At 48.8% G+C, this 141,286-nt stretch overlaps 4 protein-coding genes across 8 annotated transcripts in view; all 4 read right to left on the bottom strand.

The window, feature by feature from the left end:
• The window catches only part of LOC134502938 (cytosolic purine 5'-nucleotidase-like), a 47,964-nt gene extending 3,377 nt beyond the window's left edge, over positions 1 to 44,587 (bottom strand). The window contains exons 1-16 of one of the 4 annotated variants that reach the window (XR_010068486.1): positions 44,372 to 44,587; positions 36,388 to 36,461; positions 35,006 to 35,123; positions 34,782 to 34,877; positions 31,994 to 32,085; positions 28,447 to 28,504; positions 28,125 to 28,218; positions 22,157 to 22,210; positions 21,878 to 21,961; positions 21,474 to 21,515; positions 20,936 to 21,046; positions 7,554 to 7,620; positions 4,577 to 4,747; positions 4,227 to 4,278; positions 3,210 to 3,431; positions 66 to 242 (exon numbers count right to left, since the gene is read on the bottom strand). Coding sequence is in view for 2 of the 4 variants with exons in the window: in XM_063311471.1 (XP_063167541.1) it covers positions 66 to 242; positions 3,371 to 3,431; positions 4,227 to 4,278; positions 4,577 to 4,747; positions 7,554 to 7,620; positions 20,936 to 21,046; positions 21,474 to 21,515; positions 21,878 to 21,961; positions 22,157 to 22,210; positions 28,125 to 28,218; positions 28,447 to 28,504; positions 31,994 to 32,085; positions 34,782 to 34,877; positions 35,006 to 35,123; positions 36,388 to 36,461; positions 44,372 to 44,487 (1,467 nt within the window). In the remaining 2 variants the exon portion in view is untranslated. Of the gene's footprint in view, positions 1 to 65; positions 243 to 3,209; positions 3,432 to 4,226; positions 4,279 to 4,576; positions 4,748 to 7,553; positions 7,621 to 20,935; positions 21,047 to 21,473; positions 21,516 to 21,877; positions 21,962 to 22,156; positions 22,211 to 28,124; positions 28,219 to 28,446; positions 28,505 to 31,993; positions 32,086 to 34,781; positions 34,878 to 35,005; positions 35,355 to 35,402; positions 36,462 to 44,371 lie in introns of those variants that run through there. The other 3 variants (XM_063311471.1, XR_010068487.1, XM_063311472.1) reach the window with 3 other exon arrangements.
• Positions 44,588 to 64,831: 20,244 nt separating this feature from the next.
• On the bottom strand, positions 64,832 to 77,405 carry SLC20A1 (solute carrier family 20 member 1). Its single transcript, XM_063311318.1, has 10 exons — positions 76,890 to 77,405; positions 76,678 to 76,818; positions 76,475 to 76,560; positions 70,909 to 71,005; positions 69,023 to 69,142; positions 67,876 to 68,127; positions 67,168 to 67,717; positions 66,762 to 66,947; positions 66,311 to 66,395; positions 64,832 to 65,812 (listed from the first exon to the last, which is right to left on the bottom strand). Exons 1-10 carry the CDS (start codon positions 77,239 to 77,241, stop codon positions 65,651 to 65,653), a joined length of 2,031 nt encoding a protein of 676 aa, XP_063167388.1. The 5' UTR covers positions 77,242 to 77,405; the 3' UTR covers positions 64,832 to 65,650.
• A 20,678-nt stretch (positions 77,406 to 98,083) lies between these two features.
• MRPS24 (mitochondrial ribosomal protein S24) lies at positions 98,084 to 99,944 on the bottom strand. The gene is made up of 4 exons (XM_063311337.1): positions 99,877 to 99,944; positions 99,679 to 99,759; positions 99,450 to 99,561; positions 98,084 to 98,606 (listed from the first exon to the last, which is right to left on the bottom strand). Exons 1-4 carry the CDS (start codon positions 99,913 to 99,915, stop codon positions 98,323 to 98,325), a joined length of 516 nt encoding a protein of 171 aa, XP_063167407.1. The 5' UTR covers positions 99,916 to 99,944; the 3' UTR covers positions 98,084 to 98,322.
• Positions 99,945 to 103,408: 3,464 nt separating this feature from the next.
• On the bottom strand, positions 103,409 to 139,208 carry NPC1L1 (NPC1 like intracellular cholesterol transporter 1). 2 transcript variants are annotated; one of them, XM_063311316.1, is made up of 19 exons: positions 139,092 to 139,204; positions 136,245 to 137,779; positions 135,257 to 135,357; positions 132,427 to 132,599; positions 129,443 to 129,571; positions 127,630 to 127,812; positions 127,278 to 127,392; positions 126,657 to 126,784; positions 126,412 to 126,552; positions 126,221 to 126,310; positions 114,590 to 114,780; positions 114,035 to 114,162; positions 113,760 to 113,889; positions 113,561 to 113,616; positions 113,195 to 113,345; positions 111,496 to 111,727; positions 107,247 to 107,360; positions 106,637 to 106,799; positions 103,409 to 103,935 (listed from the first exon to the last, which is right to left on the bottom strand). In XM_063311316.1, exons 1-19 carry the CDS (start codon positions 139,152 to 139,154, stop codon positions 103,778 to 103,780), a joined length of 3,981 nt encoding a protein of 1,326 aa, XP_063167386.1. In that variant the 5' UTR covers positions 139,155 to 139,204; the 3' UTR covers positions 103,409 to 103,777. The 2 variants fall into 2 exon arrangements, with proteins under 2 accessions (XP_063167386.1, XP_063167385.1); XM_063311315.1 differs by lacking the exons at positions 103,409 to 103,935; positions 106,637 to 106,799; positions 107,247 to 107,360; ... (7 more) ...; positions 126,412 to 126,552; positions 127,278 to 127,392 and having other exon boundaries at positions 126,666 to 126,784; positions 139,092 to 139,208.
• Positions 139,209 to 141,286: the final 2,078 nt, after the last annotated feature.

The raw sequence follows: 141,286 nt of genomic DNA, 5'->3' as shown, positions 1-141,286 counted from the left end.
CCAGCTTGGAAGCACCCAGAGAAGCCCACCCAGACAGCGCCCACCTCTTGGTTCCATCCACGTACCAGGGCTGCAGGTGCCCGGAAGAGGTAGCTGAAGGGGTAATAGAGGAAGTTCACAAAGGAAGCAGCGTAGAGGTCGGCGTAGTGCATCAGCTGGCTGGCAAAGAGGGTCCGGCCGAAGCCACAGCAGAAGAGGCTGCCCATCTTCCCGTAACACCGGTCGATTTCACGGGTGACCAACTGCAAGGGGACAGTCGCTGCTTAGCCAGCCCAAGAGGAGGTCAGGGGTAGGGCAAGAGCAACACCCATTTCCTGCTGCCAGCTGCTGACTGCAGACCGCAGACCTGTGGCTCTCCTCAAGGAGGGCTGGAAATTGCTTGCGTCTCATACAGCCCAAGCAGAACAGGAAATCACAGGCATAAATAAATGATAAATAAATAAATATAGTACAGGTGAGCCCAGGCCATCGCTAGTTTGAGCAACTGGGCATTTTCAGCTGCTATCTTTATGTTATTTTTGTTGTTTTTAACTTTCATTGTTTTTTACTTCTTTTATTCTGTTTTAATTGTGAGCCGCCCAGAGTCATGCATATGCGATGGGCAGCCTACTGTATTAAATAAATAAATATCTGTATACTTATGAATATTGTGGGTCCATCCCACAACTTCCCACATTATGCTGCCTTCTACAAATTCTATGCGTACTTGGGATGGAGCAGGGGAGCGTAGTCACATTGGCCAATGTTACTTGTAAGGTTTTTCTTGATTATAAATACACTCTCATATCATCAAAAGGTCTGCATGGAAGGTCACTTCTTAATGCATGCCTCAAATGCTTGGGCTGCACTTCCATGTACTCTGGACTGGTGCCTAGAGGCCACAAGATTTTAAAAACTTCTTTTCTTCCAAGGGAAAGGGAAAAGATTTGTCCTCAGAGGGAAAAACACAACCTCAGGCCATACGTTCCTCCTTTTCTGATTTTGGAAAGGACATGTTCTCCGCCTATTGATTCAAAGGGCTGGAAATGGTGTTCCTCTCCTGTTGGTTTCCATAGGAGCAGGGAGTACTTGTTGGGGAGGGGGCTCAACAAATATAAATCTTTCTTCCCCTCCTCTTGTCTGCCAGGTCTGTGCTGGTGGTGATACCATTTTCATAGCCACTCCAAACAAGGCTTTTGAAGTTCCTCACAAATGCAAGCGCAGCCTTTTGGCAAACTCCTCCTTGGCACAATCACGAGTAGTTGATTTCTCCAGAGTCAGGTTTTTGGAGACAATCATAACTAGAATTATTGCTTTTTCTCTCACTGCCTAGCTACAGAGAGAAGCACAAAAAGTTCACAGCCACTCAGTTTGGGTCTGTGAGGTGTGAGAGCCCCCAGTGGCTGGTTGTCTGCAGGCCACTGTGGCTCCAGCCACTGCCAGGCCTTGCCACACTTTGGCTGATGGATCACATAATAAGAACAACTTTGAGCATTCTTGCTAACTATAGGTCCAGAAAGGTCTGCAAAAAGAATGTCCTGATGATGGCTTGCTAACCTCAGGGTCAGGGTTAGTGTTAAGGTTAAGGCTGATCCATGGAGAAGGGCAGGGAGCCGGTAGCAGGGGCAGGAGAGGCCTGACCGCCAAGTAACATGTGCAGGTTGGCTCCTCTGCTGCCTCATGGGCTGAGATTTCTTTGGCCTAAAATTCTCTTTCCTAAACAGCTGTTACTTTGTTCAGTATTGTGTATGTAGTTTTACATATTTATCTACTGGAATCATGGTTATTTGTAATTTTGGGGTTCAGTTGGAAAAATATGAATACAAACTAACAGCAGGAATTGATTTGGTAGACAGAAGAACATGGATCCTTATTGGTAATGTAGGATTCTAGAGTCTCTATACAAACAAATGGAATATGGGAACAAACAAGAAGAAATAGAAGTTTGATGGAAGAAAACACATGCAATTTTGTAGGCATTGCTGTCGCCTCAAATACTGTTATGGTGCCTCATTGTGGTGGAGGGAGGACGGGTGGAGGGATAAGCAAAGAACACACTGGGAGGGTTCACCAAGAGGACATCTTCTCAGCAGGGTCACCCAAGGCATGAAGGTTATCTCAGCTGCCCAGCTAAAGCCAGCAGGCACCTCTATTGGGCAGCAATAACAGAGGAATATCACTTTAGTGACAAAGCAAAGGCATCCATTCACACTGCATGGGAGAAGGCAATGGCAGACCAAGAATAACTCATGGATAGATGAGATGAAGTGGTGGGCCCCTCAAGTTGAACAATACTCAACATGCTATTGAGGAAGAGCTGAGGATCTTTCAGAGTACTAATAGTTCTTATAACATGGCTGGAAAAAAGCTTTTGGGATGTCTAGCTCCTGAAGCTGCATCCAAAGCTGCACAGACAAAATTACAGTGGGAACATGGAACATAAGAAGCATGAACATGAGAAAGCTCAACACTGTGAAAGATGAAATGAATTGACTATACAAGGTCAAGTTCAATTGGAATTTGACAGAACATGCACACAAGATCTGCTTGTGATTGAAGACTGTAATGCCAAAGCTGGAAATGGTAAAGAAGATAACAGAATTGGAGCGTATGGCCTCAGAAACAGAAATGAAACAGAAGAATGACATTCATTTCTCCAATACAATGATTTTGTCATTGCTAAGACAGCCATCAAGCAAAATGATGCCTATATTTCAGGTTGCAAAGACTGGAGGATAGCAAACACTTTATAGACAGTACAAATATTCAGGAAGATTTTGACAAGTTGGACAAAATCCAGCAAAATCCAACTTCACCAGAGACAAATGAAAAGTCCTCATTTGGGTAGGAAATATCAGTCCATGGTCCCCACCTCCATACTTGGCAGCAGAATGTGCAAAATTTGGTGGCTCACCAGCAGAACATGAGCCAACACCCCACGGAAAGTCTAGCTGGCAGGCCCATTCCTTCCTTTAATTGTGGATTTCCACGCCAAGAGAGCAGAGCTGAAATTCTCTCCAGACTCCCAGCCATTCTGTGTAACAGATGCCACAAGTGGCTGCCATCAAAGGGGGGGGGCATGGGGGCATTTGCAGGGTGCTGCCCAGGCCTCCCTCTTTCATGCCGTGCACCTGCAGGGAGGGAGAGGCTGCTCCCCTCAAGCCCAATTCCCAATAGCTGCTCTCACTGCAGCCAGTTCCCCCTGGAAGCTGCCCTGCGTTGGGTTCCACCTTTCTCTGGGAAATGTAACTTTCTGTAGCTCTTTCTCTGGAAAGGCAGGGTACCACCAGCACTCTGCGAAGAGGAGGGGCATGATCTGAGCCTGGCTCCAAGGCCCGCCATGCAGGACTGAGAGTCCAAAGAAGGTGGGGGCAAAAGGAAGGGACAAGACCTGGATCCGCTTCTTGGTGGAGCTGATGTCTGGGTGCTCACTGCTCCCACTGTCCAAGTGCCTGGAAAAAACAAGGACATCTGAACCAAGAACCCTCCCGTTGCTCACAGGGATGACACAGCCAGCCCAAATGCCTCCAAGCAGAGGGGACCCAATAGCCATCCCACCCACCCCCTCGGAACTCTCCCAGGCTGCCTAGAGGCTACCACAGCTGCTCCTCAGCTCCCTGCGGAGTTCTCAGACACCTCTGTCTGCCTGCCTACATAGAGAACCCACGGCAGGAAGGTCCCTCCAGATTTTCTCCCCGGGATGCAGCCTCAGGGCAGGAAGGCCCAGGGAAGGAGTGTCATGAGTACTGATGGCGAGTAGGAGGGGGCCTCTATCCAGGGTGGAAAACGCATGCGTAGTACTGAGGAATTACGCAGCCATTCAAAGAGACACAGATCAGACCCGCCTTGACTTTTGGGGTTTATCTGTCTGGGTATTTTCCCACGCTTCTTCAGTTTGTTAGGATTGATGTCCTAACAGTCAGAAATCACGCTGAGACAAGGAGTAGGTCTCTCGTGTTTATTACTGCTACATAAAACAGAATCCTAACAACCCCTTCTCTAGATCCACCACAGCCACCAAGCCACGCATTGGACTCAGGACTGTTTGTCCTGCCTTAAACAATTCCATATTAAAGCTGTAAGGACAGCAGCAGCCGCCGGCCTCGCTACTAAAGAGGTCCAGCTGGTAGGACAGCCCAGCTCAGGTCTGCTGACTCAAGGACTGGAGGAATGGACAATCGACGTGGCTATGAGGGACACCCTTCGCAGCCCAGGCAAATGCTAGTGGACCAAGAGGTCTTACTCACTGGTACAGCTCAGCCAAGAACGCATCCAGACTCTGCAGCTCCTCAAAGAGTTCTACAAACAGAGGAGGGCAATTGCTCTTAAGGACAGCTGCTGATTTAGCTGCTTGTAGGAGAGGGGTGCAAAAACCAACTCCCAGAAACTGAGAGCCACGTTGCTCTCTAAGGCGAGCGAGCGTAAGAGCTCTGACATGGGTGCAGCTTCTACCCAGCAAGCGCAGGGGGATCAGACCAGCAGGGGAAGGCGGCCTAACCACAGGTGGTGTTCCTTCTGAGTCCCAGCAAGAGGCCCCACCAAAGGTTGCAGGAGACCCCTGAGCCGTCTCTACCCCCACGGGCGGATCAAACCTCACCACTCTTCTCAGTCCACACGTGCAGCTCCTTAGCCAGTTCTGGTACCACCAGGAACGTGCGCCATCCTTGCCTCTTCTTAGATTTGAGAATATCCCCAAAGATATGATCGCCAATGTAAAGAATGTCCTTGCCCTTCATGCCCAAGAGATCACATACCATGTCTGAGGAACCTAGAAAAGGGGGGACCATGTTTCATTCTCAGACATGGTAATTACTGGGAGACTTACCTATCGGACACCCTTTCTGAAAGTAGAAATGAGAGGGTGTGAGCCCAGCACAGCTTTCCCTGTGGGAATTACAAGCGAGAAAAAGGTGTTCTGTAGGTATCACCCCAATGGATCTCTTGAAGGGTCCTCAAACAGCCTGGGGGAGATTCATAATGATTATGATCATGACATAAGCCAATGAGTGCTGGTGTTCGCCCCACCAGCAGCTCAAACTCTATGTCAGCATCATTTAGCATGGGGCATTTTTGCAGCCACTGGGGATGAGGGAGGCTTATTTACTTATTTATTTAATTTATGCACCACCCATCTCACTATAAAAGTGACATAAAAGTTTTTAACAATTGGGTGCTGCACTTAACTTGTGATGCACATTTGGGGAAGACAAGGTTCTCCAGCTGTGGGGTGGGGGCTGAATTCTTTGGTTTTTAAATTACGCTAGGCCTATTGTAGGGTTTCCTCAAAATGGAAAGAAATTGACACTTCCAATTCCTAGCAATTATTGTTAGAGTAAGCTCTGGTGGTCATAAAAAAGAGTGAAGGAGCTACATACAGCCCAAGGGCCACTAGTGTCAGGCTCTGCCTGAGACCCAATAAAAACACAGACGCTAGAGTAGACTTAGGTTCTGGTTTTATTTGGGAATAGAATGCATGCCCTTAGAAAGCTGAGAGTGAGGGGAGCGTGCCAGAACGGGATTTAAATAGCCCGTGCCGGTCAGCGCTCCACCCCACCTTACCCCAGGTGCGCCCCACGAGTCCCAACAGTTCGTCCTTGCCAGGTGAGAGGTCGTCCAGCCCCCTGCGCCCCGGGCATCGCTTTGATCGCCTTCCTGTGCGGTGATGATCCATTGCCGGGCGATCAGGCTTCTAATTCCTCGAAAGCCCGGGCGCGCCCTTCTGAACCTCACCTGTTCGGTTGTTATTCAATTTCATGTCAGTTTCCTTTTATTGTTGCTTCCTGGGCTGCCAGACTCGGTCATTACATTGTTTCTTTAGACCCATTACTGCTTTTTGTGTTTCTCTATTGCCCTTGCCAGGGACCCATATTCTTGTATTGTCATGCGAGCCGTTGCGATGTCACAAACATCACAACAGCGATCATGACAACTAGTCACCAACCCATGATCAGGGCAGCCAAATATCACATTTTTCAGGGGTGTGATTATTTTTTCTTTTTTTTGGCAGAAATAAGGAGCAAAATATTTATGATGCCTTTGTGAAGCTTGATGTCCCTATTTTGCTCCTTAAACCCCCCAACATGGCAGGGGGGGGAGGCATGATTGATAATTTTATATTGCATGCAAAAAGCATGGCTGGCCTTGATTTAGAGGAAGTACAATCCTTTTCAGATCCCCTACCCAGGTTTTCTACTGAAAAATAACAATTCCATACTGGATTATCTGGATTAATTTCCAATTTTCACCATCAAGCAATGTTCTAATGTGGATCATTAAGAGGTACTCCTGGCATATTGATGGCAATTTACTCCAGCATTGGGTATGAGCACCCCCACCCCTGAACCTTCAGGCAGATATTTAATAGTAGATGGGAAAGAATCAAGTCCTACAGGACAACTGAGGCCTTGAGGACAAACAGTAATTTCCCAGCATCACGACACACCCCAAAATACCAGAACTACTGGCATATACTGGCTTTTGGGGGAGATGGACGGTAGCAAAATCTGAATAAATAAATAAATATACTGCTCTAGCAGTCAGCATGACAGAAGTGTGAGTGGTGGATGTGTCGAAAGTCTCTGAGATGTCTCAGAGAATCAGAGGGACTGCCCTCCCCACTACACACACACACAATGTCACAAGTCTTATGGCTTGCCCTGGGGTACTTGCCCTGGGGTGAGGACACCACACTAACCATCTGTTGACAGTATGAACACATGACCTCCTCCACCCACCCCCAGGCAGCTGCTGCCCATCGTTCCTCACTTTGCCTCAAAGGGGGTGCTTTTCCACTTCTGCCAGCACAGAAACCCCCCCCCCAGGGGTCATTCATTCCAAGGTGTCTGCTGCTCTTGGCCACCTGGTCCCTGCCACGGGTTTGCCTTTTGGCAGTGGATGCGCCCACAACCATCTCTCCCACTTCTCCTGCCAGCCCTGATGGCAGAAGAAATGGGAAGCGGGTCTTCTGGTTGCCAGTTCTCACTGGTGACAGAAGGCAAGGGGACAGAAATCAGCTACTTTGCTGCCAGTCCCCCAGGCCCATGGAGACTGAAGAATTTGTTTATGTTTTTTTTCCCGAATGTTTATACCGCCCATCTCCCCCTAGAAGAGGGACTCTGGGCAGTTAATTGTGCACAGATCTGCTTCCCCTGCCCACTGTGCCATGGGGAAGGAGAAGAGAATGGCCCCTTTGGGGTCAGTTCTCCAGTCCCAGAAAGTGATTGCTCCCTGGGTTTCAAAATCCAACAGCAGAAGGCTGGAGGGCCTCCTGCTGCCTGTAACTGTCTTTGCCACCCCCACCCCCCGCCCACCATTTCTGGTGTGGGCAGAACCCCAGTTCTGCTCTGTTACTGAGGCAGAACAAGGGTTGGAAGGGTGTTCAGCATTTTTAGAATCCGGCAGTTTTCTGCCAGCTCCCACACGAGATAGCAGCATTTCAGTGCTGCTGTGCAAAAGAGCTTCTCCTGTCCAGCTGCAGCGAGAGAAGGAATCTTCCAAGGAGCACCAGGGGAGAGGCAGGCCGTTCGTGAAACATGGCACGGTGGCAGGCCCAAAGGACACCGGGGCAGCTTTACCTCCAGAGTAGACGGCACAGTGCTGAAGCGGTCCTGTGTAGGTCCCGATTCGCAGCTTCCCTGTGTCCTGCACACAAAGACGGGGTGATTTGGAGTAACCAAACTCCTGCAGTGCGATGCACACTCACACACCCCCAGCTTCCCTGAGCCCCCTGCAGGCTAGTGAAAGCAAGAAGTCTGCAAACAACTGGGAAGCTCAGCCCCCGCCCCCCAGGGAATTCCTCCCCTTCCCTTCGGCTCCCTCGAGTTATCAGACTGGTTCATCTGGTTCCCTGTGAAGAGCTCCGTTTTCCCCTCAGCAACATCGCATTTGTAACCTGTTTCTTTATTGTTTTCCACAATAAGCAATTCTCACGGGGGGGGGGGGGGAGGTGAAAGGTCCCCTGTCTGACCTTTTGGGGGGATGCTGCCTTTCCTTGGCAGACTATAGAGCGGGGTGGTTTGCCACTGCCTTCCCCAGTCATCACCTTCCCCAGCAAGCCGGGTGCTCATTTTCCCAACCTTGGAAGGATGGGAGGCCGAGTCAACCTGAGCCGGCTGCCCAGAGAGAATCCAGCTTCCGCTGGGATCCAACTTGGGTCGTGGGGAGAGTTTTGGGTGCAATGCTGCCGCCCACCACTCTGCGCCACACGGATAAGATAAATACTAATACGAACTAATACAAAGGAAGAAAAAGAAAGTAATCAAAACGAAAGCTAGAAGTGCAAGAAAGAAAAAAAGAGAAAGAAAAAAGATACAAAGAAGTGGCTTCCGATCCTCTTTGCAGCAGTTATAGGTACAATTATAAATCTACCTCTTACTCTATGGTTACAACTTTTAACTCTCTATCATCTATCCTGTCTAATCATCAAAACCGTAAATCATTCATTCATTTTTTTCCATTTCACACAAAAAGACTGGAAGGGGTTAGTTCTGAGGGACAGTCTAGAAACGACCTTAGCTCACCCCATAAAAGGCAGTTGCTCATGGGGGAGAGTCAGAAGAGGGGACCGGACAACTGCTGCGGTCCATGATGTGGCCACACTTGGGACACTGGGCACTGTTAGCAACCTGGTCTGAAAAATGGTCTTGTAGGCAATGTGAGGGTTGCGCAGCTGATCTCCTTCTGTTTTCAGTCTACACACAGAAGCTTTCTACTTCCACATCACTACTTACTAATTTCTTCTTTACAGCAAGCTTTCAAGGAGTCTGATCGATCTCTCGGATAGGATTCACTAAAAAGGGGCTTTAAGAACAGCCATGTTTTTGACCTTACTCTTCCTGGGCTCTTTATCCGTTTTCTTGACTAGCGTCCTTGAAAACTCAACTGACTTTACTGTCAGTTGGGGCAACAGCAGGGACATCTCCACTAAGGGCGCCCCCTCGTCTCTGCCTGCTCCAGGGGGGGTGAGAGCAGAGGGGGAATCCGCCGCTGCTCCCAGATGTTTGACGTGGACTTGAATCTCTGGGAAGCCTCTCACCCAAGCATGGAGGCTAAAATGGTAATGTGCCGCTTCCAAATGAGGCTGAACTAGAGAGATAGGTACCTTTTCAACCTTAAGGCATCCCTGAACGCAGCCACCTTTTAATGGGGAATGCTACTGTGCTGGATCTCTGTGAACCATAAAGCTACTCAATGTGGGTTGGATTTTTTTTTTCTCAAAATCAGATCAGGAACTTTGGCTCTCTGGAATGATTATGAAGCAAGATTTTAACACTGGGGGCTATTTTGATTAAGGGAAGCAAAAAAGAAGCAAGGGGAATAGGAGAGGGGTTAAACAATATATACCTGATTGAGGCCTGTGGGTTCTTTACTCCTTACTTAAGATCTTTCACAGCTGAGGATTTAGGCAGCCGGTCTACCACCAACCCACATCTATGGGATTCCCCCCTGCATTCTCACCCCTTTACTCTCTGATACGATCTTCCTCTCTGGGTCTTTCCCCATATGCACCTGATGCTTGGGCACCAGCATTTTCTGCCACCTTCCCATGGTTTGCCCTTAATTCGTCCAGGCAGATGCGTGAGACAGGCACAAGTCATCCTTTGCTGGACCAGCACCAGCCTTGCCCCATTAATCCCAGCATTGCCAAAGGACAGGTGTAAAAAAACCTGCTAGGCCTTGTCACCCACCACAGTCATGTGACTGGCAGCAACTTGAAAAGGAGGCAGCAGAGGCAGGAGAGGGAGAGCGAGGGGGCACAGCTTCCACACACATCTCTTTTTATGCTGACTCTTGGATCCGTCCACCCAGCAGGGGGAGAGGATGCCTCCTAATTTAAATTGAAGAGAAGATTAGGGAGGGCTCTTCCCTCCAGAAGGAAGTGCAGATTGGGATCAGGTTGCCCCTGTGGTACTCGGTTCCACTCTGCCCCTTGCAGCGTGCCCACTGGTTCTTCTGCACAGCATCTCTGACATCTTTGCTGGTCACATTTTTTCAGCTTGCCCCATTGTTTGACACCAGGCTTCACTATTGTTAGACTGCAGCCAGACACACAGTAAAGCTCAGCTCGGTCATAGGTAAAAGATTTGGTTAACTGTCCTATTGGTGCTTGAGAAAGCAAGAAAAGCGTTGCTCTAGGACAGCATTTGTCCTCTCCTGTCATGCCCCTCATAGCCCCCCTCACAACTAAGGAAGTTAAATTCTCATAATTACCCAGATTTCAAAAAAAAAAAGGGGTTAAGTTGCAGAATCTTGGAAACGAGGTAAGTATACTTTAGCATCTCATTTATCAGGGAGGGCAGAGAATAATAATCATCATCATCATCATCATCATCATCATCATCATCCACATGAAATCACAGCTGCCAGTACTTTAGCTGGTGTTGGCCTTCATTTGCATCGAGTTCTTCCCAAGAACCTGGGAGGTCGTAATGCATTGGCATAGTCTGTGTGTGGATCCAAGCAGGCTGGCCTTTTGTAACTGACAGATGGAAATTTTGTCAATGTGCAGATTTTCTAAGTGTCGTCCAAGGCTTAACCACTGGGACCACCATGGCCAGTTTATGCCATAACCTTTCAATTTCGATTTTCAGATCTTGTCGGGATATAAAGTGAAGAACCACACTGAGGCAAGAATTGAACTCTAGTGTTTATTGTTCTACTCGACAGAATCCTGCTAAACTGAGAACAGAACTAGTAAACTCTACTGGAAAAACCCCAGCATACTAAGGCGGTCTTTTTCTGATTTTCTTGGCTGGGACCCCAAGGAATTCTACACGCGCGTACGCTTTCCCCCCTGGGAAAGGCCCCCACCTTCGCCAACAACTTCCATAACAGATCTTGATACTTCGTGATCTTCTCCAATTCTTCCTTTTCTATTCTACTATCCCCTGGTATTGCCACATCAATTATCCATACTTTCTTCTTTTCAACCACAGTTAAACCTGGTGTGTTATGCGCCAGGACTTTATCAGCTTGTATTTGGAAATCCCACCATATTTTAACCTGCTCATTTTTGCCCATGTGTTCCCATCAATTTTTCATTACTGGCACATGGTAATTTTTACAGATATTCCAGTGAATCATTTAGGCGACTGTTATGTCATTGTTCAGTCAGTTTGTGTGATCTTCCTGCACGAGCTGAGTATACAATCTACTGTTTCTTCCGCTTCTTTGCACAATCTGCATTTTGAATCATTTGATGATTTTTCAGTTCTGGCCTTGATTGCATCAGTTCGGATGGCTTGCTCCTGATGCGAGAATGACCGGGGTGGGGGGAGGAGAGATGATCAGAAAAAAGTGGGAGAAGCCCGAAGCTGGATAATAGGAAGAGAAAGAAACTCAGAAAGGATCCGCCCTACCTTGGCAGGTGGTAAAAAGGAACGACGGGAGATTTGTACTTTCAGACTTGCAAGATTCTGTTAATGTAGCCTAACAATAAAGTAGAAGTAGCTCATCTGGCCGTGTTTCTGGTGTGGTCTACTTGGGAGGCTGATACAAGCAGCCAAAATCAAGCCTTCAGTTGTTGTTTTAATGTTCCAGTTGTAAGCCATTGCCAGGTTTTATCTTTATCCACTTTCCCCTCAATCTTTTGTAGAAATTGATGATGTAATGCTTTTCCTTGCCAGCATTGTTTGTGTTTTTATTACATTGTTTTGATATTCATGTTTTGTTTCCTGTACGTTCAGTAAGTTCCAATTTTTAACTCACGCCAGTGCTTGTTCTTGGCTGCCTTTTACCTAATCAGCCAATGCATGCTTTTCTTCTTTGACAGTTTGTTTGACTTGAAGTAAACGTCTGCCTCCATTTCTGTGGGGCAGGTATAATCTATCAGTATCACTACGGGGATGCAATGCATAGTGAATAGTCATGAGTTTTCTTGCTTTTTGATCCAAACTGTCCAGTTCAGCTTGTGTCCAGTTAATAATTCCCACTGTGTAGCATATAACAGGAATGGCCCAGGTATGGCTGGCTTTGATGGTGTTTCCACCATTCAATTTCATTTTTAGCAATTTTCTCACTCTTTGGATATATTCTTTACTAATCACATTTTTAACTTGTCCATGCTTGATGTTATCCACCTGTAAAATGTCCAGATCCTCATAGGCTTCATCCTGATGGCGCCTAATGATTTGGCCATTCAGCGTTTAAATTCCATTACTGTTCGTGATTTTACCCCAATTTATTGATACTGTAGCACATTTCTCTAGGCCAAATTCCATGGTTATATCTGTGCTAAAAATCCTTGCTCTATTGTCAATTATTGGATTTCTATTTCTGATTTTCCATAAAACTTCATATATCTATATAGAGCAAATGTGAGATTTTATTAGCATTTTTTGCTGTTTAATAGCTAAGTGTCAGAGGTTTGGCCCCAGAAGCCATAAAACCCCCTTCTAGTCCTCCTCCTCTGTCATGGGTTGTAAAGGAGGGAGGGGGAGGATTGATTGCTGTGTGAGAAACTGAGACATCATGGACTGACCCAGAGTGTTGTGGCTAACACTTTATCAGCAAACGGACAGTGAAGGATGTTGCTGGGAACCATGTTGTAAAACCAGTGTCAGTTGTGAATATTCCATTTCAAACGAAGGCAGGAAACTGGGGCAAGTAAAAGGAGGGAACCGGGGAATCTTATTCACTTGAGTCTTTAGGTGGAGATGGAACTGTATCTTTCAACAAAGAAATACTTTTCTGAGACCTGACTGGTTCCAGGGAGATTTCTATTGGGATATCTGAACCCACGATCCTCATTTATTTGTTTTCTTCAAAATTACTGAAAGTGGGATCATAGCAATAGCAAATAATAAGGGTGATAATGAGTCACCCTGGAAGATGCCTCTCCTAATGTTGACAAGCCCATATTTTTAATTTCCAACCACCAGTTCTGTCTTCCACTGCTTCATTATTTTTTTCTATAAACATTCTAATGTTTTTACTGACAGTAGTTGTTTCCAAACATTTGATGATCCAACTGTGTGGTAATATATCAAACATCTTTTTATAATCAATCCAGACCATAGGTAAATTGATTTTTCAGCTTTTGCAATTCTCCAAAACCATTTTATCAATCAGAAGTCGATCTTTTGTACCTCTAGTTTTCCTTTTGTTTCCTCTCTGTTCTACTGGAAGGATGTTATTTTCTTCCAAATAATCTTGGGTGTCGTCTGCTATTATGCCAGTGAGTAATTTAAACATTGTAGGCAAGCATGTTATCAGCCGATGGTTTCCTGGTGTTGTCCCTTTCGCTGGGTCTTTTTGAATCAGACAAGTTTTGCCAGTTATTAACCAGTAGTTGATGTCTCGTTTACACAATATTTCATTAAGCTGTTTAGCTATAATTGGATGTAAGCTAGTCAGATATTTGAGCCCAAAGCCAGGCAATTGATCATTTCCAGGAGATGTCCAGTTTTTAATCCTTTTCACTCTATTTTTAACTATTTCTGCTGTTATTATTAGTTCTTCCGTTTGATTTTTACTAAATTCATCTTCAAATTCTTTCTTTACCCATCCAGCATTTTTATTATGGTCTTTTTGAGTTTCCCATAGATCTTTCCAAAATTTCCTTTTTGTTTGTTTTCCATTTTCAGAATTTCTACTGTCATTTATACTTTGATCTGATCTGACTGAAATAGCTGATTTTGCTTCAATTGGAGGATTCATGCCCCATAGCATTCAGTTTCCCCAGCTATTGCTATTATTTGTTGCTTTATTATTTCCAAAGCTTTTTCAATTTTTCTGGTGCAAAGCCAGTGCTTTTTTATTAGACTTGTCTTGATCCTTACATTCTTCCATTTTTGCTCTTTCGTGTTCTTTAAATTACTCACATCTGATCTTAATTTCTTTATCTTGGCCTCCAGTCTGATCTTCCACTTTGGGATTGAACATGATTTTGCTTTTGGTTTTCTAATTTTGATATCCAGTTCTTCTATAACCACCACGCTGTACTGCAGGCAAGCTGCCTCCAGTCTGTTTGGTAGATGTTACTTTAATCCTTGCAAGCGCCTTGTTCACGCCCTTCGTTAGAGGTGCCAGGTGTTTTTGGGGCACGGCTTTCAGTGCTGGCAGTCTTTGTCCTTCTACTGGTAATTCTGCAAATGCCATAACTTTCTCTTTTAATTCTTCTTGTTGGCGGGTCAGTTCATAGGTTGTTTCAATGCCAACCTGTACTGGTTCTGTTGTTAATACTTCTTCTAAGTCATCATTTCTGTGGTTCATATCAGCTGTTTCCTCTATATTTCTAATTGTTATCTGAGTTTCTTCTACTATTCTACTATTGTTTTGTGGTCTTCCACTTTCACAGAACCAGTGAAATCTCTTCCAGTTCTGCATCCCTGGATATTTTATTTCTGGTAATGAATCTCCTTTGATCTGCTAATCATTGGTCAGTGATATTTGAGTCTGGACAAATTCCTTTTCCATAGTTCAAACATTTGCTTTAAGTAGCCCACTTTGTTGGTTCCAATTTATAATAGCAAGCCATAATAGCATGGTTTTCAAATACAGTATACTTTTGCCATGTCTGTGGTTGTTGTTCTTTCAGTAATCCCACAGGGCTAAGCCCTGGTTGCCAGCCATAGCTCCTGAGTCCTGTTGCCTACTTGTTGACAGATGCCCAGGAATTCTAGCACCTGACGCGGTCCTTGTTGACCCGGGCAATGACTGATCCGGTATGGGATTCTTTTTCTGTTTCTCACCATAGCTAATGGGTTGATGGATACACTTAGTCTGGCTCTTCTGCTGAGGCCTGTCTGGCTTGGGTGACCCTTCACGATTGCCAGCTTCGCTCTCAACCTCATCAGAGCATCACAAGCCCCTCCCCCATGACAAGGGGGTATCCATGGTGGGGATGATGATGATGATGATCTGCTGATCACCTCAGGGAAACATGGAGGTTTCTACTGCCTATACTGATACTGAATATGCAGGTGTTCTGGCCCTGTAATATTTTGCAAACCACCTTCCAGTTTCCCAGCTTCAGAGAACAACCTTTGCATCTCTCTTTTTCTATCTGGCTATGGTTGCTGAACAGCATGTACAGCTTTCCACCCAATAGCTGAAATAGAAATATACCTTAAATTGGACATCTCTATCAGAAATGATATGATTAAGCAAACCATGGTTTTGGAAAATTCCAATAATCATAAATGCCTATTTGAGTTAGAAAATGTTTGTTGAACATCAGGATCTTGCTCAAGGGGACTCCTTGATAAAGTAAATCATTGGGTATGATACTCAGTTGAGTATGGTTAGTACAGTAAAAGTAGGACAAATCTATGGCAAAAAAATTAGCAAAGCTCTCAGAGAGAACAGGATTCGAACAGTAAATAAGCAAATTGCACAAATAGCTACCAAAACACCATTCAAAAATCCAAGTTCAAATCTCCCATAACAACAATCAAAGACAGTAAAATATCCACGCCCCTCTTTCATGCAAATCAGATTGTAAGTCCCCATGAGATCCAATTTGGTAAAAATATGTGCCTTTTGTGCCATTCCAAGAGTTCAGAAATAAGGTAAGGATGGTGATGATCCCTAAGGGTTACGGAATTAAGGAGCCTAAATATGGAGCCATCCTTTTTCTTAACTACAAATAGTAAGCACCCTGGCAGCAGAGAAAAAGCAGTAGATAAAGTCTTTCTGTATATTATCATCATCAATAAATTCTTCAACTATAACTGACATTCGGCAGGGACATTTTGCAGAAATCTGGGCTCCAGAAATAAGATTTGATAGTACAATAGTGAAGCTGGTTGATTGGGGAGGAGGATCTGCATGACCCTCTTTCCCTCTTCCATTACTGTAGAGAGCTACAGAGATGATCTTGGAGAAACTATGCAAAAACAACTACAAAAACAAAACATGCTTTAAGCCTGGAAAACAGAGAAAGTGTTAGAAAGAAGCTCAGACTGGCTCCATCCTAATTCAATGGGGTATAAGAGGGAGGGATGAGAAAACAGAGTCAGGCTTTCAAGGTTCTATTACTAAGAGGGAGTCCTCGTTTAATGACCTTCATTCAGCGACCATTTGAAGTTACGAGAGCGCTGAATGAGTGGTACTTACGACTGGTCCTCGAAGTTCCAGCCATCCTCACGGTCACATGATCACAATCCAGCCACTTGGCAACTGGCTCGTGCTTACAACAGTTGCAGCACCCCACAGTCACGTGATTGCCATTTGTGACCTTCCCTGCCAGCTTCCCACAAGCAACGTCAACGGGGAAGCCGGCAGGGAAGGTCGCAAGTCACTCTGGGAAGTTACTTGCACCCTCCCCCACCCAGCAGCAGCCACCCCCAGCCCCACAGTGCTCGCACCGTGCCTCGCGCCATACTTTCCCTGCCTGCAGCCTGCTTGCAAGCCACCTGGGACTCATTGAACAACCTGTGATCCTAGCCTAATGATGGCCATGGGGATTGCTGGGATTGCCATCACTAAGCAACGTGGTCATGTGACATTGCACTTTATGACCGCATCACTTAGCGATGGAAATTCTGGTCCCAATTACCTTCGTTAACCAAAGACTGACTGTATACTCTATATCAATAAAATATAATTCCAGTCCAATTTGACCGACTGTTTCCTGACCTGGTCTACCTGAAAGACCTGACATTTAGCACAGCCTGCATACCCGGCAAGCAAGGTTAGAAGGAGCATCTGCTGCATATAAGGCCCTGGAGGCTGTGAGGCTTGAATGCCAATATTATCCTAGTCCCAATAAATCACATTTGGTGACATTGCAAGTCTTCTTGAAAATGCAGGAAGGAGGCTAAATAAAGTTGTAGGAACTGTGGATGATTGCTGAGGGTGGGTAGAAGAGGTTTGATGCATTTCCCCATGGGTGCTGTGCAAAACAGCCAGCAGCAACACCTGAAAGTGTGCTGGGCAAACTGAGTTGCCATCCTCTGTAGTAGGATCCAAGTCTAAAGAGTAGCAGGAATGACTGAAGTCAAAGTCTGGCTCTGCATGTTTGGATTCCACTTCATCTCTAGCTGCCTGAGCTTTTGAGCTCTTGAAATCTGAGAGCAACTCCCTTCCCCACAGCTAGATCTGCAGCATTTATTGCATCAGGGACAAAATGCCCCCCTTCCCCATGAATAAACGGCTTCATGCTTTGGAAGAGAAGAGGTTCTTAACAGCCACTCACAAATGAAGTAGCCAGGTTCTCCACAGTGGAAGCACAAGCTCTGTGTATGAGCCAATGCAAATTTTCGTGGCCAGATAGGGGAGCTTTGCTAGCTCCCCACATCATGGACTCAACTTCCAAGGTCTCTGATGTGTGGAGGGCAACAGCCAAAGGAGGGTAGCGGTGTTTCCTCTTCCTGCCCCTACTCTGCTGCAATTCCTTGAGTCTTCCATCAGTCCCCAGCCAGGCTTGGATGAATCCAAGGGAGGTGGATGTCAGAAGGCTGCTGCACTACTTCCTCCAGCAATTGCTGCCAGATGGGCCAGGATTGATGTGGGAGGCACTGGCTGTGGTTGATTCTGCCCCACCTGGTGGACCATTCATCATTTGGGCAGCAACTTAGTTGTGAGATTGGAGTAAGGCTCTGGCAACTCGATCCACAGGTAACAGGGTTGAATTGTTTCAACTTGGCATCAAAGCACAGCCTCTATTCCCGTGGCTCTGAGAGTGTGTCAAGCAGATCCTGCTGCCAAACCTCAAGGTAGCCACAGAAATCACTCTCTGACCTCCAGGTACTTCACCCTCAGAATCTTGTTTACAACAGATGTTAGTAGTAGCAACAAAGGTACATAAGTTGCATTATTGGAGACAAGAAACAAGTCATATAATGTAAACCCAGCAGATCTGCTTCCTGCAGAACACATCTCAAGATACCCATACAGATAGATATATACAGATATATTTATTTGTTCCAAAGTCTAAATTCTAGGCCTTTTCTTCTTGGTTTGTTTGCTTTTTATTTTGTTTTTGAGTCAACAGCAATTAGGCCATTCCCTTCCCAGCTTTAACGAGGGAATCATCTGCTCAATATTTATATAACAGTTCTCTATAGCCTGAGAACCACTGGTTCCTGTCATGCCAGCTTCAGCCCTTATGACTATTCTGCAGATTCCTGGATTCTGTTTTCAAATTAAATGGTTTGATCCGCATCTATTTATTTATTGCATGGAGTTATAGGGCCTCCCAACTCAAACAATGTGATCCTGCATTGAAGGAAAGGTTGCTCGCCTTGGTCTATCATTCTAATTCTTCGAAAGGTCACCTGCACGTTCAAACAATTCAGTGTTGTCCCTACACTTTTAGTGTGCTTTCTGTGTGTTAGTTATCTTTCTTGGCTTCAACCTGCATACTATAGTACTCTGAATACTCAGTCAGCACGGTGGGCAGGCTCTCAGTGAACCTTCTTAGCTCCACCATGCTCTATATGAGGCTCTCTGAAGGTGTGAACATACAGATGTAATGGTCTAGACTGGGTCCTCTGAGTCACAGGCTAAAGACGCAGACCAGACAGACTGTCAGCCCAAAATGCTACCAAGGTCAACCAGGCACCTGTGGCAGCTTCAAGAGACAAATGAGTCTGAGCAGGTGACATCCGATTCAGATATTGAGAACCTAGATTTTTGCAGGGGGCCGTCCCAAGAATTTACCGGCGTACAAGGGGCTGAGCAAAAGCAACCAGCACCTCCAGGCTCTTGTCCTTGTTGGAAACAACTGTCCAATTCCAGACCTGTCTTCCTGTCACTCTTGCACCCTATCCTGCATTGAGATCCTGGTCTTAGCATTTGGACCAGCTTATGGCATTTGAACCCTGGACTGTTACAGACAACTTGTGTGGCTCTGCTTCTGCCTATCTTCTGGTAAAGATCACTACAACTTAAACTTCAATGCAAGTTATGGCCTTTTTGAACTTTCTAGGCCTTACATGCTCTCTGGCTAATTACCCAATTCCTCAGTATTATTAGAAAGTTTATGATGTGGCAATAAAGCCTTTCAAGCCTGGATTTGCCTGACTCTCTGTTTTACACTGAGTGGCAAAGGACGAGGGTGACCCCCTGGTGTAGCCAATTTTAGATAAGAAACCTGCCTTTCTTGGAGCTTCAGGATTAGCTGAGCAATGGAACCATGGGAAGAAGATTCCAGAGAATCCAAAATAAAGATGTGTTTTCCAAACAATCCATCCTGAAATCCACAGCCAAAAAAATGTGGTGATAGTACATGCTTTTCAGCGAGAAAAGATAAATGGACTGAAGACAACCTGTGTGCTTTGCATCAAACAACTAAAAATGCTTCTTGTTATGTAGCTCTCAGAGTCAAGCCTGCCTCTGACTCAGAAAGCGAAACCCCTTCTGAGTCAGAGGAGGAAATAGAAACTTACTGGGCTGAAACTGGGAAAACAAAACTCAACGTGGAGCCAGCAGCGCGGGAAGAGTCCAAGGTGCTGATTGGCCAGGATTTGGAGGAGGATTTGAATTCCCCAATCAGCACACACCAACAACAGGCTGAAAAGCACGTGAATGAAAGAAAAGGCAGCCCGATTGGCTGGAGAAGGATCCAGGCGCGCGAAAGATTGCGATAAAAGGCAGCCGCATGAAGAGCGAGCTGCCAGAGACAACTGATCCTCCAAGCCTGCAGCTTCAGCAGAAGAGACCTTACCTGTGTCAGAGACCGCGTCTGTTGCCGAAGAGGAACCAGCGCCCTTACTCCACTCTGAGGATTTGAAACCTGCTACTGCTGCCACCGAGGATTCTGTGTTAGCCGTGCCCAGCGATCTCAGCCTTGCATCCAGCCTTCGCAGTCTTCCACAGAGCATCCTTGCGCCTTTGATCCTCAGTGCCACGGCGTGCCTCCAGTGCAGTTCTTCCATGCCACGGGTGCTCAGCCTTGCTCTGGAGTTTCGCACCTATCTTGCTCCAAGTCTCCAGTCCAGAGAATCCAGCCCACTCCAGGGCTTCCAGCCGAGCCTAGCCATTCTCCAAGTTTCCAGTCTTGTTCCAAGTCTCCAGTCTAGAGAATCCAGCCCAGTCCAGGGCTCCCAGCCGAGTCTGGCCTTGGTCAGAGTTCCCAGCCTTGCTCCAAGTCTTCAGACCAGAGAACCCAGCCTAGCCCAGGATATCCAGCTGAGTCAAGCCTTTCTCCAAGTTCTAGTCTTGCTCCTAGTCTTCAATCTAGTTCAGAGTTTCCAGTCAAGTCCAGCCTTGTTTCCAGTTCGTAGCCTTGCTTCAAGACTCCACTAACCGGCTTCCAGTTCAATACCTGCATTTTCAGCTGTAGCAGCACTTCGCACTCCAGTCTCCTCCAGCCTCCCAGTTCCAGTTAGAAGTCCTGTTCCGCTGCCTTGTTGTGGCCAGTTGGGCTCATTGAACCCAACTCTTCGTATATCAAGGACTTATTTATTGTAAATAGTTAATTAATAAAGAGTATTTTTGTTATTACTCTGCCTGGTTGCAGAGTGTGAACAGGACAGAAGCAACAGGATGCACCTCTATGAACCCACGTTAGTCAGACCGGCATCCGGCCAGCCCTTGTGGAGAGCCACAGGGAGCTCATTCTGCAGCACCAAAGGGCTTTTGGATCAGATCACAATGGCAGAGCAGCACAATCAGCCAGATGAGCAAAAAGTCAAGACTGGACAAGAGCCCCAGGCGATATGCAGGCACATACCCTAATGTCCTATAATCAGGAACACCCATCTGTAATCTGGGGATGACCAAGCAGCTACTTAGTCCCAGAGCAAACCTTGCTGAGCAGTGGTGAGACTTTGTCACCGATTGGCTGATTATGATCATCAGCTGAATGTGCCTCATTTTTGCACCTCTAGAAAACTCCTGTGGTCTCCCCCTGACCTTGGCCAATTTGGACAGGTTGACAATTAAACTTTCCCTGTTCTCATGATGCTCATCCTAGATCTTTCCATCCTCCAGGAGTTTGAATGGGAGATTGGCTTTCTGCCCTGACTTGCTCTGCCACATCCCTGTTTTTTGGCCCCTAGCAGACACCTACTGTATTGACTTGCCGCAGAACAGTTCCCCCAGCAAAGAAGAGTGGTTTGCGAGTGTCGACAACAATCAGATCAAAGTAAGAGCGCCACGGTCGATGCTCGGATTGGTCCTGCTGTTGAAGAAGGAGCAAGTTAGGCTAGACAGGAGTTGGCATATTGGTAAGTCCTAAAAGAAACCGTACCATGAAACTGACGGTCTCACACCAGTCACAAACTCACAGGTGACTGTATACCTGACTCTCTCTCTCCTCAGTCACAGGGCTGTCATATGGACTTCAGTAAGTGCTATGCCTACATTACAAGCTCTCTGACAGTTTACATTACCAAAGCACATAAGACTTAATAGCATCTGGCTCCCATGGAGACAGAGGAGGCACAAAAGGAAGGGCAGCTGCAGCAGTCCCTACTGAAGGCCTGCCCTAGCCCCATTGCCCTTGCTGTAATCCAGAAGATGAATTGACCCACCCAGATGCTGTGGATGGCCGTTTGGGCCTGAAAAATCTCACAAACTACAGGGGATACAGTCACAGGTTGACTTACCATGTCTCCTCCACTGAAGTCCAGTAAGTATGTCATGATTGCCTGTAAAGAGATACACCCAGTGTGCCACTCTCTTCTGCAGTGAAAATTCAGCCCAGGTTCAACCACCTCATTACCCAGAAGACAAGGATGCAAAGCCATCTGTGTTTCTTTGTGAGAGAACATCTTCCGTGCATCACCTGCCACTGACCCCTCTCCCACCAAACCATTGGTGTCCATATGCAGTTGCAAGGTGCTTGACCCCACATGAGAAGCACCACACAGAAGATCCACAAAGTGAGGACCAGCCTGTCACCCTTCTTCAGCAGCCAGCCGAATGGGCAGTGCAGTACTATCATTATGTGTTGAACTAAGCCTGGAAGGAAGCAGGCCCTACTCACCTACCCTTGGAGGGCCCAACTTACATCTGTATAGTCGTAGTCACTGTTGGTGGCAAGAAACATCTTCCCTGCATCCTTCATGCGACTCAGCAGAAGAGGAACACGGGGCTGTATGAAGGAACACAGAAACTTTCTGCAGATCAAAGGCTAGCCACCACCTGCAACAAGGTTCTGAGTGTCTTCAAGGTCAAAGAGGTTCTGCCTGCCCAGCCAAGGGCACAGAGAATGCCCATCAAAATAGGAGGGGGGCTGGAAGTGGGCATTCTCCACAACAACTTTCTCTCCAAGCCAAGCGTCACTCACATCTTTCACAACATACTTCTCCAGGTTCTCCAGCGTTTTCTCCTTGAGGCAGCCCTAGGAAAGCAACAGATGAGGCCACATGAGTTCTCTGCCGCAACCCAGACCGAGCCGTTGTGGGTCTGTTGCACAGCATTTTGGCCAAGGCAGCTTCTGATGCCAACTCTGGGCTGCCCACTGCAGGTTCCAAGCGAGGTGAAGCTGGGCCCAGTAGACCAAGGCAGTCCCAAACCCTAACTCTTCCCTCACATCCAAGATTTTTATTAAGTTACTAATAGTTAATATGATTTTTATCAATGTATTTTGACATTATTTCTAAGCTGCCTTGGAATTGCAATATGTAAAATATGACTGGGTGGTAAGTTTCTGTTTTTTAGTTTTTTAGTCTCTCTTGACTCCTGGCAACTCAATGCAGTTTTCTTGGCATCATTTTTGGAAGTGGTTTGCATTGCCTTTTTCTTCCTAGGGCTGAGAGAGAGGGACTGGCTCAAAGTCACCCAGCTGGCATCATGCCTAAGGCAGGACTAGAATTCAGGTTTCCCCACTGCTGATCCAGCATTTCAACCACTAGACTGAGCTGGCTAGTATGACTCACTGTAATAAATAATATAAGGAAATATCTCAGTCCTGCCAGAAGCGTATTGCCACATCCATGCCCCTGCTGCTCTTAGTTTGGATGTGTGAATGGTTGTCTAAAGATCTTAAATCGTCTTCACAGTTGAAACTTTTAAATCTTTAAAAAGTGTTGGGGCTGGAGAGAAATGTATTTTAAACAAGAGGATCTAAAGGCTGAGAATGCAAGAGGGGCTTCTATGGCCTTTCTACATGAAAGTGTCCAACTTTTAAAAAATGTTTTTATTTTGTTCTGTGCAAAAAAAGGAAAAGAATATAGAGAAGAATGTATACCACATCGCACAGAAATATGTTCCAGACTTATTTTTTATTTTGGCTCCTCCCCTCTGGAGCCACAGTCCCCTTCCCCCACACAGGGTGCCCGTTCCCTCCTGCTCCCAATTTGGAAACCACCTGAAACAGCTGAAAGGGGTGCCCCTGCCTTACAGCACACCCTGCAAGGGAGTGAAGGTTAGCAGGCTTGGACCTTGGCTGCTTCCTCCACCACCCAGTCACTTGTCATCTTAGGAAAAATGCAAGCCAAAAAATATGCATTTATCTAAAAACTGTAAAGACCAGAATTTTAAAAAATCCTGTTACTTTATTGAATCTGAATCAATGTGCATTTTACCCTGCATGTCAATTTATCATGATTCAGATTCTATAAATCAGTCAACAGCTGCTGTCCATACAGGAGCGGCATGAGCTGAACCAGGTGAAATAGTTCCTGGCCTTCTGGCTTGTGCATGCAAGACCCAGGCCCTGTGAGAAGTTGGTCCTATTTCAGCCAGGCAGAAGAGGACCAAGTTCTCACAGCCATCTACAGTAGCTCCGAGCAGGAAATCACCCTGAACTGCCAACTTCTGTTGAGCTGAAACATCAGCATTGGCTGCCAACTGACTCCCAGGCATGACTTTAAAACCCTAAATGCTGGACCCAACTATCTGGGGAGACCTCTTCCACTGTGAGCTTGCCCAGTTACTTAAATCAGCAGGAAAAGCCCCACTGCCAGCAGCTTAGTTATCTGAGGCTTGGAAGGATGGCTCCAGTGTGACTCCAGGTTATGGATGTTCTCCTGGGGGCAAATTTGCCCCCACTTTTTCTTTCTTTCTTTCTTTCTTTGGTGCCTTCAAGTCAGCCTTGACTCCTGGGGACTGCCTGGACAAGTCCCTGCAGTTTTCTTGGCAAGGTTTTTCGGAAGTGGCTTGCCATTGCCTGCCTCTTCCTAGGGCTAAGGGAGAGTGACTGACCCAGGGTCACCCCCCTGGCTTTGTGCTCAGGGCAGGACTTGAACTCTGGTTTCTAGTCCTGGTGCCTTAACCACTACCGCAGACCAGACTGGCTCTTCTCTCTCTCTCTCTCTCTCTATCTCGATGATCATTGGAAAAAATGAGGATGAGACAATTAGGTAATGTGACTAGGAAGAAAAAGATAGCTGACAAGTATGTAGTCAAGGGAACAAAGAGAAGTTAAAATTAAAAGGTGAAGAGAAAATGGAGAGCAATTTTGACTGAAATAAAGCGGGTTAAACCGCTGAGCTGCCGATCGGAAGGTCGGCGGTTCGAAACCGCACGGCGGGGTGAGCTCCCGTTGCTCGTCCCAGCTCCTGCTCACCTAGCAGTTCGAAAACATGCAAATGTGAGTAGATCAATAGGTACCGCTTCGGCGGGAAGGTAACGGCGTTCCGAGTCGTCATGCTGGCCACATGACCCGGAAGTGTCTATGACAACGCCGGCTCCAAGGCTTAGAAACGGAGATGAGCACCGCCCCCTAGAGTCGGATTCGACTGGACTTTACGTCGAGGGAAACCTTTACCTTTACCTAAAAAGGATTGAGCAAGGGATTTCCAAACAAGTGACTGCAATTAAGAATAAACTGTTGATTAAACTGGGTGAGAGAACCCTAAAAAAAATATTTTAGCGTTCTGAACGGGAATGACAGTGATCTGTCAAAGTGTGGGATTGAAATGACTGCTACAACTGTTAACATTCAAGAAAAAAATGAATGAAAAAGAAATCATAAATTATGTGAGAAGGTTGAGAAAGAGCTGGAGAAATGTTAAAATATGGATGTGATTTGCTGAAAGTGGTTGTGCAACTTGTTCAATGTGCATGTGCAGGCTGCTTCTGTGCCTGGCCACTGGAACCACTGACTATGGCTTCCGGATGCAAAGTGGGGAAAGCCGTCACTCCTAGGGAAGCCCCTCTACCAAGGAGTGGTTCAATGTGCTAGGCTAGGAGCGGGGAGACCGGAAGGAGGTTGTGGCAAGCCCAAGAATGTTGCTGATGAAACGGCATGGACCTGTCCGTGGAGTCCCCGGGGACCAGACTGGCTGCAAGGGCCATACAAACAAGAAGCCGGCAAGCGGGACGCAGAAACTACAGGGAGGTGAGTTGGGCCCCCGTTTGATCCAAAGAGTATGACAGACCACATGGCGTAAAATCACTGTGTCTTCTCACATTCAGACGTTTTCCAGACCAGTTAATTGGAAAATGTATGAATGTGAAAAATAAAAATTATTGCACATTTGTTGATTTAGAGGAAGTGTATGACAAAGTGCATCTTAAATTATGGAACATTTTGCATGAATATGGAGGTTAGTAACTGAATGTTACTATTACTAGTCCAGGCAGTCGCCAAGGATCAGTTATGGCTGAATAGCAAGAAAAAAAATTGAATGTAGTAAGAATAGCACATAATGGAAGTAAAGCAACTGTGGAATACCTAGCAGATAGTTCAATATGGAGCAGGGAGCCATGCAAGGATGTGCGATACGCCTCGGTTGCTTAACGTTTAAGCGTATAAGGAATGCTTCTCATAGGCAATGCCTGTTTTGACAACTGATGCACCATTTAAACAGTGGCAGAAGGGTATATCTAAGTTTATGTGGCAGGGGAAGAAACCACGAGGTAAGTATAAGATGTTCCAAGATGTGAAGGAAAGAGGACTGGGCTTACCTGACTTGACCTTGCATTTTGAAGCTTGCTGTTTGGTTTGGATGAAAGGGTGGGTGTTGCTGAGAAAGAGAAGGATTTTGAACATTGTAAGACTGAGTTTGAAACAGAATTGTGTACAACTGGTGGACATGTAACTGCTAAAATGTATACACTTTTAATGAAATTTGAAACAGAAGAACAAGTGAAACAATGTATGATAAAGTGGGCTAAAAATGTTGGTTATAATAATAAGACGGACCAATGGGAAAATATGTGGTTGAAAGGGCTGAAATTTAACTATGTTATAATCATAAAGAGAATTTTTATAAAATGATGTACTGTTAGTATATGTCACCCGAGAAATTGTCTAGCATGTATCAAGACACTTCAAATGTATGTTGGAACTATGAACAACATGAAGGGACATTTTATCATGCTTGGTGGATGTGTAAAACACTAAAAATGTTTTGATTCAAATACATACAGTGATTCAGAGGATTTTAAAGTTTAATATTCAGCTGAAATCAGAACTTTCCTCCTGGGGCTGAACTGGTGGGAAAAAGACATAGAACTTTGTTTCTGTACATGATAACTGAAGTGACATTACTGTATGCACAAAGATTTCCCACAGCGGAGGAATGGGTGGTGAAGACGATGCAACTTGCTGAGTTGGCCAAGTTGACTTCTTTGATTAGAGAAAAGGCAATATCCATGTTTATTGCTGACTGGAAACTCCTCATAGACTTTTTGTGTAAAACAGGGGAAAAAATGAACTTTAGGTTTTGTGATTAGATAGGATAGATTATAGAAAGAAGAGAGTCATGATGTAACCTTAGAGAAAGGTAAATTTATAATTGTACTTATAATTGCTGTAAAGAAGATAGGAAGCCACTTCTTTGTATCTTTTTACTTTCTTTTCTATTTTTCTTTTACTTTTTCATTCTTTCTTGCATTTTAGCTTTTTCTTTTATTTTTATTTTTATTTTTTCTTCCTTACTTCATATTAGTTTGTATTAGTTTTCACCTTTGTTTTTAAAACTTTGAATAAAATTATATATACTGTATATATACACTTTTTTTGTTTACTTAAAAAATTTATATGGCCACCCACCTCAAATATAGTGACTTCAAATGGCATACAATAAAAAACAGAACAAATTTGGTCAAAATTCAAAACATTAATAAGTGACCAGGAAATCACATTCATAGCTCTCTCCAGTTGGGAAGTGCCAATCATTCTGGCACCAGATGGCATGTTGTTGCCATAACGATTTGCAGACAGTGTTAGACTGTGTGATGCAATGAAGAGTATGAATCCGAAAATTAATATATTGAAGACAAAGGTGGTTTCGAAAGGAAAACAGAGTGAACCATTTCAGGCCATACATAAATGGCAAAAAAAGAGCAAGTAAATGAATTTGTGTACCTTGATAGACGGTTTACAACAGATGAGGAGATGAATGGAGAAATTTCAGGATATGCAAATATAGCAGAATGGCAACTGGTAACATGTGGTTTGCTGTGAGGAATAACATCTGCCAGAAGGTGCAAAAATGACCACATGTCCAGGTGTGCTTCTACCCACTTTGTTACATGGAAATGAGAGTTGGGTGTGTCAAGAAAAACAAAAATAAATTCAATGCAGTGGGAATTAGTTACTTAAAAAGTGCATGTATAGGAGAGCAGGGTGTGTCAAGAATGAATGGGCACTAAATGATCTGTGGATTGAATACAAAAATGAGTGGCCAGTATGAAAGGGTTTGGTTTGGTGATACAGAAAAAGTAAATCAGGATCAAATCCCGAAACAGCTACATGGGGGAAGAATGAATGAATCAAGAGGAAGCAGAAGACCAGGAAGATCATGGATGGAATTAATGAGATCCTGAAAAAGAACATGAACGAACAAAAAATTAAAGATCAAAAGGCAAATGTCATGATGATGTTCAAGGAGAGAAATGTATGGAGCAGGATACAGAATGGTTTCAGTATAAGATAGATTAATTAGTGGTGAAATGTTGTGTGAGGCAGTGAGCATGTGTTGATGGGTAGTGAATTGTCAGCCCGTATTTACTATTTCACGTGGCATTGCCCAGAAGTGAATTCATCAATAAACAGCAGCTCTGAACATGAAAACCTGGACGCAGTTTTATTTCCTTTCCTTTGCTCTTCTCTCCTGCCTTGTCCTTCGTTTGCCCACTACTTTTCATTCCTTTCCTGAGTTTTGCATAATGTTGCTTATGCTGGAAGAAAAAAATAGCACAATTTGTATGGAAGCGAAGGTAAAACATTAAAAATCCTAACTTGGTGTTGATCATGGCTCAGCCATGATCTCTGAAAGGCCCCTCGAAAGGCTTTTCGCAAAATCTCAGGAATCCCCAACTGCAGCCCAAGCCAGCCCTTCAGCCCCCCCCCCCCCGCTTACGGAAAGGTGCACATAATCCATGGCTTCTCGGACATCTTGGGACATGCTGCGGAAGGACATGAAGAGGTTGCCGTGCTTGTAGCCTGTCTCACAGCTGAGAGCGAAAGAGGAACGAGGCCAAGGTGAGATCCGCCATGATTCCACAGGGCAGGGAACGGCCAGGGGCAAAAGCAGGCTCGCAGACTGGGACGGAGTCCCAGGCGCCTTCCCTCCCTGCCCCGGGCACAGTGAGGATGGCATCCCAGAGGGCCTCTGAGCACCCTCTATCCAGGCCAGGCCAGGCCAGGCCAGATCACCCGAGGGCACAGGCCAGGGCGCTTACTTCGCGTATCTGGAGCAGCTGGTGAAGAAATCCACGAGGCAGGCAAAAAGGTAGGTTTCTGTGGGGAGGCAGAAAAGGGTCAGCAAAGGCACCCTCCAGGCAAAGCACCCCGAAAGGCCGTCCAGAAAGAGAGATGGCCTAAAGAGGGGGAAGTCCATTCCAGCAGCTAGCACTGCCTGGAAACTTCATTCTGATTTGATGGCCTAACTTAATCCAGGGATGGTCAACTTTTGCCTGCAAGGTGCCATGCTTGGGATATTGTTTGGGCCACATCATGAGTACCAAAGTTGCACTTGCCAAATATCTTCACTTGCTTATCAAAGGAACCCATTTCCTCAGTTCTCATGGAAGCCTCATCAAATCACAAGGGATGGATTTGTGCCACATGCTAAACCACAAAGAACCTTAACCAATTTTAAAACAAGGTTGGCATGTTGTGCAAATGGGTCTTAAACTGGGTCTTAAACTGGTTCAGCTAAGTACAGGTCGTCCTCGACTTACAACCACAACTGGAACCAGAATTTCCATCTCTAAGCAACGCGGTCGTAAAGTGCAATGTCACATGACGTCACTTAGCAACAGCAATCCCAGCACTCCTCCTTGCCACTGTTAACCGAATCCCACCATTCATTAGCTCAGGACCCATCCCAATCCACGCCATTCCGGGCGTGGTCCTTCCCAGCCCCGAGGCTCAGTAAGGTAAGGGGCTGCCTCCTCTTCAACTCCCCCCACCCGCCTATCTCCCCCCATCTCTGCCCTTTTGGCCGCCCTGCACACTGCCTTGTGGGGAGGCAAGCAGCCCCCAAATTGCATGGCTCTGGGGCTGCAAGAAGCCCGAGCCGCTGCACAGCACAAAGCCGCAGCTGCCCCCACCCAGCCACCCTCGCTGCCCTACACTCCGAGGCCCTGCCACCCTGCTTCCGTCGCCCCAGCTGACCTTCACCATCTTCTTGCTCCTGTTGCTGACGAGGCGTGCCCATCCCTGCCCTTCACGAGGCAGCTGCTGGCCATGTGAGGCCATTTTCCCAGGTCTGGTGAGGAAACCACCATGTGTGACCTGGGGAAGAAAGCCTCGTGTGGCCAGCAGCTGCCTTGCGAAGGGCCAGGCCGAGCCCGCTTGGTCAGCAGTGGGAGCAAGAGGACGGAGAAGGTCAGCTGGGGCGGCAGGGGCTGCAGAGCGCAGGGAGCCAAAAGGGCATAGGTAGGGGGGAGATAGGCGGGGGGGCTGAAGCCCCCGTCGCTGTAAGAGTGGGCAGGCTGCCAAGCGCCCAAATTCTGATAACTTGATGGCGGGGGTGCTGCAATGGCCATAACTTCAGGGACTGGTTGCAAGTCCCTTTGTTCAGAGTTGCCATAACATTGAACAGTCACTGAATGAATGGTTGTAAGTCGAGGACTACCTGTATGTTATATGAACCCAGCAAAAGTAAGTCACAGGAAAAAAATGTTTAAAATAATCACAAAATGCTTTCGAAAGAAAATGTGGCCCCCCCACTACACAAAAGGTAAAGATTCCCGTTGAGCTATGTCTAATGACACACTAGGTCCGTTTCATGGCCAAAGAGCCAGTGTTGTCTGAAGACCCTTCCGCGTCATGTGGCCAGCATGACAGTCATGGAACGCTGTTACCTTCCTGCCAAAGCAGTATCTATTTATCTACTCGCATTTGCATGCTTTCGAATTGCTAGGCTGGCAAGAGCAGGGGTGAGTGCGGGGGCTCACTCCACTGTGTGGCACTCAGGTCTCAAACCACCAAACTTGCGACCTTCCGGTCGACATCTTAACCACTGAGCCACCACGCCCCCTACACAAAGAATACTACCGTACGTGAAAATAAACTTTTCAGCAGTTCCCCCCCTTTCTTGTCGATCCTATGCAGAGAAGCCAGTCACCCATTTCAGTAGCCCATCGGAGGGAGCTCCAGGGTAGCAGAGCAGCTCAGGGTTCCAGGTTGTTGTTGTTGTTGGAGCAAGGGGGACACTCTGCACGTGCTCCCGAGCGCTCTCCCTTGATCCTCCCTTTGGACGTTCCAGCTCCGGCCCAGGAAGGAGGAGTGGCAGGTGAGCCTGCCTCTCTGGGGGAAGTTCCTCCATCAAATTTTGTGTTTTGTTTTGAGTTCAGAACAGCGCACCCGCTTGGAATGCTGGGAGAGGCCGCATTGTGAGGAGAGAAAGCCAGACGCGTGTTGAGCATACCAGCTGTAGGAAACCATAGGAACTTGGCATGGGCACTTTGCCCCCTTGTTCGCATTCCAGGCCACAAGGGTAGGCAGAGTAGTCCATGCTGACTGCTAACCAGCTTGCAGAAAGATTGGTAACAGGGATGATTGTTTAAACAAACTGAACTCCCCCCACCCCCCCAACAAAGAGCCTGATGTTTCTTGCTGGCACAATTTTCGTTTTTACCCTGGGGCCAGCAAGGAACAGCTACTCTTCATTTGTCCTCTTAGGTTCTATACTTTACAGTGAGTTCACAACCCTCCCATCTTTGCATATGCCATCCATTGCTATGCTATTAAGTTTCCTTAAATGTTCCCAAGCACTGCACAGGGATGGCTGTTGCTGCTTAACTGCATGAATAGCACGTCACCACTTACAGCTCATTTCGCCTTTTAAAATACACCCTGAAAGGTCCACATCAGCAGGCGCAAGAGCATGTACAGAATGCACGCACACACAGACACCAGAACCTCAGCAAGCAAACCAATCAATATACAGTCTGGGCAAGCAACCAGCGATATGCTTACCCTAGCAGCAGCAGCAGCAGCAGCAGCACCCCCCACTGCAGACTCAGATGGATCTGCTCCTCTCCTCCAACCCTCCGCCCCCAGCTGCCATACCAGCCAAGGCAGGCATGTCTCTCTCTCCCCCCCCACCCCGTTTTTGTGTGTACCTACGAATAGAGCTATGAGAGCCAGTGTGATCTAGCAGGGAACGTGCTGTACTAGGGGCAGGGAGATCTGGGTTCTACTCCTGCCTTTGGCATTAAAGCTCCCTGGTGGACTTTGGGCCAGTCAGTCCCTCTTCCCCAGCCCTAGCCTGGGAAGTCAAAAACCATCTAACTGCCAACCCGCCCTGGCTCATATGTCTTCTGTTACACAAAATAACGTTAGCCATTGGGAAAGAGAAAACTGGAATCTGTCACCAAGTTTCAATCGGGAAATTATGGTGTGTTAGTTCAGGATTCTTATCTATGTCAGACTTGGCTTTCTTTAAATCCCTTTGCCAATTTCCACAAAGTGTTTTGTGGCAGCTTCACCTTGGGAGACTACAGGCCACTTCATCATTTGCAAAGAGGGGACCATCTCCAAAGCCCCTGCCACATTCCTCACGAGTGGCGAATTCTGCTGAGAAGAACCGCCCCAAAAGCGAGGCCCGCGGCTAGCCACTTCCAGGCTCCCGCACTTTCAGAGAAGCCAATACAGGGCCATGCCAGGCATCCCTCCCAGCCAAGGAACAGCCGGATTGTGCCATCCTTGGCGACAGGCAGTGCCCTGACATGAGGCTGACCCTTCTTCCCTCTTCCCCAACTCCCCCTTTGCCAGTACCTGTCAAATTAAACAAAGTGTTTAGAATATGAAAACGTTTGGTGTCGTCCCTCTGAATGAATTTGTTTGGGTAATAATTCCAGATTTCGCTCCTAGAAATAGAAAAACAGAACAAGTCGTAAATGGGATGGGGATGTAGTTGTAGGGAAGGCCCACATTACTAAGGATTTGTGTCCCAAGCCCCCAGTTCTGCTGAATGTGTAAAAGGGCCTCCTGACCGTCCAGCAAACCTCTTCCCAGCTCCCTTGGGACATGTTCTCTCATGGGGGTCGCTGCTCCACACACAGGCCGCTGTGTCTTTGCTAGGTCCGGTTCCTCGGCAGGGACCCGGGGGCCTGTGCTCCCGACCTCCGGGCTGGGTTTCTGGCCGCTGGAGATGGAAGGAGGCAGAGGTACACCACCCGGGCAGGGAGCGACTCAACATCTCTGGAAATCTGCAGAGGCCTTGGAATAGCTAGGAGGGGACAGTGCCCCCCTCCCTTTCCGCCCCTGGCTGGCTGCACCCCCGTTGGGCCCAGTGCCTCCCTCGGCTGCGGGCCTTGAAGAAGCCCACAGGAGTGGCAGGGAAGAGGGGCTGCAATGTGGCCCAAAGAGCAGAAAGGGACGGAGAACCTCCGGGAATCCCAAGGTGAGGGCTGTGGCCTCGGACTTCAAAAGCAGCTACCTCTGCTACACGCTTCTCCCCTGAATCTGCCCGACCCTGACTCCACTCATCCGCCTGGTGCCCTGGGGAGGGCTTCTTCCCTCCATTCTGAATCTCTTGGCCATCCACATTCTACGGTGGAAAAAATATTCTCTCCCGAGAATGACCCATCCACTTAGAAAGTTTGGCTATGCCCTCCACACTTTGCTTTAGAAAAAAATAATAACACAATCCTAATACCTAGCCTTTTCCTGAGAAAAATTACTCAAACTCGTTTATTCACGTGGAGTGCGAAATCTCCCCTTTCAGCTTCCGTATCTGATTTGCCTTGAGTTGGACAGGCAGAAAGGTGGGGCGCTCCAGAAGAGCTCCATAACCTCAGTTGAGCCGGCCCTAATGAAGCACAAGAAGCACTCCTGCTACCTGCTGGTCAGAAGAGGGCGAGAATCCCTGCACCAGCCAGACTTGGGGCGTCACACTTGGGCCTTCTGCAAAAGATACGCTTATAGCCCTCGGCAGTAGCATTTTCACAGGAGAAGGGGCATGCTCTCAGGGGACTCCTGATGCCTGCTTGCAGGAAGTTCTGCGGGACAACTGAGTTCTGTTTTCAGGACTGTCGGTAGCTAATCTGGACTTAGGGGGGTGAGGATATTGTCAGGGTATCTCAGCCTAATTCTGACACAAATGGGATCAACAGGGAAGGTACTGTTTCTGAGACAGTTATCTAAACAAGGATCTGTGCTATGCAATGAGTTGCACCTCTCAAGGACTCATGAAAATGGGTTTTGCCAAGGTTAAATAGGGCAGTTTTACCCAGGCCATCAGCAAGTGTCTTCAGTTCTCCAGGACAAAATTCCTCTGGCCTCGGAGACTGATACTCATTTGAAGTAAACAGATAGTCTCTTTCAGCCTCAGGCTTCAGTCCTCCTTATCCTGTTTCTCACAGTTTCCTGAGGGAACTCCCTTTTTTTCTTAGATAAGACTGTCCACAAAAGGAATTGAGTTAGCTCTGCCTTTTCTCTGCTGCCTCAGTGTGCCATTGTCACTGAATAGATGTTATACTGACACGTTCATCTTCCTTTTATTTTGAAGATCTCTTAAGGAGCCTTCCGAGCAGGGGGTTACCCTCTAACACCGGAAGTCTGTTGATATGGGGACAGAGCAGGGCTGCTTGCTTAGGGAGAGAGAGCGGGTGCCCTGCTTGGCTGCATTCAGCGCCTGCTTGCAATCCATACACACTGGACAGAGCACCGGGCTCAGGACCCAGCATGAGGTGGGCCAAGGGGCAAGGAATTGACTCAAATGCCGACCATGTCAGATGACTGTTCCCAGGTGTGTCCAAGCCAAGTCTGCCTCACCCTTCAGGGGAAAGAAGCTGATGGCCTGAAGTGCCCAACCGTCCAGCCTTGTGACACAACAGATTTATACTAGGGAAATATCTTGAAATATTTGAACCAATTACAACTACCAAACCATGAGGGAAAAACTGAAATCTGTAATTAGGTAATATTTGTATTAGGCTGATTCTAAAAAAGACATTGCCCAACCAAGGACTTTGGAAATATCTGAAGGTTTCTGCTACCAAACTAAAAATGGACCGTGCAGAACTTTGGAACCAAAAATTGCAATCTGCCAAAAAACCAAAAAAGTGCAAGCAGAGTAACAATGCAGAGGAACGCCTGTTCTGAAGCCTGTCTCACAGCTGAGCCAGGGGTAGGGGTGGGAGGCTCCTCCCCTCTCAATTTCTTCCCTTTCCACCATCACTCACTATCTGTACTTGACTTCTGACAATGAAGTAGTAGTGGCTAACCAGGTCATGAACACATGGCTCCTAAATCCAGGTCAAGTAAAGGTCTGTCTCAGGGGCCCCTGTGAGGATATAAGGCCCCTGTTTTAACCCGTGAAGTGTCTTCCAGCATCCAGCAGGGGCCAACGGCTCACAGGAGTTCCTCCAAGAAGGTCAACTGGCCCCTTTGGAAGAGATCACAGGGAGGGAGGTGAGCCATCAGCCGCCCTTGGTCCCCTGCACCAAGGGACTTCCTTCAGGAAAGGATGGGGCTGAGGTAGATTGTTTTGTACAGGTCGTCTCAGGAGAGGAGCAGAAGATGAATCCCACAGCTACAAAGGGAGGGGCGGGGAACATACCCCTTGAGGAAGCGGAAGCCGTGCGCACACACCAACAGGTTGCCGCGGGAATCCACCTTCAGCAAGTTCCCGTACTGGGCGTCAAAGATCAGGCCCCTGGAGAACAGAAGGAAGGGGAAGATCACTGGCCGGCTGCCCCCTGCAGTTCATGCCCAGCATCAAAGTCTCCGACAGCAGCTGAGCTTCCAATTCTGGAAGGACAAAGCAGCTGGCTCTTTCATTACCTGGTAGGGAAGGCAGGATCGTATTTATACTCCAGGACTTCATGAGGGTACCCAACAGACACCAGCCGCTCCAGCAGCAGCTCAAAGGCCAGTTCTTCGTAGTCCGGAGATTTGTACACTGCAGTGAAAAAGAGCAGAGCCCCTCCCATTCCTGGTGCATCTTTGTGTCACCAAATCCAAAGGACACGCAGAAGGTGCAAAAGACCAACATTTTCTGTGCGAGCTTTGCTCTTGGTGCTTGCCTGCATGGTCGTCTCAAAACCAAAAAGCGGGCTCCAAAAGAGCACAAAAATTGAAATCCATCAGCAAAATGGACATCTGGTCATGAGCACAGCATAGCACAAGCAACCTCATGCTCATAGCATGAGCATGCCTCATGAAACTCGGCCAGAATGACATGAAAACAGCCTGCAAGGACCGCTCTTGGTCCCAGCAATTTCCTGAATAAAAAAAATCCCATTTAGCCATCATGGCCGGTGGGCTGAGTTTTCTTAGCCTGATTTCCTATCCTGCAGCAAGGAGAATGCATCTTTACAGGTTTCCTGGATGGATTTTCACATCACATAAAATACATTTTATTTTTACTGGAAGTGTATACAGCTCACTAAGTCCCTTGTTGAACTGGTCAATCAATCAATATAATAAATTTTGTTAACAGAGCCAGTTGGTCTAGTGGAAAAGGCACCAGGCTAGAATCCAGGAGACTGAGAGTTCTAGTCCTGCCTTAGGCATAAAAGCCGGCTGGGTGACTTTGGGCCGGTTACTCTCTCTCAGCCCAGCTCCTCTCACAGGGCTGTTGTTATGGGGAAGGAGTATTAGTCATGTTCGCCGCCTTGAGTTATTTATAAAAATAATAAAGGCAGGATAAAAAAAATAAACTGTGGGTTAAGGCAGCCATGACTGACTGAGAGAGAGGAGGCTGGTGATTCTGGACATGGGGTGGGGGGAAGCAAAGGACAAAAGTGAGCCACTTTCTGGAGGGGGGTGCAGGTAGCATTTCGGTCCACTAGGTGTGTCCTCCATGTCACTTATTTGTGAATGAGCAACCCCCCTCCCGAGCTATTTTGCAGAGGCCCACACCTCAAAATTCTAAGTGTGCCTGCCAGCCCCCAAAGCCTGGGGGCCCTGAATTAGCTCCAGACCCAGGCCTTCTGTTCTTATCCCATAAATACACAGGCCCCCAACAGGCCAAATCAGGAGAAGTATCTGCAATTTATCAACGGACAAAGAGACCCAGACCACAAGGGATGCATCAGTCTGTATCAGTCACGCAGCTTTTCAGCAGAAAAGTGCCCCAAATACCTGAAAAGCTGCAGCTGGTTATCGCCCACCTCCCTCGCAACACCATGCACTCCACAGGCTCAACATTCAAGGCCTCTTACTTGCAAGGGTATAGTCCATATCAAAACCAAAGCATTTTATCTTCTCCAGTGCCAAGCTCCGGTTCACAAAGATCCTGGAAAGGAGATGGGACATCAAGGTGATGGGCTGCCATGGATCAGTCTGGCTACTACCAGAGTCTGACACCCTTTAAGGTCAGCACCGACATTTGCCTGGATATGTCAGGTGGCCTGGAAAGAATCTAGCAATCTCAGAAAAAGGAGTCCCGCTGAACCTTTCAGTTGAAATGGGCAACACAAATACTCAACCTGGGGCATTCAGAAATGGTGTAATGCCCAGCCTTCCTCCCCTCGGACCTGGAACTTTGCCAGAATCCTTTAAACTTTCCCTAGATCTCCTTTCCCTTTTTTCAAACAGGAACAATTTAACTCTCCTGTATGTTTTGGAAATTCCTCTTCAAGGATCACTTTCCTTATGAACTTTTATAGTCAGAAACTCCACTTCAAAGGATCTCAGAAGGCTTCTACCTCCTGATTTCTTTTTTGGAATTGCCAGATCACCCTCCTTCTTCTGGGCTATTTACCTACCAAAATCTGGTGAGTGAATTAATCCTTTTGCTGAATACACTGAACCATAAAATAATCAAATGGTTTGCACAACACATTAAGCCCTGAAAAATGCAACCAAGGTTAAAGCTAACCATATTTAACCTGCTGGGCAACTAAGCTTTTAACTAATCAAGTCCAGTGAATTGTGCAAATTCAGCACTAAGTACAATAAACATACTCACACAAATTAATCTTTCTTAAAAGACAAGTTACTGTTCAAAGTGTTGCTCAGGAACCTGGTTGCAAACAAGGACAATTATCCTTTCTGTTCCCAGTTACAAAACTACACGTGGCATTGAGTCATTTTGAAAGCCCTAGCTCCTGGCGGAGGAGGGGTGAGGGAGGGTCCTGGGGGTGCACCTGGCTTGCAGTTGCTGGTTCCTCACCTCTCCTCCAGTTGTTCTCCTCCCCGCCTTGTGGAAGGCTTTAATTGTATTATTTTTATTTATTTTCTATCCCATCTTTATTATTTTTATAAATAACTCAAGGCGGTTAACATGCCTAATACTCCTTCCTCCTCCTATTTTCCCCACAACAACAACCCTGCGAGGTGAGTTGGGCTGAGAGAGAGGGACTGGCCCAAGGTCACCCAGCCGGCTTTCAGGCCTAAGGCAGGACTAGAACTCTCAGTCTCCTGGTTTCTAGCCTGGTACCTTAATCTCTAGACCAAACTGGCTCTCCAGTTAACCCCAGAATCAGAGAGAGGTAGAACAGTATTAGTGTCCTGGTATCAAAATGGCTCCATAGTCCGTATATAAGTTCATCACCAAGCAGATCCAACCGAAATTAGCCAATTCAGATTTTTGCCTCCATGTCGGGGTTTGCGGATGCAAATGGATAAAGCCCGTTAAACTAAGTGAGAGCTGTTCCAAACACTGTGACCCACCATCCTTTGGGACAAAAACATGGCCTCTCTTTGCTCTCAGTGGTGATAATGCAGACCCATGTTCATCTAAGATGTTTTGCAAGGGTTTTATTTCTGGATACCTTCCCCCCACCTTCTCATATCTGTTGTCAGCAAGCAATCGCTAGCTTTGAGCATTTTGTGGCTCCCCCACCCTCTAAAAATAAAACCTATAAAGTACTATTCCTAGTTTGGCTAGGAATTCAAGAATCCACTTTTGTGGTAATGGAGCTGCCATTCCCAATGCACATACGGCTAGAGAGAGAAAAAAGAGAAGGGCCAAGGATTTGCAACATATCCTGACCCACACAGCCTGCAACTGGCCAGACATAGCCATCATGTCTCCTGGCCATCAGTAGCAATTCCAGAGATCCAGAGGCAGAAGCCACATGACGCCACCTGGAGCAGAAGCCTCAGCAGCCTAAGCCCCAACAAACTCCAGTCCAGGCTGGCCTCCTAACTGCCCAAGCCCCCAGCAGGAAGGTCCTTGGTGTGGAGGCTTTCCGAGCTGGGCGTCATGGTCTTTCTTGCACAGCCCACAGGCTGCTTTTCTCCTGAGCCTGGGGGCTTCCTTCCAAGGGTCTGTCTGTTCTCGTGTGTGTCTTGCCTTTGGGTTTCCAACTGCCAGCTTGAATGCTCTGCCAACTGCATCGCATGGGAGAAGACAGAAACTGCCTTGAATGAACTTCCTCTGGCCAAGCTCCCCACTAGGAATTGGCTGCTTTCCATGCAGTAGCCTCAACAACCCCTAACCTTGCTCCGGATCGCTGTGCAGCCAATCATTCTCAGCACCGCCCTGCAAGGACATTCCCTGGAGCCATTCCCCACTCTGCCAAAGGTGGCTTTGATCACACCCACTCACGGAGCCTGCTCCCACCACCACAGGTTCCAGGCCCGTCTCGGCTCCCTTCGGAGAGTTCTTGATTGAGCTACTCCACTTCTAACCGCTAGGAGGACTGCTTACTGGCGCCATTGGAGCAGCAGCTTGCCCTGCCCATGGGCACACGACCTCTTCCAGCAATCTACCCACCTCCAGGAGAGGCCTCTGCTAAGAGACCTGGGAAGGCCCCGTAAGAGGCCTTGACTTCAGGCTGTGCGTCAGAGCATTTCATCACTGCCTGAAATCCTTTGTAACAGGATGTTGCTTCATGTGAAGGTCCATAGTGAAAACTGCCCGCCAGCACTTCCCATGCTCACGCAGCTGCTCCAACCAACCAGCACCCCCCCCCCCGAACTCCATGGGAGTGTCCCTCCCCTCCCTGGGTCAAGGCCTCTGCCGCAAAGGCTGCCACGGGGGCGTGCTGGAGGGGCTGTGCTGCAACCAGCACGGTCGGTCGGTCGGTGCAGCAGGAGAGGGAAGGCCTTGGCCAGGGCCAGAGCGGACTTTCAGAAAGGGCAAACAAACCGAAGCCTGATAACAACATCCACGTTGGCAGTGCTGCTTCCAGAATCAACTATTCTTACGTTTCCTAGCAGAACCTGTAATAATGTTGAAATGTTTCCTTAGCTCCGAGTATGTTCAAACCCAGTTGTGGAATATTCCACTGTCTCACGCCCCTCCGCCGCCTTAATTTTCTGATTTTCTTTTCCACACGACTACTAAATGTGTTCAGAGTCCCACGACCGAGGGAGAAACGCTCAACTCCTGCTGTGCAGGTCGTGGGAAGCTGTCTCAGACCACCTGTTCATTCTTGGCCTTATACTGTACGTTCTCTTGTTTTACCACAGCCACTTCTTAAGTAGCCCATTCCCACTGTATTCAGTTTATTTTTGTATTTCTCTGCATTTCATCTGCCTGTTTTAATTTCAATCATTCCTTGCTCTTTGTCTACATTCTTTGCAAGTCTCTCTTTCTCTGTGTATATTTTATACAATATTTCCTCTTATCCTCATTTTTACAGCAGTGCATTCTATTTCTCATCCACAGCCCGTTTCACTTTATCATTCTGCCTCACTGAACGTCTGTTTTTTCATCCTTCCCACTATCACAACACCTACCACTTCTGTGGCTCTCAGTAACAACTTTTTCATTTGGCTCCAAGCAGCTTCCACATCTTCTTTCTTATATTTTTCCTGTAGGACTCAAACTTTCTCCTCCTGCAGTCATTCTACTTTAATTTCTTGCACTTTGCTCTTTTTTTTCCCATGTCCACCTGCCCCAAAATCCAATTATGACTCTACCAAAAATGACCTCTCTCACATTCAGAACCTCTTATGTGCCTTCTTTCCTGCACTAATTATCTGCTCCTTTCATTTCAAACACGCTCTTAGATTTATATTCATTCTTCTGCCATATAGGAATGGAGTAATGCTTAAATCACATACCTGAAGCAAACAACCCTGTTTTGAACCTGCTCCATAGAGTCACCGTAGTCTCCCTTCTCATTTATTCTTGGGCCCCCTAATGGTCCAATCATTCTTCTATTCTTTTATTCCTATCAATCCCTCATGTCATTTCCAAAATAACATCTGGTTCTTCCATTACCACCATTCACTGGAGCGTAACATGCAACTATTACTAACCAATGGATTCTCTGTTCCTACGTGCCCACCACAGCTAGACGATAACAATCCGGACATTCTGACACACCCTTTAGGCCACACCTGCACTCCCTTGTATGTATTCAACTCCACTCCGTACCACCAGACTGATTTCGCTCATACATCCTTTTCTTTATTTTAATTTCTAATACACTGCATGTCTATTTTCTTCCTTTCTTTTATTACGTCAATTCTCACTCTTTACCATTCACATTCTAAATCGCAATTTTCCATATACCAAGGCTGTCACCAGAAAAGGCCAATAGATATTGACCTCCAATACCTATTATGACTTTGGTCAATGGAGATTTTCACAAACAGAAATAATCATACTCAGATAAGGAATCCACATGACTGGGAGTGGGGAAACAGAAACCCACTTAAAGGCTGTTTCTGTGATGGAGGCATCTTACATCCTGGCATAAGCATTGGAAAGCAGTCACTGAATTGGTAGAACAAGTAATTTATCTTCAGATAATGAGAGGTTCAAGGAATTCACTGCCATTAGAGGCCACAGAGCAGAGGGGGCAAGCGGCCAAGGAAGAATAAAACTGCCAATGCCGGTCATGCCAATGAGAGGCGAGTAGAGTCAGGAAAGGCAATGAATGAGCTACCAAGTTCCCAAATGCTGGTAAATTTTATTTATTCATTTACTTATTTCCTCAGGCCTCTGTCAGTCTACAGAAAAGACACTGGACCAGGTCCTTTTCTGAGGCAGAGGCGGCTGGGGCTGTTCCCGTTGCTTTGGGCTTCTGTTTGGCACCTGCTGCTCCTTCACCAAAGGGGCCCAGCAATGGCCGAAGACGCTCTTCATTCACACCAGCCCCGCCAGCATCTTCTGTGGGACACCTTTGACACGCCCTTCTCCCAGCCATCCTGCTTCTTTATTGCCCGGTGGGACAAAGAGTGGGGATGCAACCCCGATAGCGATAAAGGAACCAGTGAGGTGGGGTTTGGCCACTGCTGGTCCTTGGATCTGATCTTTCTCCTAGGGTATCGTGGGCACCGCAGTGTTTCAACGCATGGTGGGGAGAACAGCTGCGGTCAGGAGCCGCAACTGACCCCCATTTCTTTCAAGCCTGTTATGACTCTTCCGCACACAAACCCACAATTATTTATTGTATTTATTTATTAAACATACTTCTATACCACCACAATCAATAGAGGCGCTTGGTGAACAGAGACTGATTAAAACATCCACAGTAGGAATAATGCAACTACAAAAACAATAAAAATTAAAAAATACAAGTTAAGCTACAAATAAAATAAATAAAAATAAAGATAGCAACATTCACATCAGGGGAAAGCCTTCCAACACAATTTGGTCTCCAGAGCTTCTGAAAAATGAGCAAAAAGGGAGCTGGTCTGATCTCCCTGAGGAAAAGGGGGCTGTTCCACGTTGGCACTGATACGGAGAAGCAGCTTTGCCTTGCCAGCCACCTTAACCTCCCAAAAGTGCATGATTTGCAAGTTTCTCCCTGGTAGATTTAATCAGTCATGCCGATATTTATTTATTTTTATCCTGCCTTAATTATTTTTTATAAATAACTCAAGGCGGCGAACTTACCTAATGCTCCTTCCTCCTATTTTCCCCACAACAACAACCCTGTGAGGTGGGCTGGGCTGAGAGAGAGGGATGGGCCCAAGGTCACCCCGCCGGCTTTCATGCCTAAGGCGGGACTAGAACTACTGTAGGTCAACACCAGCACCTTGAATTGGACCTGGAAACCAGTCGGCAACCAAGCAGGATCCACAAAACTACTATTGTGTGCTCCTGTTGCACACAGGAGCCCAAGAAGATGTGGGCCACTATATTTTGGACCAATCATGGTTTCCAAATACTCTTTTAAAACAACTCCTATGTAGTCCATGTTGAGTTTTTCCTACTAACGATTAAGACTGCTATTGTGCCTAATCATTTTGGCCGGGTTAAAAGGTTGTATTAGATTGTCTCCTCTCACGTGCTTCATGCAAAATAGCCTGGGGGGAGGAAACCTGCCCGGACTTGTTCTTACTTCCTTTTTTTCTCTCTGCCGGCAATGTAGGCAAGCAAGGCTTGCTCCAAAGGGGAGCTAAGTCCTTTAAATGTGTTTTGCTTTTGTTTTTGCTCTCTGTAAATAAATTATTTTTATAGAAATGCTTGGTGTGTGACTTTTTTGACCTCTCCTGGGCTAAAGGCTTTCCCAGCATCTGCCAACAGTCGACACGGTACAGTAGTCTAACTCGGTGGTTATAAGGGCATGAGTTACTGTAGCCAGATCCTCCTGCCCCAGGTAAGGCTGCAACTGGCACACCAGCCAAAGCATTGGCCATAACTTCCACCTGATGAGCCAACAGAAGCTATTAATCAGAAGCACACAAGTTATGAACCTACTCCCTGATGTGTGGTGCAATGACAAAGGAGCTTAATGTATCAACAGCAACTCCACCTTGCCAGGGTTCAACTTCAATCCAAACCCATCCAGAGCCTGACAATCTCCAGGAACTACAAAAGGGTGTCACCATGTGTGAGTTGGGTGGCCTTATAAAGGTAAAGGTAAAGGTTTCCCTTGACGTAAAGTCCAGTCGTGTCCGACTCTAGGGGGCGGTGCTCATCTCCGTTTCAAAGCCTTGGAGCCGGCGTTGTCCGGAGACACTTCCGGGTCATGTGGCCAGCATGACGACTCGGAACGCCGTTACCTTCCCGCCGAAGTGGTACCTATTGATCTACTCACATTTGCATGTTTTCGAACTGCTAGGTGAGCAGGAGCTGGGATTAACAGCGGGAGCTCACCCCGCCGCACGGTTTCGAACCGCCGACCTTCCGATCGACAGCTCAGCGGTTTAACCCGCAGCGCCACCGCGTCCCTGGGTGGCCTTATACCTTTGTTTAATAAATTTAATAAATAAACATCTCCCTCACAGTTCATTGGTGATGTACAACTGAGTGTTCCCAACACATTGATGATACCACTGGATGACCTCTCCCAGCAGCTTCATACAGATGTCAAAAAGCAGGGGAGATAGGACCAACCCCTGTGGCAACCCACAAGTAAGGGACCAACAGGCTAACCTCTCTTCCCCCACCAACGCACATTAGAACTGTCCAGTACAATATTTACTACCCCAACCCTCACAGACAGTCCAAAAGGTCTAATAAGACCAGGAGAAGTGCACTTCCCCATCCAGGTCACAAAGTAGGTCATCCAGGAGAGCAATACCACTCCAAAACATGCCTGACCTCTATATGAAAAGGGTCCAGATAGGGTGCTATTGAAACTGATTCACCACCATCTCAACAATCTTCTCTAAAAAGGAAAGGTTGGAGACTAGTTAGTAGATCTCTAACACAATTGGGTCCCTGGATGCATCTTCAGGAGAGGTTGCACCACAGCCTCTTTCAAGGCTGCCAGAAGCTCCCCCTCCTGCAATGAGGCATTAACAATTTCCCAGACCCAAAAGGTCACATATCCTGTCCACTTGTATAAGGCTGGTGGATGGCAGTCATCCAATGCAGTAAGGGAGAGGTAGGCATACTGTACCTCCCTTATCACCACAGTGTCGACCCAAACATGGGCATGTACCCATGCTCGGTCAGATCCACTTAAGACTTCCTCCAGAGGTGCTCCAGGTGTTGTTTCTGCACTTCATCTCCCTCAATAAACCAAGGTGGCATCCAGAACTGGACCTCAGAAACAGTCTGCTTGGGGACAATAACATCCAGCACCTGGCTCGCTACCTGAACAGAACTGCCCATCAGAAATCGGGGGAAAGCAGGCGCGCTTTCACAGTTTGTGCCGCCGCCGCGCGGAAAGCGCGAGGGCTGCGGCTGCCGGCTAAGGAGCGAGCGAGGACGAACCCTCGGCCAGCGCAGCCGCCGCCCGCGCCCGGCCGCCCTCCCGGCCTGTGCCTTCGTCCGCGCCCTCCACGCCGAGCGCCCCTCCGACCGACCGACCGACCGACCCTGCCCGCCAGCGCTCCCGCCGCCCTTACCGGTGGTGGCAGTCCCGCTTGATGGGGCCGCGGGGCTCGGGGACGCCCGGGGCCTTGGGCGCCGGCGGGGAGGGGGACTCCGCGGCCAGGGGGGCCTCGGGCGCGACGCTGCCCATCTTCGCGGCGCTGGCGACAACGAGCAGACTCTGCTGCGGCTGCCGCTGCGCTCCCCTGGCCCGGGCCAGAGGCTCTCGCCCTGCCCAGCCCGAGGGCCCCTCCCCGGCCCGCCCGCAGAGGCTTTCGCCAGCCGCCGCCCCGACGCCCCCGGTCCTGGCCTGACCCTTGCCAAGCTCCGGGCGGCGCTCCCGCCGCGCCAAGTCGGAAGGTGGGCAGAGAAAAAGCAGCCCCGCCGCAGCTCCGGAGCTGGCGGGAGCCTGCGGGGAGGGAGGCGGCCAAGCTGTTCCGTGCCGGGCCCTTCCAAGACGGCTGCCTCCCCTCGCCTGCCCGACGGCGGAACCCCCGAAGTCGCGGGGTCTGAGCAGAGCCGGGCGCCTCGGGTCCCATCGCAGGAAAGAGCCGAGAAAGCAGCCCCGGCAGGCCGCATCCAGCAAAAACTGTTTTTCCAGGCGTAGTTCATCTCACAAGCACATGCCTAGCCCAAAATTAAAGTTTATCTGTCGCATCTCCCCCAGCTAATAATCTTGTTTGTTCCCTTGTAAAACTCCACTTCAGAGGTCTAGATATCCTGAATTCCTCAAGATGGGCTTTCCATTAGATAAGTTCCCATGAATTCATGCCTTCGCTGTCCACCCAACATTCTCTGGCTTTGCAAACTCTTGACTTCCATGCAGTCAGTTCATCAAACCAGATGGCAAAGCACTTTCCCCTCTTCCCAAAAGATTATTTCTCTTCCCCTTAATATTCCTTTCAAAGTTCGGACGGGTTCCAAATACTGCGCTCACTCCTCCACTACCCAAGGTAGTTACAAAGAGTGTGTGCTGCATTTACAGCAGAGAAAACAGATGAATTGGGGTTGATTGTGAAGGCTTGTATCTTGCTCATTTCCCACCCTTCCCAAGTTATCTGGGCAGGCCCATTATTTTCAGTTTACTCAGATGATAGGAGAAATAGGGAAGGTGAGACGGTTGGGACCAAACTGGATGAAATTTTACTGGCTTCTGCTCATTGGTCCAGACAAAACAGTAGGAGAAACACAGCTGGATAGAAAAAATGGCAGGTGTAAATGATTTGTTTGTACTATAACCAAAGCACTTGTTTTCTCATATGCCAATTCCAGAGCTGGGTAAAAGGTCAGGGAAAGACTCCGAAGATTCCACCTTTAATTAAACACTTTTCATCATTCTTTCCCGCATAGTTAAAGCAATGGTGTTCCCCGTAGTAACATATGGCTGCGAGAGCTGGACCATAAGGAAGGCTGAGCGAAGGAAGATCGATGCTTTTGAACTGTGGTGTTGGAGGAAAATTCTGAGAGTGCCTTGGACTGCAAGAAGATCCAACCAGTCCATCCTCCAGGAAATCAAGCCAGACTGCTCACTTGAGGGAATGATATTAAAGGCAAAACTGAAATACTTTGGCCACATAACGAGAAGACAGGACACCCTGGAGAAGATGCTGATGCTGGGGAGAGTGGAGGGCAAAAGGAAGAGGGGCCAACCAAGGGCAAGGAGGATGGATGATATTCTAGAGGTGACGGACTCGTCCCTGGGGGAGCTGGGGGTGTTGACGACCGACAGGAAGCTCTGGCGTGGGCTGGTCCATGAAGTCACGAAGAGTCGGAAGCAACTAAACGAATAAACAACGACATCATTCTTTAATTAACACTGTAATTTTTTCCAAATTCTGGCTGTTCCATGCTCCGTCTTCCTCTCATTCTTGAGACATGCAGACAATCTGCCAGGCACCTGCCTCAGATCCAAGACTGCGCCAGGAAGCAAAGGATCCTGTCCTCCAACCAAGAGAGTCTTGCAGCAGCAGCAGCAGCAGCAGCAGCATGTAAGGAATGCCTAAGACCAAATAAAAGACTCAGACTCTAGTTTGAGCTCTGGCTTTTATTTAGAATAGAATGCACACCAGTAAAAAGCTGAGAGTGAGGGAAGCGCGCCAAAAGTTGAATTAAATAGTCTCGCGCCAAACAGCACTCCACCCCCACACTCCCCGGGTGTGCCCCACGAGTTCCACGGAGTGACAGGCCATCAATACTTGATAGGTGAGAGGTCGTCCAGCCCCATTCGCCCCGGGCATCGCCCCGTTTATCTTCCTGCAAAGTAATGGTCCATTACCGGGCGATTAGACTTCGATATTCCTCGAAAGCCCGGATGCGCCCTTCCGAACCTCGCCCTGATCATTTCTTTGACAATGGTGTCAATGGTCGATTACTGGGCAATGAGACCTTGTTGTTCAATAGATCTCCCAAACCCATTACCTTCTTTGTCCGGTTTATCGCCCGCACCCCTTATCAGAGCATCTTCCATTACTTCCTTATCAATGGGTCAGACTCTGTCGCCAGATGGGAGGGGGTGTTGGGATGGAGTGTGAATTGCATTTTTATGGCTAGAGATTTATGGTGGTTCACATCAAGGCCAGTCAGTAGAGATATACCATCAACACCACCTGGATGGGAAGGGGGGTGACATACTTTCATGGGAAAGGAAGGCAATTAAGGGAATGTAGTTTTAAATGTATGTTTTAGCAGGAATTCTCCATTCGCAGCTTTACTTCTGTCCTAGTCATTTTACTTCATTAAACAGTTAAAGGATCCTGGTCTCCTGACTGTCATTGTGTGAATGCTCGAATGGTCTAGTGCTGACACAAAGACTTTTTCAGATCACAATCCAGTGACTTTAGTACTTAAAAGGAAAACTAGTTCCTTAAGATGGAGGTTGAATGAAACATTGTTACAAACAGAATAATGGAAGATTGTACAAAGGATCTAAATCCCCTTTTCTAAAACCTAACTCAAAAACTAGAGGCTGAATGGCCTACCTGTGGGGAAGAGTTTAATGAATTCTTGCTTTGAGCAGGAGTTGGACTAGATGATCTACAAGGTCATCCTGAGGATCCTGAACAAAGCAACATTTTTGGGACTGAATGTCCTAACTTAGAGCAGGATTTCTGGAGGGCTAGATGTCCTCCATCAAAGAATGTAAACTTTGGGCACCAGCTCAAGACAAAGAGCTAGAGCAGGAATTTGCAAACCTTCTTCCACCCACAAGGTATATCCATTTTTCCCTTCTCACCTGTACATTTTTATGAAGAGGAAAGCACTAAGAAATTTGCTCAATGGAGAGATAATAATTCATTTAGATTGTAAGATCTGATTATTAATAAGATGAAGATAAAATGTTTTGAGACTCTTACTTCCCAATGGTCTAGTTTACCTGATTGGTTTCAATATCTTCAAATAAGTAGCATTAAAAGAATTGCAGAAACAAGGGGGAATACTGAGAGACTTGGTTGACTCTGACCATCTCGTAAGACGTAACTCAGGCATTTGCTCAGCCTGAAGTGTGACTCAGAATCTGAAGAAGTCAAAGTCGTGATTAAATGGATGTGGAACCTAAATGTAGTACGAGAGATGCAACAATGGGAATTTAAATGGAAGAGTGTTAAATTTATTCTGAACATGAGAGAAAATTAGTTTTAGTTGGCATATTATTCCAGTCCAGGGAAAAAGAGAGTATAAAAATTTCTTTATAACATTAAGCAGTTCCATGCAAAACAAACAGTGATGAAGAAAATATAGGGTCACATTTTGGAAAAAACTCTAATAAAAGAAGATACAGGAAAAGATACCGACAGGAAGCTCTGGCGTGGGCTGGTCCATGGAGTCACGAAGAGTCGGAAGCGACTAAACGAATCAACAACAACAAACACAGGAAAAGATAAGGCTCTGAGTAGATCCCAAGACAATGTTGATCTTGTTGGCAGATTGCTGGGAAAGCCTTTGGCCCAGGAGAGATCAGAAAAGTCACACACCAGGCATTTCTATAAAAATAATTTTATTTACAGAAAGCAAAACATATTTAAAAGCTTCTGCATTCTTACAGGCTCTCAGTGAGAGCTGCTTAACTCTCCACATGCCTATAAAGAAGGGAAACGGAAACTAAAACAAGTCCAGGTAAGTTCTTTCCCCCAGGTGCAAAAATTAACATTTGAAAAGGAGACAATTAAATTCAACCTCTTCACCCGGCCAAAATGATTAGTTACCATAGTAACCTTAATCTATAGTAGAAAACATTAACAGATCTGCTATTTAGAAGTAATAAATAAATTTTTATAAAACACACAAAGTTTGAATTTGTATGAAGACAAAAAATAGATTCAAAAACTTAGTTTTTAGCTAAACGTCTTAAACTTTAGCTAAATTTAAAAAGAAATTCAGCTCAGCACAGTTAACATTAGCGCAATTAATGTTGCCGGTTTCTGGGCAAGATCTGTTTAACTTTTATATATTTTAACTTTTATATTTTAAATTCTATGTTTTACAGTATGCCTTACTTTAATTGTGATGCTTCTGACACAAATAAATAAATAAATAAGCTCAGCACTTTTTCCTATTCCCTTGGAATAGATGTTACCTCTGGGCCAGCTGGTTACCTGACAAGGCTCCTTTCCTGACTTCAATCAGAGTTGGAGGATCTGGGCTCTTCCCTCCCCGGACCGCGGGTTTTCGGTTGGTTGGTTGGTGCTTGTCTCCCTCCCGGCAGAGAGCTGGCTGCAGCTTCCAGCGAAACAAGCTCTCTTCCACCGCGGAGGGAGGGATCTCTGTGCGGGATCTCTCTCCTTGGCTACCTGCCCAATAAGCATCTCTCAGAGAATCCTGCCACAAGCACAGGGATGTGGATATGACCTGCCTGGAAAACAGCTGCCCACCTTGGGAATGTCGGTGGCCTCACAAAAACCACCCAGGTGCATGGAAAGGTAAAGGAGCGTGGTTTCGCCCTTGGGACGCTGTTCGAAGATGCCGAAAACTGGTCTATCCGGCAAGGTTGGTCTTTTCTTCTGGGCCACGCACTGCCACGCAGACCAACGCCAGGCAGGGACGAACGCCCATCCCCACGAACAGGCCGCAGCTGTCACAGCGCAACCCCACAGAAACCGCCCCCCCTCTCTGCGGGGCGGCCTCTCGCAAGGGCTTCTTCTGCGAAGCGAGCTGCCGCGCCCGCGTCCCTTCCGCGCCCGCGGGGGACTGCCGGGCGCGGCGATTCTGGGAGAGGAGCTGCCGGCAAGCCGTCGTGCTCCCCGAGCAGCGGGCCGACGAGCGCCCCCGCGCGGGCCAATGGCCGCAGAGAAGGCCCAAGGCCAGGGCGGGGAGCAGCTGCTCTCCGCTGGCAAGGGGCGCTGCGCCCGCCGTTCGTCTGCCCAGCCGGCCCTGCTGCCCGGAGAGTGGCGGGCAGCGGCAGCTGCGGCGGCGGCTTCCGCCCCCGCAGGAAGGAGGCTCTCGGAGCAGCTGCGGGTGGGGCCGGGGGCCGAGGCCGGTGCCCGCGTGCCTCCCTCCAAGGAGAACCGAAGGCTGGGAAGGGGAGGCAGCGAACCTTCCGGCAGGGAGCAGCCGCCGCCCAGCGGGTAGACCCCGCAGATCAAAAGGGCCACAGGCGCCGGGGCTACCGGAACAGACCGGGCCGCGTTCGGAGGCAGAAGCCGCAGGCCCCGCAGGGAGCCGCCACCCTGCTCAGCCGCGACCAGTGCGGTGCGTCGGCAGCAGCGGCCCCTGAGCGCCCGGGGTTGGGCGCTCAGGGGCCGCTTTTCGCGAGCCTGGCGCCGGGCGCCCTTCCCGCTCCCCGCGCCGCAGGCGCTGGCTCTGTGGGGGGACACGGAAGGGGGCCACGTGACCAGGGAGAAGGCGGGGTCGGTTCCCCTGAGAGCAAGGGCGCGAGGCTATGTGCGGGGGGGGGCGGGGGCTCCTCGTCTCCCGAGCCTGGCAAACCAGGAGGCAGCGGGACTTCCTTGGAAAAGGGGGCAGCGGGGGGAGGCTGGCTGGACTCGGAATGAAGGGCTGGTCAGCACTGCGGGGCGATTTCATAACAGCCTTTGTAGCAGCCTTTGGTCGGATCCACACAGCACACACCTAACCCTAAACCTGGTTAGCCATACCTGCACACAGTTGTGTTCACAAAACGTGCTGCGCCCCAATAGACGCACCATATTGCGGCTTCATATGATGGCTGGTTGGTAAGCTTGCTAAGGCGGTGGCTGGGCTGCCACAGGAATGGAAATACTAGCTACCCATCCCCGTCAAGCCCTGAGTTGCCTAGTGCAGCCCTTCACGGTCCTGCTCCACTCTGCTCAGGTCCAGACCGCACAGCTTCTCCTGGGTGGTTGCAGGGAGCCCACAGCCCTGCGTGTCTCCCTCCTCGCCACAGCCACGTGTTACCACAGAGTCCCTGAGCATTTATCAAAGCAACTCAGTCCAGAGAACGCAGCTGGAGGGTGACCAGCAGCAAGGTGGATGGACTCAGTTCTGGTGACAATGAGTGCACTGTTGGGAGACCCGAATGACCAGGCCAGGGACTGATCGTCACCAAGAAAACCCACCTATGTGGTCACTCAGGGCCAACAGTGACCTAACGGTGCATAATCGCCCGTCACTCAGTCCGTCCTGGTGGAGTTGGAGCACAAGAGGCTGTGAGTCCCCTGCCTGAGTCTTGGTTTCCCAGCAAAACAAAGACGGTAGACTTGGAGCATCAGGGACTTGGCATCCCCCGTCCATTAGACAAGAAAAAGACAAGAGCACCTTTATGAGAAAAAATGTTTATCATAAGCTTATACTATTTAGAATTTATATTCAAATTTATTCTATTTAATAGAAATGTAGGAAATCTTGTATATTAAAACATGATCATAAACACAATATTGAAAATAAACATTAACTACATTTTTCCACGAGTCAATGATCCCGAGCCTATCTTACATGAGTGCGAATTATTCAGATGCCATCCTTTCGGAGCAAGCTTTAGCAAAACTCACCCTGAACAAAAACACGCGAGAGTGCAATGGGTGGATAGAACCCAAACACAAGAGAAGGATGGACCGTTCAGTTGGAAGATGAGAAGAACGTCCCGCGAAGCCCCTGTGATGCCACAGTTTTCCAATCAGAAATGTGGGAAGGCCCAGTGATCCTTTCGGCCTGACATTTGGGCCTCAGAGGGTTCCTCTCCAGTGGTGATTCCTCCTCATTTCTCTGGCCTCTGCTCAAAGGAGCAGAGCTGTTGCCTCACCATCATTTCTTGCTGCCAAAGGAGCTGATTGGCGCTGGGCACATCTTTGCTGGCAGCCAACTCAGGAGTTCTGTCATAGCACAGGTGACATTATGACCCAAAGAATTGCTGGCAAACTGGCAACTTCATTCCTAGATCTGAGGTGGTGATGTCAGTGCTGAAATTATGAGGGTTTTTTTCTGCAATCCATCAGCATATCTTTTGTGGAAATGGACAAGAGCTGTTCAATGGATTGTCCCTGCTAAATATTTCTACAAAAGAGAAGGTCAGAACTGTTTATTCTGTTTGCAATGTTTGTTTTTCAGTATCCGATTTACAGAATCGGATAGTTTTGTTCCTCCTCCTCCACTTTGTCTTCCTCCCCCCACCCCAATACACACACACACACACACACACACACACACACCTCTTGCTCTGCCTAGGACACAGCCAACACAATACACAGCACTATTTGTTCTCTCCCCAGTGTGCCCTACATGCAGTTGCTGCAATCTGGTGCAGAGTCCGGTATCAGAACCACTTCAGAGTCAGGGGTGCTATCTAAATTAGACAACCACCAGTTCTGACTCTAATCAATCATGCTGCCCCTTCAAATGAGAAATATGGCAACTTCATTCCTAGATCTGAGGTGGTGATGTCAGTGCTGAAATAATCAGGGCTTCTAGTGAGAGACTAGTGAGTCCCACAAGCTTGTGGGATTTTTTTTAATCTTTCAATTTTTTAAAATTACATTTAAGTCCAGATTTAACTTGCCCACCTTTTGGAAAAGGCTATTTTATCTTTATTCTCACTGCAGCTAACAACTTGTCATTCTGTATTGGTGTGCCCAGAAGGTTTTACGGCATGCCAAAACTACCTCTTTGATCTGAGCACATGTGAGTGCCCATGTCAGGGATTAGGCCATGGTAATAAGAGTCTCAATGTCATTATTTTTCCACTCTTACAGCCTCTGCAGGTAGTCAGCCAGAAGCCCTGTTTAATGCAACCCTGGAATATCTACAGTCACTGTGAAGGTTATTCTAGGCATCTAGTAGGTAAATTGCTCAGGGGATGTCCTGTTGAGTAGACCAAGGCATGGTCTTATCTGGCTACCTGGGAAGTATTTGATTCTGTACCTTCTGAGAAGGTAGACAGGATCTTTGTGATCGTTAGTTTGGCCACCTGTTTATTAGACCCATGTCCCTCCTGTTGGTTAAGTCCTCCTGGATGCAACACATGGTTGGATCCCTGTGGTGGTAAATTCATTTTTGATAGAGGGAATGGTTCCATCTGTCTTGAAGGATGCAGTGGATCACTTGATCCAATAATTTTGGACAATTTTTCTCCATTCTCCAATCTTCCCTTTCTCAAAAAGGTGTGCAGAATACAGTTGGGCCGCAGCTCCAGAGGAGCCTGGAAGACATGGATTGTCTAGACCCATTTCAGTTGGGATTCAGGCTGGAGTATAGTACCGAAATAACACAGTACAGAAACATGCGTTCATGACCTCTGACAGAGCCATGATGGAGGTGGTGCAACCATCCTAGTTCTTGATCTCTCCATGGCTTTCAATACTATTGATCACAGTATCCTTCTGGAGCAGCTACAGGGTTTAGGATGGGACTTAGACAGCCCTGAAGATAGCCTTGAGGGGAATGTTCAGAAGCTGTTACAAAGGGGAAAAGGGCAGAAGCATTCCTTGAGCCCTGGGAAAGGAGATAATATTAGGAAGAGACTCAGGCTGGTTCCTCCCTGATTCACTGGGTTATAAGAGGGAGAGGAGGAAAAACCCAATTACATTTGTAGGATTCTGTTAATATAACGTGTCTCAAAAAAGCTTAGTTCTAGTCTTTTTGTGGAGTCTGTTTCCTGATCTGGACAACCTCAAAGGACTGACACAGAGACAGAGTGCTTCTCCTCCTTTCTCCATGGCTTGGTGTTGACAGGTGGGGAGAGGTCTAACTTAAAGCCCCTGGTTTGCAGGGTGCCTCAGCGTTCAATACTTTCACCTCTTCTGTTTAACACCTACATGAAACCACTGGATGAAATCATTCATCAGCATGGGATCAGGTACCATCAGCACACTGACAATACTCAGCTGTGTACTACCGTGGCATCAATTGTGCCCTTTTCTGGACAGAATTCCCTCTCATGCTTTGGTCACCTCATGTGTGGAACAATCCGATGCATTCTAGATGGGTCTACCATTGAAAACCATTGGGAAGCTGCAGCTGGTCCAGAATGAAGCAGTGTGAGCAATTAGAGGCACCTCTATAACACCTCTGCTATACAAGCTGCACTGGTTAGCAGGGAGACAGTGAAACTGGCAACTCAATAGTTAAGCAGGGGTGTGTACCAGATTTGGCAAAGGCATCAACGGTTTATGAGGATGCACTTGGTGGTGCCCTAACAGATCTCTACCTCCATTCTTGGAGGAATTCTATTCAGACTGTTGTTTCTCCATCTTGGATTTTATATTTATATGTTTAGGATCAATCCGTTTTTATGGTATTTTAATTTTTTATTATTTTAATCTGATTGTAAACCACCCAGAGTCGCTTTGGCAAGTGGGCGCTGAAGAAATGTGAGGAACGAATGAATTAATTAATTCTGACCAGTAGTGGGATCAGAGGAAACAGCTAAAACAGATTACAGTACCTGTCTGGAAGTGAAGCACCCTAAGTCTGAGAGAGCTAAGGCCAAAATGCAATCTGCAGCAGTCTTGTGACATTTCTAGCCAGGAAATCAATGGATGAGTGTCAGCAGTTTTTGAAGAGAGGTGAAAGCAATACACTTGGCATATTCAAGGTGACTGGCTGAAACAATCCATACGTGAGTTCTGTTCCAGCCACAAATCCCATATTTAGAAGGCAAAGGGCTTTGTTCCAACCTGACTGTTGAGGTGCCAAATTACAGACATCTTGTCAATCCCAATAGGGATGATATAGAGAGAGGGAGTACCATCAAATGCCAGCAAGTCCTTGACTGACATTTCAACTGGTATACATGCATACTGCTTTCTTCTACAGCTCAGTAACCATTCATCTGGAGCAAATAATGAGAAGTCACACCTTCTGAGGGTGGAAGTGTCCATCATGATGATGACTGATAAAGGCAGGGAAGTGAGTGTAAGCCACCCAAATGGTTCTTTCATTCCATCCACCAGTGAAACAAAATCTGCACTGGCTCTCGAAGAGAGAAGTGGCCACCCATACATCTGGCACGAGTGACCATCTCCCAAATGATGCCAGCAGCGGAGTTCGATAAAACACATGCAGGTAAAAGAGAGATGAGAAAGTAGACAAGCATTATTGACCTCAAGATTATCCAATGGATGAGGCTAGTTCCATGGGGAGGCAGTCCTCCAACAAAGGCCCAAGGAAGTTTCAGTACATTTAAATAAAATAAATTTACTTTTCAAATTTTGCCACCGCCCATCTCCCCAGCACAAGAGGGACTCAAATTCCCTTGAGAAGGAAAGAGGTGAGACTTCTTCAAATGGATTTGTAACCCCCAAAATGGCAGTACCAAGCAGAGATGCTAAGACCTGGAGTGAGCAACCAAATCCCGGTCATCTAAGCAGGGACAGGCAACAAACCCTCAGTGCTGTGGATGAGCTCCAAACTGTGTCACAAGCGAAAATATCAAAAATAAGAGTCATGCAGGTACTGAACGTTGATGCTTCGGAGAGTGTGTCCTCTGCACTGTCTGCCCAATGAAGCATCAACTCCCCAAAGGAGTGATCTGGATCTTTTCCACCTGGGTGTCTGGAGAGGAAGTAGCAAGCAAGTTGGTTCCAGTGAAGGACCACTTGACATGGGAGACTGGGCTGGAGAGGCATTTGTGGGGTCTGTAGCTGGGAGATCATGGAGCGGCCTAATAGTCAGATGCATCCAGCTAGAAATGACCTGATAGGGTGGTGTTGATAAGGTCTGCTTGAGAGGAAGGCTAGATATGAGCAGAAAAACCAGGGCTGATGGCCCTCTCCTCATGAGTCCAGGGGGCGTTCTTCATGCCAGGAGTTCAAGGAGGGGCTGGATGTGCAAGAACACTGTACTCAAAACACCTCAGAACAATCTAATGTAAATTAATGTCCTCTCACATGCAGCAGCAAGGTGACTTCCTTTGGTTGGGCAAAGTTGCCCTCAGAAATGGAGAAATGCTCCCTTAACCTGAGGGCTATCCTGGGCTCATGGAATCGTACGGTTGGAAGGGACCTTGCAAATCTTCTACTCCAATCCTCAGCCCAGCGCAGGACTCCTCCAACCATTCTCAACAAACATCTGTCCGGTTTTTTCTTGAAAACCTCCAGGAGTGGCACCCCCACAACTTCAGGGGGCAGGTGGTTCCACGGCTTCATAGCTCTCTCAGGCCTAAGGCCAAGTTGAGAAGAGCTTTGGCACAGAGGCTCTCTTGTCAATTATGAAAAGCAGGGGTTTTCTGCTTGCCCCATTGACCCCCAGAGTGGCAGATTAATGAATCTTTTTCCTTTTTTGTTCTTTGGATATAGCACAGGCTAGTGATTAGACTTTGGGACCAGGTGAGTGGCTTTGTTGGAACTAATTTCCCCAGCTGTTGGAAGCTGGACCATAGTCTTGGCTGATGGAGGTCTCTGCAGAACTGGATCTGATAAAGAGTATCTGTAAAAGAGACCTTAGTGTTACTTATTTATTTATTTTTCATATTTCATCACCGCCCATCTCACTAAGAGCAACTCTGGGCAGTTTATAGTAAAATTAAAATAACTACAGATTAAAATACAATAAAAGGAAAATTCTTCATAAAAATATAAATATAAAATCCAACATGGCAAATCCAAAGATCTTAATTTAAATACATAGAGTTCCCCAGGGCCTCTTCAAGGCACTAACCACCCCCAGGATTGATGACCCCACCCCCGCCCCAAGAGAGATGGCAGAGCCAGGTCTTCACCCCCTTCCAGAAGGCCGGGAGAGGGGGGGGCTGTCTCACCTCTGGGGGCAATGTATTCCACAGGGCGGGGGCCATGGCAGAGAAGGCCCGCCTCCTGGGCCCCACCAACTGACAATCTCTCACGGACGGGGTCCGTAACATGCCCTCTCTGCCTGCCCAGGTGGGACAGGTCGATGTGATAGGAATGAGACGGTCCCTCAAGGTAGCCTGGACCCATGCCATGGAGGGCTTTATTGTTAAAACTTTCAATAAATTTATATATAAAAAGAAACAGCAGTTACAGCAGCAGCATTTTAGGCACATTCAGGGCATCTCCAGATTAGGAGGCCGAAGCCACTGCAGGGACTGGTATGTCCTGCAGCACTTGAGGGGGCTATTCTCACAGAGACCCTAATACAGGTAATCTTTGTTTACTGACCATAATTGGGACTGGCAACTTGGTCATTAAGCAAAGCAGTTACTAAGTGAAACCACGACTCTGCCTGTGATCTTACTTCAGCTTTCCTTTGCTTTACAGGCCTGTGACAGTTGTAAATGTGAGGACTGGTCGCAAAGTTACTTTTTCATCACCATCTTAACTGCGAACAGTTGCTAAACAAGGCAGTCGTCAAACCAGGCCTGCCTGTACTTTCTTCTGGCCACTTTGGTATAATCCTGGCAGTGGAGACCAGATCCTACCATGTGGTACTCTCCAAAACACAAAGGCCATTTCCTGGAAAGCAGGCACTTGCTGCTGCATTTTGGACACTTGCAGAAAGAAGCCTTTGAGTGCCCTTCAGCGTGCTGGACAGTAAAGAATACCAGCTGGCTGTAGCCCAAGGAAAGGAACAGAAGCTGCAGTGCAGGAGATGCCCTGAACGTGCCTAAAATGCTGCTGCTGTAACAGGTGAGAAGGAGCTGTGCCCTCACTAGAAGGGTTCCAGGTTATTCTTTAGGACTCTCGATCACACGGAAACCGCAGCTTGGCTTCCGCAAAGGAAGGCAACCGCCAAAGGAAAGAGGCCTCGCATATGTTGTGCACGTAGGGAAAACTCCGGTACTTAAGGACTAAGCCTTCAGACTCTCAACAAGCATTCAAAACCTGATCTGTTCTACTTTCAATTTACTGAAAGTTTTAATAATAATACGAATACAAACTAAAATAGAACAAACAAAAGAAAAAGCTAAAAATGCAAAAAAGAGAAAAAGTAGGAAAGAGTAGGAAAAAAGTAGAAAAGAAAAAGGTGATACAAAGATATAAAGATATAAAGAAGTGGCTTCCTATCTTCTTTACAGCAGTTATAAGCACAATTATAAATTGACCTCTCTCTCTAAAGTTACATCATGATTCTCTTCTTTCTATAATCTACCCTGTCTAATCATCAAAACCATAAATCGTAAGTTCAATTTTTCTTTTTTAGGCAAAAAGGCCATACGGAGTTTCCAGTCACCAGTAAATATAGATATTGCCTTTTCTCTAATCAAAGAAGTCAATTTAGCCATTTCAGCAGGTTCTGTCATCATCACCAATCATTCCCCTGTTATAGGCATTGCCAAATCTTTCCATGTTTGTGCATGCAATAATCTCGCTGCAGTTATCACACATAAAAACAGTCTTCCATGACTGTTTCCCAACAGTTTATCCATCAGCCCCAGGAGGAAAAGTTCTGGTTTCAACTGAATATTAATCTTTAAAATCCTCTGAATCACTGTATGTATTTGAGCCCAAAATTTTCTAGCTTTTTTACACTTCCACCAAGCATGATAAAATGACCCTTCTTGTTGTTCACATTTCCAACATAAATTTGAAGTACCTTTATGCATCCTAGACAATTTTTCTGGTGTCATATAGCAACAGTACAGTGCTTTATAAAAATTCTCTTTTTAAGATAACATAATATAAAGTTCAATCCTTCCAACCACATATTTTCCCATTGTTCAATTTGTATATTATAACCAATGTTTTAGCCCACTTTATCATACATTGTTTCACTTGTTCTTCTGTTTCAAATTTCAGTAAAAGTTTATACATTTTAGCAATTACATGTCCATCATTTGTACACATTTCTATTTCAAACTCAGTCTTACAATGTTCAAAACCATAAGCAATTTTGTGTACTTTAAATCTTTCTGATAACTGTAAATAAGAGAACCACTGGCATCTATATCCTTCTGCCACCAGTTCCTCTCTTGATTTTATTTTACATTCCCCTTGATAAAATTCTAGTATCTCACGATAAGTTAGCCATTTGTGTTTTCCTATTATTTCTCATCTATAAAATGCTTCTTGTGCTAAGAGCGATAAAGGTGTTTTCAGGCACAGCCTGAGTCTGTTTTTCTGTTTCAAACAGTTACTTTTAATTTTTCTGACTTACTTCTGACTCTGATTATACCATCCTTACTTCATATTTGCTTTCTTTTCCTAAGGGAATCAGTCAGGTTTCAAGAAATGTGTTTTCCTAGGATGGTAAATAAAGAGATAATGATGTGTAATTTACAATTCACTAGGAAGGCCTAGCATGCTATGGTCCATGGGGTCACAAAGAATCGGACATGACTTAACGACTGAACAACAACAACAAAGACAGGCACTGGAAATATTACATGCTCCACACTTCGCTGTGGGCTGAAGATTAGAGATAGAATTTCCAAAAACATTAAAGCAACTGGAAAAAAAGTTTCCTAGAATTCTGGGTGAAAAAACATTATTTTTAGCCCCCTTTGCAAATGGAAAAGCACTTGATTATTTTATAAAACATGTTATGCACAAATTGGTTTGCTCACGTGTAATACCTATGTTTGAAAAGTTTGCAGAACACACCAAGGCTAGGAACCAGAGAGAGAAGCGCAGACTTCCTGGGCCCCTGTGCAGGCCCTCGGCCCCCATGTCAGCCAGGAGAGGCCATCCGGCCACTGAGCCAGGGGGATTCCGAGGCAGGGGGTTCGCTGGGACTGCAGCAACCCAAGTGCCGTGTTTCTCCCCACGCTTTGTCAGCAGGCTAGAGAGCCACTTGGTTCTGCGTACACGAGAGGGTGGAGCTCTAAGTCCCTTTCTGAGAACATCACGCTAGAAGAGCTGCTTCCTGAACAGCATGAGCCGTGCCTTCCTGTCAAGGCTGAGCTGCTGTTTCTGAATGCTTCAGAGCCACAGCAGGAACCTGTGATATCCAGAATACTGCACAACTGAGGACACAACTTCCACATCCTTTGTGCCTTTTCTCTTGGAACTTTTAAATGTCCTTGCAGGTATTGTATCTAGACAATGCTCTCCTGCAGAGCACAAAGGCAGCATACCCAGCGCCTGCAGTAAACTTCTGCCAAACGGCTAGGCTAGCAGCGCATTTTTCTTTCTCTTTACAGTCTCCCTGTGCTGTGCAGCTCATCCAGATTTGAGTCTCTTGAGGACTTCCTCCTGAATCAAAGAAGGAGAAACACCACTGTAGCTGTCATCTTCATCCATTCCACCATGTCAGTCAGCCAGGAGCTGCAACTGCCTTGTCTTGGCATACACAGCGGTGGAATTAAGAACGGTAGAATTACAGATTGCAGCTTGCGCACTAAATTCAAATGCACGCATCAGGATGTTCCATTAAAGAAGAGATCTTCAGTGCTGCAAGTAAATTACTTCATCATGTGATTGATGAAGTGCTTACTAACACTTCATCAATCACATGATGAAGAACCAGCTTTTGAAGAAACTGGCACTACCCCCTTAGCTCTGATAAGCAGTTTCCTTCAAACAAATTCATTGGTAAAACCTGATTCTACACAACCAGAAAGTTAGTGGTAATTTAGGTAGATTCATTCTGATTTGTTCAATTTCCTACAAAAGTTATACGGAAGAAGTCATAAAGCCAAAGAAGTGAAACCTATATAGATTAGGCAGAAATTAGCTCAATTTCTTCCAGACCTCATTTACACTTGGAATGATCATAATCAGAGTTATTACACTGGGGTCCAAGTTCATCTGGTATTTCTATATATCAAAGTACTATGGTGAATATAAAGCATGCATACTAATCATTTCTGTGAAGACAATTCCCAAAGCCAAATGATTTGTGAAAGGTAAAAAAATAAGCCAACCAAAGTCGCCACTGCAATTCTACCTATTCAGGAGATCAAATGGCCTAAGAACAATGAAGAGAAATGCCAATCAAACCTCTGGAGAGAATGTGCCACCACGAAGGGGGAGAATTGATACTTTACTCTTCTCTGAAAATCCTAAGGGAACAGGAACCCTCCTCCTAAGATGCAGAAACCTTTGGAACATAAAAGCAGCTGTCAAGCAAACGCCTGCACAAGCTGCATAGGCCATGGAATCCTACCTCCACAGGAGGCCCTGCAGAATGGTCTGGATTTGGACAGCCTGGGCACTTTACAGTAAAATTTACAATTTAAAACTATCAAATGCATAAGTTACAATACAAAAAATCCAACATAAAAATAGAATAAATATAAAATATAAAATCCAAATGGCACAGATTTCATTCAGTAGGGAGAATTCTACGACACCAGCCACTCCCAGGAAGAGCTACTGCTCCTTCCACCCCAGGTGAGGCCAGAGCTGCAACTAGGGGGGGGCAACCGGGGCATGTGCCCCAGGCACCACGCTGGGGGGGCGCCAAAATGAGTGCGGAATCCATGTTTGCCCAGGGTGACACAGACCCTAGTTGCGGCCCTGGGTGAGATGGCAGAACCAGGACTTCAAATCCTTCCAGAAGGCCAAAGTGAAGGGTCCTGCCTCACCTCCGGGGGCAGAACATTCCAGAGGGTGGGGGGCACTGCACAGAAGGCCCAATTCCTGGACCCTACCAAGTGGAATTCCCTTACCAACAGGGTCCATAGCATGCCTCTCTGCATGACCGGGTGGGACGGGTCAATGTAACGGGGATGAGACGGTCCCTCAGGTAGCCTGGCCCCATGCCATGTAGGGCTTTAAAGGTCATAACCAACACCCTGAATTGGACCCGGAAGCAAACTGGAACCCAGTGCAGCTCGCACAGCAGTGGTGTCATATATGCCAAACTCGGGGCACCATAACTGCCTGCATGGCCGCATTCTGGACCAGCTGAAGCTTCCAGATACTCTTTAAGGGTAGCCCCATGTAGAGCATATTCCAGTAGTCTATGTGGGAGATGACCAGGGCATGACTGACTGTTCAGAGGGCATCTCGATCCAGGGAAGTGCGTAACTGGCACACAACACAAAGCTGTGCAAAGGCCCTTCTGGCCACAACTGCCACCTGTTCTTCGAGCAGGGGTTGTGAGTCCAGAAGGACCCCCAGATTCTGCATCGGGTCTGAATGGGGCAGTGAAACCCCATCCAGAACTAAAGAAGACAACTTCCCAGATACCGAAGAGCTGACAACCCAGAGCCACTCCATCTTACCAGGGTTCAGCTGAAGCCTGTTTTTCCCCAACTAGACCCCCACAGCCCCCAGGCACTGAGAAAGGGCAGTCACAGCATCACTTACCTCACACGGGACAGAGATATGTATATAATTGAGTATCATCAGCGTATTGATGATACCTCAGCCCACGGTGACAGATGATCTCACCCAGTGGTTTCATGTAGATGTTAAGTAGGAGTGGAGAGACAACTGAACCCTGCGGCACCCCACATAAGAGGGGTTGAGGGTAAGATCTCTCATCTCCTATCACCACTGATTGGGACTGGCGCTGGAGGAAGGAGGTGAACCCGCGTGAAACCACGCCACCCACTCCGAACTCCCTGAGCCACCCCAAAAGGATACCATGGTTGATGGTATCGAAAGCCACTGAGAGGTCAAGAAGAGCCAGGATGGATTCACTCCCTCATCCTGCTCCTTCCAGAGATCATCCATAAGCGTGACCAATGCAGTCTCCGTCCCATATCCTGGCCTGGAACCTGACTGAAAGGGGTGTAGATAATCCATTTCTTCCAGAATCCTCTGGAGTTGTAACGCCACCACTTTCTCAACCACCTTCTCCAAAAAGGGAAGGTGGGAGACAGGACGAAAATTGTCCAACACAGTAGGTTCCAGTGACGGTTTCTTGAGGAGGGGGTGTACCAGCGCCTCCTTGAAGACAGCTGGAAACACCCCCTCTCTCAAGGATGTATTAACCATCGCCTGGACCCAACCACATGTCACCTCCTGGGCTGCCTTTACCAGCCAGGAGGGGTACAGGTCTAGATTGACATGTGGTGGCATTTACAGTCCAGAGGATCCTGTCCACTTTCTTAGGTCCAACAGGATCAAACTGTTCCCAGATAACAAGGTAAGTACGTTCCCTCGGCATCTCCTCCAACTGTGCCCCACACTTAGAGTCCAACTTGGAATGGATCTGAGCGATTTTATCCTGCAGATGCTCAGAAAACTCCTCTGCATGGCCCTGTAGACTTGAGTCCCCCTTACCTAAAAGAGATCGAGTAATTTTAAACAGGGCCGTTGGGTGGCATACTGTGGACACAATAAAAGTGGAGAAATATTGACGTTTCACCACTCTAATTGCCACAAGGTAGGCCCTAATAGTGTCTCTAGCTTGTGTTTGGTCAGATTCCGTCTTTGTCTTCCTCCAGTGGTGCTCTAGATGTCTCTTCGCCATCTTCAAAACTCTCAACTCCTCTGTAAACCACAGGGAGTGTCAGGTAGAATGGGGCGAGAGAGTCTGCACAGGTACGATCCTGTCCAAGGCCCCAGCCGCTTCCCTATTCCAGGCTGCAGCAGGACCTCCGCTGCAGCCTGGAATAGTAGATCATTGGGTATAACCCCCAGCTCCTTCTGAAACCCCATTGGGTCCATTAGTCACCAGAGGTGGACCAGTCAAATGGATCTGGCCTCCCTGCAGAGGGGGGTGGCATAGGAGAATCTCAGGGCCACCAGGGTGTGATCTGACCATGACAATGGGGACAGAACTAACTCTCCCCTCAGATCACTTTGCCACTGCTCCAACAAGAAAACCAAGTCCAGGATGAGGCCACTGTCTTGAGTCGGGTCCCGAATAATCTGGGACAGACCCATGGCCGCCATGAACTCCCAAGCTGCCTCTGAGGCACGCCCCAGGGATAGCAGGTTGAAGTCCCCCAGAACCATAAGCCTGGGGAACTCCACCGCCAGCCCCAAGGTGATGATGATGAATAGCAATACAGCTGCATCCAAAGATTCAGAACTACTGATGAAAAATGTTCTCCCATTAAGCTCTCTGTACTCCCTTCCTACTTTTGCTTGTGTTCTGCTGGGCTAGTTCTAGCTGTACAGGGTACATTATTTTTATTCTTTCCATACCCACATTGTTAAAGCAGAGTATGTGGCATTCTTCATTTCAACTATACACAAGCATTTGCTAAGGACCAAACGTGAGATGTTTATGTAACAATTTACATGGAAATATACTCGACCTAGCTGTGTTTTATGAAGGAAACGTGAACAAGATCAACCTTCTTCTGACCTATTGATTTTGCCCATAGCTGCATCTTTGATCACAGCCAAAGTGTACCTAACATTAACAATGCTCTATTTTGGAAAATAAGGTATTTAATCAATTTCCCTCTGCAACATTCTGCCCCCAGAGGTGAGGCAAGCCCCATTGCTCCTGACCTTCTGGAGGACCCTGAAGACCTAACTTTGCTGCCATGCTTGGGGCGGGGAAGGGAGTGGCTACTCCTGTGGGTGGCTGGCTGGCACCTTCAGAGTGCCCCTCACAGACACATGATCTTTTATTGCCATTGGGATTTTTACTTTATATGTACATGTTGTATTTGTATTTATGGTTCATATATTTATTTATGATGATTTTTAACTTTTTGTTTTAATCTTTTTTGTAAATCGCCCAGAGTCTCTCTCCTGGGGGGAGATGGGCAGTGGCAAAAATCAAATAAATAAATAAATATTGGCCAGCTTTTGACATTAAAAATGTATGCTTTGCAGTTGGCAAATAATAAACAGCTTTGGAGAATTACAGGTATCCTTGAATTTGCCACTTGTCCTATGTGTATGTATAGTGCACACTTCAAAATTTCATCAGTTTTGTTCAGATAAAACCTTTGTTCCAATTCAAAGTTCTTGAGTCTATGACGTAGCTTCCAAACCACAGTAAAACCTCTTAAAGCTATTTTTATAGATGATAACCCTCAAGAAATTGGTTCTTCAGCCCCAAATTTGGGCTTTGTTTCATGAGTGCCACAAGCTAAGTTTGGGTTGTGGCTTAAGAGAAACAGGAAAGTGGAATAAAGTATCAGGTTTCAGCCTCTTCAATTTAATTTTTTAAAATCAAGTCCACTGCACAGTGCAAGTGCACAGAAATCACCTGGCAATTCCATCTTGATTCAGTATGGTAAGTTATTTAAAAAGAAATAGTTCTTGGAGAAAAGGCAACAACTAACCACCTGCAGGTTAAATGAAAATTCCAGTGGCTTTTAACAACGGCAGAAACATTTAATTTCATTTTTAGAACTGTACAAGATATATAATACAGTACTTTTCAAACACAGTTCCTGCAAAATTTGTTAAATATTTATTCATCTGAATGTTTCAAGAATTCTTGAAGGTACCAAAAAAGTATTAAATAGACACTGTCTCTCTCACTGACACACACTTACTTAGCAAAGGATATTTGGAAATTACTTGTTCCTCCAAACAAGAACCCTACAACTCTTTCCAAAAGGGTAAAATAAGACTTATTAGCCAAATCTTTCTCTGCTTCGAAACAGGCCTTTCAATCTTATGTTTTAAACTTATTACGTTCAGTATTTTTGTGGTCACCAACTGCATTGTGTAACTGCTGCTGCGAGTACATCATATCAAGAGTACAACTATTATAAATTCACCATTGCCCCACCCATACATTTATCCCAGGCAGCCCGTTTTTTATTTAGAAACATTTTATTTATAAAAGTGGCATTCAACACACTGATTTTCTGCTAGCTTACATTCTCCTCATTGTGCTCACTAAAGTTTGTGTTTAGCTTGCAAAACAAGAATGATACCTCTGACATTAAGTATGAAGGTAAAGCCAGATACAAAACAGTATAGAAATATAGACACAATGATTTGTAGATCTAGGGCTTTTCTCGTTCCAAGGAAGGGGTTGTGCATAAAAGCAGGAACAGCACAAAGAAGACACTCTGCCCTTTCTGCAGTTGGTGGAGTCACCCTAACACTGTTTCAGCCACTTGGCAAGAAGATGCAGACAGATGCTTGTGCAGCAAAGCTACCAGGTTTTCAGCACATCTTTCACACTCCAAGGACAGGGTACTTGAGTAGAGCCATGATGGCTGCACTGATGACTCCAGAAATGGGAACAGTGACAAACCAGGCCATGAAGATGTTGCGGAACAGACGCCAATCCACAGCTTTCTTTGACCGCAGCCAGCCTACAGAGACCACCGATCCCACCTTGAAGAGACAAAGTACAGAACTTAACAAGTCAGTACTCAGCTAACATAAAAATGCCACTCACAGCTGTTCTCACACACATTTTCCCTGGACTCAAGTTTATATAAGTAATTCCCAAAAAGAAGACATTTGACCAATAAAACTCCACAGCATCAAAAACTCTCCACACTTCAGAAAAATACAGAATTCATCAAATCCACAGTATTATGACATACTAGCACATGGATCTAATAAATACAGCCTTGCAATGAAACCCAAAGAAAATGTATTCTAAGTCTAATAGAAAGCCAAATGTGATCAACATAATGGGTGAACTTGGATAATTAAAAATTATTCTCCCTCAACCTAACTATTAGAATGAAACTGGAGCTAGCTTCTGAGCTTTCTAGAGAAAGATACAAAGGTCATTGACAAGCACAGAAAAATCACACAGGCCTTAACAAGATGGCTGCCACCAACAGTGTTAATATTAATTTTACAGATGCAGTTTATACTTACTTTACAGTGAGTTGTGCTGATAGGCAAACCAATATTTGAAGCAATGACCACAGTCAAAGCAGATGCCAGCTCAATGCTGAAGCCACTGCATAAAAGTATATTTCAATCAATAGAGAAATCAAAAAAGGACAGAGTTCAATGGGGTTAGGAAGAAATTGAGCTGAAACATTAAGAGTATCCATTAGAAAGAATTTATACTCCTCTGAATATTCTTTTTAAAGAAAGTCATGATAATAGCTGTCAGCACTTTTAAGTATATAAATGTGTAACACTGAATTCTTCAAGCCGATTTCTACAAAACGTACATGAAAATTTCCAGAGGATCCCTGAAGTAAGTTCCAGGCTCACCAGGCCCTCAAACTATCCCACTCAGTTCCAGCCCGGCTCCGACATAAAGCAGGTTTTCCCCCAGTCTGTGGCGTTACCCTTTACTGAAAACTTCTCCTCTTACCTGGAAGGTGTGATGGGAGTGAGATCCTTCCCCATGGTCTGAATGACTCTTCTGCCCCAGATCCACAAGCCAGTGCAGATCCCAACACCACCGTATAGCAAAAGCCAAATAGGAGTGGCCACCTTGGAAGTCACATCACCCGTTTGATAGACCAAGTACAGGGCAACAAGCGGACCAATAGCATTGCTGCCAAAAGGGAAAACACACCATGTCAGCCAACCAAGCCAAATATCCACAAAGTAGGAAAAGAACCCCCCCCCCCCATTCTGGAGGATTTTTTCTGTCAATAAATGGATAGGAGTGATATGCCAAAGGCCAACTCTGCCCAAGAATACCTTTATTCACGTGCAAAGAAAGCAACAAGAATTAGCTACATGAAGGCAACCAGACCCAGCTGGTCACTGACCTCACATCGTTCCCTCCATGAGCGAAGGAGCCAAAGCAGGCTGTCAGGACCTGGAGGAACTGGAAAAGCAGAGAAACTTCCGGCTTGTCCTGGTCATGCCACTCATCCAGAGAGCAACTGCTATCCTTCCTATTAACAGCCCCCGTCTCCACTTTCTGCAAATCCACATCAGCTGGGTGGGCATCTGCCACAGCATTGCAGTAGCTGGTGTAGCTGTCCATGCGGATCCTCTTCTTGGAATCTACTCCAGGCCACGTCAGCTTCTCTATCTCATCTGCTCCCTTTGGCTCAGCCTCTCTGACTCGGAATGAATCCAGAGGCATGCCACAGATAGCCATGGTGTAAGAGGTATAGCTGTTGTTGCGCCGCAAAGGCTTGTCTCCGGAATCTCCCATGCAGTCACCCACTTTAGCCAAGTGAAGTTTATGAAGGAGCTCCTTATACAGCCCAGAATCCTTATGCACCGTGTGGTAATGTCCACTGGAGCCCATCTGGTTGCTCACCACGTGGTTCAACTGAGCAAGACTCCCATTGGGAAGCTGCATGGCTCCTGCAGACATAAAGGCAGTTTGACCTCAACAGCACTACATTAGCTGCTACATAACTAAAAGGTGCTTGTTTCCTAAGTCATTAGCAGACCTCCACTGAACCGGCACTTACTAGAGCCACCTGTACATCCCTTAAAACGCAGGTTCAAGATCAACTCACCACTATCAATAATTGTTTCCTTCATCTCAACCTTAGGAAGCTTCTCACCCTCTGGAATCTCCTCCAAGTCTCCCAGGTTGAAAGAGACAGCCCTTTCCTCAATAGCTGCTTTGTGAGGCATGTCAGCTGTGCTGTTCCTATCTTCATCATCAGCAATGCTGTTATCTATAGTTGTCTTAATTTCATCTTGCTCTTTCAAACTGCTTTTTTTCTTCATTAATGGACTCTCAGAAGGGCTGGACTTTATCTCTTCTGCGGAATAAGCAAGTTGCAACTAAGAAAAGCATTCACCTCCCCAACATATTCCAAGGCCAGTACCCAAAGTTTAACCAAGAAGCAAACCAAAGATCTGCAAAACATATATAACAAGGGATATGGAAATTTACACTCCACAATACTTGAAAACAATCTTGAGTCCTCCCTCTCTCCATAAAGTTATATGTAGCAGTTCTACATATCGTCCAATGCCAGGTATAAGCACCACGTGGCCTGCGTTCCAAGAATTCTGCAGAGTGCTCAATAGCTAAGGATGAGGAACCATGACACAACCTTCATTGTACATTTTCCAAGCTGTGCCTTGAAACGGGATCCAAAAGGAAACATCCTGAAGGGGTGGGTTGGAACAAGGAAAGGGAAACTGCTTGCTAGTGCTAGGAGCATAGTAACAAATGTGCACGGCTCTAGGAACAAGATTCCGCACTGCAAAGACACCAAACTCACACAGTCTTTTTATGACACGTTATACAAGTTGGTCAATTCAGAAAAAAGAGATCCCAGCAGCATTCAGCTGTGGGGATCTGGGGCAGGCACAAACTCTCTGCAGCCAAGTGACCCTTTTCCCCACAGGGACAGAACTGGCACCAGTGCAGCAACATGGAGGGCATCCTTCCCACTTTTACAATTGATTAGTTGAGATTACATTTGATCTGCCCAGGCTCTCAGCACACATCCCAGACTCTGCTCTACCTGGCACTAGAGTGGAATGTGCCAAGAAGCAACTGGTGGCATGCATGAACACAACACAATTTACTTCAAGCTCAATTTAAATTCAACTGTTTAACTAGACAGTCACCAAGAAGCACAACTGCTAAAGACTCAACTGTGCTGCACAATCACATTCAAGCTCAATTAACTTTCATCTACTTACGTTCAATTTTCTTCTTCATTCTTGGACAGATAAGAAACCAGACAATGAGGGCACACAAAACAGCACTCCCCGAAGAAATAAGGATGATGCCCCAGAGGGGAAGTTTGTCAAAGCCCAGCACTAGGAAATAAAACAATGCATCTTGAAACGCTGTGCCAAGAACCCCTTCTAAGAATACAAAAAATACCCCTCTGGTGAGTTTCACGTGCTCATAATAGCAAGGAAAATGTAGTCTCATTCCCTTCAGCCAACGTTAATTCCCTTTCACCCCATTTTGTAGGTTAGACTAAATGGCTGCAAGATAGCATTATGACTTACATAACCATAGTACCTATGTGGTCATGACATTGCATGCATGCCATTTGGTGTCCTCACTGCTGCACAGCCTGTTAAACCCAAGTTAACCAAATACAATTGCTATGTTCATTTTACATGCCAAGCACAAACCAATAAACTATTGCCTAACATGCCATCCTGGCTCAGACCAAGCTAGGACAACAGGGCTTCCACAACACACTGAACCATAAAATACCCAAGTCCAGTCACAAAAAAATTAAATGACTATGGTATTTCCTAGAAATTGTATGTAACTCCAGGAAAAGAAACCAAGAAATCTTGGTTTTTTCTTGAACCATTTTCAATCTGGCCTTAGTTTCTCCCCTTGCTCATATTTTACTTCAGCGCTCATGTATTATACACCCCATAACAAGAATCATGCTTTTATTCATCTTATCACTGATTTTCTTGGCTCAAGGGGAAAATGAGTGTGCACCAATAGCAACAGAAAGCATACCTGAGACAAACCTGACCACAAATTTGGTATCACAACTGATCTAATTCTTTCCCGATTACTCAGGGCAGTGTCTAATGTAAAATGAGCCACTGGAGTTCACAGGCATTGGCATTGTAAATGATAGTTTGGTGCGTTTTGCAAACACAACACATGCCTCAAAATTAATGGGGTCCAAAAATGGGAACATTTTTACAGCATTAGAAAAATTAGGTTGCTAAGAGCATCTTAGCAATGAATTCCAGGCAAGATGGCTGTGGCTAAGGTACCTTACTTATCATTCATTCACATTTCCAGTAACACGTACAAAAGGGTTGCTCTACCCCATTAGAAGTAGCAGAGGGAAAAAGCAGTTTTAAAGTTAGTTCAACTACCTGGAATTTAGAACCTGTTGTACCAGGCTGCATTCCAGCAGAAATGCCCTTGTAAATGTGACATCTCCCTGATTTATACCAAAAATGCTAAAGTCTTATTATTAAAGTTGAATCCAGCTTCTTTCCCCCACCAACACCCAGTTTAGTACTTCAAGAGATTCAGAAGGATCCAACACAGAAGTATGACATTCCTCTTCCATGCATTTGTTGCCAGCACTTCTTGGGGAAAGGGAAGGTAGGAAAATTCTTTGGAATCTAATGTTCATGGCATGGAGAGCCAGAGTGAGAAATCCACCCAAAGCCTCCTAGCCGGTCAGAACTTGATTAGAAGAACGTGGAAAATGTTCTGGTTTAGCAGCAGCTAGTATCCTGAGTTTCAGCAGAGGACAGCATAAGAAGGAAAAGGAGAAGTCAGATCAGAGTCTGCAGGTAACTGAGGGGGATTGTGGAATACCAGTAGCAGCAGGTCAGAAATAGTTGCTCCTGTGAGGATTAAGAAGAAAGGACTCTAGTAATTTACAGAGTGAACGGGCCTCTTGGACGGGGCAACTATCTAAAGTTGAACTCAGCGTATGCTGGCCTGCAGCCTTCTGCAATGGCCGAGACCAGTTGCCTTCTAGAAGAATTCGGTCCTGTAAAGCAAAAGGGGTAAATTCTGTGTTTGACTGAGAAGCTTACAAAGGATTATAAAATTAAACCTCAATATCTGAAGCTTTACTTACATGGTGCACCACTATACATGACCGAGAAGAGATTGATCCCAATTGTGCAAGCATAGAAAATGGGCAACGCACGTAATCCATTTGGAACAGGATTTGCCTACAAAAAATGTATTTTATGATATGGATACATTACTTCAAAAAAAAATCCAGAAATTTTACATCTCTAAATACAATGCAAACATGAGACATATTTTAAAGGTCCAACACTAATCCTGCCACCAACAGGGCAGAAGGAGGAAATAACATTTACTGCCTGTTATTTTTAGGGAAGGAAGTCTTGAAAAAAAAAACGCTATGAACTGACCAACTTCAAAGCTATATAAACCTTCATAGCTTTGCAATTGTGGATTCCTGTAGCTTTTTCAGTGTCTCCCATCCCACCCAACCACACTTTTTGTGGTCTTCCCAATGCCAGGAAATCACAGGAATCTGAGATTGTTTCTTCCCCAACACTCAATTTCTCCTCAGAACTAATCTCAGGAAAGCTTAAAAGGGTCAGTTGTAAAGAAAAGCCACCGAGCAAACCATGACCTGCTCTCAACTCAGCTCCAGAACACGACATGCTGCCCCCCCAAAAGAAAGAAAACACTAAGCAGCAGGCTTCAAAGGGTACGCCAAGTGGAAATGGCGAATTAAATCAGGGGCATTAATGTGGCGAGCAGACACCCATTCAGGATGAGGAAAGTGTTTCCATCGGACCAGATACTGGAGGGTGCCGCGAAGCTTGCGAGAATCAACGACCTCCTTGACCTCAAAGTGCTGTTGGACGTCAATCATGATCGGAGCAGGAGGAGGTGGTTGGGGATGCCAGCGGGAAGAGTGGTGGACAGGCTTGAGCAAGCTGCAATGGAAAACAGGGTGCAAGCGTTTCAAATTGTGAGGCAGGTCCAACTTAACAGTAACTGGATTGATAAGACCAACAATAGGGAAAGGACCAATGAACTTGGGAGCAAGTTTTTTAGAGGGTTGTGGGGACTTGATGAATTTGGTAGATAGATACACTTGATCCCCAATCTTGAAATCGTGTTGCAAAGAACAATGTTTATCGGCTTGAAACTTGTAAGCAGCCTGGGCATCAGCCTGTTGAATCACTGGCCAGGAATCAGCAAGCTTAACAGCCCAGTCAGAGGCAGAACATGTTTGGGGAGGGGGTTGTGGCAGCTCAGGGATGGGAACCAAGTCGTGACCAGAAACCACACGAAAAGGGGTTTGCCCGGTATTCTGATGGACAGCATTGTCGTAAGCCACTTCATCAAAAGGCAGCAACTCCACCCAATTGTCCTGATGGTAGTTAATGTATGCTCTAAGAAATTGTTCAAGGGCGGAGTTCAAAATCTCAGTAGATCCGTCAGTCTCAGGATGGGACGAGGTGGACAGCGCCTGTTTGGTGCCAATCAATTTTAAAAATGATTTCCAAAACTGGGAAGTAAACTGTCCCGTGGTCGCTGACCAAATGGGAGGGGCTACCGTGGAGAGGGTAGATGTGGATGAGAAATAGGCACGCCAATTGCGGGGCCGACAGGATGGACGCACATGGAATGAAATGGGCTTGTTTGGAAAAAAAATCTTTTACAACCCAAATGACAGTTTTCTTCTGACTGGGAGGAAGATCCACAATAAAATCCATAGAAATCTTGTCCCAGGGACAGGACGGGCTGGCCACAGGCTGCAGAAGCCCCTGCGGTTCCCCCCCTTTTCACTTTGACATTGCACAAACAGGACAGGAAGCCACATAGTCTTTTACATCGCGTCTCAAGGTGGGCCACCAGAATTGACGACGAACCAAATGCAATGTTTTAACAAAACCAAAATGCCCAGCAAGTTTATCATCGTGGGAATGCTGTAAAATGTCAGGTCGTAAAGTTTTGGGTACATAAAGGCGGTGTTGCACCCATGCCAGACCGTTTTCAAAAGAAACAGTGTCTTTATTAGCTAGCAGTCAAGTGTCAGATTTCAGTGCCTGGAGAAAGTCTTTCTGTAATTGGCAAGGAACTTGCACTTTCCGCTTCCCAGACTGGGCTGGGGGCGGGGATGCCTTCACACGGGTCTGGCTCCGGGTGACAGCAACTAAGCCCAGTTGTGGTTCAGTGAGAACAGTCCCAACCACATCTACCACGTGGTCAAGGTCCTGAGGTAAACGTGACAAAGCATCGGCCAGAAAGTTTTTCTTTCCCAGAATAAATTTTAACTGGAAGTTAAAGCGACTGAAAAATTGAACTCAGCGAATTTGTTTAGGACTGAGACGCCGGGGGGTGCAGAGGGCTTCCAGATTCCTGTGATCAGTCCAAACCTCGAAAGGGCATTTAGCACCTTCCAGGAGGTGACGCCAGGCTTCCAAAGCGGCTTTTACACTCATCTCCGGCTCGGATGCGAAAACAGGCTTCACGAAGATCGAGCTTGGAGAAAATCTTGCCCTTAGACAAGTGAGCTAACATGTCCTTCATGAGCAGAAGAGGGTACTTGTTGCAAATTGAGACGGAATTTAACCCCCGATAGTCCGTACAGAGTCGAAGCGTGCCATCTTTCTTTTCCCGGAATAGCACAGGGGCCCCAACTGGGGAATTTGCAGGTTCAATAAACCCCCTTGACAGATTTTTGTCAGTAAAGTCCCGTAACGCCTCAAGCTCCTTCTGAGTCATTGGATAAATTTTTGGCTTGGGCAACTGAGCGTTGGGAACCAACTCTATTGCACAGTCAGTTTTCTGATGGGGGGGGTAGTTGATCTGCTTCCATTTCCCCAAAGACGTCTGCAAAGTCTTGGTATTGATCAGGCAAGCCTTTTAAATGTGCCAAGCTAGGGCGCGGTGTGGCAATTGCAGCCCTTCCAACCCCCGCATGTGAAACTCTCTCCGCTGTAGGAGCTTGGTAAAACCCATCCTTAAAAAAGTCAGAGTTCTGTGTTCCCAGTTTATATATGGGCTTTGATAGGTCAACCAGGGGATCCCCAGAATTACCAAGGGATTGCCAACAGGTGCCACTACAAATTTTAAAATCTCACGGTGGCTGCCCATTTGCATTGTGACAGTTCCAGTGAAATGGGTTGCCGGCCCCCCCGCCGCTATTGAACCATCCAACTGTGTAAAGATCAAAGGCTGCTAGAGGGGGAAGCTAGGCAGGTCCAAAGCAGCAACCAGATCAGGGTGAATTAGACACCTGGAACACCCAGAGTCAACTAAAGCCCAGACCTCTGTAGTCTTTGTGCGGGAGCCCAATTTCACTTTTACTGCTAAAGTGGGACAGTCAGCACTCACCATAGCATCCTCACGCCCATCCTCCTCCACCTGCCCGCAGGCGCTCTTCATGGCAGGTGGCTGGCGTTTCCCGCTGGCTCCTTAGGGTCATCTTCAGCCTCTCCCGAGAAGTAGAATACTTCCTCAGCGTCAGCTGCCCCCTTGGCTGCTGTCATCCGCTGCGACGGGGGGGGGGGGGGTGATTTGGCCGGCAGCTTGCCCGCTCGATCTCCAGCCTTGGCTTTTGGGCAATCAGCTGCTCGATGCCCTTCCTTTCCACATCGGAAACACTGACCCCTCGCATAGTGCCGATCTCTCTCCTCTTCCCAGGCTCTATAGCCTGGCCGGGCAGCAGTTGCAGCACTTCAAGGTCCCCTCACGGTGGCTGGTGGTTTTTCAGGTCGTCTGGTTTGCATGAAGGTATGCTGGGTGTGCTCAGCCTTGCCAGCCAGACAGATCCATTCATACAATGACTCTGGGTCGTCTCTACACAACGCCCACCGTAGGACATCCCGGTTGAGTCCCTCTTTAAACCGTTCTATTAAGGTTGACTGAGACTAGTCGGGGATTTTCCCAGCTAAAGCCTTAAACTCCAGGGCATAATCAGCTACAGACAGCTGGCCCTGGGTAAGATCCTTCAGCGCGTTCTTAGCTCTTCCCTTGGCCAGAGGATCCTCAAAATGCAGCTTTAACGCCCCCATAAAGCCCTTATAATACTCAAGTTCAGGGGAGTCAGCCTCACTTAACTGAACATACCAGTCAGCCACTTGACCATTCAACTTGGTGGCAATGGCAATTATCTTAGCCTCTTCGGAAGGGAAGTATGCTCCAAACTGACTCATGTAACTTTTAGCATTGGTTAGAAAGAAAGATAACTTGGTTGGATCCCCATCAAACTTGCCATCAAAGTCTTTCACCCCCACTCCTGTTGGAGCAGAACTGGCGGCTGCTTGAGTGTTTGGGCCCCAGGTTACGGTAGTTGTCGCTCTGCGGGGTGGAGATTCATCCCAGAGCTGTCTCCGGCCCCACTCCGCCGGCGGTCCGGGTGGGAGGATGGGGGATGGTTGCGTGAAGCTGGGACCTCTGTCGTGCCTCCCCTGCCCCCCCTGCCCCCCCCAATGATAGAGACAGGTTTCTTAACATGTACTCCATCGATTCTATTTTGGCCTCCACCACTCTTAGCCTTTCAGGGGTTTGAGATTCCTCCCTCCCTCGCGTGTTAGGCTGTCTCTCCGTTGATACCGTGGTAGATTCTACGTCTGGGGTCAGCAGGAACCGATGCTTCCAGGATGCCTGGGACATCCCTGGCTGGGGGTCTCCCATTGCATCCCAGGTGATCATCTCTGCGGGCGATTCGCTGGGTGCCGGTTGCTCTGGTTCTCCCCCATCGTTAGATTCCTCCACCTCAGGGCTGGAGCTTGAATCCTACCGGAAATCTGAAGGTTCTGGGGTGAGGCTCAGTTCTCCGCTCTTGACCGTCGATTCGGGCATCAAGCTAGCCGGCTTCTCAAGTCCCCCGGTTGTGAGCTTGGACTTGGCCATCGTTAACTATTTTCCCTCACAAGAAACTGATCTTGGTGGGAGCTAACGGTACAACTTTGGTGATTCTCAGCTTTATGTAATGAATGCCTATTCTAAAACACTATCAGACTCATGAGCAGGAATTCAGAGACATCTGATTTATTAAAGAATAGCATGCAGGATCATAAAGAAAGCTGAGAATGATAAAAGCGCGCCAAATGCAAACTAAAAACTCTCGGTACAAATGAGATCCCTCCCCCCATAGAATCTTCCCAAGCTCACAATCCCAGGTGCTCCTAACGGCTTCTAATGGTCTGCGGGAAAAGTCCTTGAGCAGAGCCCATAACCCAAACACATTCCATTCAAATGAACATAGATACAGAGCTTGGTACAAGGTTTCACAGCAGCTCCCTCCCAAAGAGAAACGCGCGTCAGCACCATGGCATGTGAAACGTTAGGATGTACAGTGCACATTGAAACAGTGAACATGACACAGACAAACAAAACAACAAGTCTCATGCTTTTCCTCAGACTCCTGTTAGGCAGCAGGCAGCACTTTCTCTAAGCCTAACAGGTACACGCCAAGTTTCCTGAAAACTGTTACTTTCAGTGCAGAAAAACACATTCTGTAGTGGAAAAATTCCTGGGGCTTGGTGCTACGCACTGCAACCGGCTAAAGATAGAGGCCATCTTTATCCAGCACAATCCCCACGTGGTCACCTTGCACAGTCCGGATACCCAAGATTAGGCCCTATCTGCCAGCAGCAGGGACGACGGAAAAGCGTGGGTCCCACTTTGGTCAGCATCATACCTACCTTGGAAAGAATAAACCTTCTGACAATGAAGAACAGGAGAGCAGACATGACGCCAGAAAGAAGCGGGGAGATGAACCACGACAACACTAGAGAGAGCCCAAACGGGAAGGGGCGTTACAAGAGGGAAGGGCGCCACCTTTCCCCTTCGCCTCAGGTCGCTCTCGGAGCGGCCCGGCGGGGCCCGGGAGGCACTGCCCGCTCACCGACTTTCAGCAGCTCGGACCACCGGACTCCCTCCTGTCCTTTGGCCACCAGCGAGAAACCGATGGTCGCCCCGACGATGCAGTGGGTCCCGGAAATGGGGAGCCTCAGGAAGGAGGCGGCCAGCTGCCACACGGCCGAACCTGGCGGAGAAAGGGCGTCAGGCGGCCCAGCCTTCCTCCGCAGACCCCGCCGGGGCCGGGGCAGGACTCACCGAACATGGCGCTGACCGAGCCAGCCATGAGCAGCTCCGGGGCGGCGACGTAGAGGCCGACGTCGATGAGCCCCTTCTGGATGGTCTCGCTGACCTTGGCGCCCAGCAGCACCGAGCCCGCCGTCTCGAAGACCGAGGCCAGCACGCAGGCCCGCCGCAGGCTCACCACGCCCGAGCCCACCGCCGTCCCGAAGGAGTTGGCCACGTCGTTGGCGCCCACCGAGAAGGCCAGCACGAAAGCGATCGCGAAGCCCAGCGCCAGCATCCACAGGAAGGCGCCCAGCGGGCCCGCCGCCGCCGCCGCCTCCGTGGCCAGTCCCGCCGCCAGGGCCGTGGGGGCGGCCGACGCCATGCCGCCCGGGGCGCTCCGCCCGGCGCTACCAGAGGGGCGCGGCGGGCCGGCTCCGCGGGCCCCCCCGCCGCCCCGCCATCTACGGCGCCGCGCCTCCCGCCGCTGCTCCTGCAACGAGAAGCCGCGCGTCAGCCGGCCGCGGGCGCAGCCACAAGATGGCTCCCTCCGCGCTCACCGCCCGCGGGGCGCCCCCCGGCGAGACCCCCGCGCCGGCGCCGGACCCACCGCGGAAGGCCCTGCTGTGCCCGCCTGCCCGCCTGCCCGCCTGCCCGCCCGTCCGCCCGCTCAGCAACTCGCCGGCTCCGTCTGGCGCCCGCGGGAGCCCGCCTTATAGCCGGCGCCCCACGTGACCCCGCGGCGCCCCGCCCCGTCTGCGGCTGCCGCCCGGCCGAGGAACGCCCTGCCGGGGGCGGAGGAAGCGAGGGCGGGCGCCGCGCGGGGCCGGGCCGGGCCGGGCCGGGCCGGGCCGCGCCGCGCCGCGCCGCGCCGCGGGCGAGGCCGCCTCGCCCTCCTGCGGGCCGGAGGGCGGCGGCGAGGCGGGGAGCCGCAGGCCCGTGGCCGGGGGCGCCCGCCCCGCTTGCCGCGGGAAAGCCCCTTCCGCGCGCCGGGGGATCCCTGGGGGGACCGGCCCGGCCCTGCCCCGGCTCTCTGGGAGCCCCCGGACACCCGCGGCGCGCCTGGCCGCGGCCAGCGGGGCCGAGTCGATGGGCCGCGGGGGGCGGCAAGACCCGCCGGCCGAGCGCCGCTCCCCGTGGAAGGCTTTCGCTGAAGCAGCCTCTGACCCTCGGCTCGCGCTCTCCTAAGCGGAGCAAACGCTGCCAAGTTTCCAGCGGGTGATACCTTTGCCGGTGATACCTTTGCCTCTTTATTGATCGTCCCAAGGTTTCTTTTGTTCTGTATGCCAGATTTTATATTGGTGGTTTTGTGTTTTAAATTACGTATTTGTGTGTTTTATTGGCCTGGGACTGTAATAAAGAATAGAACCAGAACTGAACCGGAAGTGAAGCCGTGGCCACGCTCGTTTTATGGCCCAGACGCAAGGCCTGGTTGCCATCTGGGCACAAATGGTTGCAGAAGGCTTGTCCGCTTGGAACTTTATGGTTTCTGGAAGCCGTCAATAGGGAGGAATTTTGAAAATTATAAGGGCAGATGTGTATGTTCCTAAGGTGGCTACAGTACCTTCTGGAGCTTGGAGCTGCAGGTCAGACTGGGGGTTGAAAAGGGATCCTGAAGAAGGCAGCGGTGGTCCCGTGCCCACACAACTGCCGAGAAAAAGGCATGGACGTCTCTGTGAAATCACCAAGAGTCAAATTTGGCTCAAGGGAGTTTCTCTTCTTTTTTTCCCCCCAGGGATGACATGCACTTTTCAACAGTAGATCTAGAGGTGGCAGAAGAGAGCAGGATCTTCTCGTTCATCACTGCTGCTGGATCCAGATTGGTTTGTGTAGTTCAGCGGAGCTGCCCTGGTCTGCATGATGCCTCCGTGGTCTAGGCACAGCCCCACGGGAAGACAGTTAGTTACTGGAATAGCATACTCGGCTTGGCAAAGGTGGTCCACCAAAGACTTATGACAGGCCCTTTGCCTAAAGCGTGAAAGCGTTCGGTTTGATTCTGCTCCACTCTCGAGATATGCTAACTGATTATGAGGAATATTTACCGGATGGAAATGAGCAATCCAGCACGTAAGACTTGGTGTTGCCGCAGGAGCTGAGAGTAGTTCCAGAGCACAGTTAGGGCCATGTTCTTAGTCCAATAAACCAACCCTTCGGGGTAAGGGAACGAGATCTTCAGAGATCTCATTTTCTTACTCTCAAACATACTTGACACCTAATTCAAGTTTATCAAAACCTGTTTCAGAGCAAAGATCTGTCCACAACACCACCTTGGGTACTTGTGAGTGGCTTGAGTTGCCAATACCAAGAGAGCACAGGCCAACTTCATTAGATACTTTCTATGCCACTGATGCAGAGTCTAGGTCTGAAACCAGCAGGATGAGCTGGTTATCCATCCTGACTCTCCTTGACCTCTCAGCAGCTTTTGATACCATTGACCATGGTATCCTTTTGGGACGGCTCAGGGAGTTGGGGGTGGGCAGCGTGGTCTTGAACTGGTTCACCTCCTTCCTCCAGGGCTGGTCCCAATGGGGGTGATAGGGAGCAAGAGATCCGGCCTGCAGCCCCTCCTTTGTGGGGTGCCGCAGGGTTTGGTGCTCTCTCCGCTCCTTTTCAACACCTACATGAAACCTCTGGGTGAGAACATCTGTCACCACGGGATGAGGTATCATCAATATGCAGATGATACTCAATTATACATCTCCATCTCGGCTGAAGTAAGTGATGCAGTGACCACCCTTTCTCAGTGCCTGGAGGCTGTAGGGGTCTGGATGGGGAACAACAGGCTTCAGCTGAACCCTGGTAAGACAGAGTGGCTGTGGGTTGGGGGCTCCCAGGTATCTGGGAATTCAACATCTTTGGATCTGGATGGGGTTGCCCAGACAGATCCGGTGCGGAACCTGGGGGTTCTCCTGGACTCACGACTCCTGCTTGAGGAGCAGGTGGCAGTCGTGGCTGTGGGGGCCTTTGCATAGCTTCGTGTGGTGCGCCAGCTACACCCCTTCCTGGATCAGGCGTCTCTCCGAACAATCACTCATGCCCTGGTCATCTCCCGCATAAACTACTGCAGTGCGCTGTACATGGGGCTACCCTTGAAGAGTATCCAGAAGCTACAGCTGGTATGCAGCCATGCGGGCAGTCTTGGGTGCCCCAAGTGGGCACATGTAACACCTTTGTTGTGGGAGCTGCACTGGGTATCAGTCTGTTTCGGGGTCCAAATCAAGGTGTTGGTTATAACCTTTAAGGCCCTCCATGGCATGGGTCCAGGCTACCTGAGGGACTGCCTCACCCCCATTGCATCAACCCATCCCACCCGATCAGGCAGAGAGGGCATGTTACGGACCCCATCCATGAATTGAATTGAATAACTTTATTGATTAGTCAAATGACCATATCAGAAAGTTGGGCATCAACCACTATAAGATATAAAATATGATACCATAAAACAGCTAAAATACGTAAAATTAGCTAAAATATACCATGGTGAGATAAAATACAGTAGGGTAAAAGAGAGATAAAAATGTAAGATATGATAAAATGAGTAATAAAATACAGAAACAATGTGAATTTAAATGAATTAATCACCTTTACATGCCACCCCAATGCGTTCTATAAATTGCGTTCTCAGCTGGACATAGCTATAAACTTAACAGTCCTATTGACCACATACGTATTTGTGCCCTGGAGGAAGTAACATAGTCTTTTGTTACGATCCCAGTATGTGGTTCTGTCAATTAGTGTCTGAAGGTACCGAGCCCTTGCCAGGGCACATAGTTGGCAGTTAAATGGGACATGTGCAGTGTCTTCTACTTCGGGTGCTGCACAAACACATGTCCTCTCAAGGTAAGGCACTTGGTGGAATCGTCCGTATTTGACCATAGAATCTAGCTGCTCAAACCTTGCTCTAGTAAGAGCTATCCTATGGTATTGCGTCAGACCCATCGTCAGATATTTTTCCATTTGAAAGGACAGTTTATTCTTGGCCAGCCATTTCGATGACCTATTGTGTGCAAGTGACTCAATGTCTGTTTGGGCATTAACATCCAAGACTCTTTGTCTGAATATTGCCTTGGCCTGGTCTCCGGCTGAAAGTAAGTATTGTGATGAAAAGCCGAGGAATGCGATAGTTTGGAGGAGTTGATTGATCCATGTGGAGGGTTGAGGTGTGCCCATCTGTTCTTCAAGGCACATTTTTGGTAGTCTATCATGTTCCATTGGGAGAATCCTCTACCAGTAGTTGAAGACTTTGGTTACTGATAGACTGTAAATGGAATGGGTGCCTGTTGCAGCTCTTACTGCTGCTGCAGGTGTATTCCTGTCGGTCCCCAGAATAGTTCTTAAAAAGTGTGCTTGATTTTGTTCAAGTAAGGAGGCCTTTGATAGGCCTCAGAGTTCGGCATCATATGTTAGCACGGGTACTTTTGCCTTATGGACCTTCAGAATGGAGAGCAGAGAGCAAGGATGGTTGTAACTAAGTAGTTTAATTAGTGTTTTAGAACTTGCTGTGGCCTTTGCAGAACTTTGCTTGTAATGATTAGCCCAAGGCCCTGTGTCTGTAAAAACCACCCCTAAATAGGAGAAAGAATCTATTTGTTTTATAGGCTCCCCATCCAAGTGCCAATTGTATTTGGCCTGTCTTTTCCCAAAAGCCACCACTTTGGATTTGGACTTGTTAATGTTCAAAAAGCTTGCAGTGCAGTAAGCACCAAATTTCCCCATCAATCTTCTCAGGCCTACTTGGAAATGTGCCATCAAAACCATGTCACCTGCATACAAGAGGATATTGATATATCTGTTGAGGATCTTTGGCATGTGGACATCCGTAGAACAGAGGAATCCTGGGATGTCATTAACATAGAGATTAAACAACATCGGGGCCAAGATACATCCTTGTCTGACACCTTTGTGGGTGGGTATGCGCTGTGTAAGAGAGCCACTGACTCCAGTAAGGACTTTCAGGCGTGTATTTGTGTAGAGGGCCTTTATCAAATATAAAAGTCTAGGTTCCATATTTAACCTGGCCAGCTTTTTCCATAAGATATCTCTATTTATGGAGTCAAATGCTGCGCTGAGATCAATAAAAGATGTAAACAGGTGCCTTCCATCAGTTGTAGATTTAGTGATAAGATGGTGTAAAACGAAGCAATTGTCTACTGTGGAGTGCCCATGTCTAAACCCGGCCTGTTCTTCCACTAGTATATCTTTCTTGATTGCCCAGTCCTCTGTTTTTCTCAGGAGGTGTTTTGCACACATCTTAGCAGTTACATCAGTAAGGCTTATGGGTCTGTAATTTTTAGGGTCTTCCTTGTCTCCTTTTTTGTGTATGGGAACTATGATGGGAAGTTCCCATCCTGCTGGAATATGGCCGGTGTTGTCTATGTATGTAAAGAGTCCTGCCAGTAGTGGGGCCCACCAGTCAGTGTGTGTCCTGAAAAGTTCTGGTGGTAGGAAGTCTTTGCCAGGTGCCTTATTGGGTTTCAGTGATTGAATGATGTGCTTAATTTCTGTTGCTGTCACTTGTAGCCAAGGAGGAAGATTATCAAGGGTCAGAGGCTCAGTAGTCATCATCTCTGGATAGTCCTGCTTGGAGCTGGCAAATAGGGTAGTGTAGAAATCCTCCCAGACTGAAGCTGAAATGGGGATATCAAGTAGGAGCTTACGCTCCTTCAACATGCCAGATATGATATTCCAAAATATGACTGGGTTAGACCCTTTTGCTGACTCTTCTAGCTCAGACCAAACTTGAGCTGTATATTGAGCCTTCTTAGTGGCTGTTAGTTTCTTATAATTGCATCTCAGCTTTAACATCTTGGCGTGGTTATTTGGTGTTGGGTTTCTTTGAACCAAACGCGTAGCTGCTCTTAGGGTCTTTCTTGAGCAAGAACAATCGAGGTCGAACCAATTAGATCTTATGGGTTGTCAGTTCCTAACCGGCAATTTGTCTATTAAGAAGTTTCTTAATGTACTACACAAATTGGCATATCCAGTGAAGATTCTATTTTGGTCTTGAGTAGATGTAACAACCATTTTCACCCAAGACTGGGTCCTCTCGGATATCATAAAATTGGAAATTGTCTTAGTATCCACCTTAGACCATTTAAGCCTCCTGTCTTGCCTCACTTCAAGGTTAGCAAGTATCCTCTTGTCATGTGTTGTTGACAATTGTAAATCAGAATTGCTGTAGAATTTAACTGCAATCGGTTGATGATCGCTGTCCTCCCTCACGTGAACTTGAATGTCTGAGAATATGTTCGTTTTGTCTGTTGAGACACATATATAATCCAAGACACTGCTAGCATTCCCAGCATGGAAGGGAAAGGGATATGTGAAGCAGCTGCCTTTGCCTCCTAGGATGTGAAGGTTGCATGAAACTGTCAGAGAGATCAGTTTGGAGCCAGCCATGTTCCTTTTAGAGTCTCTGGAGTGCCAGGGTGGGTCGTTTGTTAAGTAGCTCTCAGGTATGATGCCCAAGTGCACGTAATGATACAAAGAAGCCCCCACCCTAGCATTGAAGTCTCCCAGTAGGATCACAGTGGCTTTGGGATGTTTTATGTTTATGACTGTCTTTTCTAATTGCACCCAAATGTCAGAAGAGAAACAGGGGGAGGAGTATGGTGGTATGTATGCATTTAGCAGCACAACTTCAGATGATTTGTATTTGAATTGGATAGCTAGGAGATAGAAGGGGACCAATTGCTGCTCTTGCCAGCCCAGCTCTGCCTTAGCAAGTACGCATAATCCCCCTGAGGCCCGCCCTTTTGAATTAAATTTGCGTGCTGGTGTAGACCAGGATCTGAAGCCTGTTAAGTGAGCTTCCTCATCACTGGTGGTTAGCCATGTCTCTTGGAGTGCTATAATGTTGAACTTGGAGAGGAAGTCCAACAGATCTCCATCTGACATTCTATTCTTCCATCTGGCTATATTCCATGTCAATAGCCAAATAGAACTTCCTTGTTTATTGTCAGGAGGGATGACTGGCATTGTGCTGAGATGGTGTGGCTCATGCAGTCATTCTGCAGGTAAGATAAGATCCAGCATTCCTTCAGTATCTAGGAAGACACACTGGTTGAAATTTGGCCTGCCTTTACCGCTCTCTTGCTGCTGTGTGGGTTCAGGTGAGTTGTGTGGTGGCTTACACCTAGGGTGGTAAGCATCAACAGGTTGTTGTTTCATATCTGTGTCAGTGGCCAGAGGGGTTGTCTCAGTCCTGGGCGGTGGTCTTCTTCCTACCACAGAGGCTGCCTTTATCATAATTTCCTCTGGTTCCTGAGGCAGAGGTTTGCCTGGAGAGCTGGAAGAGGTGCCGGTTTTTGAGTGAGCTAGACTGCAGTTATCTGTCTCAAATTCCTGGTGTGAGGGATTTGGATCTGCTCCAGGAGCCTCTGCATTGATGATCTGCATGTCTGAGTTCTACCTGGTAAGGGAAGGGGCACAAGTGCCGACAAGATCTTTCTCAAAGTTATTACAATTGCCTTGGGTGGTTGGCAAAACTAGATCAATTAGTGGTTTGGCTGCTTTACGTGTTGCCACCAGAGTATCTCTCAGATCATCCAGTCTTTTTATAATGTCAGCTTGTTCCAAGTCTGGCAAGGCACTAAAGGAGTTAATCAGATTTCCCTCCAGAAGATCGTCTGTGCGCTGTCTTGCTGTAGGCAGTGCAGAGTGTTTGCCTGGGCCGTCTTCTCTCAGGGGCCGAACTGGTGAGGTGTCTTTGAGATTATCTGAAGTCGAGTTGTCACTTTTGTTCTTTAAGGTGACAGTGCTCTCTAGGTCCAGTTGGCTTAGGAGTGGGTTGAGTTCCTCTGAACAAAACACACATATTGGGACTATTGAAAAGAGGTGCAGAAAGGGCTTCATTTTAAACAGCACGCTAGAGATTATGGGCTGCCTGAATGTAAGTAAAATTCACTCGCAGCCTCTGCTGAATGGGAGCCATTCAGCTTTTTCCAAATCAACCAGCTGCGTTTCGCATCGTAGTAACTGGCTTAAAGATAATTGCTCTTTTGGATCCCCATCGTCCTCTGTTTACACTGTTGTTTAATATTTGTAGGGTAATTTGGTTAGGCTGTAAGTAATATTTACGCTTTAAGTGTCTGTCTCCCTTATTTGCATGGCCAATAGGCACTTGCTTCTCGCCCTTCTCCCCCTGTGTAATCAGCTCTCTCTGATTGCTAGCTGTCTTTCTCTTTCTTAAGATGGGGGAAAGGTTACCTGTGACTTCCCTGCTGACTGTCTTTATGGCACACTTCGTAAGGGAAATCTGTGCTTCAGCAATGTTGTCATTTGTTTGATTTTCATTAAACTTCATAAAGGCCTCTTTCAAAGAGTGCACCTTGTTTTTAACCGTCGTCAGCAGCTCGAAGATGGAAAGCACAGTTTGTGCTGTCAGCAGGCTTTGTCTGGTTAAAAAGTCAGTTATATTTTCGTTCTTTAAGTTTATCAGGTTTGTGTTCTCACTCCCATCCCACAAAAGCTGTGCAGCTGCTGAACAGATAGCAGCAGTCTGTTCAAGTGGGGAGGGTGCGTCCTCTTCCATAGAGGAGGAGAAATCTGTGAGTTGTTGGCTTTCAATCTCTACTTGTAAGTCCCACTCTAGTGCATCGTGTCCATCGGGAGATTGGAGGGGATTAGGTTACTCACAGGAGATGGCTGCCTGCTTGTTAGGTAGCCGTCGACTTTCAGCGGTTTCGTGGGCTTGGGAGCAGCTTGCGTTGCGGAATGTGTGCGGCGTCTCTTCTTTCTTTTTCCCATGATGATTAAGAGTGTCCCAGAGTTTTCCTCCACTCTGTCTCTATGTTGAGGGTTCCGATAAAACAGCACCAGGCTGTCACATTAGAGGGTAAATGTAGAAGATAATAAATAATAAAAAAGTAATCTTTGGAGGAGCTCTTTACACCAGTTGCTGCCTTGTCATCATCTTGGCTCCACCCATTGCCTGTAATCACCCCGTCCATGAGAGATTGCCGATTGGCAGGGTCCAGGAGGAGGGCCTTCTCTGCCGTGGCCCCCGCCCTGTGGAACACTCTTCCCCCAGAGGTGAGGCGGGCCCCCACTCTCCCGGCCTTCCGGAAGGGGGTGATGACCTGGCTCTGCCATCTCGCGTGGGGCGGGAGGGGGGTAATCAATCCTGGGGTGGTTAGTGCCCTAAAGAGGCCCCCATGCATTTATGAATTTAAATAACAACCTTGCAAGTCTGAAAGTACAAACCTCCTGCCCTCCCGCCTGAGTAATTATGGCAGGTTCCTTCCTACGTTTCTTTCTGTAGCTGTTACCCTGCTGTGGGCTCCTTTCTCTTTCATCTGATTGTTCCCCAGGTGGCATCTCTTCCCCCCATCTTCCAAGGTCATCCTCACGTTCCGCCGCAGCATGTTCCAGGTCCCATCAGTTAGACAGTGTCACCTGATGGAGCCCAAGAAGTGGGCCTTCTCCGTCATGGTGCTTGCCCTCTGGAACAGCATTCCCCTTGAGAGAAGTACGATTCCCATGGTGACCTTATTTAAACAGGCCCTTACAACCAGCCTGGGGCTCGACTGGGGAATGAACCCCTTTAATAGATGTTTGGTCTATTACATCTGTTGCTTTTTTCCAGACCTTTTCCTTTTTTAGGCAATGTGTATAGCTGTCTTCTTCTTGCTTCTTTTTTGTAAACCCTCCAGAGTTGTAATAAGAGTGGAGCAGTCTATAAATTTCATAAACAAACACACTGATGTTCATCTGTCACAGCTGGGCAAAGGCTCATTGGCCACAGCCTCCACCAGATGAAGTAGGAGGTGTGAATCCAGAAAAATCGCCAAGATGTGCACCTTCAGAAGAGCGAAGCCCTGTCCAGAGCCACTAAACGTCCCATGCCTGACAGCCCCTGAACGAATGGCAAAAATCAGGAGGCCATGAATTCTCATCCTCCCTTAGGCATGAGAGCCGGCTGGGTGCCTCATCCCAAACCACCTCCTAGGATTGTTGTTGTGGGAAAAATCGGAAGTGGGGCATTCGGTACTTATGCAGCTTTAAGGTGACCAAAATTAAAGATGGGATAAAAATCAATTAAATTACTAAACAAACCATCTTGCTAGGATTCAGTTTCAACTTATTTGTGCCTAATTTCCCCCAGGCAACGGACAAGAAAATTAACAGTGTTGGTTGTCCAGCCCGGGGGGCAGGTCCACAACTAGGCAGCAAATTGACCAGTGACTTCACTCATCAGATTAATGTGGATGTGAAGCAACCTACTGAGACATCCAAGACCTTCGGGGGGGAGAGGCCATTGAACTGAAAAAGGGAGCCGGCACCAAACGACCAGCCCCTCCCCCCCGAATGGCTGGCTGGCCCTGTGCCCATCACACCTCCCTCTGCTCACTGCTGGTAACTCTCCTCCCCTCGTGAGACCCCAGACCCGCCTCGCACACCTGAGCGAGAGCCCCTCTCGAACAGGCAACCTGCCGCTGGCCCCTCTCTCTCCCAGCAGGTGTTGGGCTGGTTGTCAGAAATCCCCTTACCTGCCCAAAAGACCCCAAAGTGTGAGAGAAAGCTGAGACTCACAAAGAAACTGAAACTAAAAAAAGATGTTTGTTGGAAAGAAAGTAAAGAAGAACGTCTATTGCAAATGGAAGGAAGGCGTACAGAGCTGCAGCTCAGAAATGTGGGGATGAGGTCAGAAAGGCAGAGACAGAGAATGAGCAAGACAGATGAGAGGCATAATCCAGCTAGAAGGGTTTCTTCAGATAGAATACGTCAATAGGAAGAGGCAGTGAGCTCACCGCTTACTCCAAACAAAAAAATCTTAACACATGATGGAAAGAAAGCAGAGGAACTCAACTCCTCTTTTGCCTCCATCTTTGTTTTTTAAAGGAAATGGCAATTTGAGTAGCATAGATTGAAAATTAACACAGCAGGGGATGGTGCAGGATCTGGTAAAGGATCTTCTAGTCCATTTGAATGCCTTCAAGTCCCCAGGACCATATTAAATGTGTCCTAGAAGACTGAACTGGCTAAGAACTGTCAGGACCTCTCTCAATTATCTCTGAGGAGCCCTGGAGAACTGGAAAGCCAGAGGATTGGAGAAGAGTAAACATGTCCCACCTCTTCAAGATAGGAAAAAAGAGGATCCCGGTAATTATCCGCTGGTCAGCCCAACATCACTACCTGGAAAGATGTTAAAACGCTAATAAAGCAGGGCACGTCCATGCATCTTGAAAGACAATGCTGTGATTGTTAAGAATCAGCATGGATTTGTCAGAAATAGGACAAGAAAACTACTTTTGTGGACAAAGGGAATGCTGTGCAAATAATTTATCTTGATTTTTAAAAGCTTGTGACAGTTCCACGTGACATTCTGTTAGCACAGTTTAGATGGCACTACAATGAGGTAGGTCTACAACTGGTTTGCCACACTTAGAGAGTCAGCATTAATGGCTCTACATTGAGTTGGATCTCATAAGAATGGGATCTCATGGGAATCTGTCTTGAGGCCAGCATTATTCAACACTTTTTAAGAATGACTTGGATAATGAAATTGATGAACTGCTTATCAGATTTACATATTATACAAAATTAACAGATTTATTCAATACCCAGGATGACAAGTAATTTACAATCTGATCTGGACAGGGAGAAATGTAAAGTATTACACTTAGGGAGGGAAAACATGGCATATGTATAAGATGGGAATTCATGGCTTTGAAACACTACATCTGAGAAGGACTTGGGTGTTGTCATTGACAACAAACTGAACATGAGTCAGTGGTGAGGTGGCTGCTTGAAGCTTCTTAATGCAGTTCTTGGCTGCAGCTGAGGGAGCACCGTATCAAAATATGTCAGCTCCCCCCCTCCACAGTACTCTGCACAGGGGAAGGCACATGTGGAGTCCTGCATACAGTCCAGGTACCACATTTCCAGGATATTGGCAAGTCAGAACAGGTTCAGAAGACCAACAGATGATACAGGGACCTGAGGACCTGTCCCATGAGGAGAGTCTGAACAGGTTTCCTCAACCGGGGTTCCATGGCACCCTAGGCTTCTGCAAGAGATCACTAGAGGTTCCTGGGAGATCACGGCTTATTTTAAAAATTATTTCAAATTTGGACAACTTCATATTAAAGAGGTAAGTTAAGTTTTATTCTTTATTTTTAGTTTAAGAACCCTGTTAATGCATATACACAGGCCTACAAAGGAAACGAATATAATAATTTTGTAACTCCTGGTCTACATTTGAATCTGAATGTGCAGGGTTCCCCTGAGGCCTGAAAAATATTTCAAGGATTCCTCCAGAGTCAAAGGTTGAGCAAGGCTAGTCTGGAAGAACCAGGGATGTTCAGTCTGGAGAAGAGAAGACACAAGGGAGAGACATCAGTGCTCAGGTACATAAAAGGATGTATAAGGAAGATGGTTTTACTGTCACAGAATTAAGACAACAAAACAACGGATTTAAGTTGCAGCTACTGTATCTAGATGTCCTTTAATTAAAGAAAAGCATCCTTTGTAAGATCTGTACAAAAGGGGAATAGTCCACCTATGGAAATTATGGGTTCTCCATCTGGAGCTTTGTGAGAAGCCACTAAACAGCCGTCTCTTGAAGGTGGTTTAATTGCTTTCCTGGCACGTCACGGACTGAACTAGAGAATCCCCGCGGCCCCTTCCAGCTCCCTGGCTCCATTCTTCTTTTCCTCTGATACACCTTTCATTTGGGCCTGGTGCTCGTTCTCCCTTTTTCCTTTCAGACTCCGCTGTCTGAAATTGCCCCCTCAGCCAGCAGCCAGATGAGTTGGGAGTGGAGCAGCAGGATGCTGTGACTCCTCCTGCTATCCCTCTCTTCCACTCCAGCTCTGGGAGAACCAAGTAAGAGAAGCTCCAGGTGGTGCCTCTTCCGGAGTGTCGGGGTGGGGTGGCTGTGCACGAGCCCTGGCTTCGCCCTGGCCAGGATCAGTCCAAACTCGGAGGCAAAAGGCTGTTCTGCCTCCTCACACAGCGTCCGTTTGGCTGCCAGGCACCTTGAGCTTTTTTTATTGGCTGAATTAATACTGGCTCCCAGCTGTATATAGTGCCAGGTATTTACGCATATCAGAGGGAAAGATGTACTCAAAAGTAAATCATTTCTACAGCCAAGTTAATGGTCTGAGGACATCCGATCCAGCTCTTTCCTGAGGTTAAGCACATCTGAGCTAATGCAATAGTCCAGACCGCAACCTTTCTCAACCTGTGACCCTGGAGGAGCCCTTGAAATATTTTTCAGGCCTCAGGGAACCCTTGCACCTTCAGGCTCAAATGTAGGCCACAAGTTACAAAATTATTCTATTTGTTACATGTGCATTAACAGTGTTCTTGAACTAAAGAATAAAACTTACCTCTTTAATGTGAAGTTGCCTGAATTTGAAATAATTTTTTAAATAAATTGTGATCTCCCAGGGAAACCTTAGGGACCTCTCGCAGAACCCTAGGGTGCCACAGGGTGCCCCTGGTTGAGAAACCCTGGTCCAGGGCGAAAGATCAGCAGCACATGCAGTGCTCCAGTCTTGTGGTGCTGGGCACTTCATTGGACTCCACATCTCCATGAAGGAGTGGAAAATAAGCCTGAAGAATCTATTTCCACAACGTAATTGCATTGTTACTTTTTTCCTCTTCCCTCCACACAAATCCAACAGCTTAAACCCTTCACTTTCCCCACCTGGCTGATGGCTCCCACTGCACGGCTCTCCATCTGGATTTCTCACCCCACCCCATCCACTCAGAAAACACCTCTGTTAACACGGTCACAAAGCTAAAGGCTTTTTTGTCTCAGGCACGACTCCTGGTATTGAATGGACATGTTCATGTGATTTTTTTTTTTTTTTGCCACAGTATGTAAACTGCCCTATTCCTGGGATGTTTTTTCAGTTCATTGCTGTGGAATTTAGTCCCTCTTGTGCTTAGTTTTCGAGGTCAGCCTAGTGTTGCCACCTGGCAGGGCACCCAAGTCCTAGCCCATATGGAAATCGGAAGCCATGATCACAACCAAGCGCGCAACCTGCTGAGGGACTCGTGAGGGGTTCGACTGCCCCCTCTAAGCCTGACTTAGATGTCTGAATTGGGATCCCATCCCTGCCCCATCTGGGGCCAGGGTTGTCGCGCCAGGTTAGCTTGACTGCATCCATCCGGCAGGCAGCAGCTGTGCCCTTTGAGTTCAGAGGATAGGGCTGCCCCTTGCTGCCAACTGACAAGGCCAAATCTGCTTGCCTTTCTTGGAGTGAGCCAGTTGTTAAAAGCGGAGTCAGGAGAGTCCACTCTGTCCTCAGAGGACAGCTGTTTCCAAGGACAGGATCTACGCTCGGAGGGCAAGGCATAAATCCAGAACTAATGACCAACTTTGGAAAGTCACTGACTTCTCTTGAGTCAATCTTCCACCAGTCGGGTGATCTCTGGCACAAGTAGCACCAAGTCCTCTACCGTAACAACTCCACCATACAGTCTCCCGATGCGTGTGGATCCCCTTGAGCATCTGGGTGCTTAAAATAGGCTTATTTTAAGCTGCAGGTGATCGAGAGAGCCACTCGCCACTCTAAAAGGGTCTGGTGCTGCTGCGTCACTTCACTTATATATTAGGAAGATCTAATGTGGTTCATATTTCACACTAGATACTATGTTAATTTGTATTTACTGGACATCTATCATTTATTATTCTAAGGAATTTTTATACCACCTACTCACTCCCTAGACCCAATAAAACAACCTTTATCAAATTAGTTATGCAAAACATTGGAGGTAAATTCCAGGCAAAAATGGGTATGATCAAAAACAAAGATGGCAAGGACCTAACAGAAGAAGAAGAGATCAAGAAAAGGTGGCAAGAATATACAGAAAACCTGTATAGGAAGGATAACAATATCAGGGATAGCTTTGACAGTGTGGTCGGTGAGCTAGAGCCAGACATCCTGAAGAGTGAGGTTGAGTGGGCCTTAAGAAGCATTGCTAATAACAAGGCAACAGGAGACGACGGCATCCCAGCTGAACTGTTCAAAATCTTGCAAGATGATGCTGTCAAGGTAATGCATGCTATATGCCAGCAAATTTGGAAAACACAAGAATGGCCATCAGACTGGAAAAAATCAACTTATATCCCCATACCAAAAAAGGGAAACACTAAAGAATGTTCAAACTATCAAACAGTGGCACTCATTTCACATGCCAGTAAGGTAATGCTCAAGATCCTGCAAGGTAGACTTCAGCAGTTCATGGAGCGAGAATTGCCAGATGTACAAGCTGGGTTTAGAAAAGGCAGAGGAACTAGAGACCAAATTGCCAATATCCACTGGATAATGGAAAAAGCCAGGGAGTTTCAGAAAAACATCTATTTCTGTTTTATTGACTATTCTAAAGCCTTTGACTGTGTGGACCATAACAAATTGTGGCAAGTTCTTAGTGGTATGGGGATACCAAGTCATCTTGTATGCCTCCTGAAGAATCTGTATAACGACCAAGTAGCAACAGTAAGAACAGACCATGGAACAACGGACTGGTTTAAGATTGGGAAAGGAGTACGGCAGGGCTGTATACTCTCACCCTACCTATTCAACTTGTATGCAGAACACATCATGCGACAAGCTGGCCTTGAGGAATCCAAGGCTGGAGTTAAAATCTCTGGAAAAAACATTAACAATCTCAGATATGCAGATGATACCACTTTGATGGCTGAAAGTGAAGAGGAACTGAGGAGCCTTATGATGAAGGTGAAAGAAGAAAGTGCAAAAGCTGGCTTGCAGCTAAACCTCAAAAAAACCAAGATTATGGCAACCAGCTTGATTGATAACTGGCAAATAGAGGGAGAAAATGTAGAAGCAGTGAAAGACTTTGTATTCCTAGGTGCAAAGATTACTGCAGATGCTGACTGCAGTCAGGAAATCAGAAGACGCTTAATCCTTGGAAGAAGAGCAATGACAAATCTCGATAAAATAGTTAAGAGCAGAGACATCATACTGACAACAAAGGTCCACATAGTTAAAGCAATGGTGTTCCCTGTAGTAACATATGGCTGCGAGAGCTGGACCATAAGGAAGTCTGAGAGAAGGAAGATCGATGCTTTTGAACTGTGGTGTTGGAGGAAAATTCTGAGAGTGCCTTGGACTGCAAGAAGATCCAACCAGTCCATCCTCCAGGAAATCAAGCCAGACTGCTCACTTGAGGGAATGATATTAAAGGCAAAACTGAAATACTTTGGCCACATAATGAGAAGACAGGACACCCTGGAGAAGATGCTGATGCTGGGGAGAGTGGAAGGCAAAAGGAAGAGGGGCCGACCAAGGGCAAGGTGGATGGATGATATTCTGGAGGTGACGGACTCGTCCCTGGGGGAGCTGGGGGTGTTGACGACCGACAGGAAGCTCTGGCGTGGGCTGGTCCATGAAGTCACGAAGAGTCGGAAGCGACTAAACGAATAAACACACACAACTGTCAAGTATACTGGCAAGTTGATTAGGGAAAAAATGTGGCTTATGGGAGAACCATGTTTGCACCAACTTACATGGTTAGCTGTTGTGATGGAGAATCTCAGGAAGGCAAATTGGAACATGTCACCCACAGAGTAGTGTTAAGTTGCAGCAAGTCCTACCAGCAATGTTAGATTGCTGAGAAGACACAATTTTTTTGTAAATGCTCAATTGTAGTAAATATACTGGCTCTAATGCGACTTTTCCTCAGGAAACCAAAATACCTCCCAATTTTGCAATAATGAAAACGTAAGTATTATGGGAATTAGGTGTTCCTCTCTGTGCATCCAGGGAAGTACACATTTTAAAGTTAATTCAAAGGTGGAATGATTTTCTATCCTCTCACGAATCTCCAGCATTTACTAATATTGAGGACTTGAGGAAATTGTCGTCACACTGCGTGAGCGGGAAGATTTGTTGCATTCTGCTGAAAAATGGGCCTGGTTCACACAAAACACTAAGCTTGAATGTGGTGTAGCAATTAAACTATTGGTTTAGGGCCAGGGAAATGCAGGTTCAAGCATACTGTCAGCTATAGAAATTTATAGTGTCTTTAAGCCAGTCATCCTCTTAGCCCAGCCTTTCTCACAAGGCAGTTGTTGGAGGAAAAAAGAGGGTTGCAGAGTACTTTGTGTTTCAGGAAGAAATGGGGTATAAACCTAATTAATAACTCTAGAATGTTAGCATAATACATATTTTGTGAAAATACCTACTGTAGTTTGTAAGCCATGTAAATCACTTAGCATGTTGTAGCAACTCACCCTATTGTAATGCTTTCAGTAAGCAAAACTCAACTTACATCTGTGAACTCAGACAGTATAAGATTCCAATGTTATTGGCGGGCATTACATTGGCTGCAAGTTCTGCTAAAGGACTGAAAGTTTAACTAAACATTTATCTGGGGAGAAAAACTTCCCATCCAGCGAGCAGAAACAGCATCAGTTGCAAAGATCTGTGTTCCACAAGGAGCAGGTCATCTACAAAACTGTCATCTAGCAGTGGATATAAATATATTGAAGATGCAAAACTTCATGATTGGACTCTACACGGGGCTGCCCTTGAAGACTATCGGGAAGCTACAGCTAGTTCAAAATGCAGCAGCACAAGCACTAATGGGCACCCCTCATTATTCCCACGTGTCATCACTGCTGCACGAGCTGCCCTGGTGACAAAGAGGTCAGGGTACAATTCAAGGTGCTGGTGTCACAGGGCCCGGTTATTGGAGGGGCCCCTGCCTCCAGTTGCTTCTGCCCACCCAGTATGATCAGGCAGTGGGTCTACCCAGGTCCCTTCCATCAGTGCCGCCATCTTGCGAGACCCAGGAAGGGTGCCTTCTCTGTTGCTGCCCCCACCCTGTGGGATAGCATGCCCTGGCTGATACATGCAGCTCCTGCTCACCTTGGCTTCCGGATGTTTAAGTCCTGGTTCTTTTCCAGGCCTGGGGTTGGGGTAACTGTGGAGCCCCGGAAGTATTTTTTACATCTTGGGGAGTGTTGTTTTGGTCCAGGCAATCTTCATGTGCTTTGGGGGGGGGGACCTATTTTACACTGCCCAGAGTTGTCTCGAGTTGGGTGGCCTTGACAGGAAAGGAAAGGACAGCATAGCATATAAACTGGTAAGCATCTAAAACAAAACCAAGTCTAAAAGCCTTCCTTGAAGAAAGGGAGCCAAACAGAAGTTCAGATACAAAAGAAAGAGAAACTAAAACAAGGATTACAGATTACGGTTTGTGTCAAGCAAGAGAAAATGAATGGGTCACCAGTGCTGCCAGTGTGTCTTGGCTGTTGGCGCTTCTAAGCTGCGATTTAAAAATAAAGTTGCATCTGGCCCTGTGACTAACCCTCAATTACTGCCAAGGATGTTGTTTTTCACACCAACACATTGGCAAAAGGGAACAGGTAGTAAACACAGCATTTAGGCATAAACCAACAAAGCAAACAGTGCACTCATTAGGAAGCTCTCCAGACACCACCACCCAGGAAAACAACCAAGCCTCTTAGTGGCAGGTCTATGAGACAGAGATGGGCCAGGCTGGGGAAAACAGATGGCCCATGTCCAGAAGAACAGAGGGCCACTCAGTAACAAGGATTATACTCAGATCTTCAACAGCCAGTTCCAGTGTTCTCCTCATGACACAACACAAAGCTGAACAGAGTTTGGTCTAGTGGCTAAGGTGCCAGACTAGAAACCGGGAGAGAGTTCTAGTCCCGCCTTGGGCACAAAAGCCGGCCGGGTGACCTTGGGCCGGTCCCTCTCCCTCAGCCCAGCTCCCCTCACAGGGTGGCTGTCATGGGGAAAATAGGAGGAGGAAGGAGTGTTAGGCATGTTTGCCGCCTTATTTATAAAAATAATAAAGGCGGGATAAAAAGTAAGTAAGTAAATTTACTCCAGGCACAGCAGTGGCCAGAGAGCCCTTTGGGCTGTTTAGCCTTCTTGGCCACACATTGCGTTAGCCAGACAAGTTTTATCCCAACCGGTTCAGGTTCAACGGAAAGAAATATAGCCAAGGGAAATATAAATACAATCCGGTTTAAACCCAGCGGTATCCACTCCCATATCCCAGTCTGGCTTCCTGGGGGCTCCTAAGCTTTGGACTCTTCTGAAGGGCGAAGTTGAAACCCATCAGGAAGCTGGAGCTGCGCCACATGTGTTCTCTGGCTGTTTGCATCACTAGTTCTGCACAGCTGGCAGTGTCCAGAAACCCCATGCCCTGTCTTGCGAAGCAGCATCAGAGTTCAAAGCCACAAAGCAGTTCTCTGAGCAGCCCCTCTTCTGCAGCTCACCAGAAATCCCTGCCTGGAAATGGCCTCCCTCGCTGTCTCCAGCCACAAGCATCAGATGGACCCTTCCTTGTGTGTCAGAAGCCCCTCGTGGGCATTACCTGCAAGATACTGTGCCACAGGATCATCTTACAGAGCTCCTTTATAGAGGCTGACATTAGCAACATTCACACACGTTGGCCTTGCACTGAGTGGTGCATGCTGAGCTTGGTTACCATTAACCTTAGTGTTTTTTTTTAATTTAGTGACAACCTTGTACAAAACCCCAAAACAGGTAAACTCAGTAATCCGGTTCAGGAGACACGCCTGGATGTATGCTTTCAATGAATTCACATTTGGGGCCACAGTGATGATCTTCCACTTTGCTCTACAGTTACATCAAGGCTGCCTGCCCATCATTTCCAGGAAGGCAGGAAACAGCACAACTGCAGTGCCATGCTGGGCTGTGCTCACCTCGGACAGCAGGGCATTCCAATCTGAAGAAGTTCATGCTGGTAAAAACAGAGCCCCCACCGCCCCTCCGAGTCTTCCCTCCTTGTCCCAGGAACAGCTCAAGCCTGCATGGGTGCTATCACAAGTCCTCTTGGCACCCAGCCTACTGGTGGTCACTGGGTGCACACAGGGTGCAGGGCACGAGTGGAAGACAGCCAGGAGCACAGCTGCTCTTCGGCTCCTTTGCCGACCTCCCTTCAGTTGGGGGCGGGGGGCACAGGTGAGCAAAATTACTTTCACAGCAACTCCCAGGGCCTAGGGCCCTGGTCTTCAGACTAGGCCTGAGCCAACACCCTCCCTCAGCAGAAGAGTATTTCAAAGGGAAAGAAGAGCTCCCGGAGAGGGACTTCTTCCTTACCTGCAACTTCCTATCAAAAAGTCAAGTCTCCTTCAAGTCAAGCCCAATCTCGAAAGAAGTCCAAGGGGAGAGGAAAGACTTGCTCCTGCTCTCTTCTGCCCAACTCCCCGACTGGCCCACAGCCCTGAGATTTTCATAGTGGTTTCCTACCCAAGGGTCAACCAGGAGCAACCCTTCTGAGCTTCTTTTGAGATCAGGCAAGGTCCAGTTGGGCACCACCCCATTACTTCCATCTTTAGCACAAAATTTTAGCTGTGACACTTGGAGGGCACTGGTCCCTCATGGATTTTGCCGGTTACTCAGGTCTGCTAAACATGATCCCCACAAGGAAGTATGACTTGTGGCAGAAAATCAAACCGTGTTTTCCTAGACTCTCACTACACAGAGAATTGCCCTGAAGGAAAGAGCCAAGCTGCACTTCCAGTCATACCCGAGCTGTGCCTGGACATGGACTGCCCGCAAACTGTTCATCCCGTTTGACCACTCCCAAGTGTGAATACATTATCTCCAGGACGTGACTAAAGGAAAGCACATGGAACAGATTCCCTTCTCCAGAGCAGAAGCAAGAACTTTTCCAGGGTCCTACATATACATTCTTCTGGTCTGTTTTTTTTCCAAAGGAACTCTCATATTGCCATTCCATTTCTAGCCCCCAGGCCATTCTGCACTGGTTGTCTGAAGCTTAGCTTCACCACCTCATAGCCAGCTACCCAATAGCTCCTTGCAGAGTCTTGCAACTCTGGCACTTGGCCTGAAAGGGGTCTAGCATGACCTTCACTGTCATTTTGTCTCAGCATGTTTGTGGCAGAACTCTTCACTGTCCTACGAGCCTGCTCTCTGCAGGCTGGGTTCCTTCCTCTCAGGCACTGAAGCACTTACCCTGCAGTCTGAATGGAAAGTGCTGGTTTGGGGGAGGGGGGGAATGGGACAGCCATTGCCTCTTTTTTCACCTTGTACAGCAATCTCCCTGCAGGAAAAACACACCTATCCCCCTCACTCTGGGATGGCAGCCTGCAGGCAATGTAGGTATTTGCAACCTCAGCCTGGACCACCCCGTTCAGTGCAAAATAAATGACTTTCAACTGCTCCAGAGGACAGCGCAGGCCAAGATTCTACAGCTAAAGAAACAAAGATCTGGGAAGCGTCATAAATAGGGGACAAATATTCCTTGTTTGGATTTCAGCAACACCACACAAACTCATTTCCAGAAACAGCCAAGATTTCTTTCTCCCTGGGTGCTGCCATCTATTTCCAGTCTCTGAAGGAAGAGTCAGTGGCTAGAAAACAGTCTGTTCAAGGATGCAAGGAGCAAAAATCCCACTGGGTCTTGTGTGAAGGAGTATCAGCCAGGAGTCAGGAACATCTTTCTATGGTGGGCTCAGCCAGGACTAGAGATACTTGTAAATTAACTTCTCGGGTATGGTCTGCACCTCCATCTTAACAGGACACTTGTAGAAGGAGGAAAGCAGCACCTCAGTGTAGCCAACCAGGAAGTAAATCTTATGTGGTGGGAGATTCTGCATTAGAATGGCACAGATTATCAAAGTGTTGGCCCGACGCTTCAGCACAATTTCATCAGCCAGACAGCCATGAAAGGTGCCAAAGATGAACTTGCGGATGAAGACATCCTCCAGCGTGCGCTCAGCTGCCTCATTCTCACCATTCAGGTTACCTACAGGACAGTCCGAAAAAGCAAGGGCCAATTTTATTTTTCTTGTGGATCCAAGAGCACCCATCAGAAGTCCTAGCGCACAGCAAGCCTTAGAGAGTCACTACAATGCGTTTGTCCTACTCTTGTCTGCGGGTCATCAACACAGCTAAGCCAGATGGGGGCTGCCTTGTGCCTCGCGGTACAGCTCCAACTGATCGGGTCAGTGGGAACCGCCTCATGCAACAACGTTTTCAGACGCCCACTTGCAAAGACTTGCCGCTGCTGCCATTTAATTCAAAAGCATGAACGCGCGTTTCACTTGGAGCGTTTGAAAAGCCTCTCCGACCTCTAGGCTGCAGCCCTGCTTTTCCCAGCATCCTCTGAGCTCCACAAGTTGCAGGGGGCGGGGGGGCGGTGCAGCTGGAGCCCAGAAGTTCCCCTCTTTTCCGGCCCCCGCAGTACAAGGTGCTGCCGGTAAAGCGTGATCAGGGGAGGGGAGGGGAGGGGAGGGGAGGGGTGGGGCAGCCGATGAAAAAGGGACGACAGGGGAGGGGAGGGGAGGGGAGGGCTGGGGCAGCCGATGAAAAAGGGACGACAGGCTGGGAAAACCAGCAGCGGAGAGCAGGAGGCCACCAAGGCGGCGGGGACGGCTTTGCTGGGTGTGGGGGGCGGGGGCGGGGGCGGGGGCGACAGAACGGCTGCTTAAACGGGATTGGAAATGCCTCGCGGCCACCGCGGCGTCTCCTGGAGGGGCGCTAATCCTAGGAGGGCACTTGGGGAAAGGGCCTTCCTTGCTTCCGCACTCAGCGAGGGCTCCGGGGACTGGCCCCCGGCCCGGTTCCCGAGAGAGGCCGCGCGGCTCACCGGTGTGCTGGGAGAGCCACCCCTTGCGCTGGGCGATGAAGTGGGGCGGGTGGGCCGCTTCGTACGTCACCGGCTGGTTTCCTTTCCGAGGGCGGACGCGGGCCGCGTGGCTCTGCAAGAGAGAGCGCGGCGCGCGAGCTCCGGGGGTCGCTCCGCGGGCCCGCCGCCCCCGCCCCGCCCCGCCCCGCCGCGGAGCCACCCTCCCGGAACGCCCCGGCGCAGCTCCTACCTTGCCCGAGGCGGCGCTGCTCCGGAACCCGCGCCCCGCGCCGAGGAGCCCGTAGGCGCCCTTCAGAGCCCGCGTGGAGGCCTGGAAGGAAGCGGAACCGCGCGGTCAGGCGCCCTCCGCGCGCGAGGACGGGCCGCGCAGGGCCGCCGCCGCCTCGGGCACGCCCGGAGCCCCCCCCGCGCCCCGCGCCCCACTCGCCTCCGCGGCCCTCCGCCTCGCCGCCGCCGCCGCCGCCATGGCCCCAGAGTGCAGCCGCCGAAGTCTCGCGAGAGGCGGGCGGGGCGGGGCGCGGAGAGGCTCCGCCTTGGTCGAGGGGAGGGGAGCCTGGCCGCGGCGCCGGGGCCCCGGCTGCTGCCGCGCCCGGAAGTCCCGCAAGCGAGGCCGGCGCCCCACGGCCCCTGCGCCGCCTGTCGCGCCCAGCGCCGCGCGCCTCCGGCTCCAATTTGGAGCCGCTCCTCGGCAGCGCTGCCTCCGTCGCCGGGGCTGCGCCCTCCGGGAGGGCTGAAAAGCAGAGATGGGGGAGAGGGGCGGGGGGGATCGAAGGCGGCCGCCTTCCTCGCCGAGGCTCCGGGCTGGGAGGGACCAAGCCTGGAATCGCTTGGATGGGGGGGTTGCTGGCTCACCGCCGGTAAAATTCGCTTAACGACGGCAAGGGGACCTGCTGGGTTTGCCCCCGCTAAGCGAAGCAGTCACATGACGTCTCGCTTAACAGCTGCATTGTGGAGAGACCTAAATGCAGGTCCGTTGTGGTCATTAAGCGAGGCCCACCTACATGTCTGGCTTTCTCAGCCTGCCAGCTGTCCTGTTCCAAGGGCAGGCCCCCAACTCTGCCAGCACAGGCTTTCTGCAAAGCGGTTCCGGCGGGAAAAGCCCAGAGGCTCCTCTGCTGTGAGGTGAACTTGCGACGTTTCTGGAGGAGGACGGGCATGTTTGCAGGAGAAGCAGAGCCGGGATGGCTGGCCGATGAGGGAAGAGGAGCTCCTGAGCTCCTGATGGCAGTAGCTTAAACAGATGCCCTCCTGCAGGAGCAGGGGAAGAATGTGGCATTTGCATCCTGCCTTCGCGAAAACCGCATCCCCCAAAGCGTCAGACATGGCTCGGTGCTTGCACAGGGGACCTTTCACCTTTGCAGGGGGTAGACCTCACACCTGTCACAAAACCGTGCAATCTGACCCTTTTGGCTCAAGATCATGTGGTTTTGGAACGGGTGTCCATTGCTCTCTGTTCCACTGAGAGGAGCCGCCCCCTGGTGGAGACAAGCGGGTGCCGTTGCCAAGTCAGCAGGGGTGAAGCATCTCCCCAGCCCAGAACATCCAGGTGCCATTCAAAGCAGCTCAGGCAGAGACCACCTTAACTCACTGAACTGTAAAACGGGGAGGAGGCGTGCCAGATTCTGCCAGCGTGGCCAGCGTGGCCTTCCTGTGCAGTGGGTTTCTTGGTCCGGTCTGCCTAGTGGGGCTGCTGCTTGTGCTGCGTTACTGATACATTTTTATCACGTTGCCTTTAAGGGTCTTGAAACACTTGACTTGCTGTAAAGCTTACACATGACACTGAGCCGGCTATGCCACGCACAGTCTGGACCTGCGTCTCAGGCTGGCAGGATCCGGGTGCTCAGATTAAACCCTTCCAAAACTTAGCTGCTTTTCATCAATAAACACGGGGGTGATCCAGTCACAGCAATTCCAGATGGGGCCCTGCTCACACCAGGGGATTTGAGACCCTTCTGAGCACAGGGCTCCTGCTTAAACGGCAGCAGACGCTGTGGCCAGAGGGCCTCTGCCCAGCTCTGGCTGACTGGCACGCAGGTCACAGTCCTGCCTCAACCAGGGTGCCCTGGCAGCGGAGGCTCGTTCCCCGATCATCACGCGGTTGAACCACAGCCAGATGTCCTAGGGAGGGAACCTGGAAGTACTGGCTACTCTGGAACACAGCAGCCCGGGGGCCGGTGGGAGAGCCACAGCCACAATTTTAAGGCCACCCCGCTGGCCCCCAGGCCCAGTTCAAAGTGCTGGTGGTTCTGCGTAACCCCTGCATGGCGCAGGGCCCCACTACGCCAGGCGCTGCCAGATCGGAGGTTACTCCACCCATCGGGCACGGACATCTCCAGCGGTCCTCCGCTTGGGAGGTTCGTGGGACCTTGGGGCCATCGGGCTCCTCTGTGACAGCCCCCCAAAAGCCCCTCTTGGAACGAGCTTTTGACCCCACCAGCGGGCGTTTTGTGCACTCGCCGTATTCACACTCCTTGTATTATCCTCAGTTTGGTTTTACAGTGCTCAGGATAAGGTTGGGGTGGTTAACAAATATTAATATCTGTTATTTAATGTTAACAAATATAGCAAATATTTTAAGGATAGCTCTATATGTTTTATTGTTAGCCATCTTGAGCATTATTTTAGTGAAAGAGCAGATTATAAAATAAGGAATAAATAATTCAGGTTAAAGCCATTTGTATTTCATCAGCGAATGGTACAAACAATTTTTTTTTAAAATGTTGCCTCCCACCACCGATCCACAGGCCCTGCTCAGTCTATAGAACAGGACTTGAATTTAGATATTAAGCAGTATTATAACCGGCTTCCACTTTTACTTTACAGGGAGAACTATTTAACAGCTCCTGAGAAGAGCCAGGCACATCCCAAAGCAGCCCGTGTAGTCTGGATGAAACCAGAAGCTGACCCTGACAGAGGAGAGAATTGTAGCTTCCATGTTTTAGTGGTCAATTTTTGATCCAGAAGTTTTTTTCTCCTGGTTCTACAAGTGACCATAACTGGCCGACAAACCCTCCCAAGAAACTACTGTTTAATTTAGGGATTATTTATTATATTCTTTCACTGTTGTCTGTGAAACCCAATACATGATAGTCCAAACATGGAAGAGCTTAGCATTGGCCAAGTGTCCACAACTGTGCCTGGTAGAGACTTTTTTGAACCGAGATTTGTGAAGAGGAGATGCCTGAGTGCCCTCCAGTTGCACCTGGTTGGTAGGTATGGAGCTGCAGCTGTCTTGCCAGGCCCAGATCATTCTCCTGCTCTCCCTAGTTGATGAGCGTCGTTTCAGACACAGTTTCCTTGTTCATGATGGGAAACTAAATTCATACAGTACCACACAGAAGATTCTGAAGATCGTTGTTTTGGGGTACCTGCTCTGTTACGTGTACATGTGCGTCACAGTTCCCTTGCCAAGCCTGTCTGGGTTCAGATACATTAAGCAAAATGTGGCTTGAGAGGTAGTTTGGTGTAGTGGTTAAGGCACCAGGCTAGAAACTGGGAGACACTGAGTTCTAGTCCTTCCTTGTAGAAGGCCGAGGAAATGACCCTGAGGGGCAGGAGGAAGAGCCGCTTCCAAGGCAATGTCAGATAAAAGGGACCTGAGTCTGGGGCAAGAATGTAACCTGGGAAAATGTTTCAGGCAAGCCCCTCCCTAGTTCACATGAAGATAAAGGGAGGAAGGAGGGAAGTCTTGTGAGATTCTGTTACTATAGCTTTACAATAAAAGTAGTGCTGACCTGCAAGGCCCTGGTTTCCTAATCTGATCTACCTTGAAGGGGTGACACTTAGGCATGAAGCCAGCTGGGTGACTCTGGGCCAGTCCCTCTCTCTCAGTCCTAGGAAGAAGACAACCAGGGAAAACGGCTTCCAAAAATCTAGCCAAGAAAGCTGCAGGGACTAGTCCAGGCAGTCACCAGGAGTGAAGACCAACTTGAAGGCGCGCGTGCGCACACACACAGATGTGGCTTAGCATGTTGTGAACCCAATGAATTGTAGTTTATTAAGTAACCCACTGTTAAACCATGGCTTAGCACAATGTGTGAACTCACTGCTGACTGTATTGCATCTCACTAAGTCTTGTTTTGCTTTAACCAGGAATTGTTGATGAAGTCACACAATTGGCTGGGATAGCACAGCACTCTAAACCACAAATAAGCAAGTCACCTAATGGCTGAGCAGGATATGTGAAACCAGCTCCCCACATGCTGCAATGAAAGGCAGCAGGACCTGTGTCTCTCCTTACTTCAGCTGCCTCGTTCTACTCGGGGTGGCTGGCTGACTGGGCCAGCTTCTGGCCAAAGTTCCTCTCCTGTAGACAGACATGGAGACCTCTAGATGCCAGCTCTGCCTGGGTCACAACTTGGGACTGGAAACTGGCTGTGATTCAGAGAGGTCTGGTCCATGCTATGAACCTCTTTGCCTTCCAAAGGGATGGATGAGTTTTCTGTTCTTGGCTGCAGCTGCGCCGTTGCTTGACGGACAGCAGGCCCTGAGAGAAGAGAAGAGTTAGAGTGGAGCAATAGGAAGGCCAACTTGGTTGGGATGACGGTCTCAAGTTTCTGGAGGGCGTGGAGCTCCTGTGTTACATTAGTGCCCACAATTGAGTGCAAGCCACACACATGGGATGAAGACCAGTGAGCAGGAGCCTCCTGTCTGCCTTTTCAGTAGCATTCCTGTCAGCCCTTTGAGGTAGACCAGACTTGGACACCGTAGTTATGAATACTAAAGCTACTTTTATTCTTTAGTTACAGTAACAGAGTCTTGCAACTCTGAATATGCCTCCGGCCTCCCTCCCTTCATTCTAATGATAACTAGGGAGGGGCAAGTGTGAGATGTTTTCTCACATTACCTTCCTGCTTTGGACTCAGATTTCTGTTATCTGATCTTTGTCTTGGCTGTGGCTCTTCCTCTTGTTCCTCAAGATTATTCTCACGGCCCATTATAATTTCCAACTCAAGTGAATAAAAATGATGTATTAATAACTGACCTTATTCTAGGTCAGGCCTGTTCCTCACACTGCAATCAGACATCAGGATCCATTTCACCAATCAGGCAACTGGGGCCACTTGCAAAACTTTTTATATTGAGAGGTGGAACTGGGACTTCATACCTGATTTGGCCAAAGTCACTGGTGACTGGTCAAGGCAAAGATCAGATAAAGGGCGCTTGAGTCCAGGCCAAGAAAGTTGTTCACAAAAACGATTCAGACAGGCTGCCCCCTCTCCCCCAATCACATGAAGATAAAAGAGGGAGGAAGTGACGCACATTCAGACTGGCAAGATTCTGTTACTATAGCTGTTCTAATAAAAGTTTCTTAATCTACTCTACCTTATAGGGCTGACTACCTTTATCTCTTAAACTCTCTTCTGGCGTCGATTTTAATAGGGCTCCAGCCAGCCCTCAGTGGTGTCAGGTGGTCCATATGGAGAAATGCCGCTGCTGCTAGGGCTATTGGCTTAATAAATGGAAACTTTTATCAGTGCAAATGCAGCTGGACACAGATCCCCAATAAGGATTCCTACTAGGTGAAAATCCAGCACCCAGCAACTCCAACATATTGACTCTCATGCCCCATGCATAAAAAAATTATTTGTGGGAATAAAGTGTATGAAGCATTGCCTCCAGGATGAAAGGGAACTTTCTGGTTTGTGTGGCTGTACCACAGTGTGGCCCCAGTTCAGGAGTTAAGTGTGAAGATACGCTTAACCCGGGAAGATTTTCCATTAAGCATGAAAAGTCCCTGAAAAAATTCCCATACTGGACACCCACGAAGTAGGATTTCAAACTCTCCTTAGAGCTCTATTCTCCAACTTAGGAGTCATAGAAATAAAATGGCTCTGCATAAAATCTCTGCTGAGTTAGTATTGGCCTTCAATGCCACCCTTTCCCCCACAGGATGAAATGCGCTTTTTGGCTCAGGTCGTTTAGCAGAATCACTGATTTACTGATGGGAGCCCAGGGGGGAGCTTGTGTACTTTTGCGAGATATATGGATGCAAGTGGGAACACAGAACAACATGCTCAAAAAATGCTGTTAAAGTTTTTCATCAGGGAGCAAACACTACCAATGGTCATGACTCCCCTCTGTCATACTCCCCGATCACAATGTCCTGAGAACATCCTGATCAGACTCGCATCCATCTTCATCAAATCTGTGTCAACAGACTGAGAGTCGCCAGAAACCCAGAAGGGAGGGGGTGTTGGCCTGGAGTGTGAAGTGAGTTGTTTAGGCTAGGCATCTATGGCCCAAGGCCATCTGGCCGAGTATCATCCGGGCCATCTGTTGGCAGAAGGGGGAGTGCATGCTTTGATGGGTAGAAGGGGGGAAAAGTAGAGAATGTGAATTTTAAATTGTAGAACACGCAGGAAAGAAGCCATTCGCAACTTTGCTTTGTACCAGACGCTTCGCTTCATTAAACAGTTTTAAAAAGCCTAAGTCTCAGAACTGTCCTTGAGTGAATGCTCAAGCATTCTTACTGCCTTGGGTGCATGGGAAGAAAACCTTACAAGGGCCACTAATAATTATCGTCTTACTACTCAATATATATTTAGGTATTCAAATTGGAACAGTGTGGGTAAAATGCTGCAGAAGGACAAAGTACCAAAAGACAAGGCACAGGCTTTCAAAATAGAGGGTGGGGTGGGTGGAGGTGTTATATAATAAAATGAGAAAACAAGAAATCAAATTACCAGGGGTGCCCTTAGTGGAGCTTGAGAAATGCAAAGGTACCCTAAAGCTCCAAAGTGGTGGGGAAACTGGCAAGAGCCAGGATGGGGAGAGTCCCACCCCCTCCTCCCCAGTCTTCCTTCTAGGGCCCCTTAGAGAATTAAAATGCAAGAAAATAAAAGAATGTTGATAATACTGAGGAAGGATACTTGGAAGGAGAAATAATGCAGTAAACAGTAACACATAGCCTTCACTTTCTCAATAAACCATTGTTTTTGTCATTCCATCTTCATTACCTGATTATTTCTGACCTATTTCTATTTTTTACTGAAGCGTGAAATGCAATTGCAACTGTAGTCTTTTCCCGCTTCAGTTTTTTGCACCAGTAGGAAACCACAGGAAGACAAGGACGACAGACACACGCTTTCCACAGCAAGTCTGCAGGTGCAATCCATGGAGTGCTGGGAGCCTCCTTTGGAAGCAGAGAAAGAAAAGGGACGGGGAGCAAAGGGTTAGAAACTTACCAAAGTAGCTGAGGATGACAGGCAGGAAAACCAGACCATGCAGCGTTCCTAAGAGTGTGATGACGAGGTTCAGGCGGAAGAAGAAGAGCTGGATCAGTTGGGCCTTGGCAAATGCCAGGACCACGATGCCTGGCAAGTTAGTCATTGCCACGCCAGCAAACACCTGAAAGAAGGGAGAGGGCCCGCAGGGCAGAAACATCACACCTGGGGAGTTCATCTGAATGGCAGGATCTAGACCACCTCCCCAGCTCCCTGTCATGGTAATGGGACCATCTGCACACCCCTTGGCTGCAGCACATCTAAGGCCGACTGGGCAATCGGGAGGGGGCTGCTCCTTCAGGAAAGCTGAGCTTGGCGGCTTTTGAAGCCTGAGCAAAGTAGCCGGTGAATGGCAGGCAAGAGACTGACTTGGCTCTCAGGGCTGAGGATGGAGCTGAGGAAAAGGGCCTGCAGAAACGGTGTATCGTGCGTTACTTGGAAATGCACGAAAGCACGTTATTAGAACCTGCCATCTCCAAGTACAGTGCCCAGTGCAAACGTGCCATTTGTGGCACACACATCCCTCTACCTCCAGCTTACTTGGTCCCATCCTTGCCTCCACTGTCCTTACCGCACTTCCCATGTTGATTGTGGCTTCTCTGGAGCGTTCCAGTTTGGTGGGTCTTGTGCTGACAGCGAATGAGTGGGTGACGTGGGAGACAAACTCCACAGAGATGCCCACCGCCTGCAGGACAGCGGAGCAATTAGCAGTGAATGTCAGTAAGCCTCAAACAGAATGATTAAAAAGATGGAAATCCCAAGTAAAACATCTTCATAATTGGATAGAACTGCTTGAGGAGTTGCGTGGAGGTTCGGAGGAGGAGTGGACGGTTTGGAGATGCTTAAACAGACGGCACACTGGTTTGGCCAGAACTAAAGATTATATGGGAAAATGGGGGTTTCTCCCTGAGGGCAAGGTTATTTGCTGTGAATGCAGCAATATTCAAACAACTGCCCATCTTTTACAGTGCCCTTTGGGACCGAAATGCACACAGAGTGGCTTATTGGTCGGAAACACCTCTGCCATCAATGTGGCCCGGTATTCGGCTAGAGTTATATAAATTTTATATTTTTATTAAATGTTTTTAACTTTTAAAATTTTAATTAATACTTTCCCCCTTTCTATTTCCTGAATTTCTGACCGAAACAAGATGAGACCTGATGCACTTGCCACTGTTGTTCACCCACATGAAAGTATCACTGTCAGTCTTTCTTGTGGGAGGCCACAGTCCAGAACACAAGAAGGATCAGTGATCCTGCTCTCTGCATTTTATTTCCTCCCAGCTTCACTTCCACATGGCCATGAAAGTCTCCTAGGTTAGTCACTTTAGAAGTGCCCTTCACTCAGGCAGCCAACATCCACAGTCCAGTTGGACTGTTAACACAATTCCACATTGGCGAGTCCCCATCTCAGGTACAGTGTCTACTTCTAGGCACTCTGTTAGGAATCAGAAAAAGGCAACAAGAATGATCAGAAGAGCTGGTCCTTCACAGGACCAGAAGTAAGGTCCTATGAAGACAGATTGATGGAACTGAGAATGTCCAAAATGGAGATTACTAAGAAGGGATATTGGACCACTTCTCCATATTTGAAAGGATGTTGCACAGAAAAAGAAACTATTGCCTACCATCCTGGAGAATAATGTTACAGAAATGCAAATGCTGACTGAATGTTGGAAAAAAACTTCCTCAGAACAATAAAACTAATTCCCCAGAGAGACGGTGGGTTCCCCTTCGCTAGATATGTTCAAGCAGAGGCTGGATAGGGATGCTTTAATTTGCATTCCTGCACTGGACACAGATGGCCCCTTCCAACTCTAGAATCCAGCTTTTCCACCAGCAGTTCCAAGGCAGCACCACCAGCGGGTCTTCTTTGACCTAGTTCCCATTCCAGGTTCCACTGGTGATACTGCAAGAGGGGTCTTGAAATGCGGCTGTCCGAATGGAGGAGGCACTCCTGTATGTCTGCCACACCTCAAAGGGATTCGTGCAAGCTGGGAAGTCTGATACTACCGATCCTTTTCATTTGCCCTTCCACTTTCTCCTCTTTCTCTTTTAATATATTATTTTAATAAATATAATTTGGATGAGTGTGCACTCTGATTGTCCCAAGAAGGATTTTGTTAGTTTCTTTAGTTTTAAGTCACCAAGGAGAGATATTTTAAGTCGAGCGGAAGCAGGCAGCTCCTCTTAGGCACAGTTCTAGCCAAGCCAATTTAATGGCCTTCTGTCCGCGCAGCTGCTCCTTGCCAGAGGTGGCCTGACTGGACAACTGCTATTAAAAAGCGAGGTCCAGTTGGTCTCCCTAACAAGGTCGTTGGGTTATGGACAGGAACTCTGATTTTTTTTTTCATGGTGGCAAAATCCTACTTTTAGGAGCCTACTTTTATCATAACATAAACCTTGATACATCTGGCAAAGTCTGTGGCATAATTTGCTAATGTTTAGTAATACGGTAATCCACACTTCAAAAATTGGTTTGTAAAGTGTCTTAGGCCTTGCATTTCTGCTCTTGGTTCAAGCAGCCCCTCTTTATTTTAGACTTCCGGGCAAGCCTGAAAAGCATCTGGCAGAGGAGTGCTGCACTGACCCAGGGCCCAAATTGCTTTAGAACCGTACTCCACCCTTTTCCAAAAACAATAAATATTCTTGCTTTTCTTACTACAACAGATTAATGAGCCACACAGCAGTCAATGCAACAAGCCGGGTCTTATTTGGAAAGGAAGCAAAAATAGAGCTGCCAGTGTCCAAATGCCTGTGTAACCAATAAATGGACCATGTACAGTCTCTATATAGTTAACCCGGTGACCAAAGTGCCGAAGGAGGAACGAAGCTAAAAGAGCTGGGATTTTGTAGCTTGGAAAGACAGCAAATTAGCAGAGAAATATATAGACTTATGTACCATGTGGAAAAATAAACAATCCTCTTCCATTATATTAGAACCTGGGTTACCTGGGATAGCCAGTAAAGGATCAAAGGATAAAAGGGAGGACAGTTCCATAGAGCGCATGCAAATGCAACTGCCAACAGAACTTGATTGCAAAGAATGTCATGGCAGAAAAGGCTCCCAACAGCAACCGTTATATACAACTTTTATCTACCCTGGGACACCAAGAAATTTGTGTGACTTGCTTTATTGCGATATGCACTTTATTGCGGTGGTCTGGAACTGAGCCCGCTATATCTCTGAGGTATGCCTGCATATCCCTCCCACTGGCTGTGGTGCTCAGGTCTGCCTGTGGACGTGCCTGCTGGCTACCTGGTTACCCAAGCATGAAACACTGAACTAGGTGGCTCCCTGCTCCGATTCTGCATGGCTCCTCTTAACTTTTGTGTCACAAGGCCATTGTGCTGCAGCCATCAGTTCCTTCTCCAGGAGGCCATGCTCAAAGAGAGGAGGAAATAGAAAAGAGGAGCAGCAGGAACCCCATTAGGTGGGTGGGGCCAGGTACCCAGACACCCAGCCTGGGAAGACAGCTGGGGGACCAGAATCCCTGGGGGCGTTCCTTGTCACCTTTATCAACCTCATCTTCCAGGAGAATGTGCATGGAGGGGAGAGGGGTTCAGATGGCTGGGGTGGGCTGGCTGGCCATGGCTGCTAAGCAGAGGGCAGGGTGGGAAAATTGCCAAACGCTGCTGGGGCGTTGGGGGGCACTGCCAACTGGGAGAGACAGAAGTCATCCAGGGGAGGCTGTGGGGACTGGCAAAGGATCCGGGCAGGGTCCAAGGAAGTTTGACTGGCAAATTGGCTGGGGGAGAACCTTGGCTGGGAGGACTGGCCAGCCAACAGTGGCACAGGTTCTTTGGGGTGGTCTCAGCCCCAGAACCGGCTGCTAAGAAAAAGCAGCCCAGGAAGATGCCAGGAAAAGCAGCCGGGGGCGGGGGGGGGGGCAGAGCAGCAGCAGGGAGAGGAGCCCACTGCCTCCTTCGCCAGGCTAAGTGGGGAGGGGGCAGTCCAGGCCAGGAACAATTGCAGTTTTCTAGGGATTAGGCTGAATGTTTGCAGCCCCTGTCCAGCAAGAAAACGACTCCAGTGGGGAGAAGAGAACTTGGCTGGGCAGCTATTCAGGACTTCCTCTGGGGCCAGCCAGAAGCTTCAGCGGGGGTAAAAGTAAAAAGTTAATGTGATAGAAAAGTTAACTTCTTCACCCTCTGTGAGGAGGTCGGTGACTGGGGAGGCAAAACAGTGCTGGAATTGGCTTAGCAGGGGTCACTTGGAAGGTTCCCCAGCAGCCAGAGACCAGTGGAAGTCTCTGAGATACAGAATCTTTGCAGACTGTTAGAAAAGTAAAGCTGTGCCTTGTTTGCAGCTTTGGAACAATAAAAAAGAATCACGAATCAGTTTGTGTGCTGCCTTTGTACCTTTCCCACACCAAAAGGGATCCTCTCTGACATCCCACTAAAAAAGATTCCACAGAATTCTAGTAAATAAAAACAGTTCCCGGGGTGAGTTTTTAAAAGACGCTACTTTACCCATTTCATACATTTGGAAAAAACTCTGAGGCCGCTTTTACTCTCATCCCATTTTTGAGAGATCAATCCCCCCCAGAAGAATATTAATTTCTCCTTCTGCACCCAAATGCCATTTTCCCCATAATATCCTACACCTCCAGAAATCTCCAGGGAGGACCCTGGAGGAGGATACTCCAGAATATGAAGCACAACTCGGGGGCTGTTTATTTTCAAAGGTAAGCACATATGTCGGTGCCCTTCCCAGGGAGCAGCTGGGAGTTTAGGCACACTCCCCCCCCCAACCCACCCCCTCCACCTCACACGCACCGCACCATACTGTGTGAATCCCCAGGGAAGGTCGGGCTTACCGTGACCAAGTTGATGAGTGAGACAGCGTTGTAGGAGATTCCCCAAAGAGCCATGATACCCACAGTGTCCACTATGATCATGACAATGGTAAGCAGATTAATGAAGGCCGAGCGCAGGTCCATGCCCAGGAGGATGTAACACACGGCAAAGGTGGGCACCAGGCAAAGGGCCAGGTTGATGATGCCCACAGCAGTGATAGTCAGGTACTGCTCATAAAACACATAGGTGATTCTGCGGAAAGAGAAGGGGTTCCTGGGAGAAGCTGGGGAGCACACAGAGGCCCACCATCCCCGCTGCAGAACTGTAGACTATAAGGGTGAGAAGGGAACGTAGAGGTCACCTACTTCAATCCTGCCCAGGACAGGAATCTAGTATTGTAGCATCCTTTACGGAGAGCTGCCCTGCCTCTGCCTAAACACACCAGCGGAGGAGAGTCCAGCAGCTCCTCAGGCCGTCTCTTGCACTGTTGAACCATGCTGACCAACCAAAATCTGCATCTTTGCAGTTTAAGTCTGTGGCTTCTCGTTCTGTCTTCTGGAATCATTCTGAACCAAACTGCCCCATCTCCCACATGACAGCCCTTCAGGCAACTTGGAGACCACTGTCATGTCTCCCCAGTCTTCTCTTCTCTACACTTTAGCTTTCCTCATACTGTATGATTTTTATTTCCAGCCCCCCTGACTGCTCTCCTCTGTGGTATCTTTTCTTCTGCCTTTGTCCTCCAACAAAGCTTTGAGATTGTTCCCAACAGCTTGCTGACCTCAAATAAACAAATGTGATTATTCCCCCAAGGAAGTGAAAGTGGCCCCCTGGTTCTTCCTGCCCCTATTTCCTTCCCGCAAGGACCCTCTACAGTAGGACCTACCTGAACGTAGAACTGACTCTTCCCAGTCTTAGCCTGATGCAGGGAATGAGGAACTTCTAGTCTACCAGGCCTTTGGGCATCCCTCACCCTTTCCCTGGCCTTTTGGGTGGGCTTGCATGGCCACAGAGCTTTGAGGGCCAGCCGTCCCATGTTTTGCTCACCCTGAGCACTTTTTCTGAGGAGAAAAATTGATGAAGCACCTGCCTGAAGACATATGGCATGCCTGGTGCTTCTCTTGTCTGCACCTTTCCCTTTTTGGTACATGGGGTAGATCCAGGAATTCTTTCTTATGGCTGTCAGGCTTTTAAGACTGACGTCAGCCCTTTGAGGTGGGCCAGCTCAGGAAACAGACTCCACAAGAAATGCCAATATAGTGAACGGACTCTGGAAACCCGGACAGTGCTTTCCTTTCCCTCCCTCTTATTCCAGAGAGAGTTAAGGCAGGGTCACCCTAAGTTTCTTTCTAATACCTTTCACCCTCCCCAGGCTTGATACATGTGTTGCTGAAAGTCTCTGCATACCTTCGCCAAGGTCAACTCTGTGGAACTCTACAGTTCGGTAGCTCAGGGCCTTCGCTGCCCATGGCATTTGCTCAGAAAGCCAAGAACAACTCTCTGGCCAAGCCCACGGCCACAGAGGAACTCCTTTCGATTCTTCTGAGCAAAGAGCATGGCTCTCACAACAAATTGGCTGGGACAGACAGCCCTGAAGCTGCCTTGGGATGAGAAAGCCTCTGGACCCTTCTTGCCCTGTGATGGGGTGGCTCTGCAGCCATTTCCTTCCTCAGCTGCCCCCCTCCCATCTCTGCTTCGTTTCTCCTTCCCTCAACTTACGTGTAGGGGAAGACCTGGAAGTTTGGGTCGGTGCCAGGGACTTTCCTCAGAGTAGTCGTAATGTCAGCTGCCAGCTCCCGCATTGCCTTCAGCGCTGCCGTGTGCTGCTGAGAGGTCTTCAGCGGGGTGTGGTAGGCCATGAACCGGGACGCTGTTTGAGGCAAGAGACAGTCCCTGCATCAGCTGCTGCCCCCCGTTGGTCTGGTCCCACCACAGCCCTCCTCCCAAAATCACAATCCTGCCTTGGAAATTAGGCAGGATGGCATATAATCGAAGCCAATTCTGTGCCCATCTGTATCCAGAGGCGAGCCGGTGCCCTCCTGCTGGCTGCACAGGTGGCGCATACCTATGGCCTGGCCTACTCACCCAAGATCTGCCCATCAGACCCCAGCCGCACAGATGAGTCATAAGCACCAAGGCCCCTGTGTGGAGAGAAAGGAGTGAGCCTGCCAGGAAAGCAGACATCCCTCTGGACGATGCAGGCAAACATCGGGTCAGGAGCACAGACCACGTCAGACGAAAACGGACCCACGAGCCTTCCCACACCACTGTTGGTAGCACTCACCCCTTGGGACATTTCAGGTTGGGGATGTCATGGAGGAACCAGGGCAGAAATCTGTTGAACTCTTCTGGATTTGGCCGGATGGGGCCACTGGAGTTGCCCATGCATTTGTTCCACAGGCAGGAAAGGGAAGCTACCAAAGAGAGACCGAAATTGGACTCTTGGACACTGTCCAGCCCCCCCCCCCCGATATTTTGCCACATGCACTGAGATGAGATGAGCTTTTGCTGTGCCCACTCCAGTCAGCCACCCCCACCTTCCCACGCAGAGTTCCTTACGGTTAGTTGAGGGGCAGAACTTGCCCTCCTCGGGGCCATTACGGTGAATGCGGCAACACCTGGATAAGGGGTTCAACCAGTCGATGAAGTCGTCCACCCAGGAAGAAGCAGGAATGGCCAGGAAGGACCTGAAAGCACCAGAGAACCCAGGACATAGGCCAGCCGCAGGGCCTGTCGTCCTGAGGAAAGGAGAGCCTCGGCAGAGGCCTTGGCCAAGGACGCTTTGTGAACACTGGGTGGAGATCCCAGAGATGCTCTCTGCGCTTGCGTTTCATAGACACCATTCTGGCCTCAGCCGGAGCACTGAGCTTGGGACGTGCTGTGGAGTTGCACATGCAACAAAGCAGCTTTCCGACAGCGCGGTGTTCTCAGAGGCATGTGCGTAAAGCCGCAAGGCAGCCATGCTATTGCTTTGGCTTCAAACACGTTTAGTCTACCTGATACCTCCTTCCATGTAGAAAATTTAAATCCAAGGGTACTTTTCAGTTTAGTAGAGGAAAGGCAGAAAGCTTAATTTCTACTTGGAGGTGGGAAAGCAGCTTCCAAATGGCTTACCTCTCAGGGAACCGTGTGGCAGACTGGATCTTCTGCATCATCGAGTCATTATTACAGCCTGAGCTGGAACAGATGCTGTTCATTCCAGGCACCGTGGAGAAGTTGTAGCCAGCAGTGGTGACGAAGTAGGTTGGGGCACCCACCATGAAATACTGGCCGAGGTACTGGAAGTACCGCAGCAGGTAGGAGTCCTGAAACCGCAAAAAAAGCAAGTGGAAGTGTAGCCATCCCTTGACTGTAGAAACTGTCCCATTGAAGATCCACCTTCCTGGTAGCTCCAGACTGGAGTCCCAGTGGCTCACTCAAGGGCAGATCCTTGCCAGGGTTCTCCCCAAAAGAATGGGGGCCAAGGCTACAGCACCCTCCCCCCCCCCTTTTTTAAAGCTTCTCACAAAATTGGGTTACTTTATTTCTCAGAACATTGGAACTCAGCATTCTGGAGCAGATAAGCAAGGTGCAGCACCAGAAGGAAGAGGTGGAAATGATTCTACCCTGTTCAATTTAACCATACATTTTTGTTTGCACACCTTACATTTTCCTTAGTACTTCTTACGGAAGACAGTCATGAATTTCCAATTCCTTACTTGCATTAATTTTTAAAAGAGAGAGAGAAATCTCCATCAACAAACTGAACAAGGAAGAAAAGACTGATGCCCATAACTTTTGTCATGTTGCTTCTCAGCTCTCTCCTGACTGGGGATATGCCCCATTTTGAAATCCAGAAGACCTCTTCCAAGCAAAGCCACTGTCCCTGTGATGCATGCTGGTGCCTGGCAAAACCCTTCAGTCATATGGGTGCCACCTAGTTAGGGAAGGTCCATCAGCAGATACCGCAAGACTGATTAAAAAATGTCAAATATTCTGAAAGAATGTTTGCTTTGCCTTGTATTCTATATGGTTAAATCTGAGGAATGAAGTGGGAGGAAAGATCTTCACTGCTTCTAATTAAATAAAAAGAAGTAAATCAGATACGTTGAGATGGTATAAAAAATAGGACAAAGTAAGATGGACTACAGTGGGCCCTTCTATAATACAATTTATAGAAATGTATTAAAAATAAATTATAACCTTTCAGTGTATGTTTGTTAAGTTCTTAATATCGTGAGACCAACTAGGGTTAGGGTTAGGGTTATGACGGGACCCGGAGGGCAGGCCATCGTCGGGGAAGACACCCCCAGTGTTTATTACCAGTGGCATGTTCCGGCCCTCCATGGTCATACCCAGGCCCTGGATGGCAGATCCTTGCAAGCCCTAGTCTTCGGCTGCTGCTACTTAACGCCAGGTCAGTGAACAACAAGGCCCCCCTCATATGTGATTTAATCACAGAGGAGCGGGCAGACCCTGGCGTGTATCACCAAGACCTGGCTCGGCTCAGAAGGGGGAGTAGCCCTCTCCGAGATATGCCCGGCTGTGTTTCAAGTGTGGCACCAGCCGAGACACCAGGGCAGGGGAGGAGGGGTGGCAGTTGTCATTAGAGAATCTTTAGTGGCCTTCAGGGGCCATGCTCCGCAAGTGGCAGGTTGTGAGATCCTGTTCTTCAAGTTGGGATCCCGAGAACACTTGGGGGTGTTGCTACTGTACCAGCCTCCCTGCTGCGTAGCAACCTCCCTGCCTGAGCTGCTGGAGGCCGTCTCGGGGTTGGCAGTGGAGTTCCCCAGGCTTATGGTTCTGGGGGACTTCAATCTGCGGTCCCTGGGACGTGCCTCGGAGACGGCTCAGGAGTTCATGGCTACCATGGCAGCTATGGGCCTGTCCCAGATTATTCGGGACCCGACTTGAGACAGTGGTCACATCCCGGACCTGATTTTCTTGTCGGAGCAGTGGCAATGTGATCTGAGGGGAGAGTTAGATCTATCCCCGTTGTCATGGTCAGATCACGCCCTGGTGACCCTGAGATTCTATTGTGCCACCCGGCTCTGCAGGGAGGCAGGACCCATTCGACTGGTCCGCCCCCGGTTACTGATGGACCCAGTAGGGTTTCAGAGGGAGCTGGGGGTTCTACCCAAGCATCTACTGCACGGTCCAGCAGAGGTCCTAGCCACAGCCTGGAATAGGGCCATGGCCAGGGCCTTGGACAGGATCACGCCTGTGCGACCTCTCTTTCTCCATTCGACCCATCACTCCCCGTGGTTCATGGAGGAGCTGAGGGTTTTGAAGAGGGTCAAGAGACGTCTGGAGCATCGCTGGAGGAAGACAAAGACTGAATCTGACCGAATACAAGTTAGAGCCATTATTAAGGCCTACCTTGTGGCGGTAAGAGCAGTGAAACGTGAGTATTTCTCCGCTCTTATTGCATCCTCAGAATGCCACCCGACGGCCCTGCTTAAGATTGCTCAATCTCTTCTGGGTCAGGTAGATCTAGGGACCCACCTACAAGGCCGTTCGGAAGAGTTTTCACAGCATCTGCAGGATAAAATCACTCAGATCCATTCTAAGTTGGACTCTAAGTATGAAGTGGAGTGTGGGGAGATGCCAGGGGAATGTACTTACCCTGTTATCTGGGAACAGTTTGATCCTGTTGGGCCTGAGGAAGTGGACAGGATCGTCTAGATTGTAAATGCCACCACATGTCAGTCTAGACCCGTGCCCCTCCTGGCTGGTGAAGGCAGCCCGGGAGGTGACATGTGGTTGGGTCCAGGCGATGGTTAATACATCCATGAGAGAGGGGGTGGTCCCAGCTGTCTTCAAGGAGGTGCTGGTGCACCCCCTTCTCAAAAAACTTGAGAGAGGGAGTGGTCCCAGCTGTCTTCAAGGAGGTGCTGGTGCACCCCCTTCTCAAGAAACCATCACTGGACCCTACTGTGTTGGACAATTTTCGCCCTGTCTCCCACCTTCCCTTTTTGGGGAAGGTGGTTGAGAAAGTGGTTGCATTGCAGCTCCAGAGAATTCTGGAGGAAACGGATTATCTGGACCCCTTTCAGTCAGGTTTCAGGCCAGGATATGGGACGGAGACTGCATTGGTAGCACTTATGGATGATCTCTGGCGGGAGCAGGATGGAGGGAGTGCATCTATCCTGGCTCTCTTGGACCTCTCAGCGGCTTTCGATACCATCGACCATGGTATCCTTTTGGGGCAGCTCAGGGAGTTGCGGGTGGGTGGTGTAGTTTTGCGCTAGTTCACCTCCTTCCTCCAGGGCTGTTCCCAATTGGTGGTGATAGGAGAGGAGAGATCCGACCCTCAGCCCCTCCACTGTGGGGTGCCGCAGGGCTTGGTTCTCTCTCCGCTCCTATTTAACATCTACATGAAACCACTGGGTGAGATCATCTGTCACCATGGGATGAAGTATCATCAATATGCTGATGACACTCAGTTATATATCTCCATCCCGTGTGAGGTAAGTTGTCATGATCACCGTTACGATGCTTGTGACATCGCAACGGCTCGCGTGACAATGCAGGGAAATGGGTCCCGGGCGGATTAAGGGAAAAGGCAACTAGGTAACAAAAGAGAGCAACAGGTGCTGGCAACAAAGTATCAACTCTAGCTGGAGGGTCGGAAGAAAAAGATACAATGTTGCAAAGAAAGCAATTGACAAGACCAGACCACGAGGCGCGCCCGAGCTGTCAGATTACGAACCTGATCGCCCGGCAATGAACCCTCACCGGCCAGGGAAGCAATCAAGGAAACGCCCAGAGCACAGGAGGGGCTCCACAACCCCTCACCTACCGACGACGGAACCGACAGGGCTCGGGGGCGCACCCAGAGTAAGAAGGGGTGGAGCGCTGACCGGCGCAGGCTATTTAAATCCTGTTCCAGCACACTCCACTCACTCTCAGCTTTCTTAAAGGGCACGCATACTGTTACTCAAATAAAACCAGAACCTAAGCCTACACTAGCGTCTGTGTTTCTACTGGGTAGCAGGCAGAGCCTGACATAAAGCTGAGAGTCACCAAACCAAAGTCGCCAAGCTCCACCGGATGAAAATTTTCCGCGGGAGAGATCAACTGGCGAAAACGGAACTGGGGACAGCAATGGAGCCAGCACTTCGCACCAGAGGCGTGAAGGACGGCCCACAAGAGGCAGAGGCGACCCGACAGCTGCTGGAGGCGGTGCACCCGAAATGGGACACGGACACCCTCCCTGCCCACACCACACCCCAGTTCCAGACCTGGAGCTCCAACCCAGATGGGAGAGCCCTGATGGAAGACGAAGTCGGGGACCAACAACTCCTCACATGGGCCGGCGGAGCAGGACCCTGGATGGGAACACCCTATTCCACCTGGAGGCTCCACTACCCCCAAACGCCCGAGCAGGAAGGCGCAAGACTACAGACCGAACAGCATCTGGCAGCACCGACGTCGGACGACCAGGGCACACCAGACAGGGTCACAGCCCTGGAAGCCAGGGTACGAGACCTGGAACACCTGCTCCAGTCCCCGACATCGGCAGACCAGGGCATGCCAGACAAGGTCACGGCCCTGGAAGCCAAGGTACGAGACCTGGAACACATGCTCCAGTCCCTGGCAATGATCGTAGGCGAGCGCTCCAAGACTGAGGTGGCACAGGGGGCAAGAGGGGATCGGGGCACCCTACCCACCCCGCCAACAACCCCGAGCGGAAGGGGCCAAGCACGAGACTCTGTCGCAGGGCTTCGTGGCCCCAGGCCAGTGGGAGCCATCCCTCACCACCCACAGGTAAGGGTCCCGCAAATTGGGGGGTTCGCCAAAGACTTCCCCGTAAAATTTGACGGGGACCCTACGAAACTGTCCTTCCTTCTCACGAATGTGAGGGACTACATGGCCCAATACGGCCATTACTTCAGCACAGAAGCAGCCAAAATCTCGGCAGTGGCCACCAAGCTCCAAGGCAGGGCTGCGGACTGGTACGTGCAGATGTCCGAGTCCAGAGCCCCAGCCTTGGCCAATTTCCACGACTTCCTAGCCGAGCTGAAGCATTACTTTGAGGACCCCCTGGTGAAAGAAAGGGCCAAGTGCACACTTCAAGCGCTTCGCCAGGGAAGAAAAATGGTGGCTGACTACGCCCTCGAGTTCAAGGTCCTTGCAGGCAAAATCACGGAATGGTCTGAGGCCACCCTGATTGACATGTTCAAGCGTGGCCTCAACCAGGAGGTACTACAATGGGCACTCTACAAGGATGACCCAGCCTCCCTTCACAGGTGGATCTGCCTAGCCTGAAAAGCAGAGCACGCTCAGTGCACGTTCCTGCTCGCAACCGCAGATGACAAAGTCCATCCCAGCACAAGAGGACCAGTCCCACAGTCGGGCCCAACCTGGCACACAGACCAACAACAGAGGCTTGCCCGCAGGCAATGTACCAGGTGTGGGAAGATGGACCACCAAGCGGTGGACTGTTTCAAGAACAGGACAACGGATCGCCCACCCAGACCAACACCGAAGACGCCGCACAAGCCATCCAACCCCCCCAGACGTCTGACAGGAGCACTAGCAACCCCGGACGAGGACGCGGATGCCTACCTCACAGGGGACACGATCAACGCTCAAGAACAGCCGGCAGACAACGCCCCCCACCTGCTCTAAGCAGCGCCGCTGGGCAGGTGGTGAAGAAAGGGCGCAACAACCCCAGGGTGACTGACGATTGCTCCATCCTGGCAGGGAAAATTGAACTCTCATACGGCCCCAGAGCCATCGCGGTCGAGGCTCTGGTGGACTCTGGACGCTCCAGAAATCTGATCCACCCAGACATTGTCGCCGCATTAAAACTGCCCTGCTCCCCCCTCCCTAAACCGCTGGTGTTCCAACAACTCGACGGCTCTACAGCGGGGGGTGGGGGGACCGGCCACCCAGAGGACCGGAAAGGTCACCCTGACAATGGGCACCCACAAGGAATCCATAGACTTTGTGGTAACCCAGGTGGGGAAACCCATAGTAGTGCTGGGGATCCCCTGGCTAGCACACCACAACCCACACATAGATTGGAGGACACGCTCCATCAAGTTCAAAGACGGGGTCTACCAGGCACCGACACTGGACAAACCATCTGCTCTGACGTTGGGGGGGGCAGAGGTCATCGACCAAACCCACGACCCCCCCCCAAAGGACTGCCGGAGCAATATGTGGACTTTGCAGATGTCTTCGGAGAAGAGGAGGCGGACCAATTACCCCCCCACCGCAAGACGGACTGCACAATTGAACTGCTCCCAGACGTCCCATTACCCAAGCCCAAGATCTACCCCATGACCCAGAGAGAATTAGCAGTGCTGCGGGAATTCTTGGACAAAAACCTCTCCAGGGGCTTCATAGAACCAGTGAACTCACTGGTTGGAGCACCCGTCCTATTTCGGGAAAAGAAGGATGGCACCCTGAGACTATGCACCGATTACCGCGGATTAAATTCCGCTTCCCTATCCAACAAATACCCCCTACCCCTCGTAAAGGACATGCTGGCACACTTGTCAAATGGAAGGGTGTTTTCCAAACTTGACCTCCGCGAGGCGTATTACAGAATCCACATCAGGGAGGGGGACGAGTGGAAAACGGCATTCAACTGCCCCTTGGGCTCCTTCCAATACAAGGTACTGCCATTCGGTCTTGCGGGGGCCCCAGGGGTCTTCATGCAACTCATCAACGAGGTACTGCATGAACACCTATTCAAGGGCATACTGGTTTACCTGGATGATGTCCTCATCTACACGAGGACGCAGAGGGAACAGGAGAGGTTAGTGAGGCAAGTTCTCACTAAGCTCTGGAAAGCCAAACTCTACGCTAAGCTGTCCAAGTGCAAATTCCATAAGTTGCACTTGGACTACTTAGGATACAGAATCTCTGACAAAGGCGTAGAGATGGACCCCGCGAAGGTCCAGGCAGTTTTGAGCTGGGAACGCCCACGCACCAGGCGTCAGCTTCAAAGCTTCGTGGGGTTCACGAACTTCTATAGGTCCTTCGCGAGGTGGTTCGCGGAAATTGCCCTGCCCTTAACCGATTTGCTCAAGACCAAAGGCATCGGGACGCGGTGGCACTGCGGGTTAAACTGCTGAGCTGCCGATCGGAAGGTCGGCGGTTCGAAACCGCACGGCGGGGTGAGCTCCCGTGGCTAGTCCCAGCTCCTGCTCACCTAGCAGTTCGAAAACATGCCAATGTGAGTAGATCAATAGGTACCGCTTCGGCGGGAAGGTATCGGTGTTTCGTGTCATCATGCTGGCCACATGACCCGGAAGTGTCTCCAGACAATGCCAGCTCTTTGGCTTAGAAACGGAGATGAGCACCGCCCCCTAGAGTCAGACACAACTGGACTTTACGTTGAGGGAAACCTTTACCTTTACCTTTAAAGGCATCGGGGAGACGCGCAAGGTCAAAAACCCAGGGGCCGTACTTAATTGGACTCCTGCCGGTCAAACCGCGTTTGACAGGCTAAAAGTGCTGTTCACAGCAGAGCCAATTCTAGCTCACCCGGACCACTAATGGCCTTTTGTGGTGCAGGTGGACGCCTCTGACTTCTCAATAGGCACCATCCTGCTGCAAAAGGATTCCGCTGGAATCCTGAAGCCATGCGCCTATCTCTCGAGGAAATTCTCAGAGACAGAGGCGCTGGCACGTGTGGGAAAAGGAAGCATTTGCAGTTAAAGCAGCACTGGAGGCTTGGCATCACCTTTTGGAAGGGACGACTTGCCCATTTGAGGTCTGGACAGACCACCGCAACCTCGAGGTGCTCCATATGCCCCGGCGCCTCAGCCCCAAACAGATACGCTGGGCTCAGTTCTTCAGCCAGTTCAACTTCCAGCTGAAGTTCATACCAGGCAAAAAGAATTTCCTGGCAGACGCACTCTCCCGACTGCCCCAGGATGCGGAGCCTATCTCCGACATCGTAGGGATGGTGCTCTCCGATTCCCAACTGGGTATGGCAGCTGTCACCCGGGGACGCGCTCGGGGACAACCTGCCCCCCCTCGCAAACAACTACAGCGCAACCCGCCCCTAGATGCAGGCAACCTCAAATGCCAAGTGGGTTACGGGCAGATTTTACAACGGCGTTAAAATCTGACCCCTGGCTCCTCGCCAACCCCAACAAGGTCAATATGGAACAGGACCTCGCATGGGCGGAGGGAAGGTTATATGTACCCGACTCACAACGGCAGGCGATCCTCAACAGATCGCATGACAGCAAACAGGCTGGTCACTTTGGGTTTTTGAAAACCCTACACCTAACTCGGAGACAGTTTTGGTGGCCCTCGCTGAGGAAGGACGTCAAGACGTATGTGGCATCCTGCCCAGTGTGCGCTATGGCCAAGCGACCGGCTGGCAAACCCCAGGGGTTGCTGCAACCCGTGGCTGAACCCTCCCGCCCTTGGGATGAAATCTCAATGGACTTCATAGTAGACTTACCGCCTAGCCAAAAGAAAATGGTTGTAAAAGACTACTTTTCAAAACAAGCCCATTTCATCCCCTGCACCTCGATCCCGTCAGCCCAACAGCTGGTGAAACTGTTCCTAGTCCACGTGTACCGCCTACACGGCTGCCCCTCCCGCTTGGTGACCGATAGGGGCACACAATTTACCTCAAGGTTTTGGCGGGCTTTTTTGAAACCGATAGGTACCCAGCAAGCCCTGTCAACCTCCTGGCATCCCCAGACGGATGGATCCACAGAGATCCTTAATGCCACACTGGAGCAATTCCTCCGCTCCTACATAAACTACCACCAGGACGACTGGGTGGACCTCCTCCCGTTAGCAGAGGTCACATACAACAACGCGATACACCAAAGCACGGGAAAAACCCCCTTTGGGGTGGTGTCAGGTCGGGAGTTCATCCCCATCCCTGAACTACCTCAGCCTCCATCCCCAGCAGTAGCCGCCTATGATTGGGGTGAGAAACTCGCAGATTCCTGGCCGGTCATCAAGGACGTGCTTAAAGAGGCACAAACCGCGTACAAATTGCAAGCGGACAAACACCGGCACCAGCAACCAATGTTTCAGGTGGGGGACATGGTCTATCTATCCACCAGATTCATAAAATCACCGCAACTGTCAAAGAAGCTGGCCCCCAAGTTCATTGGAACATTCCAGGTGACACAAATCGTGAACCCAGTCACGGTGCGCTTGGACCTGCCCCATAATTTAAAGAGACTGCACCCGGTATTTCACTGCAGCTTGCTCAAGCTGGCAAGTGATCCCTCCCGGTGGCACCCACGCACGCCACCCCCCCACCAGTGATGAGAGACGGGCAACAACATTTCGAAGTGAAGGAGGTACTTGACTCCCGCAAGCGGCGGGGCTCCCTCCAATACCTCATAAAGTGGAAACACTTTCCACACCCTGAGTGGGTCGCTGCCCGCGACGTCCAGGCCCCCGACCTGATCCGCACCTTCCATACCGCCTATCCATCCAAACCCGCGGCTTAACCTTCTCAAAGGGGGGCAGTATGTCATGATCACCGTTGCGATGCTTGTGACATCGCAACGGCTCGCATGACAATGCAGGGAAATAGGTCCGGGGCAGATTAAGGGAAAAGGCAACTAGGTAACAAAAGAGAGCAACAGGTGCTGGCAACAAAGTATCAACTCTAGCTGGAGGGTCGGAAGAGAAAGATACAATGTTGCAAAGAAAGCAATTGACAAGACCAGACCACGAGGCTCGCCCGAGCTGTCAAAGAGATTACGAACCTGATCAATGAACCCTCACCGGCCAGGGAAGCAATCAAGGAAACTCCTGGAGCACAGGAGGGGCTCCATGACCCCTCACCTACCGACAACGGAACCGACGGGGCTCGGGGGTGCACCCAGAGTAAGAAGGGGTGGAGCGCTGACTGGCGCGGGCTATTTAAATCCCGTTCTGGCGCACTCCACTCACTCTCAGCTTTCTTAAAGGGCACGCATACCGTTACTCAAATAAAACCAGAACCTAAGCCTACACTAGCGTCTGTGTTTTTACTGGGTAGCAGGCAGAGCCTGACATAAGTGATGTGGTGACTGCCCTTTCTCAGTGCCTGGGGGCTGTGGGGGTCTGGATGGGGAACAACAGGCTTCAACTGAACCCTGATAAGACAGAGTGGCTGTGGATTGATGGCCCCCTCAGGTTCCAGGAAGTTGTCATCCTTGGTTCTGGACGGGGTGGCACTGCCCCATTCGGAACCAGTGCGGAACCTGGGGGTCCTCCTGGACTCACGACTCCTGCTTGAAGAACAGGTGGAAGTAGCGGCCAAGAGGGCCTTTGCACATCTTTGGGTGGTGTGCCAGCTACACCCATTCCTGGACCGAGATGCCCTCTGAACAGTCACTCATGCCCTTGTCATCTCCCATATAGACTATTGCAATGTGGTCTACATGGGGCTACCCTTGAAAAGTATTCGGAAGCTTCAGCTGGTCCAGAATGCAGCTGCGCGGACAGTTACCAGTGCTGTAAGACCAGCCCATGTGACACCACTGTTACGCAAGCTGCACTGGGTACCAGTTTGCTTCTGGTCCAATTCAAGGTGTGGTTATGACCTTTAAAGCCCTACATGGCATGGGGCCAGGCTACCTGAGGGACTGCCTCTTCCCCATAACATCGACCCGCCCACCCGGTCAGGCAGGGAGGGCATGCTACGGACCCCGCCGGTAAAGGAATTTCATCTAGCAGGGTCCAGGAGGCGAGCCTTCTCTGCAGTGGCACCCGCCCTTTGCAATATCTTGCCCCCAGAGTTGAGACGAGTCTCCTCGCTCTCGGACTTCCAGAAGAAACTGAAGACCTGGTTCTGCCGCCTTGCTTGGGAGGGGGAAAGCAATAGCTCCACCTGGGGATGGCTAGCACCATAGCACCTCTTAGTGATTGTGTTCCATCTCCACTTGGATTTTTCATTTATTTTATTTATATCTTAATGGTAATTTAGATGGCTATGTTTTTAGTGTTATTTTATTGTAAACCGCCCAGAGTCCCCCATTGGGGGAGATGGGCGGTGACATAAATTTAATTAATAAATAGATAAATAAATAAGGTAGAACTGCATAAAACCTCACATCCAAAGAATCAAACCAAACTAATTCATCAGTCACACATCTCAACAACTTTGATGATTCAGAACTTCCAGAATAATCATATTCCATTAGCCACTCAAAATATGTTTCAGAGAATAGTGAGGAATACCAGTTACCAGCCAACCAAAACAACTAAATTTACTGGTCCTCTCAACCGAAAGGGTATTGCAAAATAAGACCCACAGACTTCTGTGGGACCACATTCCACTACTTGTTTCACGACATTCCGGGTGACGGGAATTTGCCCAGAATGGGGAGTAGAACTTAGTTCCCACGGAAGATTTGGTTCTGACAGCAGGAGTCTTCTCTGGTCTGGCCTAACTAGTGAGTCTAGTCAGTGATAAAACTGCCATTCTGAACAGTTTTCAGAAATACAGCCTTGGTCGGAGAACGTTGCTGCTGTGGAGGAGTTTACTTTTTCTCCATCAAGACCGTCTGTCACCAGAGAGTTTGGCGCTCTGTATGTAACTGGTGATTTGGTTGGTTTGCCTAGAATAGCATCTGTGGCTTTCATTCATCTCTAACTTAACTCACAGTTTCTGCATCAGCCACTCAATCTTTCAAACCATCTCGGGCGTCTCTGCTTAAAATGGCTCGGCAGGGAGCGGGGGAGGGAGCAGTTTTCCCAGTGTTGGCTTCAGGGGCGGAGACGAAGGGGCGCCCGGGCTCCCTTCCTGCTGCTGGGCCAGCCCTGGTCCCAGCTCACCTGGGGCACCGCCAATTCCTGCTCCAGCCCCACCTCGACGTGGAATGTCAGGAAGATCCCGGCGCAGAAGAGGGCGGCGAAGAGCAGCACCTGGAGACATGAGAAAGTGCCAGAGGGAATGCTGGGAGGGGCTCCCCGCTCTGCCTGGCCCCCAGGCCCCCTCCAAGTGCCCCCCCCGGCAGGACACTCACCACCAGCGCCCGGACGACGCTGCTGCCGAGCAACGCCGGCGCGTAGAACTGGCGCATGAATGTGCGCAGGAGCCCTTCACGCGGCTTCACCGGGCCGCGTTCGGCCAAGCGGAGGCAGCAGCAGAGATCCGCGCGGGAAGCCTGTGGGCAGAGGACGGAGAGCGCATGGCCGGACCTGCAGGAGGACCGCGAGGAGGGGCCCGTGGCAGCCGCTCAGCCCCAGGCTGCCGGGCAGCCGGCCTGACCTTCTGCCTGCGGACGTCCAGGGACAGCAGCGCCACGAACAGCGACGTCTGGAGCAGGAAGGCGAAGAGCACCGCCAGGGCTGCGGAGAGGGCGAAGGTCTGGACCGCCGGCATGGGCGTCAAGGCCCCTGGAAGGACGAGGAACGGCGTGCAGGGGGGGGTCACCCTGCAGGGCTCGGGCTGCCGCATCCAGAGAAGGGGGCCCACCTTTAAGCTTGCTTCCAAACGGGGACATTTAGTTTCACGTACTTATCTGCCCTCTGGCTGGGTCTGCACAACTTGGCTAGTGAATTTTTTCAGCATGTTATGCTAACGTATTTCCTGGGTTAGCACAATATGCTGAAATAGACATCTTTTAAAAAGGGTTGCATTCACAGCCACAGAAAGAAAATACGAAACCCCAACCGAGTTTGGTCCGAGTTGTGTCTCCTCCTCTGCTTGTGACCCCCCCAACAGCTCCCTTCCCCTGAACCCGCAGCCTCTCCACCCCAAAGGTGGGTCCGGCCCACTTCACCCACCAACCCAGTCAAGGCCACCAGGAAGTCATTAGGGGAAGCTCTGAAAATAGAGGGCAGGGCCAGGACGTGGGGGGCCTGCCTGCTTGCCTCCAGTTTCACTCACCCAGGAAGAAACAGACAACTTCGGAGAGACTGCACAGGAGCATGCTGGGGGCAACATTGCCCAAAATGCGCCCAAGGTGCTGCTCCAGGGCTTCCCCAGGCCCTGGCTGGGATTGCTGCAATGGTAGGGGCAGGGGGTGAGAAGGGCTGCCTGGGGCTCCCTCCAGAAGGGCCACTCCGGTCCCAGCTGAGCAACTGTACACCCATATTTCATCCAACCCTCATCTAATAAGGGCAGCCTTGCTTCTGGCTTTCCAGAACCCCTTTTCTGCCCCAAGCCCCAATTCGGAACAGGAGCTGCTGGTTGTTTTGGGCCCAGCCGTCGTGTGCGTGTGTGTGTGTGTGGTTCGCACCTGGTATTCCAACACAAAGATGAAGATGTTATCGGCACCAACCGCCAACACCAGAAAAGGCACCACTTCAATGATGATGAGGGACGAGGGCAATCCCACAAAGCTGTAGAAGCCCAAAGAGGACAGCACGGCCCCCAGGACCACGACAGTCCCACCCAGAGCGAGGGTCACCTTGGTGTCCACCTGGAAAGCAGAGCAAGAAGGGAAGCCACGGCCCTCACGGGGAGCCAGGCCTGCTCCTCCTCCCCTGAGCTGCACGGGATGCACAAGCGGGGCAGAGAGGGGAGGGACGTGCCCCACGGGTCCGCGCAGGCCGGGGGAGCAGCGTAGAAGCCGAGCCCCCTGCTCCCAGGACTGGAGGGAAACGCCACCCTTCCTGCTCAACAGAGGAGAGAGGAAGGTTGGCAACGGCTGGCTTTGCATCCGGGTAGGCTGCCCAGAGTCACTGCTCTGCAATGGGCAGTCCAAATAGATAAATAAATAATGTTTCCCCGCTTCTCTCTCTGCAGACCAGCAGTTCCTGCAGGGACTTGGCGAGACAGGCTCAGCCAGCCGCTTGCCCGTTTTGCCCTGGCCTTGCAGGAAGTTTGGAGAGGCCCCAAGCCTGTGACGCTTCTCGCCTGTCCGCAAACAAACTGGGAACAGCCTCCCCTCCTGTCAGCCCCGTGAGGCGGACCAGGCCCCTGACCCACTCTCCCAAAGACCAGAGTGTGTCTGGAGTAGCAGAATCTTGCAGGTTGGACGGGCTTCTCCTCACCCCGCTTGTGCCCCCGTGGAGTCAGGAGGAGCCTGCCCGAGTCTCTCGTTCACACCCCCTCTGCTCCCAAGGAGCCCTTTTCTCCTGCAGAAGGGTTTCTGCACATTGCCTTTCTGCACCTCCTCGCTTACAGAAGACAGTGGAGACCCACAGCCTCTCAGGGCAAGATGGGGGCCTGCCACTCTCAGTTGCCCTGCTTGTGTCCAAACAGCAGCTGAGGGCATCTCAAAAGCAGACATGCTTTCCCCATGACTTGGCCAAATAAGAAAAGCCCCCAGTGCCACCAGGAGTGCAGCTGCCCTTCAGACTGGCTTCTCTGGTGCCTTGACTTTGAAGCGTTTATTGCTTCTCAGAATTCCCAGCTCCTTCAGGGGGTTGCCATTCCTCAACAATCCCATTTCTTTGTATGCAAACATCTCACACTGAGTCCTTCCCTAGAGCTGATGCATTGTACAAGTAGTCCTCATTTAGTGACTGTTCACAGTTACAATGGTGATGAAAAAGTAACTTTGCAATCAGTCCTCACATTTGTGACCTTCTCAGGTCTGTAAAGCAAAGGAAAGCTGAAGTAAGAACATAAGCAGAGTCGCAGTTTCACTTGGTGACTGCTTTGCTTAACAATCAATTGGTGGGTCCCAGTTGTGGTCGCTAAATGAGGACTACCTGTAATGTGCTCACTCAGGACAGAGCAAGCAACACATCTCTTTCCCAGTTAATACTGATGGACAGCCCTTTTTTCCTTTTCCTTTCTTTGAAGGATCCCTGAACACATCTTTGATCACAAGTGCAGTATGGGCTGGAGGGGAAGAGCATGCCTGCCAAAGGGAGGCCAGAGGATGGATCACTTGTACCCCCAGACCTGCACCGGCCCAGGATGGAAATCCCACTGACATGGAACAGGCAAGGACAAATGGAGCCAGGCCAGGGAGAGGCAACCGCTGTCTCCTAGGACAAGTCATTTAGAAAGAGCAGGTCCAGAGCGTGTGCGCGTGCACATGTGTGCTCTGTAGGGTGGCTGCCGATACAGTGAGGACCTCCCTTCTCTCTGCTTCCTACCAGGAGATGCCTGCAGCTGGAGTACTCTCCTAGGGCGACGGTGATGTACAAGAAGATCACCAAGTAGCTGGCAGCGAAGACGGGGAGGTCTTCCCACGTGGTCCTGCTAACTTCATCCTCCAAGGAGCGCTGCAGTGGGGGGAAAGAGGGAGAGGAGAGTTGTACCAATGGACAAAGCCAGCTCGGCATTTGTAACTTTAACATACCCACATTCAGCTTTTCTTATCATCCTTGGTTAGTTCTGAATAAATAGGAATCAGCTGCAAATGGCAGAGAACACTTAGTACCAATGAAATTAACTCCACGGTCAAAGAAGCAGCAATTCAGCGCTGCCTCCCGTCACCACTCGGTTAGGTTAGTGACGGGCGGGGGTTACATTCTCGCCATCTGCTAAGCTTGGCTAGTTCTGGACCTTATTTTTCACGGGGGTGGGGTGTCCTGCAAGAATAATCCGCTTGGCTCGTGTATGTATTTTGCAAACCCAGAAAATGGGTTCACAGGCACCAAGTTAAGTATTCTGCGTGAAAAGCCAAAAGGTAGGTAAGAGTTGTTGCTTAAAACTCCTGGGGGGAAGAGAAACAGTGCTGCTTTGCACTAAAAGGTGGCCGCGGAGGGAGCAAACCTCTCGAATGCCACTGTTCTTCCAACGTGCCCCAGACAGAAGATAAAGCATCTGGGGAGGCGGGCCGTGAGCAATCTCTCTGGAACCCGGGGATCCCATGCTGGCCAGGACCGCCCGGGTCCCCCCAGGTCTCCCCGCCAGGCCCCAGGCCCAGGCAGCAGGACAGCTGGAGCCCGGCTGCGCTCCGGGGGCCCCGCAACCCCCCTCCCCGCGGGCAGTCCGGGAAAACGGCTGGCCCCAGCACTGCTGCTCTCGGGGGTAACAGAAGCCACCTGCGTTGGGCAGCCTGCCTGCCAGTTGGCCTCTTCAGGTATTGCCCGTATTTATTTATTTATTTATTTATTTATTATTCAAATTTAATTACCGCCCATCTCCCCCAAGAGAGGGACTCTGAGCGATTTACAATAAAATCAAACATAAATATTAAAATCTCATAAAACCTTCAGTGCCCCATGGCAAGGGAAGCGGGGGGGGGGTCTTCTTGGCACCTGGAGAAGTGGCCCCTGCAAAGCCACTCCCCCTACTTGCCTCGCTGTGAGTCTCAGGAAGGGGTGAGGGGAGGCAGCGGTGGCCATAGCTTAAAAACAAACCAAGCAGAGAGGACAAAAGCCAGGAATCTCAGAAAGATCCCTGATGAATGCGATCAGGACGATCCATGCTGTTAGGAGGCAAGGATCTGCAAAAGGAACATCAGCAGAAAATAGGCCCAGAGGAATCCCACCCGCCACGCCAGACTGGCGGATCCACACAAGACCTGGGGGGAGAAGAGGGAGTCTCGAAACCCATCAGCTTCCCTCCTCTGCCGGCGCCTGGCAGCCTGGCAGCCGAGCCAGGCAGGGCTGGGGCAGGCTGGGGTTTGCTGAGAGCATCTTCTTTCTTTAATCTGAAAAGCATCGCTGTGGCTTTCAGTTTGGGTGCACTCAGTTAACAGCCTGAGCGTCTCTGGGGTTGGTTGAGAGTGATTCGCAAGCGTTCCCCGCTGCCGACCAGGGCAGTGTGCCCCCGACCCCCTGGGCCATCCAGGTAGCAAGCTGCGGGGGGCGGGGGGGAGGATCCGCACACCCCAGCAGGCTGCCTGAGCGGAGCCAGTGGCCATAAGCCAAACCTGGGGTTTTGCAACCGAGGGAGACCTGGGGGAGAAGGGCTGGACTGGGGCCTCCAATCCCACCAAGGGACTGCTAGGGGTGGGAAGGCTGGCTCTCAAACTGCAGGAAACAACCTTAGTCCTGCACTCTTGACCCACGCCTAGCACAGTAGAGGGCAAGTCCGCAAGATACTCCCTTGCTTTGCTTTTCACTCTCTTCTTTCTGCATGTTTGTTCTCCCAAGAACATAAAAATTCTAAAGAAACAGTATAAAAACGCCTGTGAAAAACAATTTCCTCCCTTACAGTGTAACTTGGAGAGCCAGTTGGCACCAAGCTGGAGACTGGGAGACAGCACGTTCTAGCCCTGCCTGGGGCACAAGCAGCCAGCGGGGGACTTTGGGCCAGCCCCTCTCTTGAGCTCAAGGAAAAGAATCTTACCATGAAAACTGCCAAGTCTGCTCCAGGCAAGTGCCAGAAGCCTTATTCAGAGAGACTCCACTCCCAAAGAAAGTCAGTGTGGAATGCAGTAACCCCAACTACATAATTAGACTTTACTCAGGTGCTCTTAGGAGGAAACGGGAACGTCGGTCTCAAGATCCAGGGTCAAACTAAGCAGCACAACTGGTAGGAAGACCAGCTTTGAAATAAGGGTTCTCTGTTCACAACTCAGGTTGGAGCAAATTCTTCACCTGACAGGAGGGGCTTCTCTTCCTGCTCCCTCAGTCTGGGAGGGGCCCAAAAGGCCAAGGCCTCGGGGGCCGTAAAGGCAGCACATTACGAGGCATCCGCTTAAGTCTGTGCGCCCAGAGGGGCTTTCTTGCTTTGTCTGCCGCAGAAAAGCAATACAGCCGCCTCTCTGGGACCAAGGAAGTTGATTTAATTGCTGAAAGCAGCTTTCCCCATGAAGTTATGAAAGGTGGAGGCAGATGGCTAACCTGAGCCTCTATTAACGCGTGTCCTGGTACTGCCACATCTACAGCAGACACTGTTCTTTTTAAAATTTGGCCAAGAGCAATCAAAGAGGCCTCCTAAAATGCAGCGAGTGGCAGCTTTTAAATTCATTCCCTCAAGTGGGTTTATATCCTGCCTTTCCCAAGGAATTCTACTGTATCCTGAACCTGGAGCTGTACCCGCCTTTGACCCTTTTCATCCCCTTCTCCCTTACTGGGCTCCCAGGGCTGAACAGAGCCTTGTAAGCACTGTTTGTAAGACAGCCCGTCTTGTTCTGCAGCTGAACGTGGCCTCCCAAAGGTGAGAGGAGCAGTGGCACTCGCACCTCAGCCATGTAGGCAATGGCGTATTTCTCAGCATGTTCCTTCTGGAATTCCTGCACAACCTTCAGGAAATGCTTCTCCCACAACATCACAAAGTCGAAACGTGGGTCACTGGAGAGAAAGTTGTTCAAGGAGAAGGTGAGGATGAGAGCTTGTGCTTCGGAGTACTCCAGCCCTGTCAAGCATAGAGGAGAGTCACCAGGATGCTGGAGAGGCCTTCTCGTTTCGACAGCCGCTTCCAAACTGCCCAGTCCCCAGACAGCAGGGACAGAGGCCACCAGCCAGAGGAGGAAGCCCAGCGGTTTGTTACGGGCCCCTCAGCTCCAGGCTCTAGATGATCCCGCTGGAAAATGGCTTCTGCCAGGGAGATAGCTAGTGGGAAACATGTCAGTTAGATAATTCCGGAGCACCAATTCTGCCTCAGAGCAGTTGCAAACGCTACCTTAACCCTGATGCCAGAGCTGCTGCTTTTCAGCCTTTCAGGGTCCTAATTGGAGGATGGTTCACACAAAACCCCCTTTCTTGGGGGAGATGGGCAGTAATAGAAGTTTGAAAAATAAATAAATAAATAAATAAAACAGCTTCACAGCCTTTAATTGTTCAGCTCAGAACTAGCGATCAAAGTGACATTTGGACCACAAACGCCACACAAAGACACAGAAAACAAGACTCGTGTGATCCATGTGAAAACTTTAAAGCTCAGCATCTCTATTTCTGTTTCTCTCCATTTCCCTCCCTACCCAGATGCTCAAGACAAGCATTCTTTCTTTTTCTGCCTCACCAGCTGCTGCACAACCGTTTTTGCTTCCCTTCGTGTTGCAGTTTTCTATTTTTTGACCAATTTGTTTCGCTCTAAATGTTAAACACGAAAGATTATTCCCTGAATTGCTGATAAATCTTGTATCCCTCTTTGCTGCTAACTATATTCCCAGCTTCTGGCACCAATTCCGCACCGACTTCCCTGGTAGGACCTTAGATTCATTGCAACATCGTCATGATAAAATTCTCCAACTGAGCTTGCCTGCTTCTTTATTTCTACACATATACCTTCTAGGAAATCATATTTTTAATTGGTTCTATTTTCCCATTGCTACTGTTTCACATTTCCATATGAGGATGGTCAGTGGGTTTTTTCTCACAGCTGGGTTAATGTGCATTCTGAAAAATCTGTTGATGCCAGTTGCGCTGCCTCTGCAATTGAGCTTCGCTGCACCTTGGCAATATGGCCACATGGTGCTACCCGGGACCTTTCCAGCCCACCATAACAGTGGCAGGATTGAGGGACTTTGGGCACTTCTAGCTTCATCCCCCCCACTTGGTGGCCAGTCACCCAGATTTTATTGGGTGGAGGGAAACGAAACTCAAGAAACACGCTACAGCTAGTAAAAAGTGACCTATGTCTATACAATCCTGCCTCCTTCTATACCAGGGTTCTCCAAAGTGGTCAGTATTGATGCCCAAGGGTTGATGGGACAATCCAAGGGGTTGATGTTGTTGTTGTAATTATTACTATTCATAGTACTATTAGTTAAAGTAGTATTTATTAAATTATTTTCATATAATAAACATTTGGGGGTCAATGAACACTCTGAAACTTCATGAAGGGGTCAATGAGCTGAAGAGTTTGGGGACCCCTGCTCTACACCTTTCAAACACCCCACTGACAGGTCCACTGTGGAGAAATAAAAAATTATTACTACTATTATTCTCAGAGGGCTATCATTCTTCTGGGAGATTAATATTTCTGGAAAAAAATGGATCTTGAGGGCCTTGGACTTCCTCACACTTAGAAATACATTCATTTTCTTTTTTCGCTTAGGTTTTCCATAAGAATATCCATCTCATGACATTCCTATGAGTTTAAAAATATGACTGGAGAGCAATAGATGACCAAATAAAACTCTTTTAGTTAAAATGCTAAAATTCAGTATTGGAGGAAAACTATGATGAGGGAGCAGGACTAGAAAGTATCCTCTAGAAGACCCCCAATATCCCCTCCCTCTTCCCCATCAACAGCAGTTCAGTTAAGCAAAAATCCTGGCCAGTGGGCCTCTCTCTGGAGAACCATTTATACCTGTGGTACAACAGTCTATCAGGAGATTGATAGACTATGATTAAAATATATTTCTACAGGGCTTAAGGCTGAGTTGTGGGAGGGGGGAAATCTTCGTTCAAATCCCCTCAATCATAGAGTTCACTGAATTCCTGGGATGTTGATTTGTGAATGAAATAAGGGGAACTTCCAAAGGGAAGAAAGGATATAAATGCAATAAATACATCAAACAATACTCAGGTAGATGCCCATGTGGCAATTCAAGCTCCTTGTTTTGCAGTCTCTTCCACTACATGGACCCAAAGGTCTCACCAAGGTTTCTTTGGCCAAAGTGCTAGGAAATCCTGGGCAAGGAGGTGCTCCCATACCCCCTTCTGCCCTACCTCCTAGCAAACACTTGTCCTCAGTTTATGTGGCCAAGATTTTGAGGATCATCCTGAATTAGGAAATTTTATAGCATTTTGTGTGCCTTTCAGCAGTTATAGGTATCTTAATTCCAATTTAAAGAAGGCACAGCTGGGACCCCCAGAAAAGAAAAAATACCAAGAAAGCAATGCCAGTCCCAGGTAATCTGCTGCCAGAGCACTGTGATGGCACAGACCCTCCCTCCGCATCCGATATACCCAGGTTGCATCCTCCGTGTATCAACGCTAGTCCTTCTGCATCCCACCTGATGTCACCCTCTCCCCCTGACCGGTGCTAGTCCTGCTGGGCATGACGTGGGAGAGAGGGCCACTGCTCTCTGGACTTGTCACACGGGAGGGAGTGGTATCTCCTACCTGAATAACCACCCACAGCCAGGAAGGGGAACACGGGGGCTCCATAGTCCGCCATGCAGCTCAGCTTCAGTGCCGTGAGGTCTTGGAAGGAGGCTGGGGAGCTGTGGGAGCAAAGGAGAGAAGCAAATGCACAGTGCGACATGGAGGTGTGCTGGGAAAAGCCTTTCTGCTGCAGGCGTCGGAGGAAGAACAGCCCTTGCAGAGGGAGAAGCAGCCCCAGCGCATGCGGCTGCCCTTAACCAAGGGAGACCAGGAACTCTCCTTACCTGCAAGGTGACTTTCTGGAGGCTGCAGACAAGGGAGGGGAGGGGAGGTAGAAGAGGCAGGGCCGGCTGGCGTCTGTGCTTATTTGCTAGGCTCCCCTGGCAAAGCCCCCAGGAGTCAGTTGCAAAGCCCACCCCCAAAACGGGGGCAGCAGCCCAGTAGCTTCAGCCTGCCTGATCTCCAGTACTCAGCTGGCTGCATGCTCAGAGTGGGCACTCATCTTTCTTTACTTCAGTTTATTTTAGCTTGGGAGGTGCCCACAGGAGGTGGGCAGAGGGGCAACCAGCCAACCTAGAAAAGCCCAGCCACCCCCCTCCTGCTGCGGTGCCAGGAGTGATGGAGGTCACCCCACAGACAGGCGGGCGGGTGGGCGGGCAACCTGTGGAAGGGAAAGGACACAGGGCCAGGCAAGGAAGCAGTTGCCTTCCGTTAGCAAGGGGCACGCTCCCGAAGCAGACAAGGCCAATTGCCAGGGGCACAAGAGGCAGCAGAGGGACTGGCAGTGAAGGTGGCAAGTTTAAGCTGACATTCTTGTGGCAATTCAGAGATGGGTGGAGAAGATAAATGAATGGATGGCAATGAGAAGGAAATAATGTCACCAAAACGTGGAGCCAACATTTCCTTCCTGACTTATCCAGACACTACCTTTCTTAGCAAGGATGAAAAGATGAACAAATCCATCACCCCTCATAAGGAGGAGGAGGCTTCCTAAGCACACACTCACTTGATGCAGTAAAGGAAGTGGTCTCTCCAGTCTACTGTGCCATTCTCCCCATCCACAGTCTGGTTGGCTGTCAACTCAAGGAGGGTACGATTGTTCTGGAAGAACTGCAACAGACTGTTAACACAACAGTCAGAGAGGCTGGCATTCTGGGGATTCAGAGGTGCGTAGCAAATGTCTTTCAAGGTGATGTTTCTACCATGCTTTTCAGACCAGATCAACAAGTCTTGCAGTTTTATCTGCAGGCCCATCAGGTCCAACAGCACCTCTTTAGAGAGGACCCCACTAAAGTTCTTCTTGCCCCAAAAAATAGAATCGTAAATGTGGCTTGAATGGTTCTTGGCTGTCAGGATGACTTGGTTGGTCCTGAAGAAGGGCCCAAAGTTCTTCTCATAGAGGACTTTCTCCTGGCGGGCCTGACTGTCAGGAAAGGCCCAGAGCTCCAAAGGGTCTGTGGTTAGTTGTATCCAGATGATTCCACTGGAGAGTCCTACCACAATTGCTAGTGAAGTGATAATGACTGTGATGGGATTAGAGGCCACCAGTGTGCCCCAGCTGCTGAAGGCCCTAACTAAGAAACCATACATGGCCTGACTCACCTTCTCAGAGCCAGTCAACTTAATTGCTGTCTCCTTCGTGCTGTGATCCTTTTGCTTCTCAGATGAGGAGTATCTTTGCCACAATAGGAAGGATATAAATGATAGTGTGAGGATACAAAAGAAAAGGATGCAGACAAACAGGACTCCATCCATGTTCCCCACTTGGAAGGGCTGAGATTCAGAGTGAGGAGGCTGGATGACAGCACAGGACTGTTCGCAGTCTGGGCAGGAGCACTTTGATCCATTGTTTACAGCCTCACTACACTTCCAGGTTGTTCCATTGAGTGGCAAAATGTCTCCCCCCTCAGCAGCCCAGTCCCCCGGTTTTAGTTGGAAGGAAATAGCCAAGGGGGCCAACCCATTTCTTGGGTCACCTTGGAAATCTAGCCATCGCTGGGTGTTGCATGCAGCCGCCCCATACTTGCCACACATGGCACTCAGGACATAGTCTCCGGTGGCGGGCAGCCTGACCCCCTTGCACGACTGATAGATTTCCTCAGAAAAGCGCTGGTTGTAGTAACACTGAAACTCCAGCACACCCACCTGCAGGCCTCCCAGGACAGTGCGGTTGAAGTACCGGGTTACGTTGGTAAACAGGCTCTGGTCTGGGCTGCAGATGTTCTGGCAGTGGAAGTTGGCAAAGTTCTCCATGCAGGCCGGGCAGCGAGACAGCATGACCCGGGTCAGTGAGAGGCTGGTGTCCAAGACCTGTAACTGCCTCTGTGAGCAGCAGGCATGGGTGCTGTTGGCACCCTTGAACAGCATTGGGCAGATGCTCTTGAGGAGGCGGAGGTGGGAGCCGTGGACCAGTCGGGCTGGGGTGTTAGAAAGGCAAGGCACTTTGGGTGGGATGAGTCCGGGACCAACTTCAGGATTCCGGCCACAGTCGTCGTAGAAGGAGCAGTAGCCCGCACGGTGGATTTCAGTCAAAGCCGCAGCCTGAGAAGCAGAGACCCCAGAGAGGCAGGAACGGCTCATCAATTGCCATGGCTGTGGGGGGGGGACGTTTGAGCAGGCAAAAGGGGCCGGGGAAGAGACCGAGCAGAGGTGCCCCTCCCCACATGGGTTGCAATAGGAGCTGGAGACTGGACTGTGGATAGGCCTGGTTTGTGATCAGAAGAACCTTTTCCCTTTAGTAAACAAGGTTCCTTCAGAAGTTCAAAAACTGACAAACAGAGTACTGTCAGCTCCTACAGCTTTTGATAGCCCTTGGAATCAGGGGTTGCTGCCTTTCATTCCCCACTCCCCAGACCCTTGGCGTATCAGGAGTCAATCATTCCACCTTCTCCTGCCCACAACTAAGAATCAGAAAATGGAGTCTTTTCCACACTGCATTATCTTCTAAGGCAGGGACAGGCAACCTGCAGCCCAGGATTGGATGCAGCCCCCCAAATCCCCTTTCTGTTGTCCTTGGAACCACCTCTAAATATGACGACTGAAAACAGATGGTCCGATTTCCTGACATTTTGAGGTGGAAATATATGAAAACTGTGGGGTTAGCCTTAAACAGAAATGCAACAGTTGAAAAACAAAATTCCCCTGTTACCACCAAACTAGCCCTACCCACATGTATTACATGCCCCCCCATTAAGTGTAGCCCCTGGCCAAAAAGAGTTTGCCCTCCTATTCTGAAGGAAAAGCAGAGGGTGTCCACCTACCCCAGTTAGATAATATCGGTGGTATAATCAGGCTATCACCTACTCCCAGTGTTCCGGCCAGCCATGCCCTTTTCCAGAAGATGCCACTCATCTTCTGTGGCAGGAGCAAAGCTGAAAATGCTTTGCTTCTCTGGTCTTTGTGTTCTCAGAAAGAGGCAGAAGCAAGCCAGCCTTTGCTTCTGCATTCCAGAGTGCCCGTCTCCAGGAACAGCTCTTGGTTATTTTCAGCCAGCAGTCTCCTTGAGACTAACATTAAAAGGCAAGTCTTGTAACTGATCACCTTACCTACATCTGGACAATCTGAGGGACCTTCTCATGAATGATCCTAAAGGATATTATCCTAAAGGTTTCATCATGTGCAAATCTCCAGTTGCCCACTACTGACATATTTTTTTAGGGAAGCCATAAGGAGGAATCACTACTTTGCAGCTAAACTGACCCTGATGGGTTGAAGTACCCCTGCTTTCAAAGGGCTGAGTTGGGTCTCAGAAGAAGCCTGGTCCCTTACAGCTGGGGCACCAGGTCCCTCCAAAGCACACCGTGCCACTGACTCCCCACAGCCCACAGCCTCCGTTGCTGCCGTCATCACTGACCTCGCTCAGCAGGCCTGGTCTGGCTCTGAGCACCGCTAGGGCAAACAGGACCACCCGCAGCATCCTGGCGGGTCTGGGCTGTAGGCAGACTGGCTCCTCCGAGAAAAGGGAGTGCCATGGTGCACACCCGCTCTTCATCCTCTTTCCAGATGCCTTGCACCAATCAGGCTGCACGAGAGCTATATCCCAGCTTATCATTAACTTGGAGATAGCATTGGGGCTCTCCTTGGTATGCTACGTAGTCACCACCTGCTCGCCTTCCTCCCCCCACCAGGCTTATTTGGGATCCGGCTTTGACGGGGCCCCCACTGCAGACCACCTTAGCAGCACGTGTTGCTCTGACCCGGCAAAGGGATCCACTGGGGCAATTGCCTTAACCCAGCTTGCAGCTTCTAACCCTGCGCCCAGCCTTCCTCACATACTGGGCCCACCCTATTCTGTTGCAACACAGAGGGCTGAGACTGTCCCATTATTAATCTTTCCATAGGAGCCTTTTTGGCCTGAGGAATACAATTTAAGCAAAAATTATTCAAATCCATTCTCAAGACAACCTGTATTGGAAAGGACCACAAAATTCCTCTGGAACTCCCAGAGATAACCTCCCATGATAGAGCCTACTGGCATGGGCAGCTATAATTGTTTTTTTTAAAAAATAGCTCATCTATGCATCTGCAGTCTTATACATTCTTAACTGTCATTTTTCTTCTTCTGTACTGTTTCCTCCTAGAGTTTTTGCCAAGAAGTGAGCAGAGTACTTGGTGGAAACTTGCAACTACCTGTGAAATAAAAAACAGCAGTAGCATATGCAAGAAGGATCTGGGTGTCTTGGTGGATCACAGGTTGAACATGAGCCAGCAGTGTGATGCAACTGCCAAAAAACCAAATGCGGTCCTGGGCCACATCAAAGTAATAGAGATCGAGGAGGTCATTGTTCCTCTTTTATTTTGTGTCAGTCAGCCTGTGCATAGACTATGGGGTCTCCTGACTTGGTGCCCCCCGCTTTAGCATCAGCAAGATTTTGCAGGAAGTTGACAATTTGATGGTGTCCCTTCCAGAAATCCTGGCCTTGAAAAGTGGGAGCTCTGGAGGGTTCAATCAAAGCCTTCAAAGGCTTTAAGTCAAAGATTATTTGGTAGGGAAGAACCCAAAGGGAGAACCTCTCTCCCTCATCATACTTTGACAAGGGATCCTCTCTTATTTTGCCTTTATGGCCTTTAAAGCCCACAAGCTTTGGAAGGGAGCGCAAGGGGTGAATGAAGAAAGCAGTCAGGCTTCCACCAGCTCAAACCATTCCAACAGCTGAAGGAAGCAAGAGGTGAGGGGACAGCCTCACACAGGTGCATGCTGTAAGCAGTGGAGAAGGAAGGGCTGGGGCAGCGAAGGGCAATGGAGCAACGGTCAGGGCCAAAGACACAGTGAAAGAAGAACAGCGAGATAAGGTGATGGGTGCAGGTGCAAGGCCACAATGAGCTCGGAAGGTAAAAACAAAGAAACCCAGCTTTGTCGATCTTGTGGTGCGGTTTTCATATTGGGAAACACAGCAGAGCGCTCCACCAACTCCAAGGTCAGGACTGGATAAACACAGGCGGCAAAACACTCCGTTTAATCAAAGGGAAGATACTGACATCAGTCGACCTATGGAGGATGAGGAAGCAGCAGCCCAGCTGTTTGGCACTCTCTCTACAGAATGACGAGAGACTTGAAGCAGTTAAACCAACGTTTCAGTCAGTAAGGCCAGGGGGACTCTGCCAGGGCCCCTGCGAACTCCCTTCCTTCCCCCCACTGCTTTTTCCTCAAGACGCCTTCCTCCTCCTCCCTGAAATGCAGCACAGAAATCACAACTCTGGCCCCATAACGTAACGGGAACCACCACCCCTGCTAGGTAAAATATGGAGATGTAAGAAATGAGTGGAGCACAGCAAGAGGCCGGAAAGACAGGCCCCTGGAGGGCCATTTCAGCAGCCCACTTGCCCTCCCGATCCTTGCTGTGCAACGTCACATCAGGCCAGGCCACCCAAGGCTACACCCTGAGCCTCTTATCCTGCCTCTCCAAGGTTTACAGCCCTGCCCTGGCCTTGACGCCTGATAAGGCAATGCGCCCGGGCAAGAGTCCGCCAGCCGCCATCACAGCCCACTGGCTGCCAACGCGCCCTGCGGCCAGCTGCCTCAGCCTGCTCAGAGGAATGGGCGCTTTT

Source organism: Candoia aspera, chromosome 9 (genome assembly GCF_035149785.1).
Source record: "Candoia aspera isolate rCanAsp1 chromosome 9, rCanAsp1.hap2, whole genome shotgun sequence".
Lineage (NCBI taxonomy): Eukaryota > Metazoa > Chordata > Lepidosauria > Squamata > Boidae > Candoia > Candoia aspera.
Note: the sequence above shows the minus strand (reverse complement) of the source record. Positions and strands in the feature narration are given on the sequence as shown.

Excerpts from the sequence above, each read along its gene's own strand:
- SLC20A1 (XM_063311318.1), bottom strand. The coding sequence starts at position 77,241 with ATGGCGTCGGCCGCCCCCACGGCCCTGGCGGCGGGACTGGCCACGGAG. Across the intron at positions 69,143-70,908 it reads CATGTATAGTGGTGCACCAT|TGCTGGGCTTTGACAAACTT; the intron begins GTAAGTAAAGCT and ends TTTATTTCCTAG. Across the intron at positions 66,948-67,167 it reads CATGGAGGGAACGATGTGAG|CAATGCTATTGGTCCGCTTG; the intron begins GTCAGTGACCAG and ends CCCTTTTGGCAG.
- MRPS24 (XM_063311337.1), bottom strand. The coding sequence starts at position 99,915 with ATGGCGGCGGCGGCGGCGGCGAGGCGGAGGGCCGCGGAG. Across the intron at positions 99,562-99,678 it reads GCAGCGCCGCCTCGGGCAAG|AGCCACGCGGCCCGCGTCCG; the intron begins GTAGGAGCTGCG and ends TCTCTCTTGCAG. Across the intron at positions 98,607-99,449 it reads GTGGCTCTCCCAGCACACCG|GTAACCTGAATGGTGAGAAT; the intron begins GTGAGCCGCGCG and ends ACTGTCCTGTAG.
- NPC1L1 (XM_063311316.1), bottom strand. The coding sequence starts at position 139,154 with ATGCTGCGGGTGGTCCTGTTTGCCCTAGCGGTGCTCAGAGCCAGACCA. Across the intron at positions 127,393-127,629 it reads TCTTTGTGTTGGAATACCAG|CAATCCCAGCCAGGGCCTGG; the intron begins GTGCGAACCACA and ends CTACCATTGCAG. Across the intron at positions 107,361-111,495 it reads CACTCATCAACTTGGTCACG|GCGGTGGGCATCTCTGTGGA; the intron begins GTAAGCCCGACC and ends GCTGTCCTGCAG.